The sequence below is a fragment of the Dermochelys coriacea genome, chromosome 21 (genome assembly GCF_009764565.3).
Source record: "Dermochelys coriacea isolate rDerCor1 chromosome 21, rDerCor1.pri.v4, whole genome shotgun sequence".
NCBI lineage: Eukaryota > Metazoa > Chordata > Testudines > Dermochelyidae > Dermochelys > Dermochelys coriacea.
In genome coordinates, this window is record NC_050088.1 from 13,478,554 (window position 1) to 13,600,737 (window position 122,184).

Consider the following 122,184-nt stretch of genomic DNA (forward strand, 5'->3'; position numbering starts at 1 on the left):
GCCCCAGTGCAGGCAGCATTCAGTGGAGGTGGCCAAAGCAGTCCTGAACTCTGGGTGTTCCTCCAGCTGCTGTGAGGCCCAGAGAGGCCTTGTACAGCCAGATACAGATACAGCCAGCAATTGAATCTGCCCCTCGCTGCCCGAGAAGGAGGGCACAAGCTGCCTCCTCTCTGTGCCTGCGCATGGACAAAGATCAGGCCCAGAGAGATTAAGTGACTTGCCCAAGATCACATAGTGAGTCTATGACAGAGCCAGGGGCACAATGAGGAGGGGTCAGCTCCCTTCCCCCACTTGGCCAAAGACATCAGTCAAGGTTTAGACTGCAACAGGTCCCCCTAACCCTGCCCAGGGCTCAAACCCTCTAGAGCCACATCCCCTAAGGGCCTGCAGAGAGCCCTACCCAGCAGTCCCCAGTTCCTCCCCTCCCTCTGGGCAGCTCCATGGAACAGGTGTTGTGTGCAGGATCAGGAGCTCCAGACCCCACATGGAGCCGCTGAGCAAGGCCAGGCTCCTGAGCTTCCCCCACCGCTGAGAGGACAGCCGATTCCACAGCATAGCCCGGCTGGAGCCATGAGCCGGCACCGGGACACCTGGCTGGGAGGGGTGGGAGGAGCCCACGGCTGATGGGGAATCAAGGAGATTATGATCCTAGAAGGCAAAACCCCCTGCTATACCTTTGTGCAATTGGGCTACGCTGTCACATACTTGGCCCCAGGGACACCCCCCAAATCAGCATCCCCCGGACCCCCTCCTTAGGAAAATTCTGGTTGTGCCTCTGGACAGAGGCAGAATTTGAACCCAGATCCCCTGAATCACAGTCCAGTTCCTTATCCACAGATGTCTTGGGGCAACAGCTGACAAGGCCCGGGATATTTGCCCGCTGCAATTGGTGTCTGCCGGTCCCTAGCAGGGGTTGGCTATTTCAGGAGCCATCTGGAAGCCGCATGGGCAACACCAGAGTCCAAAGTCCCAGGTATCACATTCCTGTATGACAAGGGCCCTGCTTTGGCTGCAGAGAGGTCAACTCTGGGGCAAAAAACCCAAAGTTTTCTTGAATCAAACAGGTTAAAAAACCCCCGTGATATCAGAGTCTCCAGCAATAACAAACCCGGAATCTCCTGCAATTGCCAAACACGGAATGAATCAGGATTTCGCAGCATGCCCTGGTCCTGACAGGAACCTTCTCAGCATGGCTGTCGGCATTTAACCCCTGCTCTGCTGCTTTGTCCCTTTGGTGGCTCCCCAGCTATTCTGCTGCTACAAAGCTTCATTTCCCTCCTCTTCGCTCAGAAGTGCTGTCGTTTTAGATTTCCGCAGGAGCCTGGCTGGGAGAAGGAACCTCAGGGTGGAGTTACTTTTACAGCTCAGTCTGCAAGGGGTGATGGTCACCAGCTCCCAGTGACCTCCCAGGAAGCACTGGGCATCTGACTGCCATGCTTGAGGACAGCTGCAAAACTGAGCTGCACATGGAAGCAGCCCATCCAAAGATAGATTGGCATCCCTGGCTCTGGACCCATCTACCAGGCCTAGCATTCAGCTGAATCCAAACACCCATAAAGGGGTGCTTTCTGCTTCCAGGAACGTCTCCGTTCTGTGCCTCAGTTTCCCTAATCTATAAAAACAGGGGAAATGCTATTGACCTTGCCTTTAGGCACTTTTGGCTCTATGGATATTCACTGAGTCTAAGGCCAGAAGGGACCACTGATCATCTAGTCTGACCTCCTGCATAAAAGGCCTCAAATAATTCCTAGTCTAATAGAAAACACTTGATAAGAGCAACATATTATTTATACTCTATATGTGACTGTCTCTCTCTTCCCTCTTTGTATACCGTTTGCCTGCTTGATCTATAAGATTTTTGGCACAGGGACCATGTGCAATTGCAATATAAATGTTAAATCATTTTTAATCACAGCTTACACAAACTAAAGCCAGTTCTTGTTTGGACAGAGGCGAGAGATGCTGATACTAATGAATTACCTACTGATAATTTATAGCTAGTGGGTGAAATCCTGGCTCCACTGGAGTCAATGATTGCAGCAGGACCAGGATTTCTGACCATTGAGATCATCCACTGATCTCAAAGCCCTTTACAAACATTAAATAACCCCTCTTAGGTAAATATCATTAAACCAGAAAAGGAAGACTTGTGGCACCTTAGAGACTAACAAATTTATTAGAGCATAAGCTTTCGTGAGCTACAGCTCACTTCATCAGATGCATTCAGTGGAAAATACAGTGGGGAGATTTATATACACATACAGAGAACATGAAACAATGTATATAAATCTCCCCACTGTATTTTCCACTGAATGCATCTGATGAAGTGAGCTGTAGCTCATGAAAGCTTATGCTCAAATAAATTTGTTAGTCTCTAAGGTGCCACAAGTACTCCTTTTCTTTTTGCGGATACAGACTAACACAGCTGCTACTCTGACCTATCGTTAAACTAGGTTGAATTGGTTTGCCAAAACACTTTGGAAAAAGTTCCATAAGTGCTTTTTGTGTGTGTGTGTGTGTGTGTGTGTGTGTGTGTGTGTGAGAGTTTGGTTGAAATTTTCCATTATTTCAACAAAAAATGATTTTTTTCCCCAAAAAGAGGTTTGATTTTCACTGAAAATGTTTGATTTTTTAAAGCTATTTTGGCTTTAAAAGCTGGAAAATTTTTCTTGCAAAAAAGATTTAGGAGTTTGTATCCACCCTAAAATAATCGCTTTTTCTAGCCAGCTCTAATAACTGTCCCCAGTTTACAGATAAGTAACCTGAGGTACAAGGAGTGGAAGTGACTTGCTCTAGGCAATGCAGTTGGTCAATGCAGATTGACAACAAGAATCCAGAAGTCCTTGCTATCCACCCCCCTGCTCTAACCATTATCCCTACTTCCTCTTAGGCCCTCGGTTTTGCATAAAGTGGGGCTTTCTGGAGACTGGAGTGCATTTACTATAAAGCATCTTTTGTTAGTTTGGCCCTTGCCTTCAGTCATTGGTGTCCAATGAGGCAGAAGTCCAGTTCAGAAGAGACCACACTGATTCAGAACCAGAACCCCAGATGGTTTGAAACCAGGAAGTCTAGTTCTCTGCACTAGGCAATGGACTTGCAGACAGAGCCCACTGCCATATCAACAGGTCTCCCCCGAAGATTGGAGCTGCCCCAGGGTAGTCACGGCTGCTGTGTGCTGGGTGGCTCAGTGACATGGAGAACAAGGGACAATGGTCTCAAGTTGCAGTGGGGGAGGTCTAGGGCCTTGTCTACACTGGCAGAGTTACAGCACCGGCAGTTACAGCCCCGCTCCGAGAGTGCTGAAGGGAAACCGCTGTTGTGTGTTCACACTTGCGGTATTCGGAACGGTGCACTCTGGGCAGCTCTCTCACAGAGCACCTCTTCCTCTTCTGCCGCTAAGAATTGTGGGAAGACAGAGGGTCTTGGTGCATCACGGTGCATCACGGCTCCTGTCCCAATGCCCCATGATGCATTACTTCGCATCCCGGCAATCCTTGTGCATCTGTCCGCATTTGGAGCCATCTTTCCATGGTTTGTGTACTGCGCGCTCTGCCTCTTCGGGCTGCCGGAATGGATCCTGAGCCATTGACCAGAATGCTGCTCGCTCTGACTACACGTCACAAGTGGCAGGGGAATTATTTCTTAAACTACAAAGGTAAGAGGAGTGTGACATGGATCTCGCCACGCGTACTAGCTGCGACACAAGATGTCATGTGGCATTCATGGAGGTGCTGAGCACAGCGGACCGCCGCTTTTGGGCTCGGGAAATAAGCACTGAGTGGTGGGATCACATCGTGATGCGCGTCTGGGATGACGAGCAGTGGCTGCAGAACATTTGGATGAGGAAGTTTCGTGGGACTGTGTGATGAGCTCACCCCAGCCCTGCGGCGCAAGGACACGAGAATGAGAGCTGCCCTGCCATCGGAGAAGCGTGTGGCAATTGCACTACGGAAGCTGGCTACTTCAGACTGCTACCGATCGGTCACAAATCAGTTCAGAGTGGGAAAGTCGACCGCTGGACTCATATTGGTGGAATTTTGCAGGGCCATTAATCGCAACCTGCTCGGAAAGACCGTGACTCTGGGCAAGGTGCGTGACACTGTGGATGGCTTTGCACAAATGGGCTTCCCTAACTGTGGAGGGGCAATCGTTGGCACACATATTCCAATTCTGGCACCAGAGCACCTAGCCACCCTGTACATTAATCGCAAGGGGTATCACTCAGTGGTTCTCCAGGTGCTTGTGGCTCACCGTGGGCGTTTCACAGACATTAACACAGGCTGGTCTGGAAAGGTGCATGATGCACGCATCTTTGGGAACACTGGCCTGTCCAGGAAGCTGCAAGCAGGGACTTTCTCCCCAGACCAGAAGATCACCTTAGGGGAAGCTGAAGTGCTCATTGTGATCCTGGGAGATCCCACCTACCCCTTAATGCCGTGGCTTATGAAGCCATACACGGGGCAACGTGACAGCAGCAAAGAGTGGCTCAATAACAGGCTGAGCAAGTGCAGAATGGCTGTGGAGTGGGCTTTTGACCATTTAAAGGCCCACTGGCACTGCCTATATGGGAAGCTGGACCGGGGCGATGACAATATTCCAGTGCTTATAGCCGTGTGCTGTACGCTCCATAGCATTTGTGAAGGGACGGGTGAAAGCTTCATTTGGGGCTGGACCACAGAGGTTCAGCGCCCGGAGGCTGAGTTTGAACAGCCAGAGACCAGGGCTATTAGAGGGGCCCAGCGCAGAGCCATAAGGATCAGGGATGCCTTGAGGAAGCAATTTGAAGCTGAAAGCCACTAATATTTGTTGCTACTCTTGGGAGTACATGACCTTTAATGCTAGGAGGTGATTGTATTGTCTGCACCAAGCACCATCTGAAGGTTTAACATAATTGTCTATTGCTTTACAGGGATCTGTTTGCTTTCAATTAACAGAATAAAGATTGCTTTCAAACCAATACAATTCTTTTATTGAAAAAAAAAAACCAACCACCACCGGAGGGGAGAGAGAAACAAAAAAAAAACAAACACATCAGCACTGAGGGGGATGGGGGAAGGAAGCGTCCCAGGAGGAGGTGGGGTCCCAGGACAGCTAAAGATTTGTGTATGTCCTTCTCCTTTGGAGTACACTGCAGCGGGTACTGTACTTCAATAGGGCTAAACTGCAGAGGGACGGGCGTTGAGTGCAGTGGGTACTGGGAGTCCACAGGCCTGGACTGTGACGGGGCAGGAGTGGAATGCAGCCGGTACAACCTGGAGCCAGGAGGTCGATAAGAGTGTGTTGGCGGTGTCTGGGGGGTGCAGGGAAACAGTTTTGCGACAGCGGCTGCAGGGGAGGGCGGGTGCGGAGCTGCTCGGTTTGAAGAGCTCGTATCGCCTGGAGTGGGTCCGCTTGGCGCTCCATAACGTGTAAGAGCCGCTCCGTGGCTTCATTCTGGCGCACCGCGTTCTCCTGTCGATCAGTGTTCTCGCTGTCCCGCCACTCCTTCAATTCCTGTTTTTCTGCCATGGAGTGCATCATAATGTCATGCAGAAAGTCCTCCTTAGTTCTTTCTGGCCACTTTCTAATTACGTGCAGCCGGCGACAACAAAAAGGGAGGCTGGGCTCCCAAGGTCATCTCTGAAGTTTAAACGCAACATTTTACAGATGCAGTGTTGTTTGCAACACACAGACCACTGATTCAGTGATTTAAAAAACAGCCAGTATTCACACACCTGCCACTAACCAGCTGACCCCAGGCAAGCACACATGAGCCCCAAGACTCCTAAAACGGCAAGTAGCCACAGGGGTAGGGTAAATCAGTGTTCCTGGACCCTACTGTACACTGGGCACGTGGCTCTTGGGGAGCGCCAGCACTGTAGTGGGGTGGGGGGGCTGATAATCATTCCTGTCCTCACATTTTCCACAGGATGTGATTATTATGGAAAATCTCTCACTGCTGGTGAGCAGGGAATCAGGGGGAAGGTCTTCTCCAAGACTGTGGCTTCCACCGTGGCCCTTATGCAGCTCACCTGTGGGCAGCAATGGTTCCCTTGGTGGTGCCACAGTCGTATGGGAAAGTTACCGTTAATGGGGAAAAAAACAAAGCAGCTCTGCCAAAGAACCTGCGGCCACGGATTGCCCGGTATCTCCACGAGCGTTTCCTGGAGATCTCAGAGGCAGATTCCCGTGAAGTGAGGGAGTCAATCACCAGCCTGTTCTGCCACTCAGACTAAGCACTTGGTAGTACGTGCATCACACAGACACAAGCCTGCTTTCTGCAACCCTCCTGCCCCCAACAACTCGCCTCAGCAATTCCCAAAATCAGAGCCACTTACCAGAGGCCTCCTCTCCTGTTTGCACTTCGCCAACATCCAACAGCTGTGACTGGCTCGATTCCTCCGGGGTAGAGAAGAGCTCCTGGCTGCCTGCATCTCTGACCTCAGAGTTGTCCTCTGCCTCTGGGTCCCCCTCCACATCCTCGTCCAAGATTTCTTCCTCCTGGCTCGGTCCACTCTCGACTGGCACGTGAGCCACCGAAGCATCCACCGTGGCGTTAGCAATGGAGGTGGGGTCGCCGCCCAGTATCGCGTCCAGCTCTTTGTAGAGCCGACAGCTCCTCGCGGGCGCAGCACTGGAGCGGCAGTTTGCCTCCCACGGCCTGTGACCCTGCACTGTAGTGTGTCCCGGTCATGGCCCCTTTCTATCATGCATTGTGAAATATGTCCGTAATTCCTACAGCTGGAGCACAGCTGGGACTGCACAGCCTCCTCTCCCCAAATCCTGATGAGGTCCATCAGTTCAGCATAGCTCCACATGGGGGTTGCCTGGTGCCTGGAGCAGGCTTGGCCACTTGGAAAGATAAGCCTAGACCACTGCATGCGTCACTGAGCAAACAGGAAAGGGACTTTCCTAATTCCAAAGGAATGTCCAGGGTGGGGCTGAAGGTTGGTCACCTGAGGGCAAGGCAGTAGAGTAATGTCTCTGCTTAGAAAACTGATGACCAGAGAGGCGAGAACAAGCATTGTGGGACACCTCCTGGAGGCCAGTGGCAGTCCTGTAATCGCCCTCCGTGTCTACACTGGCACCGCGGCGCTGTAGCCCCGACACAGACAGCTGCACGCCTCTTGGCGGGGTGGGTATTTTTACAATGCTGCAACTGTGCAGTTCCTGCACACTCAGTGGCTTGGCGGCGTGTGCACCTCGGGATTTACAGTGCAGAGCTGCTTTACTGCGCAGAAACCTGCCAGTGTAGACAGGGCTTAGGTTGGATATTAGGAAACACTGTTTCACTAAGAGGGTGGTGAAGCACTGGAATGGGTTCCCTAGGGAGGTGGTACAATCTCCATCCTTTGAGGTTTTTAAGGTCAGGCTTGACAAAGCCCTGGCTGGGATGATTTAGTTGGGGTTGGTCCTGCTTTGAGCAGGGGGTTGGACTAGATGACCTCCTGAGGTCCCTTCCAACCCTCATCCTCTATGATTCTATGACATTGCAGACTGGAAGGCTGGGAATGAAAAACCCAGACCAGCCACAGGCTGCAGAGCTTAACTTGCATGTACAGGGCCTGTAGGACACCACACAATCCTCCATCCACTCATCACCACCATCCCCTGGGGTCTCAGGCAGGGTGGAGACAGCCTGGCTCTTCTCCTCCCAGGCTTCAGCAGTGTCTCCGCTTAGAAAATGCCTAGACCTGGATTACGTCTCAGGAGCACTGGCAGAGCTGCGTGAGGGGAGCCCAGGGCTGGGATGGCAGGGGGCTGCAGCGGGGCGGGATGCGGGGCCCTGGCACAGCTGCGTGAGGGGAGTCCGGGGCTGGAATGGCAGGGGGCTGCAGCAGGGTGGGATGCGGGGCCCTGGCATAGCTGCATGAGGGGAACTCAGGGCTGGAATAGCAGAGTCAGGCCATGCTCATGTGTCTATCTTGAAAGACCCACTGGCTTCCAGTACACTATATTGTTTGCCTTTGGTCTAACGGCTCTGGGGCTGAGTCACTTCCAGGCTGCAGTCAAAGGCTTTAATTACAGCGTGAGACACTTCTGTGAGCTCCCACCAAATCATGTCTAAGTGTTTACTAAACATCTCTCAGTGAGCCCTGGGCGGGCGCGGTGCCAGACCTCAGGCACTGGCTGAGCTGCAACAGGGAACCGTGGCAGCTGGACAGAGACTTTGGACAGCCAAACCTCCCATCTCGCTCCGGCACAAGTTCACCACCTTCAGGCAGGCCCTGCCCTTTGACTCTTCCCCTGCTGGGCTTCTCAAGAAGAGTGGTGGCTTTCATTGCTGCCCAGGAGAGTTTGCATCTGGGCCATGGAGGCCGTGTAGACTCCCTGAAAGTTCAGGCCCGTGCAGAGCTGGACCAGGATTGTGGAGGGAGGGGGGCATGGAGGAGAAAGGTCAGTGCTGATGGTGGGGGAGCCCTTTGGCTTATAGCCCGAAGGCAACAAATCGGAACCTTCAGCTGCAGGACTCCAGCCATATTCAGCTGCCCTATGTTCCCAGAAAGTGGCACCTTGAAGAGGAGTTAAGGCTCTTGGGCTCTGTGCCTCAATTCACAGGGGGAGAGGAAACCTTCCCTTCCTTTGTCCTAACATTAAAGGCAGAGAAACAAGTCTCCCACTGCTTGCAACAGCTGCCTCTGAAAGAAACGACATTACAAAGCTAACCAGGACTTCCTAAGCATGTCTTCCAAGACGGTGTGCCACTCACACACCAAGAAAAGGAATTTCTAAGTCTATATGGAACAGCACCACCTGCCATAACAGTAAGCATGGCCTGGCTCTGCTGCAGCATGACACACAAGGCCAAACTGCCCGTCCAGCCTCCTATGGTTTGGGTTGATTTGGGCCAGCTGGGTCACGGCTGGTTAGATTTCTGACTCAAACTTTGCCTGGTTCCATCTCCAGGCCTTTTCTCTTCGGGAGGGAGGGGGTAGCCAGGCATTCAGGGCAGGGGTGCCCGCTGGGCACAAGACGGTGAAGGGCCAGGACGGGAGTCAGGTTCTTTGTAGGCTGAAGCTGCAGCTCAAGGTGCGAGTGGCAGCAATTTCCCTAGACCACAGCAACTTGCTTAATAACGCCAGGGTGAACAGCCACAAGGAGATGAGGAAGCAAACCCACATGAAACGGCTGTGACAGCTCCCCCTTCCCAACCTTCCAGCCACAGGCCAGGATTGCAGAGCTCTGGCTCACTCCCCAAACCAACTTGGCCACAAGAATTCAGGGCTGCTTCCTAGCTCCCACCCCAAACCCTCCCCGACTCCCCCTTGCCTCTATACAGTCCCTATCCCTTCCTCCTCCTGGTGTCCTGCACCTCCTGCTCCAGGCAGATCCCCTTCATGCCACTGGGATGGAGAGGATCCTCTAAATCAGTGCTTCTCAAGCTATCTGTTGTGGGGGACCAGCAGACCGACAACCAGTCCCCAGACCACCACTTTGAGTAGCACTGCTCTAAATCATACACTGCCCACCCATCTCCCCTCCACTCCCAGCTCACACTGAGTCTGGGAGTCTATGACCAAGTTGATAGTTGAGTAGAGGACCCACCCCCAGCTCTTGGTGCGCCACAGAACCCAGTGGGTGAGCCACTGCGGGACTCAACTACCCTGTGCCTGCCAGGGTCACTCATCCCATGTGGATCTCTCTCTGCAGCCACCTACCTGGAAGGGAAGTAGCCTCCAGCAGCTCTTTTGTTGTCAGTGGCTTCCCAGAGGCCTGGCCAAGTCCTGGCTGCCCCTGTCCAGTGCTGAATCAGTGAAGCTTCCCCATCCATGGAGGCGGGTGCAGGGACAGATGACATTTGAGGGGCAGGGGGAAAAAATAATAATCAGCCAATCATGTGGGAACCTGTCTTCAGCCTAACCCAAGGGCCAGCCCCATCCCTGGCTTTGGCTGGCGAGAAGGGGCGGCTAGGGCGCCCTTGTGAATGAAGCCCCCCCACCAGCCTGCATTGATGTGCCTGCACTCTGTGCCACTGAGACCCCCTACTGAGGTCCCAGGGCAGTTCAGTCTCCACAGTGCATCGGTCTCTCTGGTGCCAACAGGAGTGTGGGGCCAATTAGCACCAGTGGGAGCGTGTGTGTGAGGAAGCTACTCTCCAGCCACCCATGCCCTGGGATCCAGGCTGAGACCCCTGCATCCAGCTGTGCAAAGCCAGGGGGACACCCCATGAAATCACCCCCCCCCCCCAAACCTCCACCATTTCATTTCAGGCCTCTTGTAATGATGCTTTCCCCAACAAGCAGGAAGAAGTCCCCTCCCCCCCAACAGTCTAGTCCTTATCGCTGGAGCCCTGGTCTAGTCAAGCCCCTCTGCTGGCTCTTAGACCGAACCCTTTACGCAGAGACATGGGCAGCAGGCAGGCTCATGGGTACTTAGGGCAGGGGGTGCCAGACTATGGGACCTCAGCTTGTCTTTGTGGGTCAAAGCATCAGCACAAGACATCCAAGACAAGGGAGGCTGTTAAGCGGGCATTGAATGTGTGCCTCCGATATTGCCCAATCTCTCCGAAAGAGACTGTTACACAAAGTGTTGGTTAAATATCCCTGGACCCAAGGAAAACATTTCCTAAGAACCCCGGGCACAAGTCCAAAGGAAACAGATCATCACAGGCAGTTAGCTGCCCAGAAGGATGCCTCAGCATATCCTGGATCCATCCTCACATGAATTCCAGTGCCATTTGCTTCCCTGCCTGCCTAGTGAATTGGCCAGCATGCTCAGATATTGCAGAGGATCCCCACGCTGGCGAGAGCTGGCATTCTCTTCCCAGTACTGGCCTTCCCTCCATGCACCGTGCTCCCCCCTCTCACACCATGCTGATCCCAGGGCCCAGAGAGAAGGGGGGGCGGGGATAGCTCAGTGGTTTGAGCATTGGCCTGCTAAACCCAGGGTTGTGAGTTCAATCCTTGAGAGGGCCATTTGGGATCTGGGGCAAAAACGGAGGATTGGTCCTGCTTTGAGCAGGGGGTGGGACTAGATACCTCCCGAGGTCCCTTCCAACCCTGAGAGTCTATGATTCTATGAAAGGGGGAGACAGATACAGCCAGGCTGAACAAGCATCACCTCAACCAGCTACCTCAGCCCAGCTCTGCTAATTCCACAAAAGCATGACCCGCCACCCACAGCTATCCCAACCGAGCTCTGCCTGTGCTCCTCAATCCCTACCCACACCACAGCCCCAGAGTCTCCCCACACACAACTCTAGCAATGCACACACATCCTGACTCCATTGCCCTAGGGCCAGCTCTGTGTAACCATTCCCCAGCCCATTATCATCCCGGTCTCCCCCAGACCACCACACGGTCTCTCCCTGGCTTCCATTGCTGCATGTTTCACCACAGTCCACCTTGCCTTATGAGTCAGTAATGCCCTGAGGTGGCCAGGATGTCGTCGTGCTGCTAGATAGGCAATGGAAATGCCCGTGGATCCCTGATGGGATGAGCCAAGACCCCATCGCTTACCAAGGAGGGCAGGTCACCCAAACTCTAGCATGCAGCAAGGAAACAGGAAACAAGTGTCCCTAGAGATAGACTCTCTCATGTCAGCCCTAGAGCTTCCAGCCATGTGACTTGCAAGTGCAATGGGGACAGATGGAGGGATCACCCATCACAAGGAGGTTTGCTTTGGTAGAATATCCCACCCAGTCCATGTCCTTCCATGGGTGTTAAGAAGTTGGGACTAGACCCCCAGTGGGTGTAATTTAACATAGCGCGGCTATCTTCCATAGAGCTGCCCCAGCTGAGGGTCTGGCCCTTGGATGCGGTCCCTCATCCCTCTCCTGGAGGAGGCCATCATTTCCAAACCCCTGAATGCCACAGAAGCACATGGCTTGAGGAGCCACCAACAGTCTGTGGAATCTTTTTCCCCCAAAGGGTGAAATGTGGCCCAGGTTAGGTGGTACCAGAAGTTGCTACTTTGTGGTGACCCATACCTGAAATGAATTTGGTAGGACTCAGTGCAGTGGCCGGGCACCCCTACCATGGAACCACCTTCCAGAGAGGCCATGGACCAAATGAGCCTTGGAGACTTGAACTTCCCTCTTACCTGAGGAGAAGAGATGAGGCAGCCCAGTATCCCCGCCAGGCCAAGCTGTGGAAGACCAGGGAGCTTTGGTCTCCAGGACTCTCACCCAGTTGCTTTTTACCAGTCCTAGAGCCACTTCATTAAAAGCTGCCCCCCACTCCCTCCCCACACATACCCCAGCCCTCAGAGCCCAAGTACGGAGGAGTCTGTGGCCTGGAGACAGTGGGAGGGAGGATCCGGAGGCTGCAGTGCTGACGCGGTCAGGGAGGGAGAGGAGGGCGCCGAGGCTCTGGCATGTGGTGATGGAAAAAAGAGTTTGCGAGACCAGGCCAGGAAATAGTCTGTCGCTCACGTTGGGTAAGACAAGGCGGAATCCAGAGACCTGCCTGCCAACAGCGGGGTCATCAGCAGTCCTTTGGGCTCTTAGCCACAGCGGAGCCATTCTGGCCGGAGAGGAGTCAGCTCCGGCACCTCCTTCACTCCGGAGGACAGTCTTATTGGTGGAGCCATTTCCCTGGGATGTGGAGGCGGCCGGAGGATGCACAGGCCCAAGTAGGGAACATCAATTCTGTCTTTGCGTCATGAAGCCCCGCTGCCTCCCAGGGTGGTCAAGGAGCCACAGCAGTCCCTACCACTGCCCTGGGCTCTGCCACTTCCATAGGGAGCCTGCCAGTCCCTTCTGCCTGGCCAGCTGGGGTAGATGAGGTGTGTTTGGAACTGGGGCAGCGGGGAGGAAGTTAGGGGACAGTGGATGGGTTCCAGGTACACAGATGGGGAGGGGGCGTCTGCCATCTTTCCCAGCCAGACCATGATAAAACAGGAGTTTCATGGTCAGGGATGCAACCCCATGCCCCAGGTGTCCCTAAACCTCCAGCTGCCAGAAGCCGGGACTGGTTGACTGGGGATGGATCACTCAAAACTGGCCTGTTCTGTTCCCTCTCTCGGACCACTTGGCATTGGCCACTGTCAGAGACAGGCAACTGGGCTAGGTGGACCATTGGTCTGACCCAGTGTGGCCATTCTTCTGTCCAGGGATCTGTCCAGATGGATCAGTGACTCCCCAGCTACCTGGGGTTAAAGCCACCCAAGTCCCTGCCTGCACCTCTGCCACTGCCATGCTCCCAGTCAGGTGGAGCAGCCCTGGTGGGGGCATACCAGCTCCATTTGCTAGTGCAGAGAGAGCACCAGCCACCCACTGCCCTGCCCCCATGGCCCACAACCTGCCCTCAGGCATTTCCCCCAGATCCTCTCCTCCAGCTGCACCCCCAAACCCTTGCACAGCACACACAAATGCATGACACAAGCCCCTGATCAGTGAGCACCATCACACCCAGCCCCTGGCTGGGACATCGTGCAGGGTCAGATGCGTTGTCTAGACCAGCCTTTCTGCCCCAGGATCCTTTCCCAACCACTAGCTGGGTTCAGCAGGACATGGCAGGTGCTGTGTGGGGGGAATCTATGACTGCCCCAGGCTGACAAGAGTAATGGAGTCACCTGTCCTACTCACCCACGGACTGCAAAGGCCTGGTGATGTAGAACACTGTCTGGTGCATCCTTCTCTCTGACTCCCACCACTGCAGCCTCTGAGCACTTCCCAGCCAGCTAAAGATAGCCCAGGGACAGCCTTCTTTTCTCCATTCCCAGCCCAGAGAGGAGGGAGCCAGAGTCCTTAACAGAGCTTTTCTTGCTGGTTTGGGGGAGCGGTCGTGTGTGTCTCCATCTTTGCAAAGGAGTCAGCTACCTCCTTTGCACACCCCTCCCCATATCTCCTTCCTTAGAGGTTTGTAAGGTCAGGCTTGACAAAGCCCTGGCTGGGATGATTTAGTTGGGGATTGGTCCTGCTTTGAGCAGAGGGTTGGACTAGATGACCCCCTGAGGTCCCTTCCAACCTTGATATTCTATGCACAGAGTGCTCTGCTAACCATTTCTCCCGCAAAGGGCTTCTGAAACAAACCTCACCCATGGGTTTTGTGCCACTTCATCACTCCTCCTTGGGGTTTGCGTGTATGCACATAAATAGAGCTCCAAAAATCAACCTCAAAGATCCCAAAACACAGCCCATTGGTTCTACCCTCAGAGCAGGTCACACAGGAGTGTTTCCTGCCTGTGGTCTCAGTAGAGAAACCCCCTATCTCAGGTGTTTCTGCTAGAGCCTGTTCATGCTTAGCCATCTCCAATTCACCCTGCTCCCAGACCTTACCTGGCTGAAGCCTCCGATCTCTTATTTCCTAAGCTTTTCCCTACACTACAGCCACCTGCTGTCCTTTATAGGGAATTATCTGGATCTCTCCCAAGTGGCGCATTCTGTAATAAGGGCTGGCTCATCCCAAGCCTTGCAGCTCTTAAGGGGCCAGCCACCCCATTATAGTCCTGTGTGTTTGCAAGCACTTGTGTTTGTGTGCATGCTGTGTGCTATGATTGTGTATGTGTGCTGTATGCCTGTATTTGTATGTGTGTGCACAAGCATCTGTCTGTGAACACATACCACCGTGATTGGGAGGATGAGCAAAGAGGAGATGGGGTATTGTTTTGCTGGAAGGCATACACGGATCCCATCAACCAGTTCTTTGATCTCTAGACAATTGCAGTGATAGTGGATGCTGGGGTTGTGCCAAAGAGCCGGTAGAGGCTCCATGACCACCATTTCCCCCCTTTCCATTTCCCATCCAGATCAATCAGGTTCTGGCTGTGACTACCTGGAACATTCCCCAGAATGTGGGAAACGATTGGATGTGGTGTTCCAAATGCACTCTGTCCGCTGAACAACCAGAGACCATTTTGGGTGAGGCGAGGGCTCTATTTTACTTTATTGCGGTGCAATGCCTTGCCCGTTAAATACCAGAAAGGCCAGGAGTGCAGGGAGATTCAGGAAAGGCTCCTTCTGCTTGATTCAGGGCATGAGCCGCCTTAGAATCATAGAATATCAGGGTTGGAAGAGACCTCAGGAGGTCATCTAGTCCCACCCCCTGCTCAAAGCAGGACCAACCCCCAACTAAATCATCCCAGCCAGGGCTTTGGCAAGCCTGACCTTAAAAACATCTAAGGAAGGAGATTCCACCACCTTCCTAGGTAACGCATTCCAATGTTTCACCACCCTCCTAATGAAAAAGTTTTTCCTAATATCCAACCTGACCTCCCCCACTTCAAATTGAGACCATTACTCCTCGTTCTGTCATCTGCCACCACTGAGAACAGTCTAGATCCATCCTCTTTGGAACCCCCTTTCAAGTAGTTGAAAGCAGCTATCAAATCCCCCCTCATTCTTCTCTTCCGCAGACTAAACAATCCCAGTTCCCTCAGCTTCTCCTCATAAGTCATGTGTTCCAGTCCCCTAATCATTTTTGTTGCCCTCCACTGGATGCTTTCCAATTTTTCCACATCCTTCTTGTAGTATGGGGCCCAAAACCTGATGCAGTACTCCAGATAAGGCCTCACCAGTGTCAAATAGAGGGGAACGATCACGTCCCTCGATCTGCTGGCAATGCCCCTACTTATACAGCCCAAAATACCATTGGCCTTCTTGGCAACAAGGGCACACTGTTGACTCATATTCAGCTTCTCGTCCACTCTAACCCCTAGGTCCTTTTCTGCAGAACTGCTGCCGAGCCATTCGGTCACTTGTCTGTAACGGTGCATGGGATTCTTCTATCCTAAGTGCAGGACTCTGCACTTGTCCTTGTTGAACCTCATCAGATTTCTTTTGGCCCAAACCTCTAATTTGTCTAGGTCCCTCTGTATCCTATCCCTACCCTCCAGCATATCTACCTCTCCTCCCATCTGCAAACTTGCTGAGGGTGCAATCCATCCCATCATCCAGATCATTAATGAAAATATTGAACAAAACTGGCCCGAGGACCGACCCTTGGGGCACTGCACTTGATACCAGCTGCCAACTAGACATGGAGCCATTGATCACTTACCTGTTGAGCCCAACAATCTAGCCAGCTTTCTATCCACCTTATTGTCCATTCATCCAGCCCATACTTCTTTAACTTACTGGCAAGAATACTGTGGGAGACTGTGTCAAAAGCTTGAGACCATTACTCCTTGTTCTGCCTTATATCGGACAGGAACAGTGCTGGTAGCTGAGGATTGTTAGAGCTACTAGTCAGGGTCTTTCCTTGAGCCCATCGCTCACATGGTGCAGTGATTCAGAGATCAAGCACGCAGAGGTTGGGGTGAAGGCGAATGCCAGCCTGGTTTTCTGCTCGCATAGACCATTAGCTCCTTGCTTTATGCCTCCTAATGGCTACCCTGAGTAGTGGAGCTGCCATCACAACTAAACTCACAGACACTGCTCCTAGGGACAGGTTATCCCAGCAGGGCACCAAGCCATGGACCCTCCACGAGCCAGGCCGGGCTCGAGCAACCAGCATTACACCATTCCTAGGTGCAGCCCTACAACCCACCTGGCCTTTGCAATGCTACCCTGGGTGCGAGACTCTGGCAGGGCAGCGCATCGAGCTTAGCCAGGCCCCCAGAGCAGCCTCAGTGCGCCAGGTACCTACGTGAGGGTGCGGACGCACTTGGCAGAGTCCTGGATGTCCCACACCTTGATGTAGGAGGTGGAGACGGTGAACACCAGCCCCGAGTGACTGCAGTACTTGATGGACACCCCATCGTTGGGGTGGTCCTTTAGTGAGGCGATGTCCTGGCCCGTCACCAGGTTCCACATTTTGCAGCTCTGATCTGCGGGAGGTGGCGGGAGCACATGACACTGCGGCCCCTTCCTGTCCTCAGCAGAGGAACCCCATGGCTCCCTACCCTCCCATGCTGGCTCCCAGGGGTGCCCCAGGGGCGAGAAATGAGCTCAGTCCTCGTGGCCCATCCAGCCCCTGGCATCTCTGGTGGAACTACCGACGGGGGAAGGGTCTATCAGTGCCAGGTGAACATCTGCCCACTAGGGGCTGGGCAGAGTCCCCAACAACTCACTTCATGGATGTCACCACACAGCTGTTCAACCCTAATGACTTGTGCAGCATTGCTGCCCTCTACTGGGGGGACCCAGAACTGCACAGGCCTGTTGTGGCTTAGGGGGCTCTCAGGCAGGTCGGTGCCGTCTGAACAAGAGGCTCCTGTCCTGTCCTCGCAGTTTGGGGGGGGCTCAGCCCCTCCTCTGGGTAACAGGCTCACTCCCCAGCGATCACACCCAGAGCTCAGCAGCCAGCCCACCCCTGAGGTGTGCACCTTTGGATCCAAAGAGCAGCTCGTCTGTGGTGTCCACGCGGAGAACAGGCTTGGAATGTCCCTCCACCAGGGAGCTGCACTGCAGCAGACCATCTGGGTGCTCCTGGCACTGCCCATGGGGTTAATGAGGCCCCTTCAGTGGGGGAGAGAGAGCAAGGGTGTCAGCAAGGGGGACGGTCAAGGCTGAATCCCAACTCTGTCACTCCGAGTACAGAAAGTGGGGGCCCGCAAGGATTTTAAAAATTCATACTGGCCACTCCACGCTTGTATTAAACTCCCACGGTTACAGCTTTTCTCTGACCTTGGCTTGGTAAACGCTGCCACCACCCAAGTGCAAAAAAAACCCTCTTGGAACCCAGGAAGGAGCACTTGGGAATTCCTCCCTGTGGGGTGCCCTCAAGCCCTTTCACACACACCCCTCCAGGGAAGAGCTGAGAACGAAAACAAAGGAGATTAGCTGTGGCTACCAGCTAATCAAACAACAAGCACAAACCTCTTAGGACACCAAAAATCCAATCCTGTTCTTAAAAAAGGTAAATTTTATTAAAAAACACATTTAGAACTTAGGCTTTTGCTAGATTTTAAAAGAGCAATTCCAAAAAATCAAGCACACAAAATAGCTTCTTGGGAGTTCAGCTTAAAAGTTTACAAGCTAACAAAAGCATCTGGGGTTATCACAGAGGAGTCCACAAGCCAATAAGAAATAAAAAAAAAATAACCCCAATCGCGTCTAGCTAAACATTCTGATCTACTTACACATTTGAGGTTCAGATAAGTAGTTCTAGACATGATCTCATGATTTATGATCATACCAGGCTTAAGTTGCTTATAGCATGGCTGCTCTGTCCCTCCAGCCCAGAGAACAACAGACAAAGGGAAAGTTTCTTTCCCCATTTTAAAAAGTTCTAGCGTCCCCATGGGCTCTTTTGGTCAGGTGCCCACTTATTTTTTTCTTTATTTGGGGGACTTTTTAACCCTTTACAGGTAAAGCAAGTAAAGAACAGCTACCAAGAGGGATTTTATAGCTGGCTGGGTATCCATCAAAGAGAGCTATCTCCCTACTTTCTTTATCACATGCCCCCAAAATCACAGATGGTGCTGGCCAGCCTGGTTCAGGTGGGGTCCACAGTGGCTGAGATTTCTTCCTGGAGGCTTAGGAAACACAGTTAATAAGAAACATGCACCACTAATTTTATTAATAATTACATGAAGAATTAAACAGTACTTTTTACATTTCAGGGACTACAATGACTTAGAATACAGGGACATTTTTACCTGGCTGATTCTGGGAAATGTTCCTGGGAGAGTGCATTAGCTACTTTGTTAGAGGCTCCTGAAATGTGTTGTATTTCAAATTAAAGTCTTGCAGAGCTAAACTCCACCAAAGAAGTTTTTTTTGTTAGTTTCTCTGCCTGTGTGAAGCCACTTCAGTGCAGCATGGTCAGTTTGCAAGTGGAAAGCCCATCCCCAAATGTATGGGCATAGCTTCTCCAGAACATACGCATGGCGTAACATTCTCTTTCTGAGACTGACCCGTGGCTTTCCCGCTCAGAAAGTTTTTTGCTGAGAAACACGACAAGATGGAATTATTGATCTGGTCCTTCCTGCATTGAAACTGCTCCTACACCACGCTTGGACACATCTGTGGTTACGATGAACGGTTGGTTGAAGTCCAGAGCCCTCAGTACAGGGTCAGATATAAGGGCTGCCTTAAGCTGGTTAAAGGCTTTCTGACACTTCTCAGTCCACTGAACTGCATTTGGCTGTTTTTTTCCTGGTCAGGTCTGTCAGTGGGGTGTCAATTTGGCTGTAGTGTGGTACAAATAGTCAGTAATAGCCAGCCAAACCCAAGAAGGATTGGACCTGCTTCTTTGATTTAGGGACAGGCCAATTTTGGATAGCATTTACTTTAGCCTGTAGGTTGACAGTATCTTGGCCCACTTGGTGTGCAAGGTACGTTACCCTGTTAAGGCCAAAAAGTGTCAAGTAGGCCTAAACGGTTAATCCTGCCTCCCTTATGTGTTGGAAGACAGCTTGGAGGTGTTCCAGGTGTTCTGCCCATGAATCTGAGACTATAGCCACATCGTCGAGGTAGGCGACTACAAAATTCCCCAAATCCAGTGAGCAGGTTATCTACCAGTCTCTGGAAGGTAGTGAGCGCATTTCACAGTCCAAAAGGGAGCACATTAAATTCATACAGCCCTACATGGGTGATTAAGGCTGACCTTTCCTTGGTGGGGTCATCTAGTGACACTTGCCAGTACCCCTTGGTTAAGTCTAAGGTGGAGATGAACTGGGCACGTCCGAGTCTCTCCAATAGCTCATCTGTGCATTGCATTGGATAGTTCTCTGGGCGAGTTACAGCATTTAGCTTATGGTAGCCCAAACAAAAACAGATTTCCCCGTCTGGTTTTGGAACCAGAACCACTGGAGAAGCCCATGTACTCTCAGAGGGGTGGATTACACCCATCTGTAACATGTCCTTGATCTCCCTTTCTATTGGGGTTTTGGCTTGAGGAGCCATCTGGTAGCGTAGGACACTAATTGGGCGAGCATCTCCCATGGCAATGGAGTGGAACACCCATTCTGTCCATCCTGGGGTGGCTGAAAACATTGGCGCGAAGCTGGTGCACAGCTGCTGGATTTACTGTCACTGCTTACCCCCAAGGGTCATGGAAAGGCTCACCTCTTCTATGCTTTTTCCTTCATAGTATACTCCTTCAGGCCACTCAGCGTCATCTCTCTCCTGGGCTGTAAACTGGAGAACCTTGATTTCTCAGGAATAAAAGGGCTTTAAAGAATTAACATGGTATACTTTAGGTTTTAGGGTAGTGTCTGGGAATGCTATGAGGTAATTAACAGCTCCCAGGCATTCTCAGACCATAAATGGCCCCTCCCACGACGCTTCCATCTTCTTGGCCTGGAGCGCTTTCAGGACCATGACTTGGTCACCTACTCTGAAGGAACGCTCTCTGGCATGTTTATCATACCCGGCCTTTTGCTCTTGCTGAGCATCCTGTAGGTTTTCCCCAAGCAAAGGCCGAGAGTATTTGTGGGTGTTTTGCAGGTTGGTTACAAAGTCCAGAATGACAGGTTTCAGAGTAGCAGCCGTGTTAGTCTGTATTCGCAAAAAGAAAAGGAGTACTTGTGGCATCTTAGAGACTAACAAATTTATTAGAGCATAAGCTTTCGTGAGCTATAGCTCACTTCATCGGATGCATTTGATGGAAAAAACAGAGGATTTATATACACACACAGAGAACATGAAACAATGGGTTTATCATAAACACTGTAAGGAGAGTGATCACTTAAGATAAGCCATCACCAGCAGCAGGGGGGGAAAGGAGGAAAACCTTTCATGGTGACAAGCAAGGTAGGCTATTTCCAGCAGTTAACAAGAATATCTAAGGAACAGTGGGGGGTGGGGTGGGAGGGAGAAATAACATGGGGAAATAGTTTTACTTTGTGTAATGACTCATCCATTCCCAGTCTCTATTCAAGCCTAAGTTAATTGTGTCCAGTTTGCAAATTAATTCCAATTCAGCAGTCTCTCGTTGGAGTCTGTTTTTGAAGCTTTTTTGTTGAAGAAGGATAGCCACTCTCAGGTCTGTAATCGAGTGACCAGAGAGATTGAAGTGTTCTCCAACTGGTTTTTGAATGTTATAATTCTTGACGTCTGATTTGTGTCCATTCATTCTTTTACGTAGAGACTGTCCAGTTTGGCCAATGTACATGGCAGAGGGGCATTGCTGGCACATGATGGCATATATCACATTGGTAGATGCGCAGGTGAACGAGCCTCTGATAGTGTGGCTGATGTGATTAGGCCCAGTGATGTATCCCTTGAATAGATATGTGGACAGAGTTGGCAACGGGCTTTGTTGCAAGGATAGGTTCCTGGGTTAGTGGTTCTGTTGTGTGGTGTGTGGTTGCTGGTGAGTATTTGCTTCAGATTGCGGGGCTGTCTGTAAACAAGGACTGGCCTGTCTCCCAAGATCTGTGAGAGTGATGGGTCGTCCTTCAGGATAGGTTGTAGATCCTTGATGATGCATTGGAGAGGTTTTAGTTGGGGGCTGAAGGTATGGCTATTGGTGTTCTGTTATTTTCTTTGTTGGGCCTGTCCTGGAGTAGGTGACTTCTGGGTACTCTTCTGGCTCTGTCAATCTGTTTCTTCACTTCAGCAGGTGGGTATTGTAGTTGTAGGAATGCATGATAGAGATCTTGTAGGTGTTTGTCTCTGTCTGAGAGGTTGGAGCAAATGCAGTTATATCGTAGAGCTTGGCTGTAGACAATGGATCATGTGGTATGATCTGGATGAAAGCTGGGAGGCGTGTAGGTAGGAATAGCGGTCAGTAGGTTTCCGATATAGGGTGGTGTTTATGTGACCATCGCTTATTAGCACCGTAGTGTCCAGGAAGTGGATCTCTTGTGTGGACTGGTCCAGGCTGAGGTTGATGGTGGGATGGAAATTGTTGAAATCCTGGTGGAATTCCTCCAGGGCTTCTTTTCCATGGGTCCAGATGATGAAGATGTTATCAATGTAGCGCAAGTAGAGTAGGGGCATTGGGGGACGAGAGCTGAGGAAGCGTTGTTCTAAGTCAGCCATAAAAATGTTTGCATACTGTGGGGCCATGCGGGTATCCATTGCAGTGCTGCCCTTGAGCATACCCACCTGCTGAAGTGAAGAAACAGATTGACAGAGCCAGAAGAGTACCCAGAAGTCACCTACTACAGGACAGGCCTAACAAAGAAAATAACAGAACGCCACTAGCCATCACATTCAGCCCCCAACTAAAACCTCTCCAACGCATCATCAAGGATCTACAACCCATCCTGAAGGACGAGCCATCACTCTCACAGATCTTGGGAGACAGGCCAGTCCTTGCTTACAGACAGCCCCCCAATCTGAAGCAAATACTCACCAGCAACCACACACCACACAACAGAACCACTAATCCAGGAACCTATCCTTGCAACAAAGCCCGTTGCCAACTCTGTCCACATATCTATTCAGGGGACACCATCATAGGGCCTAATCACATCAGCCACACTATCAGAGGCTCGTTCACCTGCGCATCTACCAATGTGATATATGCCATCATGTGCCAGCAATGCCCTTCTGCCATGTACATTGGTCATACTGGACAGTCTCTACGTAAAAGAATGAATGGACACAAATCAGACGTCAAGAATTATAACATTCAAAAACCAGTTGGAGAACACTTCAATCTCTCTGGTCACTCGATCACAGACCTAAGAGTGGCTATCCTTCAACAAAAAAGCTTCAAAAACAGACTCCAACGAGAGACTGCTGAATTGGAATTAATTTGCAAACTGGATACAATTAACTTAGGCTTGAATAGAGACTGGGAATGGATGAGTCATTACACAAAGTAAAACTATTTCCCCATGTTATTTCTCCCCCCCCACCGCACCCCACCCCCCACTGTTCCTCAGATATTCTTGTTAACTGCTGGAAATAGCCTACCTTGCTTGTCACCATGAAAGGTTTTCCTCCCCCCCCCCCCCCCCCCGCTGGTGATAGCTTATCTTAAGTGATCACTCTCCTTACAGTGTGATAAACCCATTGTTTCATGTTCTCTGTGTGTGTATATCAATCTCCCCTCTGTTTTTTCTACCAAATGCATCCGATGAAGTGAGCTATAGCTCACGAAAGCTTATGCTCTAATAAATTTGTTAGTCTCTAAGGTGCCACAAGTCCTCCTTTTCTTTTTGAAAGTCCAGAATGTTAGTTCCTGGAGACGGTGTAACCCCCTCCCATTGCTGCTTCACCAGCTGTAATGGCCCTTTAACTTCATTGCTATAAACGAGTTCAAAGGGTGAAAATCACAAATTGGAATGTGGTACAGCCCTGAAGGCAAAGATCAACTGCTGCAACACTAGGTCCCAATCATTGGCATACTCATTCACAAATTTACATATCATGGCCCCCAAAGGCCCATTAAACTTCTCCACTAGGCCATTCGTTTGATGGTGGTAAGGGGTGGCAACCAAGTGGTTCACCCCATCAGCCTCCCAAAGACATTTCATGGCCCCTGCCAGGAAGTTAGTTCCCAAATCTGTAAGGATGTTGGAGGACCAACCTACCCTAGCAAAAATGTCCGTCAATGCCTGGCTCACGCTATTAGCCTTGATGTTGCTTAGAACTACTCTTTCCGGCCATCAGGTGGCAAAATCCATGAAAGTCAGTATGTACTGCTTTCCTCTGGGTGTCTTCTTAGGGAAAGGACCCAGAATATCCACAGTTACATGCTGAAATGGAACCTCAATGATGGGGAGTGGCTGGAAAGGGGCCTTGACCCGGTCTTGGGGCTTTCCCACCCCCTGGCACACCTCACAAGACCGGACATAGGTAGAAATGTCCTTGCCCATTCCCTCCCAGTGAAATGACTTCCCCAAATGGGCTTTGGTCCTGTTCACCACAGCATGGCCAGTAGGGCAGTGGTTCCCAAACTTGGTTCACAGCTTGTCCAGGGTAAGCCCCTGGCAGGCCACGAGATGCTTTATTTACCTGAGCGTCTGCAGGTACGGCAGCTTACAGCTCCCAGTGGCCGTGGTTCGCCTTGTCTGACCTCGCCCCTTCAATTAGGAACCATTTTTTCCAGCAAACTCCCTTTTAAAGCCTTGTAGGTTTTAACTGTTGACGTCACGGCTCTGTCCTGCAGCACTCGCTCCTCTGAAGAGCTCGAGAAAGGCCTTTTGATAAGACCTCATAACCAGTTTGATTCACACAGTATAGTGAAGGCAGAGAAAACCCTTGGGACTTAAATACACAGATCTGGCAGCCTGGTCAAAGACAAGACAATCTGAAGGCAACTCTCGCTAATGATAATTTACTTACCCTCGGAATAGGGGTCAGTCCGGTTTATTAAACCCGAACTATGAATAGATCAAACATGGAGAGGGCGTGACTGAATTTTCTTTGTTATACACCATTGCCGTCGTTCCATGTGCCTCAAGCAAGTGAAAACCAGGCTGTGTTTCATTTTGCCTTCTGGAACCGGTTAGCCTGTATTGGACACATTTTTCCCCCGATACCGGTTGAGATTTTGTGGGGCTGTCTTTGAAAGGTTCAAAAACCAAATACAGAAATTTGAATCTGGCTTTTAGTAACAGACCAACCCTAGAACTCGTGTGCAAAATCGGCTCCCTCCCCCTAGGCTGGGCTGTAACGTTGTTTTGGAAATGGCTTGTTGGGTCACTGGAGGAGTTTCGTAAAGCAGCTCCTTGTTTCATGCAGGTGGGGAAACTCCAGCATCTGCTGCCAGACGTCCAGAAGTGGCTACACGAGGCAGACAGGGACGTCATCGCCAAGGCCATCACCATCCTGAACCTCATCTTCACTGGCATGGACAGGGAGAGCGCCAGCCCCGCAGCTGTGCAAGTGGCTGAGAAACTCCTGCCATTCTTTGATTATGCAAGTTCTGGCGGCCCGCAGGAGACCCTTCAAGCCGCAGACGTGTGAGTGGGGGTTGGTGGGTGGGCTAGCAGGGCTTGTGCTATGGTCCTAGCCAGAAAAAGGATAGTCATAAATGACGTGAGCCCATTCATGCCTTCCTCTGCTATCCCACTCTCCATCAGAGTGTATGGCAGTAAGGGTGCGTCAGGGTTCTTTCCCCTCTCTGAACTCAAGGGTACAGATGTGAGGACCCACATGAAAGACCCCCTAAGCTTATTTATAGCAGCTTAGGTTAAAAACTTCCCCAAGGCACAAGTTCTTCCTTGTCCTTGGCAGTATTGCTGCCACCACCAAGTGAGTTAGACAAAGATTCAGGAAAAGGACCACTTGGAGTTCCTGTTTCCCCAAAATATCCCCCCAAGTCCCTTCACCCCCTTTCCTGGGGAGGCTTGAGAATAATATACCAACCAAATAGGTAAACAAGGTGAGCACAGACTAGACCCTTGGGTTTTTAGAACACTAAAAACCAATCAGATTCTTAAAAACAGAACTTTATTATAAAGAAAAATGTAAAAGAAGCACCTCTGTAAAATCAGGATGGAAGGTAATTTTACAGGGTAATAAGATTTAAAAACACAGAGGATTCCCCTCAAGGCAAAACTTCAAAGTTACAAAAAAGAGGAATAAACCTCCCTCTTAGCAAAGGGAAAATTCACAAGCTAAAACCAAAGATAATCTAATGCATTCCTTGCTATTACTTACAATTTGTAATCTTAGATGCTTATTTCAGGTAGGGTTTTAGGAGATGTGTTTTTCCTGCCCTGGTCTCTCTGTGTCCTGGAGAGAACAACAAAGACACAACCAAAACCTTCCCCCACAGATCTGAAAGTATCTTCTTCCCTTATTGGTCCTTTTAGTCAGGTGCCAACCAGGTTATTTGAGCTTCTTAACTCCTTACAGGTAAAGGAGGGGTTTTATGCTACCCTTAGTTGTTCGTTTATGACAGGGTGGGAACCCTGGTGTCCTGCAGGCCTGGTGAGCAGGATCAGGGCAGTGTGGGGAGTAGGCTCCCCCTTGGGGAAGGACATGCATTACTGAGCCTGCATGCAGCGAGGGGGCCCCTGCAGTACAAGGTGCTGCAATGCTCTTGCTGGCTTCCAGGGCGATAGGTGATGGTACCCTGGTGAAAATCCTGCCCCCCCTCTCCCCAGCCAGGAATCTCACAGCTGGCCTGTCAGCTCCATAAGGAAACAGCTCCGTTTGTAGGTTCTGCAGCTACACCCTTTCCGCTCCCCTTCGTTCTCAGGGCAGGGCAGTGTCAAAGGAGGGGCTAGTTCTCCCCAGGTCTTTTGTAACCACAAACTAGCCCCCACCGGTGCGCTCACCAGACTGATGTCCCCCACTGGACAGCGAGATCCAGCAAAGCGGGCAGGAGGTAGGGACCCATCCATTATTGCCTTCCAGGGGTAACGCCCGAGTGGGGGCTCCTGGAGGGACCACCCAGCTCCCCAGCCTTCACAACACTAAATCTTACCCTCAGCCCTCCTGAACTCTGCTGGGACCCGTCCGCTCTTTATTTAGTAGTGGCACAGGCCCGGCTAAAGCTGTTCCCAGGGTCTCCTGGATCCCCAGCTGATCGAAGGGACAGAGCAGCCCAGAAGGAGGCTGCAGGATCTCGCCCTGGGGTGAGCCCTTTAAACCAAACCCCTCTCGAGCCCGGGGGGAATAGAACAGGTTCATTATGTGGGTGGGGGGGGTGTTAAATCCAAATAGCGTTAATGAACACAATGACCCTCACCAGGGAAAGGCAAACAGGCCTGGCAACAACTGGAGGGAAAAGCAGAGAGGTGCCAATTCAACAACTGCCTGTGCTGGCAGCAGTGCAGCCCTGATGCCCCCAGAGCCCTCCCATGTGTTTGTGTGCAGCCTGCCCCGCTGCTCTGCGCTGGCACCGGGGGGGGGGGGGAGTGGCTGGCTAGTAAGACTGACATGGGATGGAGTCTAACAAACAAGCCAGGCTGCCTCTGTTATGGCATGTTACCCTGTATTATACTAAAAAGAAAAGGAGTACTTGTGGCACCTTAGAGACTAACAATTTATTTTTGTATTAATATTATTATTTGTATTATACTGTTCAGCTACGAGGTGAGGCTCTGTAAAATACCTCATTTAAATGAACCTCAGCTGTACCCGGCAGAGCATTAACAGGTCTTGTGATGAACCCATCTGCAGTGCTCAGCGTGTGCCAGGGCTTGCCAGGGCTGAGCCCCAGCACCTCTGGGCCTGGTAGGTCAGAGCCCCGGCACCTCTGGGCTTGCTGCATCAGTTATGAATGCAAAAAATTGCTTGAGCCCCCACTCTGCCCATCTGGTGTGTATAAGCAAGCTCCGTAGCCAGTCCATACCTGGTACAGGAACGTGATATGGTGTCCCACCTGCGCCCACCTGGAGAGTGTCATTGAATATTCCAAGCAAGACTATTGAGTTTAAAATTGACAAGAGCTGATGTCTCAGTCATCTCAGAAGGGACTTAATATCACCGTCAACTGCTCCCAGAGCTTCCTTTGACACAGCTCTGACTCTCCCTGAAGGGATCCCGAACTGCATGGGCCAGTTCATCACCGAACCAATTTACAAAGACAAAAGCTTTGTGTTCAGTGTGTATGGGATCAAAGACCAACCACCTTCTCAGCTGCAGTGAGGTAGCCATGATGGGCCTAGTGAGAAAGATGGAAGAACTTGAGGATCTGATGCTATTGGGCTTTTGAAAGGTGATCTAGCCCAAATCAACTTAAGAGGCAATGCTGAATCAGTGAACAACCGGCTCTACAAGAGAGAGACCTGGGAAGGGACTAGCTGCAGATTTTTGTGAATTCAGAGGACATCAGCGCCAGGTCCTTGTGGGACTATTCTTCCAGCTATATAGAAATAATGTACTTGAAAGACAAACATGTTGCAGTGTTACTGAGAAACTGAAGTGCATGTTTGCTCACTTTGGTATCCAGAACTAGTGATGGACAATGGCCCACAATTCACTGCAGCAGAATTTAAGTCAGCCAGAATGAAATTTGATTTTGATCAGAGGGGTAGCCATGTTAGTCTGTATTCACAAAAACCACGAGGAGTCCGGTGGCACCTTTAGGTCTAACAGATTTATTTAAAAAACCCACTTCTTCCGATGCATGGAGTGAAAATTACAGTCTCCTCACTCCCGGAGTAGGTTCACAGCTGGCCATCCCAACTGGAGCTAGATAAGGGCTGAGCTCCCTGGGCAGGCTGGGCGTAGCGCATGCCCTCTCCTTGGCATTTCCGGAGGGCGGGGGGCACGCAGCATGCTGGCCTCCAGGGATCCTTGGGGAGCTTGGTTGACAGCAGGAGGGCACCTACAATTAGGCACAGCCTGACAACACCCAAGCCCCCTTTGTGGATTTCCCTCTCCGTGGGCCTAAGAGCCCATCTGTCCACTGGGCAAGGGGAGGGTATGTAACCCACACACCTTCTGGATGTGGTGTTCTGTCCCATCTAGTGGCACTGAGCCCACTGGTGGTGGTGGGGGGGGGGAAAATGAGTCTGCTCTACAGCCTTAGCGCACAGCCAGTTGGCTTTTAGCTCATGCAGTAGAGGCTCATGCACAAAGCTCTAGAGGTCCCCGGTTCAATCCTGGACAAGCCCCCACTTGTAACGCAGACAGACCCCAGTCATCAGCAGGTGGGATCAAACCTGGGACCTGCGGAGCTCAGAGCATGGCTCTTAGCTAAGGCTGTAGGGCAGACTCATTTTATCTCTTTAAGTGGTCTCAGTGCCACTAGATGGGACAGGTTTCAGAGTAGCAGCCATGTTAGTCTGTATTCGCAAAAAGAAAAGAAGCCCTACGCTACCAGCACCCCCAGCTATCTTTGAGACACCACTGACTTCCTGAGGAAACTACAATCCATCGGTGATCTTCCTAAAAACACCATCCTAGCCACTATGGATGTAGAAGCCTCTACACCAACACTCCACACAAAGATGGACTACAAACTGCCAGGACCAGTAACCCCGATAATGTCACGGCTAACCTGGTGGCTGAACTTTGTGACTTTGTCCTCATCCATAACTATTTCTCATTTGGGGACAATGTATACCTTCAAATCAGCGGCACTGCTATGGGTACCCGCATGGCCCCACAGCATGCCAACATTTTTATGGCTGACTTAGAACAACGCTTCCTCAGCTCTTGTCCCTTAATGCCCCTACTCTACTTGCGCTACACTGATGACATCTTCATCATCTGGACCCATGGAAAAGAATTCCTGGTGGAATTCCTCCAGGGCTTCTTTTCCATGGGTCCAGATGATGAAGATGTCATCAATGTAGCGCAAGTAGAGTAGGGGCATTGGGGGACGAGCGCTGAGGAAGCGTTGTTCTAAGTCAGCCATAAAAATGTTGGCATACTGTGGGGCCATGCGGGTACCCATCGCAGTGCTGCCCTTGAGGAATTCCACCATGATTTCAACAATTTCCATCCCACCATCAACCTCAGCCTGGACCAGTCCACACAAGAGATCCACTTCCTGGACACTACGGTGCTAATAAGCGATGGTCACATAAACACCACCCTATATCAGAAACCTACTGACCGCTATTCCTACCTACATGCCTCCAGCTTTCATCCAGATCATACCACACGATCCATTGTCTACAGCCAAGCTCTACGATATAACCGCATTTGCTCCAACCCCTCAGACAGAGACAAACACCTACAAGATCTCTATCATGCATTCCTACAACTACAATACCCACCTGCTGAAGTGAAGAAACAGATTGACAGAGCCAGAAGAGTACCCAGAAGTCACCTACTCCAGGACAGGCCCAACAAAGAAAATAACAGAACACCAATAGCCATACCTTCAGCCCCCAACTAAAACCTCTCCAATGCATCATCAAGGATCTACAACCTATCCTGAAGGACAACCCATCACTCTCACAGATCTTGGGAGACAGGCCAGTCCTTGCTTACAGACAGCCCCCCAACCTGAAGCAAATACTCACCAGCAACCACACACCAGAACCCCTAATCTGGGAACCTATCCTTGCAACAATGCCTGTTGCCAACTCTGTCCACATATCTATTCAAGGGATACATCACAGGGCCTAATCACATCAGCCACACTATCAGAGGCTCGTTCACCTGCGCATCTACCAATGTGATATATGCCATCATGTGCCAGCAATGCCCCTCTGCCATGTACATTGGTCAAACTGGACAGTCTATGTAAAAAAATAAATGGACACAAATCAGACGTCAAGAATTATAACATTCAAAAACCAGTCTGAGAATACTTCAATCTCTCTGGTCACTCGATTACAGACCTGAGAGTGGCAATTCTTCAACAAAAAAAGCTTCAAAAACAGACTCCAACGAGAGACTGCTGAATTGGAATTAATTTGCAAACTGGATACAATTAACTTAGGCTTGAATAGAGACTGGGAGTGGAAGGGTCATTACACAAAGTAAAACTATCTTCTCCCCCCCCTCCCCCCCGTTCCTCAGACATTCTTGTCAACTGCTGGAAATGGCCCACCTTGATTATCACAAAGGGTTTTCTTCCTTCCCCCCACCCTCCCCACCCTGCTGGTAATAGCTCATCTTAAGTGATCACTCTCCTTACAGTGTGTATGATAAACCCATTGTTTCATGTTCTCTGTGTGTGTATATATAAATCTCCCCACTGTATTTTCCACCAAATGCATCCGATGAGGTGAGCTGTAGCTCACAAAAGCTGATGCTCAAATAAATTTGTTAGTCTCTAAGATGCCACAAGTCCTCCTTTTCTAGATGGGACAGAACACCACACCCAGGAGGTGTGGGGGTTACACGTAAATACAGGCAGGGATGAGGTACTCAGATACTGCAGTGTGGGGGGTCATATAAATAGTAGGTGAATGGGGTTTATTGTGACTTCTTGATTGTGTCTGGAGGCCCACCCTCCAGCTGGTGAAGGGACATTTAGTGACGGTTGCTGGTTGTTCCCCCTAGTCTGCTCTGCCAGGGCTCTTCCGAGTGCTGTGGGTCTGACCCCTGCTTTCTTCCTTTCAATCATAGTCCTCAAAGGCTTGCTGCAGGACAGCAAGTCCTCAGTCCGCTGCCTGGCTACTCAGACCATCCTGATACTGGATACCTTCAGGGACCAACCCCCTTCCAGCTGCAACCTACAGACCTTCACCCACAGGATCAGAAGGATATGTGCTAGGTAGAGCCCAGTCACTGGAGCCGCCGGCTGCCCCTGCTCTGCTAAAAGCCAGCCTCCCTCCTTTGGGGCTTTGTGCACCGGCGCCTGCCTGAGCGGGGTGAAACTCAGGGTGTCCACGGGGGAGGCTCTTCCCACCCTCCCAGAATCTGGCTTCTTGCCCATCGGCCACCTGCCCTTCTGTATGCAATCCCTCCTCATACAGAGCAGCCCCACTCCTCCATTTCATTTTGGTGCATTTATTTACGAAGACAGCGCAAGGAACAGACACATCCATTGGAAAAAACCATGTACAACTTGAGGCTTCAATAACCCCATTTACAGTAATACATCGAGGTATAAAATATATACACACCTTGTCCTATACACAAAACACAGACCGCCCCGCTGGATCTCACAACCCATAGAGAGAGAAAAGCCTTAGCAAGCGTTGACATCTCTAAAAACATCTCAGGGCAAGAAAAGGCACCTGCTGTTTGCAACACTTGTACAGTATAGACACAGGGTGAGGGCTAAACTAAGTGACCAGGGTTAGGTCTGCTCAGTCTCTACTTTCTGAGGTTCCATACACAGCTGCTCAACACTCAAAATGCAGGGCAGGAGTAAGGTTACTATCCCATCACCAAAAGAACCGCAATGTAAAGCAGTGCTCCTTCCTGTGCCTGGGGGTGGGGGAGAAGTCACACAGACGACTACACCAAAGGCCAGGCATCATCCCAGGGTAAAGCAGGGCTGTAGTGTAAGGTGGAGGAGCCCCTGGACTAATGCAGCTAAGAGTTGCAAGGCTGGGCACCGGAAGCATCTCCTGGTGGAACGGTGGGGTATGGCGGGCGGGGGGGGGGAAGGATCCCTGCTCTGGGTCAGTCCCAGTGCCAATGGCCCACTGCCTTTGCAGAGGCACAAGGCCACTGATGAAGGCCATTCGTCCTACCCCACTGGGTCTCGCAACCCAGCTCCCCCAGGAGAGAAGCTTTGTCCAGTGACTTTGTTGTTAGGCGAGAAGGGAAGGGGAGACGCTGACCATGTGATGGGCACCAGTCAGCTCAGAAAGAAATCTGACCCTTGTGCTCTTTGGGGGAATCGTACCTGAAACGGGGTTCAGTGGGAGGTAGGATGGGAATATGGCCAGCAGCGTGAGGGGATGGAAGGGCTGAGAGTAAAGGACCAGGAAGGAAGCAGGGTCCTGGGAGAGGATCAGTGCCAGGACACATCCTGGTGCTCATGAGAATCCACTTTCCAGTAGTGCGGCCCCAGGTTTGTAACCATTACGCTGGGGAGCTCTTCCAAGTGAAGGCCCCTGCCTCAGGCGCCCATCCCTGCCCAACATAAGGGCTGAGAATGGAGCCCCCAGCAGGGGGTTACTCTTAGGTCCTGAGGAGCATGAGGGATGGAAGAGACCCCTCAGGATGACAAGCTTCCCCCAGGGCTTTGGGGGCTAAAGGAGTCTCTGCTCCTGAACTGGACACTGCCAGGTCACCAGTGATTAGAGGGAATGGGGCTAGCAGTGGCTCTGCGGTGCTAACAGCTAACTGGGGGCCTGAAAGGGGTGAGCTGTGGGGTGTAGATCTTAAATCAGCCCTGCCCCTACAGCACAAACGGTAGCAGATGGGACAGAGAGTCCCAGCTCCAGGAGGGTACCACAGCCAGTGCTGTGAACAGAGCTGTATGGCCCATATGGTCGGGAGAGGACAAGGGTGGAGCAGTTGGGGTGGGAAGCCTGGCAGAAATCTAGAGAGAAAGCAGAGCAAACAGTGCAGAAACAGAGCTGCAGCAACCACGAGTTCAACTGTCTCCATTGTCAGTTAGGGCATCCTCCCTGGGTCTGGCCCCCCAGAGAGGTTTGCATGAGCAGGGTCTGCACAGACAGCAGGTAAAGGAACAGGGCCCGTGGTTGCCACGCTAGGGGTACATGCAGTACCCTGCAGTATAAACAAAAAAAGTCATTCCAGGCAGCTCAGACTTGTAACTTCCATCATCTCCCCCGGGTCAATTTCACCATCGGTCTGCAGGAGGCGTCATTGCTGTAGCAGCCTTGAGGGCTACTTGCACTGACCTGTCCCTCCCCCCTGAAGTCCAGTGGAGCCGCTCCCTGAATTCAATCCCCCTTCATGTGCAGTGGGCAGGGGAAGGTAGCCAATGGCCTGTCGAGTCTTGGATGGTTTCAGGGCCAGAAAGGGGGATGGAGAGAGAAGAGGTGGGAGCAGGGTGGGGAGAGGTTGGTGGTCAGATGCAGATGCCATTTGTAAGGGTGGAGGTTACGCATCTGTAAATGAGAGAGTGTGTCGATGGGCCTGACTCTCCTGGCCCCACAGACACTGCAGTGACAGGGCAAGATCAGAATCAGGGCTTGGGAGACGCAGCTCACTGCTGTTCCCAGGCCCGCCTCCACCTTGGGCTCCTTTCAGCCCCCGAGTTACTGGGCTACAGCCTGCCCCGGGCGCTGCTGCGAACACCAAGGAGACTTGTAGGGGTGAATTTATCTCCTGATCCCTCTCTGTCCTGCCCCGTTACCTGCTTCCCATCATAGACACACCCAATTAAACTCTCCCTGATCACACACGGTTACTGTCACTTGCTGCCCCTGCATGGAGGCATTTGTTCCCCATCTCCCCTTACATGGTAACATCAGGGATGACTGCACCCAAAGGGACCTCTTGATTTGTGCTGTCCTTTCCCCTGTGCTGCTGCCTGAAAGTACAATCACGTGCAATCACTAGCAGGCAGATTCTGAAGACAAGGAACAAATATGTCTCCTTAGTTCTTCCCAGAGGCTAACGTGCCCAGCTACCAATGACAGCGGGGGTTACGTTGGGGGTGTGCTTTGAGTTACTGGCCCCCAGAAGGGGTGCAGCATATATATTTTAGGGGAATGGGCTTCCCCTTTGATTGTACATTACAAAGCTGCCCCTTATTCCCAAGATTAAGCGGCATTGTGCTTTCAGCTAGGGCTCTTCCAGGATTTGTTCCCTGGCTAAGAGGAAGGATAGTCTTGTGCCTAAAAGTCCAGGGAGCAGATCCTCAGATGGTGTAAACCATCCTAGCTCCATTGATGAAGCTGTGACCATTTTCACCAGCTGAGGATCTGGCCTGAGATAAGGGAGGGCATTTGGATTCAGAAAGAGATGGACATTGATCCGAACGCTGAGAAAGAGTCCTTGTTAGGGGACGTTTCAGCCAAACACAAGCTGTATACAACATGAGCTCAGGGGAAACTCCATAACCCTGCTCTCACATGGGTCCCGAATAGGATACCACAGGAGGCTCTTGTTAAATTAGGGTGAAGTGCAGTCAGATCATGGTAAAATCGGTCACTGCATGGTTCCAGATAAGGAGCCATTCCCAGGTGGCCACAGCCAGCGTCAGGACCAGGAGGGTCAGGGAGGCGCGTACCGATTTCACTAAAACGCAGAGAGCCCCACTTCGGCTGAAGCTGAGGACCTGGGTATCAGCGTCAGCCTGTCAGTGCTTTCAAGAACAGGCAGCTGGGGGGTTGGCATGGGCCCTTCGGGGCTCGCAGCAGGACTATAGTGGGCTCGAGAGGCATTCCGATGTCCGCCTGGCACATGCTGGCTCAGGGTGGCATTCGGAGCTCCTCTTGACAACCTGCAGACAGGGCCTCCATGTAAGAGTCAGGGTCATGATTTTCAAGAGCGGCTAGTTGTTTCAGGTGCCCAGTTCATGACCCCTTAAAAAGAAAGCCCTGAGCACCCCCCATCTGGAGATCAGACCTCTTTCAAGTGTCAAGCTGGGCCCTCCAACAATCAGAGGTCCATTTTTAAAGTCTAAGGGGGGCATTTTTCAAGCAGAGCAAGGTGCGGTATGTCACACTGCAATGCTAAGGCAGGACAAGCCCCCAGGACCCGAGCAGCTCAGCAACGCAAGTGGCGTTTCCAGGACAAATTCAAGTTTCAAAATCATAATTTTTTTTTTTTTTTTTTTTTTTTTAAAAGTGGCTCAGACTGTGAGGTAGCTTAACAAAAGAGCCCCCCTCAAATGACACCCCTCCAAACAAAAAAAGACCGTGCGCGCACACACAGAGCTACAGTACAACACCGCCCCCGCCTGCTCTCCCTTCCACACAGGGAGAGGAGCCGGCAGGGGCACCTCAAGGGAAGGGCTGTGCCCAGCACATGGGAGCTGACAGTGGACACAAGCCAGGTGCCCGCTACTGGATCATCTGATGCTGGCTGGCTGGCTGGCCTCAGGACAACTTGTGAGGAAATTTCCATCTTTCAACCTGCTTGTTCCTATTGACCTCCTGTGGGGTTTCGCTGGTCAGGAACGCCACGAGATGCAGTTGCTTGGTGCAAGGCAGAACGAGGCCCAGCCACCACGAGCGCTCGGTCTTGCAACATGCTGGGGTCACTGGAGCAGAGCTGCCTGGGATTAGCCCCGAGGGAAAGAACCAGGGAATCCCAACAGGTGGCTACTGGGCTACATGCAGGTGAAATCTTCCCCTCTCATGCAGCGACCCGCACTGAGTGCCTGATCCAAACTCCATGGAGGTCAATGGGAGACTTTCTGCTGGCTTCGGATCAGGCTCTTAAAGATCCAATGAAGCCCCATTGAAGCAGAGACACTGCTGCCCTGGCTCCCTCCTGCCCCAGAGCCATTCACACCTGCCAGGGTGGAGTGGGTCTCAGGTGTTACATTTGATAGCTGTTGTGACAAGCTGAGACTCAGACATCATCCTCCGGGTATAGGCCACCCACCCGCCCACCCACCAGCTACACGAGTGGCATCTCAGAGTCCCTCGCTCAGATCCTCTTCATTTCAGACAATTCACGTTTGCTTGTCCCTCTTGTTGCCAAATGGAAAAATCCAACTTTTTCTCCCAGTTTAATCCTGTCCCATCGGGGGGGGAGGGGGCGGGGGGTGGATCTTGGATATAATCCACTCTCTGGAAGGCATCACTTCAACCTGCGTTCCCTTCCCCCGGGCATCGGCAGAACCCTGGGGACACTTCTCCTTTCGTTGGTGGCAGAAGTAGGAGAATGATGGGTGGTTGTGGTGCGTAGCTGAGCAAACCAAGTCACTGTGTTTGGATCCCACCAGAGCCAGCACCCTGGCAGGACTTCAGAGCTCCCCATCCTGGTCAGTAGCCAGATGCTCAGAGGCATGATGGAAAATGAACAATTTTTCCCATCTCAGAACCACTCCAGAGCAGCAGCAATTGGAGGCAATTTTTACTTTGTGCAGCAGGGGCGATCACTGTTTTCGCAGGGTTCGCTACAAGACAGGGCAGCTGGATCATCATCAAAAGGCAAAACAAATAAATAAAGAGGCTGATGCCGTTTACGAAGTGGAAACATTTCCCGTCCAATTTATAAGTTTGAAAGGAGTAAGAACCCCTTGGTGGTGTTGCTTCAATCTGCCAGGTGGAAGGAAACCAGGGGCAATCACCTGTTAACCAAGGATACTGAAAGTCTTGCATCCCAGAGAACACACAATCCATTGCTGATGGGGTTAGCTGAAGATTAATCAATAAAACCAAAGTCCAACCGCCGCTTCTTATGTGACGGGTGGAGCAACGCAAGAAATGCACCCGGGGGAAAGGGTCAGCCTGCTGCTGTTCCCTCAGGTCCATTTTGCGGCAAGCTCTGCACCCCAAGGGCATTAAGTAGCAGCGAGAAGCTGGCGGACGAAGGTTCTGGCTGCACTGGGTGTTGGCTGCGTGGGACTCCTTAGCCAGCCAGGGAGGAGGGAGTGAAGGTAGCGAAAGACCCCAGTGAGAGCAAGTCCATGTGCTTTGGGGAGTGCAGTGCTGTGGGGTGCCCACGTGGCTCTGGCAGCTGCAGGCACTTGGCCGTGGATGCCCCAGAGGAAGCGGGGCACCCAAGCATGGCGGGGGAGATGGTGGCGAGAGTCCTTATGCAATTTTGACCTTTATAAAACTGAAATCTGGACTGACCGTGGTGATTTAGTGTCTTGAGCCACACTGGCCGTGCAGGTGGCTGGCAAGCAGAGCATGGGCATGGGCAACCCCTCATTGCCCCCCAGCTCTGCTAATGCACCTCAAGTCTCATGTGGGCCCCTCCCGCTACCCCACATCTTTCTTTCCCTTCATCCAGCTCCATTCTAGCCCTGCCCCACTCCCCGCTGCAGATCCCGTCCAGAGCGCCCCACGCCCTCCGCCTCTGCCAAAGCGCCTCTCTCCTGACCACATAACCACCGCCCGCCCTGCTCTTCCACCCACTACTCTAGTCCCGGACCTCTCCCGAGCCAGGCCCCACAGGCTGGCAGGCAGGGATCTGCCCCAAGCAAACCTAAACCCCTCCTGTGAGATGGTGCGGAGAGCTTACCCTTTTCCCAGCATTAAAGCCTTTCCTGGCTATTAAAAATCCCCAGGTCCCAATCTGTTCTCGAGGGTGCTTAAAAAAATTCTTTGAAATCCTACTATAAAAGCTTCAATCCCTTCCCACAGCACCTGGGAATGAGCTACTCCCATGCTCAGCAGAGATGGCACCAAGCTGGATGTCCAAATGGGCAGTGGGGACCACAGGGGACAGCGAACAGACCAGTGCGCGATTAAGGCTCAGTCGGATGTGTGTGTGGGGGGTGCCCAAAGTGAACAGATCAAGAAATTCCGCTTTTCCTTGGAGACGCCCACAGGGATTTTTCCCCGATGTGCCAGCTGCCTTCTCTCCACCTCCGGGGCAAAAGGAGGGACGCCCTGGCTCAGAACGAGGTGGGTCAGATGCAGAGGTCAACATTTGCCAGACAGCATGTGGATTTGGTCTGGAGACGCAGCAATGGAGCTGCTGCCAGGCTAGGGTCGGCCCTGAGCGCGGCGCTGGGGTGACCTTCAGGCAGCATACAAGCCCTCTCCATATTTCGGTACCGGCCGGCAGAACCCAGCTCTGCTGAACGATGGGGTGTAGAGAGGGGCGCCTGCAGCCGCTTCCAGAGGGAACGAGACCCCAGGCACCAGGGCGGTTCGGAGGCCCGCAGCAGGGTGCAGGTGGCAGGATCCCTCATGCACATCCAGGCTCTGGGGTGTTGGGGGCGCTGAACAGGCTGTGGGGCAGACTGGAACGATCCCGTTGAGTGTCTCAGCTCAGGGTCCTCCCCAGGGCTGGCAAGGCCATGTCCTGAAGCACGGCCTGGCCACACCCCGGTCAGCAGAATGCCCTATGCATCACGGAAACCCAGCGTGGGGCTGGACGGGAATGACGCCCCCTAGCCGTGGGAGCTAGCAGTGCACAAAGCCCCAGCTGAGACACCATCACCCCAGAGTCCTGGGAACTGGAACACGTGCAGGCCAGGCCGCTCCCAGCTCTTCATGGCCAGGGAGAGGGGCTGGGCCTGCCAGTCGCCTTGGCTCCGGCATTTCCAGCCCCTAGGTTGGGCCGTTCAGGACTCGTCTCCTGCTCCAGAGCTTCACTGTCATGTCACTGGGGAAGGAAGAGAGAGCGGAAGTGAGGCTGGGGGGCTGCCCCCGTGCCAGCCCCGCCCCAGGTGGAGAGAGGAAACACAGCAAATACAATCAGCTGTGGGCCACGCCCTGCCCCCAACTCCCCCGCCCCCAAATGCATCATGCTGCAGCCCAGGAGAGCCAGGCCGCTGTGCACCAGTGCAAAGAGGGAGCAGATGCGCCCCGCTGCCTGCCAGCGGGATAATCCCCCAGAGCGCCAGTAATGGGGCACTCGGCCAGAGCGCAGGCTCAGCCGGGGCTCCTCACTGGCAATGGCCAGTGACGGGGTGGGGATGGGGTGGGGATCCCCCCAGCAGCGGCCCAGGGGGAGCAGTAGTCAGATGGGCAAACCCCATGCAGCACCGAGGCAACTGCTGGAGCCAATCACCCCTTCACCAACCTTTGGAGGGGCCGGGGGAGCTGCCAGCCCTGGCCCCCCTTCCCTACCGCTACAAGGGGGCAGGCAGCCCGCTCCAGGGCAAAGGCATAGAGCAACCTGGGGGGCAGGGAGGGGCCAAGAGGACAGTCTCCTCTTGCAAAGAGCTCCACATGGGGGAAATTTCAAAAGAATCTCATACCGTTAAGAAGCAGCTGAGACCAGAGCGGAGAGGGGAAGAGAGAGAGAGAGACAGACAGACAGACAGACAGCAGGCCAGAGAGAGAGAGCAGGCCAGAGAGAGCAGGAGGAGGGTCAAGGCAGGCTAGTGGCACGCCCCTTTATGGCAAGGACGCGGCGAGGAAGGCAGGGGGTGAGCCCAGGCACGTAAGTCCATAGCTTTACCCGGCAGTCACTGCGGCACAGAGAGAAACAGAGGGAGGAAGAGAGGAAGAAAAAGGAAAGGAGAAAAGGGAAATGGTCGGAAAAGAGGAGATCAGAGACGGTGCCAGAGACATCGCACGGGGCGGGCGTGAGCCCGGGGACCCTCTCTGGGGGCCAGGGCTGTGCACAGAGGCTGGGGTGCGGAGGGAAGGGGCCGTGGTGCTCTCATTGGAGATGCACAAGGTGCCCTCGAGGAGGAGCTGGTGCCCGGCAGGCAGGAAGCCCATTCTCTGCACTGAGGGTGGCAGGGCCAGCGGCACCAGGTCTGGCACGTCGACGGACCTGGCAAGCAGCATCCCAAAAGCATGGCAGGGTAGGGCAGGACTAGCGCTCGGCATAACGGGAAGGGGCAGAGGAGCCTCGCTGTGGGGCGGGCTGACAATGGCTGAGAGATGGAGGAGAGAGAGGCTAGATGGCTGCAGGGCCCCCAGCGCGCTCCCCCCGCCCCCGACTGCTGCCCCACACCAAGCTGCTTGCAGCCGGCTCCCGTCCCTCGCTCCCTGTACCATTCCGGGCCCTGCCATATGGGGCGGGGGGGGGGGCGCAACAGTGGGTTTGGAGAGCTCCTGCGACTCTGCTGCACCGGGGTGAGCTGGGGATCAGACGTCCCTCCCCCATGCTGCAGGGGCCTAGCCCCGCCCACAGCTCTCACCTGGAAGCAGTGAATATGTGCTTGGAATTGGTGCAGACGGCATTGATGGGGCTGTCGTGGCCCTTGATCTCCCCAACGGGAGTGAAGTTCTCCACGTTCCAGACCTTCACCATGCCCCCGCGGCAGGCACTCAGCAGCATGGGACGGCCGGGGACGAAGGCCAGGGCGCAGACCCAGTCCTTGTGCGCGTTGGGGATTTGCTGGCAGGCACAGAGACAGGGCAGAGCCAGTGAGCGCCCTCGGGCCAACAGCGCCCGATCCATGCTGCCAGCTGGGATCAAGACCCAAACCGCCCTCCCTGAGCACCGGGGCAGGGTCAGACCAGCAGCCAGAGCCAGATCCTGGGTTTGCAGCTGGCGGCTGTTTCTAGAACGGGCTGAGGCAAACACCCCACATCTGCACAGTGGCCGAGAGCTGGAGCTGGAATTATAAAGCTCTGCTCAATTTCTCATCAAGCAGCAGCCGAGGATTTGAATTCAAGACAACAGGACTCTGGTGAGCTATAGAAGCAGCTCAGCAGGAGAGAAGAGGGCTACGCCCCATGAGACAATTGCTCATTGGGAGTGGCCAGAGGATCTCCAAGCTCCGATTAATTCACAGCAGCCATGCTGGCCCCAGGATATGAGAGACACAAGGTGGGGGAGGAAAGGAGTACTTGTGGCACCTTAGAGACTAACAAATTTATTAGAGCATAAGCTTTCGTGAGCTACAGCTCACTTCATCGGATGCATTTGGAAAACTTTTCCACCAAATGCATCCGATGAAGTGAGCTGTAGCTCACGAAAGCTTATGCTCTAATAAATTTGTTAGTCTCTAAGGTGCCACAAGTCCTCCTTTTCTTTTTGCGAATACAGACTAACACGGCTGCTACTCTGAAAGGTGGGGGAGGGAATCTCTGATTGGACCAATTTCTGTGGTGGGGGAAGGGACAAGTCTGCAAACTCACAGAACTCTTCTTCCGGGGTGGGGCTCGAAAGTTTGTCCCGTCCACCCACAGAAGCTGGCCCAGTAAGAGAGATTCCCCCCCACACACACACACCTGCTTTGGCTGCTGCTCTATCCCCGACCCACGGAGCCGCTGGAGGCCGTCCCGGCACTGCTGCATGCCCCGACTGAACTGGAGAACCAGGCACTGCGGCATGTGGGGCCAAAGACCAGACAGCCACACTCACAGGGATCAGAAATAGGGAAAACGCTGAGCGCTATCTACCCCCAGACCAACATGTCCCCCTTCCCCACAGGCCACTGAGCCCTTTAGTTGTAACAGGTGGGGCACAGCCCTATAGAACTGGCTACCATGCATTGCCCACAGGTGTAAACTGCCTTCAGGACCCACCATGCCAGCCACTGTGGTTTGCAACCCGCAGGGCTCTTCCATTGCCTGGAGGCCCCATGTGCAATGTAGGGATGGGGTCCATGCTTCTGCCCTCTGGTCCTCTGCCCCCAGCACGGCGGGAGCACGCTCCAGATTGTACAGTGACACTCCAGCAGGTTCTACATCCTCGCTCCAGCCCCTGGCACCAGCCCTTGCCCTCCGGCACACGAAACGGCACACTGCGGGTCTAGGCCCATCTAAATGCCCCCCCCCCGCCCAGCAGCAGGGCCTTCCTGCTCACCCCACTCCATACCTGAAGGAGCTCCTGCTGCTCCAGGTCCCACTTCTTGATCCCGTTGTCCCTGGAGCCGCTGAAGAGCACATCACCCTGGATGGCCAGACACTCGATGCCGTCGTAGTGCGGGGGCTCGAAGTTATGGGTGGGGCCAACGTTCCCCACCATGCTGTCCGCGATCTCAAATATCTGCAAGGCAACAGCCCGGAGGGCAGCTGCTGTGAACCCAAGTGGCGAAGGAGACCAGCTGCTCTCGGGTCATCTGGCCAGCAACAGCCCTTCCCGCAAGGCAGGGGTACGGCTAGTGCGTCTGACCACACAGCTCCCGCTGGATGCTGAGCCGGGGCCCAGTGCAATAAGACAGGGATGGATTGGGAGCAGCAGGGTTCTGCCCGCTTACGCCAGGCTGGGGTACTTGGGGGAGAGGCCACGTGGGGACATGATGATTCAGTGCTGGGACACAGGTCGCTGGTTTGAACCTCACCCGGCTCAGCCGGGACTGGAAATCTCCACCTCCTCCAATGGTTTGGTGGCCGACGTGCGGGCGCAGATCAGCGCCTGGCTGGCCGTGGGCCACATTGCAAAGGCAAAATAGCCCCCTGGGAGACAGATCCAGCAGAGGCCACAGAGGGCAGGCAGAGGCCGATTCCACCTTCGCAGGAGACACGTTGGCGGGGGGCGTGGAGGGGAGGCCTGGGCAGGGCACCTGGAATTCCAGTCTCCAGGGCTGGCGAACGGCCCAGCACTTTGAGACATGGCAGCTCCTCCAGCATTTCCCGGATCTGGGGTCCAAGACGCTCTTAGCTGCAGTGCACAGACCCTGCTCCCCGTGTCCCACAGAGACACCTGGCAGACGGGGAACAGGAAGGCTGACCAGTTGCAAAGCTGCCAGGTCGTTAAGGCCACAAGTCCTGGGGGGCTCATGGCATTTCTCAGACCCTGGTGGGATTTGCAGATGTGCTCAGCGCTGGCCTCCCTCTGCTCCCGCTGAGGTCAACAGAACGGCTCCCTCCTGCCCACCGTGGGAGCAGAGTTAGGCTGACGCTGGGTGCTCTGGACAACCCCACCCAGCGTGTCCCCTCCACACCAGGTCTTTGATGGGCAGCGAGCCCCTGTATCTTGTGCTGCCCGTGAGCAGGAGGGAGGGAGGGTCCTAGGGTACCTTGACATAGTGATCCTTGGAGCCGGTGACGACCAGGTCGTGGTTGCTCGCGGTCTGGTTCACAGTCAGACACATCACGGGCCCGATGTGGCCGGTCAGCTTCCCGATAGGCTGCAACCTACAAGCAAGAGCCGGGGCTGTCAGGGTCTGGGGCGCGCTCAGCAGGAGATGCTCGTTCCTGCAGGCCCTTCGCTGGCCCGGTCTCCAAGGCTCCCAGCAGGGATCCTTCCAGCCCCGGGCTCCTCTCCACCATCCCGAGCAGAAGCGGGGACCTCATGCTCCAGAGCGCAGAGCACGGAGCACCCTTGGTGATACCATGTCCCTCAACACCGTGGGCTGTGATCCAGGCCTCGGGCTAGGGGTGGGAAGTTGGGTTCAGGTGCAGTGCCAGGGGGGTGATCAGCTTGTCTGCTGAGCCGCTAAGGCGGGGCGGGGAAAACTATGGCCCGCAGGCTGGATCCAGCCGGTTGGTTAATTTCACCTGGCCCGTGGCGCCCTCCCCGACCCCTCCACCCCTGTGGGGCTGGAGCTGCTAGCACTGGCTTGCTCCACTGCGGGGGAAGCCCCAAGCCCCTGCACCCCCAGAGGTGGGTGAGTGGCCTGCGATTGATTTTTTCCTGTGGGTCAATGGCCCGTGACAGAAAAAAGGTTCCCCACCCCCGCCCTAAGGGCTGCAGCTGGGAGAGGAGCGCTGGGTCCTGCTTTCAGCCACCCCGGGCCTGATCATCTGCCCCAGCAGCTGCTGTAGAGCAAAGCCCCAGTGCAGACAGGCCAAGCTGCTCCACGCTGGGGTTTGTGCCAGTGCAGCTGCCCCCGGCGCCAAGTCCAAATCTGCCCCGCCTCAATAAGACAGCTTCCAGCTGGGAGGGAGCAGGCCCCAGCCCAGCACAGAACAGCAGCTCCCTCTGCCTACGCAGCACCCGGCTCCCTCCCCACAAGAGCTGCCCTCGCCTGGGGGCTCGAGCCCCGGTGCTGCCCTGACCTGTTGAGCTCCCAGATGCGGACGGAGTTCCCGGCGGCGGCATAGAGCACAGTGCCGGCGGGGTTGAGCGCGATCTGGTTGATCTGGTGCTCGCCCTGCACGCTGGCGATGGTGCGGGTCGTGGTCCCGGCGCAGACGTCCCCGGAGATCACCTGACCCGAAGAGCTAAGCCAAAGAGACAGCAAGAGATGAGCCTCAAGGCAGAGACCCTCGGGCAGCGGGGGGCAGGTGAAATGGGGGTGGGGGGGATTTACACAGTGTGCAATGGAAGATCCATTGTGGACTGATTAGAAGGCTGGAGGAAGTCTGTCCCCAGCCGTCTAGAAGGCAAAGCAATGCCATTCATGGCCACATGCAGTGCCAGTGGTGCCAGGATGAGACCCCACTTCAGCCCCACATCACCTCAAACCAGGAGCAACGGCCCAGCAAGGGTGAGCTAGGCAGCGGCTCTTGGCGGGGGGCTGCCCCAAGGGAGGTGCCTTGCCGAGCAGCCAGCCAGACCCACGCCAGCAGGTGTGCCAGCTCCACGCCTGGGGGCGGAGCAACACAAACCCCGCCTCTTGCCGGGAGTTGATGTTGACAGGCAGCCTAGGCACGTTCCCACCAGTCAGATTTTAGGTCTGGGGAGGGACTGCAGGCAACGAGACGTCTCAGTTGGTGGCTGGGCACCAGAGAGAGGGGCCGATTCGCTGGGGTCTGGGAACGGTGCTGGCAGCTGCAGATGGGTCATTACCCATCCCTGATCAAAGCAATCGTAGGCAGTAGGGTGCCCGGTGCCCCCTGAAACAGACTAAAAGGAGCAACTGCCTTGAGAGCAGAGCACCAAGCCACGGAGCCTCCGCAAGCCAGGCCAGGCTAGAGTGACCAGCATTGCACCATTCCTAGGCTCAGCCCTGCAGCCCGCCTGGCCTTTGCAATGCTGCCCTGGGTGCGGGACGCTGGCAGGGCACCGCGTCGAGCTTGGCCAAGCCCTCAGAGCAGCCTCAGTGCACCAGGTACCTACGTGAGGGTGCGGACGCACTTGGCCGAGTCCCGGATGTCCCACACCTTGATGTAGGAGGTGGAGACAGTGAACACCAGCCCCGAGTGGCTGCAGTACTTGATGGACACCACATTGTTGGGGTGGCCCTTCAGCGAGGCGATTTCCTGGCCCGTCACCAGGTTCCACATTTTGCAGCTCCGATCTGCGGGAGGAGGCAGGAGCATATGACACTGCAGGCCCCTTCCTGTCCTCAGCAGAGGAACCCCATGGCTCCCTACCCTCCCACTCTGGCTCCCAGGGGTGCCCCAGGGGCGAGAAATGAGCTCAGTCCCTGTGGCCCATCCAGCCCCTGGCATCTCCACCAGAACTGCAGATGGGGGGAGGGTCTATAACTGCCAGGTGGGAGGTGACACTCAGTCACGAGGGGCTGGGCAGAGGCCCCAACAACTCGCTTCATGGATGTCACGGGGAGGGATAGCTCAGTGGTTTGAGCATTGGCCTGCTAAACTCAGGGTTGAGAGTTCAATCCTTGAGGGGGCCATTTAGGGATCTCGTATTCCATGGTTCCATGTCACCACACAGCTGTTCAGCCGTAATGACTTGTGCAGCATTGCTGCCCTCTACTGGGGGGACCCAGAACTGCACTGGCTTGTTGTGGCTTAGTTTTCAGAGTAGTAGCCCTGTTAGTCTGTATCCGCAAAAAGAACAGGAGGACTTGTGGCACTTTAGAGACTAACACATTTATTAGAGCATAAGCTTTCGTGGGCTACAGCTCACTTCATCGGATGCATTCTGTGGAAAATACGGTGGGGAGATTTTATATACACAGAGAACATGAAACAATGGGTGTTGCCATACACACTGTAACAAGAGCATCGATTCAGGGGACACCATCATAGGGCCTAATCACATCAGCCAAACTATCAGAGGCTCGTTCACCTGCACATCTACCAATGTGATATATGCCATCATGTGCCAGCAATGCCCCTCTGCCATGTACATTGGCCAAACTGGACAGTCTCTACGTAAAAGAATGAATGGACACAAATCAGACGTCAAGAATTATAACATTCAAAAACCAGTTGGAGAACACTTCAATCTCTCTGGTCACTTGATTACAGACCTAAAAGTGGCAATTCCTCAACAAAAAAAATTCAAAAACAACAGACTCCAAGGAGAGACTGCTGAATTGGAATTAATTTGTAAACTGGATACAATTGATTTAGGCTTGAATAAAGACTGGGAGTGGATGGGTCATAACACAAAGTAAAACTATTTCCCCTTGTTTATTTCCCCCCGTACTGTTCCTCACACGTTTTTGTCAACTGCTGGATATGGCCCACCTTGATTATCACTACAAAAGGTTTCCCTCCACCGCCCGCTGCTATCCTGCTGGTAATAGCTCACCTTACCTGATCACTCTCCTTACAATGTGTATGGTAACCCCCATTGTTTCATGTTCTCTGTGTATATAAAATCTCCCCACTGTATTTTCCACTGCATGCATCTGATGAAGTGAGCTGTAGCTTATGCTTACATAAATTTGTTAGTCTCTAAGGTGCCACAAGAACTCCTTTTCTTGTTGTGGCTTAGGGAGCTCTCAGGCAGGCTGGTGCTGTCCTCGCAGTTCGGGCGGATCACACCCAGCACTCAGCAGCCAGCCCACCCCTGAGGTGTGCACCTTTGGATCCAGAGAAGAGCAGCTCGTCTGTGGCGTCCACGCAGAGAACAGGCTTGGAGTGTCCCTCCGCCACGGATAGGCACTGCAGCGGGGCCGTTCGGGCGCTCCTGGCACTGCCCACAGGGTTAATGAGGCCCCTTCCATATGAGAGAGAGAGAGAGAGAGCGCGCGCAAGGGCGTCAGCAAGGGGGTTCTAGCTGGGTGACCTAGGACGGCAGGGGCAGGCTGGCTCTGGACCCAACCCCCAGAACCTCCAGGCTTGAACAAACTGGGGCCTGGCTCCAGCTGTGCTGTGTGCGGTATAAGAGCACCATGGCCAGCGTGGGGAAGCACCCTCTCTCCATCTGACCCGCTCCAGTTTCCCAATGAGCTCCCGGTTTGGCAGATGAGGAAGGGATTTTTAAAAGGTCACGTGGCAAATCAATGGCAGAGCTGGGAACGGAACCCAGGAGTTTTCAATCCCCCCAGAACAGGGAGAGAACCCAGGAGTCCTGGCTCCTGAGCTAGGAGACAATCCTGTCTCAAATCAGTTCTAGACTTTGCCCCAGCAACAGCCAATGGGGCTGTGAGGGGAGTTCAGAGGGAAGTTCCAGAGCGCTGAGCAATGAGACTCGACATCCCTGAGGAAAGAGCCCAGGTGGAAGAGCCTATCATGGAAAGAATCAGTATCTCCAGAGCAGCTTCCCAGCCAGGATTTCAAAACACCTCCCCTCCTCCCAGCAGGGTTGAATTAAGGTGGGGATACTGAGGCACAGGGAGGGGAAGGGGCTAGCCCAGGGTCACACAGCACATTTGTGGCATGGTTGGAATCGATTTTTTGAGGGGCGCCGAGTACCCTCTACTCCAGCTGATGGTGCTCAGGGTGTCACAGTCAGGCCCACAGCATCTCAGATAGGCACCCAAACGCCAGTGGGGAGATGCTCCTCTGCCAGCCTAGCCCTTTTGATGTGCAGGGCATGGGAGAGGGAGAGTTGTCCTGGCACAGACACCGCCTTGGGCTAGTGTAATTGGTTCTACGTTGCTCGTGTTGCCAACCCAAGCATGCTGGGGGCAGAGCCAGGGCCTTAGCACACCCCATTAAGGGAACTCTGGGCTGTGGCACAGTCAGCAAGCAGCCCCTTGAGAGGTTGCAGTGAGTTCGAGTAACCCCAAGGCTGCTCTAATATATGGGGGAGGCTGCATAGGCCCCAGCAGCAGCCATAGGATCCTCAGTGCCTAGAGGCTGCACCCCAGGTGTTCACTTGTCGTGCCTCGGTTTCCCCATCTGCGAGACAGGGATAACAATCTTGACCAGCCTCGCCATGGGTGTTGGGAGGCTGAAACCCCATTTGTCAAGTGCTTTGAGATGTTTGAATTGAAGGTGCAAGAGAAGAGGACAAAACATCATAGACTGGACCCCCCCCAAGCATCCATCGGCTCCAACAGCTGGACTGCCCTGCCTCTTGGAGCTAGGCTAGACACAGCGCAAGTTATCATCACTACCCGCCCTGCCCTCGAGGCAGAATAGAGCATGCAGCTGCCCCCATCCAGTCAAAGCACCGTACGCTATTCGCTTAAACACCCAGCACTGCGTTTCAAGACAATGGCTCAGACTGTAAGGCTCTGGAGACCAGAGGCAGAAAGGGACTTCCACAGCCGGACACGGCATGCCAGGGCCATGCAGGGAAGTAGAGAGAGGCAAAGAGGGACACACAACGAGCAAGAGCCGCACCATGACAGAGTCCCAATAGATTTAGCAAAGAAGCAAGGCCCAGAGTTTGGCCAGCACAGCTTCAGCATGCAGGGCAGGGGGAGGGAAATGCGAGAAGCAGGAGAGTTATCAACAGAAAGTTGTATGTACCTCAGCACCTCCGAGACAGAGGAATCGCTGTCGTCAGACCTAGGGACAGAAAATTAGCAGGATTACGGGAGAAAAAATCCCGGATGAGAGAGGCAGCAGCAGAGAGTCAGAGAGTAGAGCGTTGTTATTACATCCAAGCTAGCGGGGTAGAGAGGGAGGAGCGGACACAGAAAACCAGAGAGAGGAAAGGGGCAGAGGAGCAGGAAGGGACACGTGGCTCGGACACAAGATCTTTCCGGCTGAGCTGGAGTCGTTCAGCCAGAAGGGACGGTTACAATCACCCAGTCTGACTTGTACAAGGCCTCACCTGGGGATTCCTGCATCGAATCTTCATTTAATCTTCCCAAGGTCCCCCCGTCCCATTACTGCCACCAGCGATCCAGCCTAGCCCCCCAAGTTCCGCACTCCTGGTTTCGGGGTCCAGCCGGGGCGTTCTGACATGGACTGGCTCTGCGCTATCGTGCAGTTTGCTAGCAGGCGGGATGGAGACGGGGGGCTGTTCCTGAGCTGCAGGCAGCACCATGGGCTCCCCCCGCCCCAGGTTAGAACGTCACCACCAAACTGGGATTCTGCAAGCAGGCAGGTGGGAGGTGGCTGCTGCCTGCTCCCCTAGGGCCAGGCCCTCAGGGGCTGTAAATCAAAGCAGCTCTGCTACCCCCATGGCAGCTAGGCCAATTTGCACCCACCGAGGGGCTGGCCTGTGACTGTCAAAGGCTGTCCTAAGGTGGATTCGATCCTCCATGGAAACCCAGACTCCCACTGGAGAGCGCACGCCCCCAACCACCAAAAGGGTCACAGCCTCTGGCACCAGGAGCAATCAGGGAGCACCTACAGGACCCTGGTGGAAAGTTCGCCCCACATAGAGCAGCCATATCACCTCCTGAGGGGGCCCGGGGCCTGCGAGCAGCCGGTGTCTCCCCCCTGAACACAGCGGGAGAGGGAGCAGGGCCCCGAGCAGGGCACAGCCAGTGCCTCCAGAACCAGGGGTGGGGCTAGCTGGGAAATGGCTTCCCCACTGCCTGGGGACCCCTGCCAAGCCCAGTGCCAACGAGCCCCATGCTTCGGTGGGGATGGGATGGCGGCTCAGCATCCTCAGCTAACAGCCCCCTGGGCCCACCTCACCCGCTTTAGAACTGCAGCCAAACCCACCCAGCGGCGTCACTGCGGGTGAAATTCCCCCTCCGATGGCCGCCAGCGTGATGGCCGGCATCTTGGCCAACACACCGGGGCCCTCCAGAGCTACCAGCAGGACCTGAGGAGCCCAGGGCCGCCAATGGGGCCTGTGACCGCCCCAGCCCCCCAGGGGATGCCCACGGGCCCAGTGGGGGCCCTGGCACTGCCACGTGTGTGCACACAGCGCTACGGCCAGGGCACCGCTTCGGGCCTGGGCTGAGGGCTCTGGCAGTGCAACGTAATGATGAGCCTCTGGCTGGAGCGTCTGCAGGGAGGGCACCTGCCGCCCCAGGCTCGCAACAGCAGCTGCTTCTGCCTGAGTGAAAGGCCCAGGCTTGGCAGCTCAGGGGCAGCCCCGAGACAAGGTCCAGCCAGTAGAGGGGGGCGAAAGAGCCCTGCCCCCATATCAATGGGGTTATACACAGGCCTGGCATAGGGCCCCTGCCCAGGGAGATGCTGCCCCGTGTGAGGTTCTAGTGTACCGGGATTGCAGCTCTCTGCCTTCGCCCTGGTCAATTCATGAGCCCGGGACTGACTCCGGCTGGGACTGGCAGGCCCTGGGGCAGAGCGGGGATGGTACCGGGGTGGCGAGAGCCCAGCTGGGACTGCCGGGCCCCGGGCCAGAGCAGGGACGGTACCAGGGGGCAGCCATGGGAGTCACCATCTGCCATTCACTGCTCTTGGGGCTGGGCTCCCCCGGAGATTCACTCCTCCCCCACCCACTCCTTGCCCCGTGAGACTCTTACTTGTCCAGCGCGGAGCCCTGGCTCTGGTTGCTGGTGAGGCGGGAGAAGACATTGCGGTCGTTGCGCGGCCTGGTGGGAGGGGACGAGGGAGGCGTGAAGCCAACGTCTGAAGTCCTGAGTCCAGGTGTTCAGAAAGAGACCCACGATTACAAGCCTGGGCCAGGGACCTACCCCCTTGCCCTATTCCCCCCCACTCAGTACAGGGAGGCCTGCAGTGCCAGCCCATGGTGAAGTGATTCTTCCCCTCTATTCGGCACTGGTGAGCTCACATCTGGAGTATTGCGTCCAGTTTTGGGCCCCCCACTACAGAAGGGATGTGGACAAATTGGAAAGAGTCCAGCGGAGGGCAACGGAAATGATCAGGGAGCTGGGACACATGACTTATGAGGAGAGGCTGAGGGAATTGGGCTTGTTTAGTCCGCAGAAGAGAAGAGTAAGGGGGGATTTGATAGCAGCCTTCAACTACCTGAAGGGGGGCTCCAAAGAGGATGGAGCTCGGCTGTTCTCAGTGGTGGCAGATGACAGAACAAGGAGCAATGGTCTCTAGTTACAGTGGGGAGGTTGAGGTTGGATATTAGGAAACGCTATTTCATGAGGAGTGTGGTGAAGCACTGGAATGGGTTAGCTACAGAGGTGGTGGAATCTCCATCCTTTGAGGTTTTTAAGGTCAGGCTTGACAAAGCCCTGGCTGGGCTGATTTAGTTGGGGTTGGTCCTGCTTTGAGCAGGGCGTTGGACTAGATACCTCCTGAGGTCTCTTCCAACTCTGATCTTCTAGGATTCTATGGTACAGCCGGATCCAGCACTGAGATCTGTGCCAGGGCACTGCCGATTGCACAGGCCGGTCCCCAACGGGGAGATAGGCCCATGTGCTCTCCAGCTGCTCCCCAGCTCACCTGGTTGGCTGCCCCCGGTCGTAGGATTTCCTCCGGGTCAGAGGCGAGGTGTCCGAGCCACGGGACTGCCTAGGGCTAGAACAGAGCAAGACCAGATCAGCAATCGCCCCTCCTTGGGCCCTGGGCCCTTCAGCACTGAACAAGCCTACCGCAGAGCAAGTGAGCCGAGAGCCATGGTGCAGCATGCAGATCCACTTCCTGAGCCAGGGGCCCAGCGGGCTGGATCAGGCCCCGGCAGGGCCCAAGGTCAGGCCAGTGGCCCCCAGTTAAGAGTTTATGCTTTGAGTGCAGGTCCTGTTGGCTTCATCATCGAGACTCTGCCGCTGGAGAAGGCAGCTCCATGCCTTTGATAAGAGGGCCATAGAGACTGGACGCCCAACTCTGTCCGACAATGGAACCCAATTTGTCCCACCTTCCCTAGTCCCCGTCCCCCGACTGCCAGTACCACAACTTGTCCATCGAAGATGGCAGAGCAGGCCAGGAGAGCTGGCCCCACCACTGCATGCTGGGGACAGGCTGGATTGACCAAAAGGAGTCCACACTCAAGGCTCCAAGGGCAGAGTATGATGGCCAAGCCCACCTTGCCCCCCAAGAGCCTGTAAGCATGTGGGGCCCACACTCGCCAGGGCTTACAAGGTGCTGCCGCGGGTGGGCAGGCTGATGGTGCGGGAGACCTTATCCTTGTAGTAGGAATCCCGGATGGAAAAGCCGATTCCATCTTCTTTGATCTCCATGAGGGATACCAAGGACTTGGTGATGTTCTTGGTGGAGATGTCCAGCGTGGGTCCCAGGCACTCGGCCGACACAGCCTTCATCTGGCCTGACAGCTTGGGTTCCCCCTACGGCAGGGCAAAGGGAGAGGAAGGTTGAGAGGGAAGGAGTTCACTGCCCCAAGGATAGCACATGGAGTGAGTCTGAGATACTGGCACCCCTTGGCCACTCAGTTCCAAGAAGCCCCTGGGCCGAGCACCCAGCAGTGGCAGATGTAGGGAGACCTTTCAGTTGGGCCCTGGTTGCTAGCATTAACGCTTCATGCACTCATTTGTGAGGGCAACAGGAAGTACCCCCCGTGGAACAGGCTGGAACATGCCCTGTATGGCCAGGGCACTGGAGCAGCTCTCCCAGGAGGATTCGGCACATGGAGGGACTGGTCCAATCAACTAATTGCTGGGAAGGGCGCACAGCACCAGGGTATCATGTGGGTTTTATTTGCTCCCAGAGGAGAGCCAGGCAGCACCAAGACATCTTCCCTGGATTCAGGGAAGCCCAGTACAGCCCAATGATGTGACATTGGGGGGTTTCAAGTGGGGTCTACCACTCAAGGAGCCATTTATAGGGCCAAAGTAACACGCCAGGCACGGACACCATCAGGAGACCAGACCTCAGGCTATTTGAGTTCCAGACCCAGCTCCTCAAGGCATTCCAGCCATGGAGAAGACACCAGCCAGGGGCCACCACCCAGCCATGAGCACAAAGGGAGAGGGGGTACAATGGACTGAGGACCCCACACCCACATCCAGCTGTGGCCACCTGGACTATGTTAAATGGCCCCGTCTGCGACCATGAACTGACCTTGAACTTGAAGTCGTCCTGGCTGGCCGAGCCCTTCATGGTGAAAGACTGGGAGAAGCTGTAGGGAACAAAGGGTTTAATAGCCAACTCCCTTAAGGTTTTACCTAGAGCTAAAGGAAGAAATCATTGCCCATCACTCCCACCCCATAACACCCTATCAGCCCGGCTACGGTTCCTCCTCCGATTCCCTGAGGTACAGCCCATCCCCTGGTCCCTTTCAGGGCCCTCTCCACTCTCAGCTCCATCTTGCCCCTGGTCCTCAAGAGGAATGATTGCTGGGATGGTTCTGTACAGCCCCTGCATGCCTGGGGTTTAGCAAGGCCAGTCATTGTGTGTGGGTAGCGTGTGCACTGTCCAGTCACATGTAGGAGCTCTGAGGGGCTGGAGCATGCTCGGTGCAGACAGAACCTAGAGAATTTAGCTGCCAAGCTCTAACGGGTCTCTCTTGCCAACGAGCGCCACAGAGATGCGCCCCCCTCCCCTGGCCACGCTCACGCCATAGATCCTGCCGCTCAGGGGCACACGAGGCTGCGACACTGCACGCTCCCTGGTGCGCTCACCTCCCCTCCGAGGCCAGGCTGAACTCCGAGATCTCCTCGTCCGTGCTGGCGTAGCCATTCTCTGCACAAGGAACAGCCAACAAGGGGGCGTCAATGCAACAGAGGGTGGGAGGGCACCGCACTGGGCCAGTCCGATCAGAGCCAGGCAGCAGGCGGTCGCCAATCAGCGTGTGGCCCTTTAGGTCCTTGGGACACCCTCCAGACCACTGCTATCGTATCATTAACTCTATGCCACCAAAGCGCCATCACTGCATCCTCACAGATGGACAGGCTGTGACCACATGGGCTGATACGTCTGGAAGAAGCGGGCCCATCACTCCTGCCCATGGAGTCAGAGCAATGCCAAGAGCCCTGGGGTGGGCTCCATCTGTCCCAATGGGCAGATGTGCCATCTGTAGGGGCAGGGGAAACATCCCGAGCCTTCCCAGCTGCTGCCAGCCCCAGGTTCTACCTCAGCGCTGCCGGCTCCCTTGCCAGCCAGTGCCCCATACCCACGGGGGTCCCCAGGAGGAAGAGCCCAGCACCCACCTTGCTGCACGTTGTGGATGAGTGCCTGCAGCTCAGGGTGGGACTCCGCTTTCTCTCGCAGGGCATCCAGGATGACATGGTTCTGGGAGGAGCCGGTCACGTCCGTTTGTCTCAGGCGCCCTTCCAGCAGGCGGATTTGGGCTTCTTTCTGAGCCACCTGCAGCCCCTGTTTGGCGGGAGCAGGAGGTAAGCCTCCGTCCGGCACACAGGGCGGGCCAGTGGGTGGGTCGGGGAAATTGGCTCCTGGCTTCAATCCCCGTCCCTGGGCACAGACGCAGGTTCCACACCAGCCTCACTCAGCTGCGGCTTGTAACCTGTTCCCCTCCCTGGGACCAGCAGCACACAGGCTGGGCCAGCCTCTCAGTCTCCCTCACCCGCGCAAAGAGGATGCCCCAGGCCCAGCCAAATAGCCCCGGCTCCAAACCTGCCCTGCAGCGACTGCGATCCCACCCCAACAGGGGGCTTCCTGGGATCCCATGCTCTGCGACCCGCCCCCCAGAGGTGCGCCTCCCTGCCCCAGACAGCCCCTTGCCTGACCTTATCGATGGAGGCCTTGAGGAAGTTGTCCAGCAGGAGGCGAGCCTCAGCCAAGGAGCAGGAGCTGATCACCACGGAGGTGTCGGTGGAGTCCAGCTCCTCCTACGGTGCAGGAGAGACCCCGAGGGAGGGGAATTAGAATGGCGCTGGGGGCGGTGAAGGGCAGAAAGCAGAGGGCCAGCAGAGACACCGGCACCAGGTAACTGGGAGGGTCCCTTGACTGGCTGATGACGGTGGGGACGACGACTTGCACGCCAATGCTGCGCGTGAGCACTTGCAGTCGAGGGCCCATTGTACCCCGTGCACTGGATGCACGCCTCGAATCTGGCCCCCAGTTGGGCCGACTGTGGGAACTGAACCACACACCTGCGGATCTCAAGAAGATGAGCTTCTACTGCCTGGACGACAGGAGCTGTTCGTTAGTCAGGTGACCAGAGCAGACCAAGGGCGCGTTTACACTGGGAGCTTAAACCAGCATAGCTATGTCTCTCCAGGGTGTGAAAATCCTGCCCCGCCCCCGTCCCAGAGAGGTGTAGCTATGCGGACCGAACTAAACAGCCACCTCCTTAGGAGGTAGATTGGTTACTCCGACGGGGAGCATCTACACCAAAGCACTAAAGCCTTGCAGCTGTAGCAGTTTAAGCGTAGACATATACTAATAAACCGGTTTACGTACGCTAGCCGCCGGGAGGAGAGCAGAGAGATACACTGTGCTAACCTGGGTCAGACCCCGCATGTCATTAACAGTACGTCCACACAGCAAAGAAGAACCCACGGCAGCAAGCCTCAGAGCCCAGGCCAATGGATTCGGGCTTGCGCTACGGGGCTAAAAGTAGCAGTGTAGACGTTCCTGCTCAGGCTGGAGCCTGGGCTCTGAGACCCTCCCCGGCCAGGTTACAGAGCCCAGGCTCCAGCCCTAGTGTGAGTGTCTACCCTCTTATTTTTAGCCCTGTAGCCCGAGCCCTGCGAGCCCAAGGCAATGGATCCAGGCTCTGAGACTTGTGCTCTGGGGTTTTCCTTGCAGCACAAACACACACTACAGATGCGAGGGAGAAAGGCCTCATTATTAGGGCTATTATTCCACATTTCTCTGTGGAAATATTGGATTAAAAATGGCTTTTTGCTTAAACAAAAATTTCCTTTTTGATCAAAATCCCTCCACCCCGTTTACAAAAATTTGACATCAGAAAAAGACTCAATGTTTGAAAACAGCTTTCAGCACAAGTTTGCAGTTTCTCAGAAGGGAAACTGTTTCCCAAGACCCCCAATTATTTATCTTAAACCATCAAAACTGATTTTCAAAAACCACAAAAATTCCAGTTTCTCTTGGGAGGGGATGGGGGGGAAGAGACTGATTTTTTTTCCCCATGGGAAATTTCAGAAGAAAAACAAAAAGGGTTGGAGATTTCCTACAAAAGCAATCAGCATCTTCAACCCTCTCTCCTGGCTACACCTGGGGTTGGCCCTGAATATCGGGCTGACCCCCCCAGTGCACCGCTACAGGAACGCCGCTGTGGAACTGGGCTGGGTCCAGGCAGTTTCTCACAGGAGGTTGTGTTGCCGTATATGCAGGGAATGGAGAAAGCCCGTGTTTTAAGCATGTTTGGAGCCTGGCAGTGACCCAGGCTGGAGCCTGGCACTGACATGGGTTTTTCCTTTGCACACAGACAGGAGTGAGCGCGGCTAGGCCACGCCTTGCCCGCAGCCCTGGGTACATTTGTCCCATGGTATGGACGGGGCTTCCACTGATTCCAACGTGTGCAGAACCCCCATCAGGGCTGTTGGGCCTAGTGGCTGGTGGTGGACATCACGGTCTCAGCAGCCGTCCATCCAGCGCTGATGGAGACCCTGTCGGACCAACATATAAGGGCCTTCATGGCCCCGGCCGTGCAGCTGAAGAGGGTGGATTCGTGGCCTCCGCTGGTCCAAGCCAAGCCGCAGCCACGTCCATTAGCCTGGCGCCCGCAGGCCTATGGCAGCCCATTGCACCAGCCCCGCCAGTGCTCAGGCACCTGCTGAATTGGGCCTTGTACAGCCGTCCTCAGCGACCACGAGCAGAGAAAGCAGCCAGACTGCAAACCTGCCTCCTGCAACCCTTATGCTTAAGCTGCCTAGGGGAAGAGTCCAGCCAGCCAGCCTCCTGCCCACGCCCAGCCCCATCCACCCCAACTATCGACCAGCCCCCAGAGCACCCCCTTTCCCTTACAGCACACAATGCCCTGCTGTGATCTCCCTCCCATCCCTGCCCCCGTGAGACCAACTCCCCATATACAGACCCCTGCGCCTCGCCCCCGCCCGCAGGCCCCATCCCCTGGCACCTTGGTCTCCTCCAGCTGCATGATGGTGGCCTGGCAGTCGGCAATGCTGTCGTTGATGTAGTCGATGTTGGCGGTCAGCACCTCGATCTCCTCGTTCAGCTCCTGCAGGCCCTTCTGCTCCTCCGGGCTCTCCGCCTGCAGCTTTCCCCTCTTCCCCTGCAGCGCCTCTTGCAGCAGCGCCAGCTCCTCGCGTTTCTGAGGGGGTGGGTGGGAGGGGAACACCTCAGCCGACGCCATCCAGTCGCGCTCCCAGCCCTTGGTCATGCTCAGGCCACCAACCCCCACGCCCACCAGGGTGCTGCCCCCCAACCCCACCTCACCTTGATCAGCCGCTCCATGTCCGCCTCCAGGTTGACGATGGTCATCCTCTGCATGACGACGTCGAAGATGCGCCGCTCCAGCGACTGCCACTTGAGCCGGGCCGCCTTGCTGAAGGACTGGCTTACCCCCTTCTTTGGGAACTTCTTCCTGCAGTGGGATGGGACGTGGTCAGGGACCTCCCGCCGGGCGGGCGCTCGGGACAGGGGGGCGTTTACACATCGGGGCTGCCTCCAGCCAGAGTGTCAGGCAGGCAGAGTGCCAGGGAGAGTCCCACGTGTCAAACCACATGGCAGAGTCACCCACGACGATAGAGCGATCGTCTCCCGTGTGCCTCTTGGCCACAGAACTCCGCTCCCGGCTAACACCCAGGAGCCCGGGGCCTGAGGACCAAGCAGGGAACGAGGTGGCGGAGGACATGGATTTGGAAGCGCTGGTCTGACCTGATGGGCCGAGCCCCATTCACGGAGGGCGAAGGGTCTCCCAGGAAGTGGTCGATTTTCCGGTTCCACTGGCGCACAATGCTGGAGACCGAGCGAGCGCCGGACTCCGGTTCCGAGGACGTGGTGCTGGCGGACACCTCTGCGCCCGAGTCCAGCATGGCCGGCTTCTGACTCAGCCTCCCAGAGACCCGGTCCGACATGGGCTTGGCCAGGCGGCGCAGAGCAGAGACCTGGGCGAGAGCAGTGCCTGACGGTTGGACCTTCTGGGGAACACCCGCAGGGGGCATCGCCCCCCCAGCCACCCCAGTGGCAGAGCGACTTCTCAGGTGGCAACCAACCCTTCTCAGGTGGCACAGTGAGCCTGGGAGCGGCTGAGCACCTTTCAAGAGAGCTGAGCCTATTTGGGCTGGGTGGAGGGCCGGTACCCTTGGATAGCAGTTTCCCAGAATGCATCAGGAGGGGCTGGGGACCCATCTGGCTTACGGACCCCGAGACGGGATCAAAGCACCGTCCCGTGAGCTGTACGGGTGCTGGGGCAGGAGGCAGCCTGGACGAGTCACCCAATCGACTCAGCTGCCAGGACCCAGGGGGGCTGATGTTGACTGGATCAGAGAAGGGCTAGCCCCAGGAAGGGAGAAGGGGGGCACAGCCTGTTGTGTACACTCCCACATGGCATGCAGAGAATTCCTCCTTCCTGACTCCAGATCAGCTGCCCCTGGAGGCAGGTGTACCCCTCTTCCCCCCGATCGCAGTCCTCTCCTGCCTGGTTATTCCTGGCCATAAAATGACCAGGCTCTGTGGGAAATCCAACCCACCCAGGGCCAGCGCCTTGGGAACAACCCAGCATTGGCTGAGTACGACCCACTGGGATGGCAGAGGAGACTGGAGAGGCCCCAGGCCCTGCCCTGCCAATGGCCCCATCCAGCAGCCAGGCCTCAGCGCCCATCTGGTCACAGCCGCGAGCAGCTCTCCAGACCCCCGCAGGCGCAGGGGCTGGCACTCACCTCCTGGGTTTTCCTTCGCAGGATGATCTCCTGCTGCCGCTTCTGAGACTCCAGCGCCCGGATTTGAAACTGCGCGGGAGAGAAGCCGAGCCTCAGACGAGTCCTGAGCGGGCGTGAACCGCTAAAGAGGAAGCCGGGCTCTGGGGTAGAACCCATGGCAGGAATGGGGGAAGGGGAGAGGACCCCAGGCTCCCATACCCCCTTGCTTGAGGCCAGCATGTGGGATGTTCTCAATGCAGGCCATGGGCCAGATTCTGTTCTCCCCAGCAGCGGTGTAAAACCTGGAACAACTGTGGCATTTGTACCTGCCCTGAGCAACAACCAGAGATGCAGGAGGAAACAATCACCTCCTCTGATCTTGGGGAGGAACCTGCCACCCCACCAAGTGCTGATCTCAGAGGATGGACGGACAGACCGACACATGGTGGGGGGAGCGGACGTGTTGTGCCTTCAGTAGGGGGAGGATGGGTGCCGGATGCTGTTTGAATCCCCAGACAGATGGTGGGGCGGCTGGCTTCACAGACCCTCCCTTGACGCAGATTCAACCTGCAAGCCTTGGCACGCCAGTGGCCCATCACAGGCTCCGAGCGAAGCGGGCCAAGCCGGGCACTAATCCCAGGGGCCGGGCACACAGGAGAGCTCTAGCGCCCCGTCGAGCAGAGGCAGGGCAGGGCTGAACACGGAACGTCCTTGATGCAGGAGATGGCCGGATTCGCATCTCCGCGGCAGCGGTGTAAATCTGGAGCGGCTCCGCTAACATCAATGCAGTTACTCCAGATTTACAACCAGCGTAATGGAGGGTGGAATCTAGTCCTCTGCCGGTACAGTGCTTGCTCCAGATTTCCTAGCGCCTTGCTCAGCCATCCCCGCGGCTCAGCCCAGCTTTCCAAGGCTCCCCTGCTGCCCCCACATCCCAAATGGCCCCACCCCCTGGCTCAGCCCTGCCTGATCACAGGGGCACCCCTGTCCCCTCCCCACCCTGCGTCAGGGGTTCTGGGTGCAGGCTGGCTCACACAGGTATAACTGCTCCCCTGTGCACAGGGAAGGGGACCTGACGCATCAAGCAATAACAAGGGCTCTCCAGCACCCTCCCCATCCGGCCCCAAGGAGCCTGGCTTGGGGCATCTCCCCAGGAAGGGCCCGGACCCCTTGGAGAACCCGCATTCCCCGCCACGCCCCGGCCAGCTGCTGTGGGAGCTCAGAGCCGAGCGAGGGGCGCAGGCCCCAGCCAGAGCTGCCCTGCCTGCAGAGCCCTGGCGAGGAGCTGGGCTCTCACCTCCTGCCTGCGCTGCTCCTTCTTCAGCTGGGCAACCTCCCGGTTCCGCTTGGTCTCCACCAGCTGCCTTCGTTGCTGCTCCTCCCGCATCTGCTTCATCAGTGCCACCTGTGGGCCCCCCCAACATCCCACATCCAGCCTAAGGAGCGTGCCCAAGGGGCCGTGCCCATCCACCGCCCCGCCCAAGCGCGGAGAGCTGGCACAAGCGGGCCATGCCCCTCCACCCCCCTCCTCCTCTGGCCAGCCAGGTACCTTCGCCTTCTTCATCTCCGCCACCTCGGCCTGCAGCTTCTTGAGCTCCCGCTCATAGCGCGACTGGTTCTTGAGCAGGCGAGCGTGTTCCTTCTGGGCCGCCTGCAGCTTCTGCAGGTCCCGGTTCATCTCCTTCAACCGCTTCTCGTAGTCTGCCTTGATCTTGTTGGCCTTCTCCTCTGTGTAGCATTCCATGGTGCCTGGAGAGGATGGCGCAGGGAAGCTGAGAGCTGAACCCCTCATGCGCCATCCCACCCAGCTGCCCCCTGGATCCACCAGGCCCTGAGGGAAAGCACCCCCATTGCAGGGTGCTTTAGATTAACCCTTGGCCTCCAGGGACAAGCCTGCCTGGTGCAGCAGCTCAGGAGATGTTCAATGGCTGAGTAGCCCAGACCAGTCATGGCCCGCAAGCCAGAACCATGGGACTATTTAAGACCAATAATCCTGGCAGCAGAGCAATGCCAGGCATGTGCCAGGGATGGCACCACTCCAGGGACTGGGCATACACTGTTCTCCTCCAGGCAGCCATTGCTGTTCCACCCCAGAGAGGGACGCTGCTGAGATGAGTTTGGTGGGACTCAGCTGAGAGCAGGTGTCTCAATCACTACAGTCTCAGTTATAGCATCAGCTACCCCCCTCGGGGAAGATGCCCAGGACTGAAAAGCCCCTGGAGACCGAGCTCTTTGCATGGGCAGGGTACACTGCTGCTCCTGCATTGGGGAGCCAGTTTCCTCACTGGGAGGAAGTCAGGAGCAGCTGGGAGATCTGGGCTCTACAGCCAGCTTGCCCACAGATGCCAGATGGCTTTGGGCACAGCTCTCTGCCTGGGCCTGTCTCGCAACGGGGCAGAGCTCATTAACAAATGTCAGAGCTTGGAGCTCCTCCGAGGGAAGGTGCTGGGGAAGAGACTTTCCACGGGCCCTACTCCCACTGTCTCTCCACGGCCAGCGGGCTGCCCAGCCCTGATCAAGAGGCTGGACAAGTGGCACGCTGCCAGGGGACCATGGAGAGGGATCAGTCCCACGAGGTGGGAAGCCAGCGGTAATCGCTGGGGAATGCAAGCGGGGCATGGAATGGAGTGGGGAGCGGCCCCAGTTTGGGTCTCATTGGGCGCCGGGAGAACCCCAGGGGTCTCCTGCCAGCGCGGGCTCAGAGCGCCCGTGTGGTGGGGTGAGCCGGCGAGGTGGAAGGGGCGCTGCCCGTACTGAGGTTCTGCAGCACCCGGTCCCTCTCCAGCTGGGTGTCACGGATCTTGTTCTGCAGCAGGATCAACTTCTCCTCGTACTGGTGCTTGAGGGTCTGCAGGCGTCGCTGGCTGTTCTCCAGCTCGTCAATCAGCTTCTGCTTGATCTCGATCTCGCAGGTCAGGTCAGCCAAGTCAGCCTGGAAATTCACCACTAGAGGTGGGAAGAGAGTCAGTCAGCCAGGCAACCCCAGGGAGGTCAGGGGGAGAGCGCCAGGGAGCCCTGGGCTGGCCTGGAAACAGGAGGGGCAGTGCCTGGCTCATGGGTCCCCTGTGGACTCTGGCATTGCAGGGGGAAAGGAGGCAGACGAGACAGGACTCAGAGGGGACGGCATCTCGCTCCTGCGGTCTTAGCCCAGCCAGGGTACCTGGAGGCGAATGCGGGGGCTGAGCTGGGAAGGGGCACCGCTTGGCAGCCAGGCCTGTGCCACTGAGCACCAGCTGAGCAGGCCCACCTCAGCACCCCGACTGGCACCTCGTGCACCTCCAGCCAAGACCTGCCCAGCTCACCCTGCAGGCCCACTGCAGCCCCCTACCACCTCCCCAAAGGGGGCATTGGCCCTGAGTCACTGCAGACGCCCCCAGCCCGAGCCTAAAGCCGGGCGCCGTGCTCTCCAAGTTACCCTTCTCCTCAACATCGGAGTCCGAGTCCACCAGGCTCTCCTCACTGCCCGAATCCTCGTCCTCATCCTCACAGCCACTCTCCTCCCGCTCCTCCTCCTCCTGGGAAACAAGCGCAGGGTTAGGGCAGAGATCAGGAGCCTTCGGCCCCTCTCCATCCGTCAACCCCCAAACGTGGGTGAATTAAAGCTATTGCCTCAGAAACCAGTGCCAGGCAGAGCAGGAAAGAGGGTCAGGGGCAGGGCTGATCTCGCACCATTCAGGATGTGGGGTGTGCAAAGGGAGGGGGCCATGTCTGAGGAGCTCCCCCCACCCTCCCCGCTGAGACGGCAGCTGAATACGAAGGGCCTGATGGGGCAGAGGGGACAAAACCCAGCTGCGCGGAAAGCCCTGTGGCTAGTTGCCCTGCCCCAATGTTGCCAGTGTGTCAGATGGCACAGGGCACTGCCAGGGGGCAGAGGGGATGGTCTTACCCGCCATCCTCGGACCGTGCCCAGCCCCCACTCCCCACACATAGGTAGGGCCAAACAGCAGCCAACTGAGTGCCCTATGGGGGTGTGGTCATGGACTCTGCCCCTGCCTCCCGGACACAGCTGCCCCAAGTGCCAGCGAGGCACAGAGAAGGCTGTTGCCGTTCTGGCTAGCAATGGGGCTCCCACCCCCCACTCCACAGAGGAAGCCTCCCTCACCTCCTCATTCTCGTCCGTCTCCTCCCCGTTCTCCTGCTGCAGCTTTGGCCTCTTCTTAAAGGCCTCCTTCTCCGGGCTGCCAGGAAGAGAAGGGATGAGCCCTGGTGACGGGGGAGCCCTAGCACATGGTCCCCTTAGAATATACACCCCCAACATCCTCCATCTCAGAGTCCTTCATGAACCCAGCCCTCCGGAGAAACAGGCCAGGCAGTGTTAACAGATGGGGAGACTGAGGCACAAGGAGGGGAAGGGACTCACCCAAGGTCATGTAGCACATCAGAGGCAGAACTGAGAAAAGAACCCAGGAGTCCTGATTCTCTGCTGTATGGTTTTGGCTTCCCCTAGGGATGGGGGAGCAGGATGTCTGGACCAGCAGGGCTGATGGGGGCTAGAGGGTGCCAGGGCTGGAAGCCCAGGGAGAAGTAGGCACCCCAATAACTATGGTCCGGCCATAACAACAACGAGCCAGGTGTGGGAGCACCCAGACCAGCCCCCCATCTGCGCCCCCAGCCAGGGTGTTGGCCCTCACCTCTTCCTCCGTTGCCTGGTCTCCTTCTTCAGCCGCTCCAGGTCCTGCTTGGCCCGCCGAAGAACTTCGGTGGCCTCTGCCTCCATGGAGACCACAGGGCTGCTGAGCGCCCCCAGGCCTGGCCCTGGAGACGAGCCCAGGGAGCATGGGGGCCTGGAGGAGACCCGTGACAGATTGCGGCGGAGCGACTCGTTCATGGCTTCACTCTCCAAGAGCTTTGTCCTGGGGACCGGAGGGGCTTTTGATTATGGAGATCTGACACCCTAGGCAGATGTCCAAGCACCCGGGGGAAAAGACACCCCCCCCAACCTCTAAGGAGGGGTGACCGGGAGAGTGCGTGTCTGGAACCTAACTTCCCTTGCTCAGCTCGGTCCAAGGGGCTCAGGGCTCCGCTCCTAGGGAGGGGTGCTACAGAAGGGCCACCACTAACCATCCTCATGCCTCTCATGAGAGCAAAGAGTCACATCAGATTCCACTTCCCGGATTTAGTGCCTTCACTTGGATGGCAATACAGCCCAGACCACGTCACAAAGGCGTCTCAGCCCAGGGTCCGGGGCTTCCCATCAGGCCTGAACTCTAACGGGAGAGAAGCAACCCAGGCCGACAGCCAGGTCTCAACAGCAACGGTGATATGCCGCCATAGCAGCCTAAGGGTTAACCTTCAGCCGCTGGGCTAGACACGGTGGGGCACCTCTGCTTTCTAGCATTACGGACAGGGGTCTGCATCCTCAGTGGGAGGGGGGTAAATCGGCATTGCTCCATAGACCCCAGTGGGGCAATGCTGATTTTACACCAGCTGAGAATCTGGCACAGAATGAGCGAGGGGATTCCTATCTCTGGGGCCGTCAGTTTCTCTGGCACGAAATCCACATTTATGAACAACACTAGCTATCAGACTGCATTTCAATGTACCCCTTGGAGGCATTTAAGTCTGGATCAGCCAAGGCTCCAGAGAAGGCTTGGGAGCAAGGCGGCTGGACAGAACACCCTACAGGATGGATTGTGGGGTTTTTATTTATATTTCAGCAGCACCGAGAGACTAGATCAGGACCCTGTTGTGCCAGGTGCTGCAAGCACCCGTGAGACAGTCACTGCCCCAAAGCGCTGACAATCTAAATGGTCACGTCAGACCAATGGCAAGAGAGGGGGGAAGTGACTTGCCCATGATCACCCAAGGTCATTGGCAGAGCTGCGATATCAGCCTACTATTTGAACTCAGTGCCCACGACATCAGTCACCCAGCCGAGAGCGGCAGAGCCAAGGAGGGAATCTGGGCCTCCCAGGTCAGCGTCCCCCTGCTAGCCCGTGCTGCCCCTTTGCAGGTCCTCTCGAGCTGCACACAATACGCAGCCCCCTGGATGGGCGGAAGGAGAGAACGTGGCTCGCACCCACCTGAGCACCTCGATCTCCCGGATGTAGTTCTGGATCAGGGCGCCAATGGCCTCATTGCCGTCACCTGGAGTGACAGAATTAGGATCACAGACTAAATCAGAAACACCTAGGAACTGGGGTGCCACTTAGCCACCCTGAGCTCTGGGGTGGCTGTAATTTTCATGGTACCGGTCCGTATTCCCCATCCCACATACATGTCCTCCAGGGGTGTCGATTCTCACCTGCCTTGGCCAGTATCAAATTGGCCTCCTGGCTCATCAGGTGGGTGACCCGGCTGTTGATGGCATCTATGGCCTCCTGCATGGCCTTCACCCTCATGCGCAAGGTGGCGTTCTCCTTCTGGAGCATGGTGTTTTCATGGAACAAGTCGCTGTAGCCTTCGGAGCCGTCCTCCCCGATCACACGCTTGCCCTTGGGGGAGAGGAGAAGGCAAGATGCAGAGAGGGCAAAGCCACAGCATCCATCAGCACTGGCCGAACCCAGCCGGTCATGCACTCAATGTCTCCGCACAGAGGAAGATGGGTAGGGTGATCCTACATTCCCGTTTTGGTTGGGACAAATCCCTTTTTTAAGGCATGTCCCGGGTGACCCGACTTTTTTGGCAAAAGTGGGCATTTGTCTCCTAGAGCAAACGGGACACTCACTTTTTTCAAGAAAGTGGGGTGAAGAGGAACGTGGGGAAGGAAGGGGGGGCTCGAGCCAGGCCTGCAGGGTGTTCCGTTTTCCCTTTGGGAAATGTGGTCCCCTTAAAGATGGGTCATAGCAAGAGGAGAAGGGAAAACGCAGAAAATCAAAAAATGGCAGGCGTGCCCGTGGGGAGGCCGTGTTTAGGGGATGGCAGAAACGGGGAGCAGCTGACATGCTGTCAATGCCTTTTACAGCTAAGGTACTGATCTGAGCCCCATGACGGCAGGATCTGAGCACCTCCCAGTTTCATGCATTTACCCTCATGCACCCCCAGGGGGCAGGGCAGTGCTCTTACCCCCGTTGGGCAGATGGGGATTGAGGCCCTGAGGCTAAGTGAGTTGCCCAAGGTCACACAGGGAGTCTGTGCTAGAGCAAGGACTTGAACACAGGGCTCCCAAGTCCCAAGCCAGCATCATGACCACTGGGCCATCCTTCCTCTCAGACTGGTGAAATACATGACTCAGCTCAATAGCAACCCTTGGCTGCCTAAGGGCTGGTGCTCATGGGAAACCAGCCCGGACAAGCTCAGCACGAAGCAGGATATCCGATATGCCACATGGGACAGGGATATAAAGCAGGAGGTGCCTTCCCAGCTCCAAAAGATACCCTGAAGCCTTCTCTCTGTTCATAGCATGACGTACAGCCCTTTAACAGCCTACCTCACCATAGCCCCTTGCAGTCTACCCACAAACTACAGCGTCACTGAAACTCGGCCATCTCTGGGGTGGAGCCCAGTGCCACAGCATATACCACACCCAGCAGACGTGTAGCTGTACACACACCATGGGGCCAGGTCTGTGCAGGGAAGGCAGGAATACTTTCCCCACACCATTCAAGGCTGTGTTGGTGCAGCTGGGATTTGAACCTGTGATGGCGAAGAGTCCAGGTGTTTCTATCATATCCAGGCTTTGTACATGCAAGTAGATCTCCCTCTAGCAGCCAGCCCCAGCAACTGGAAAAGCCTGCCACAAACCCAGTTAGGGGAGTTAGTCCATTAACCCAAGCAGCAGGAGCTGGCGCGGAAGGTCCTGGGTTCGATCCACGCCGGTGACCTGAGTGGGCCATACATGCGCGAGGCTTCGCCCGCTCAGCTGCCCCTTACCGCCTTGTACTCCATGAGCTCCATCTGGAGGCGGGCGATCTCGGCCCGCAGGGCGCTGATCTGTTGGCTGGTTTTGTCCTGGTTCACCACCACCTTGTTCTTGATGTTGCGAGCCCGGTTGGCATACTTGAGCGTGTTCAAGGTCTCCATGAAGTCCCGGTCAGAGGGGCTGATGCAGGCGATCATGATGGTTTGGCTGGGGAGGACGGAGAGCCAGCGGGGTCAACCAGAGCCGCCATCAAACAATGCAACGGCTGGGCCACGTCAGATCAGCCAAACCCCTGGCACGTGGGGGCCCATTGGCAGCTCCAGCCACAACCCCTGTTGGCCTTTATTTACTTTATAACCGGGGTGCGATCGGCGTCCAGGCCCTGCCTTGGGTCCCTTCCACCCTGGGCCAGCACAGGCTGTGAGTGTGGCTAACGCAGCAGTCTGCTTCGTGCTGGCAAAAGTGTTGGCCTCCCCAGCTCATTACAAAGTGATGTTCAGGGAGTCGCCACCCAGGGCAGCCCATGGCAGGGCATCCAGGGCATCGCTGAGGCAGGAAGAATTAGAGCAATCCCGTGCTGGGAAACTCAGCTGCCAAGTCCCGGATCACGAAGGGCTCAGATACATTTTGCAAGAGCTAATTCCGCGAAAGCTGCCTAATTGCGTCTGGGGCTCGGGACTGAGAGAGCAGAGATAAATATACTGGAAAAGTCGCCACGGAGACACCACCGGACCCTTGGCAATGCGCCACCTCAGGAAACGCACACAGCATTTCAGATCCATCCCCAAGCCCGAGCGGCCCTCCAGTTACTCGGAGATCTCCCAACCCCTCAGATGACACACCCAGGGTGCAGACCCCAGACCCAGCAAGGGTACAGCTCTTCCATTCTGGGTCACGCACACCCAGCCGAAGTGGACACCCGCTGGGTGACCCCACGCCCTGGCTCAGGGTGCCTGGTACCTGTTCCCCCCAAGGGAGTCCTGGAGGAGCCGGGTCAGTTTGGAGTCTCGGTAGGGTACGTGCACGGCTTTCTTGCTCTGGTCTCCAAGGGCGCTTATGACGTTTCCCAGCGCCAGCTGACAACGAAACAGAAGGGCCTGAGTTCTCGCACCATGCTGGGGAGGGCCCTTCCCAGGGGAAAACAAAGCTCAGGGTGATCGGAGCCACCTCTTTCCGGGGAGCCGGGGGCTCTGGACCAGATGCACTTGTAGCTATATCAGCCAGACAGTGTGCTGCCCCTCTCCTGCCTCCATGTTATTCCCGAGGCCCCAGATCCAGGAATCTACCCCTATTAGGGACGGCGCTGGGTAGCGCAGCTAGTGACTGAACCAGGACTCAGCACGACCCCCCGGCAGCCCCTTTATATCCACTGCAGCCCGTCCCGGCCTCCTCCGCCCGCTAAGCGTCTACCAGGCCGCAGTTGATGGAGATGCCCTCCTTGGCTCTCTCGCCTGTGGCTCCCGTCCGCTTCAGCCTCTCCGAGCCGGCCAGGTCCACAAAGTGGAACTTGGCGGTGAGGGTCTCGTACTCGCCGGTGGCCTGGGATCCCTCGGGAAGGCCGGTCACCTGGCAAGCAGACACGCCGCAGCGTCAGCGCGTTTCACGTGGGAACGGGGCATTATCCCTCTGCGCCGATAGCTCCCAACCCGCCCCCGCTCCGAGCATCCCGCTGTGGCTCCTCTTCCAGCCAGCACAGCAGGGAGACACAGGAGCTAGCCTGACAGCGGCACACGCCTGCCATGCTGTGGGGCGAAGGGAGCGCCCCTGCCCCTCTGGCGCAGCCTCACCAGGTCCGGCCGGGCACAGACTCTCATCTGGCACAAGTGGATGGTGAAGATGGCGTGGGAGCGGGAGCTCTGGACATTCATCTGGGTGCTGGCGGTTGTGCGGGACAGAGCTCCCTGCTTCAGGCACTGGATCAGCTGCAACGGCAAGGAAAGGGTTAAAAGGAAATGTCCACCCCATCCTGCTGGGAGGGGGCACGATGCCAGAGTAGGGAGGGCGCCCTAGGTCAAGGGGCCATAGTCACCCTGGGATGCGGGCAATCGAGCCCCTGCTTGGCATGCAGGCCCAGGTGCCCGGGCCCTGCACTGGGAGATCCCTGCCCATGGCCACAGGGAACAAGGGAGCAGGCGCTGCAGGGAGACCCCAGAACAGCCCCGCTCACGAGTTATCAGGAAAGCCAAACCCCAGGCTAGAGCGGAGGCTCACTCAGGGTCTGTGTGCTCAGAGAAGGGATTGGGAATCCGCCCATGCACAGCCACGGCGAGTAACGTAACACTCTACAGATCGAGGCCCCGGTGTGCTAGGTGCTGTACACACACAGTGAGAGCCAGCCCCAGCCCCAGCCCCATGGAGCTGACAGAGAAGGGACTTGCAAAGGTTACACAGCAGCAAGTGGCATGATGGGTAACAACCCAGCTCTCCCAGGGCCCAGCCCAGAGTCCTAATGGTCCACGCTGTCCCCCCATGATCTCTGCTGCACACATAGTGTCCGGGGGCAGCAGGGGAGGGTCTGACCTCCAGGTCCTGAGGGTCGTTTCTGCTATTCCCAGACGGCTGGGAGACGTTCCCGCTCACAGACAACGCACAGGGCAAGGGCTTCCCCAGGACCAACCCCCTCCATGCACTTGTGCCAGGAGATACCCGCTTGAGGAAGCAGGAGAGACGCATCCCGGTGTCACGCGCTCAGTCCTGCCTTTGGCACCTGACTCATGTCCCCTGGGACCAGAGCCTCCTGCAGCGATGCCTGGTTAACTAATGGCTCTTACTGCCTGCTGGACGAGTGATTCCCTCGCCCCGGCGCTACAGGATGGGGGCTGTGGTCCCACCCCCCCTTCGCCCTAGGAAGCTGCTCCCATGGGAGACAGGTACCACATGCCAACAACACGGGGGGGGGGGCATGGGAGAGCTGGGCATGGAGCCCAGACTCCTGCCTTCGGGTAACAAAGGATGAGCATGTGAGCACTGAGGATGCCAGGGGACCGCTCTCCCTAGGCCCTGCACCACATGGCACAGAGGGGAGGAGCAGGGGGCTTGGAGAGAAGGAAGGATCCAAGCACACAGAGTGAAAGGGTGGGCAGTGGATTTAAAAAGCCTCCTTTCTGGGGGCTGGCAAGGAGAGGGTTAACCCTGACCAAGCTGGGTCCCCTCTTGCTGCAAGGGGGGCTGCTGAGTGTGGGGAAGAGGAGAGGGCTGGGATCGGCAGGGGGACAATTCACCTTCAAGGGGGGGCTAGTAGAGCAGGTGGGGGTGGAGGGAAAAATCCATTCACAGCCCATCCTCTGCCCCCCTCCCCCCAAACCAGGTTTGGGACAAGGGGGCACGGTCATAGGAAAATGCAAAGGGCTCACATCCTGGTGCGGTGCCCTCATGCCACCCAGGGGCACATCAGCTGGCCATGTGCACCCCACACCCCGAGCGTGGCTGCCCCAGGGCAGCAGTGGCCAGAGCCTCCCAAGGGCTGGCTAGGACAGCCTGCAGGAGAGCTTCCGCCCTGGGACTCTGGCAGGCTAGCGCCCGACTCCCCTTGTGGTCCCGGGGGCTCTGTCCCTCACAGCACCCGGCCCCCTCCATTCCGCCCATGCCTGCTCCCCGGCGATCCACAGCGACCGACCCCCTGCAGCAGCCAGGCCCCCGGCGTCGCCCACCTCGTCCTGGGAGTTGATGAGGCGGGAGGTGACGCCCGTGGTGTAGATGCTGCCATTGGCGTCCTCGTGGATTTTGATGTTGGACTTGCGGTGGCGGGAGTCGGGGTCCCGGGCGCTGTCGAACAGGTCCAGGATCTCCTCGTTGTAGAGCTGCAGGGGAGGGAGACACGGGAACAGGTTACTGGGGGGCATGGGGCCCGCTGCAGAGGCCAGCGCGTGGCTTCACAACTAATCTCCCGCCACTGCGGGGTGAACAGGGGCTGTGCTCAGACCCCTGGGGCTGTGCTGCACTGGAGGAGGGAGTATCCCAGAGAGTCCACGCAGACCGCCGCGAAACTCCCGTTGTCATTTGCCAGCGGGTCCCCGCTGGCTACTGGATCTGCTGGCCCCACACAGGCCGCTGCATGGACTAAGATACTCTAATGGCACCTGCTGGAACAGCTGGTAGAGCCCCCTGCTCTCTGGGGCTGCCCTGGCCGGTCGCATGCCAACCTTCCAGCCGGGAGCTTGCTTCAAGAAAGAACTGAAATCGATTTGGGAAGATTTGGCTGGCATTAGGCTCGGCGACGATCCCAGCTCAGGGGCTAGCGGGAAAGCACCGCCGAGCGGCTCTGAAGGTAAAGGCTAATTTGTTCCACTCTGGAGGAAGTTAGCTCCAGCCCAATAAAGCCTCCCCTCTAACGAGCCTGCCTGGAGAGGGCAGAGGTCCCAGGACAAGCTAGGAACACAGCAGTAACAGCAGCCGCCTGTCACCTTGCATGCTGGAGCTTTAATGGACCCACAATGTCACCCTCCAACGAGGGCACCTTTTATTCCAGCTGTGCATACCACGGCGCTGAGATGCAGCCACCTCTGGGGTGGAGGGTAGCCGTCAGCACACCCCACCGGGGGGAGAGGGACACTGAGGCAAACCAATTCCCACAGGGCCACGCTGCCCTGCTGGGTTTGCGGGGAGCGTGGGTGTTCAGCGCTGAGACAGCAAGCGCTATAGGCCAGCTGAGCCAGGCCCTGCAGGCGTCAGGCTGTTCTGGCAAAGCAGCCAAGCAGGCAGCTAACGAAGCCATCTGCTGCTGACTGGCTGCAGCTACACAGGAGCTGGTGGCGTGGCCTAGTGGCTAGAGAACTGGGCTAGGCCTCCAGAGACCTGGGTCTGGTCTGTTCCCAGCTCTGCCACTGACTTGCTGGGTGAGTGTCTTCCCCGCTCGGTGCCTCAGTTTGCCCATCTGTAAAATGGGGATCAAGATACCGATCTTCCTTCGTAAAGCGCCTTGAGCTCTCCCGAGGCAAAGCGCTAGAGACCAGCCGCCTCTAGATGATGCGACGGTAAAGCCTGAGCTCTGCCTACACTAGCGCCTTCGCGGTCACCGTGATTCTGCGGATCGCCTGGACCGAGCCAGGCTGGGCACAGCCCGCCAGGGGACTACGAACGAGCGACTCTGAAATAGACCAGAGGGGTTTGTCTGGAGGAAACTCCTGCCTCACGCTGGGACTGGATGCTTCAGAAGCCCAGACATCTGAGTCTCTGAAACTATTTAACAGGCAAACATATCCTGACCGGAAACTACACAGGACACAATAAACTCAGAACTCGGCAGGCAGCCCCCAGCTCTAGCACTGCCAGGATCATTAACCCTGGCAGTGCTGGAGTCTCAGCAGCCTCTGGGCTTGGTCAAAGCTTCTCTATAGCCAAGAAGCTAGCATCTGCCAGCCCTGCCGTCGGACGGGACGGCTTCTGGTGCTGTACCTACAGAGCCGCAGCAAGGCCAAGGAGAAGAGTTTTCAGATGTAGCTCCTCTTAGCCAAGGGGGGATGGTTCAGGCCATGTAAAGGGTCCACCGGCCACGGCGTTGGCCAAGTTCGCACATACTCTCCGCATGCCAGTGCAGTGGGGCCAGATCCTCAGCCAGCGTCAATCAGACATAGCTTCATTGAAGTCAGTGGAGTTACCCCGGCCCGTAAACTCTAACAGGGCGTTCCCAAAAGGGATGTTGCTGGGAGGAAGGGGATAGGGCAAAGGGAAATGTAGGCTGAATAGCAGGAGGTTCCCTGACAGTAAGATCTACTGTGGCAACGTAACCGGTGGGAGTCCCAGCACCCTGTGGCGTTCACAAGCTGGCCCAGCCTGGCTCTGGGGAAGATGCTACAGGAGGCAACCCTGCAGCAGCAGGAAGCAAGGGCTAGATGGGATCTCACAGGGTTCACTGAAGCACTTGTGTCTGATCCTATAGCTCATGCCCGGGGCTGGGCAGTCACACAACACTGCGGGCAGAGGGGCACTCCCAGCCATGCTGTCCTGCTGGCGTACTGAACGAGAAGCAGGGTTAATCACCACTCGGAATAGCCTCGCCCCGACAAAGGGATTTCAAAGGAGAGGACAATGAGCAGGAAGGCCTCCCGCATCCTGCTTCCATGCCAGGTCACGGGTGCTCACAGAAGAGCCAAAGCCCTGCCAAGGCTAAAGATCTTTGGGAACACGGTCATGCTTCCCACTTCTTCAGAGCTGGGGCAGAAGAGATGAGGAGAGCGTCATGGAAGGGAAGGTTTCCTAAGCTGCAATATGGGGTAACTTACCCAACCAGGTACAGGGGTATGAAGACATATGGGTCTCAAGTCTTTGCCCAGATGGAGAAAATGGAGCTCAGACTTTCTAGGGGAACTCTGTGCTCTAGTGGTTTGGGCCTGATCATCTGGAGATGTGCAATCCACTTCTGGTTCTGACCCAGGCTCGCCTGATCTTTGGCAAGTCACTATCTGTACCTCCATTGTAAAATGGACCATTGGTATTTATCTAATTCATCAAGGTGTTGTGAAGCCCACGAAAATACGCCTCTGAAGGGATAGATATACAAGGATCATTGAGGGCACGGAATGTCAGCAGTGGGATTAGAACTCAGGACCTCCCTGCTCCCAGTCTTTCAGTCCTTTCTAGGCTAGGTACACAGCAGATGCTTTCTCCTCTACACTTTTCCAACAGAAGAGGCATTTCTATGTTGGAGTGTGACTAGTTTTCAGATCACTTGAGGTTTTGCACATTCTAAAAAAAAAAAAAAAAGCGAAAGTTTCAGGATTCCATGAAATTATGCAAAACTGATTTGGCAAAATAATGTCACAGTGGTAATTTCAGTAATTTCACAAAAATCTCTTCCAGCCAGCTCTAGTCACTATACACAAGGATGGCATAGTCTGGATTGATTATATCACAGAATACATTTCTCTGTCAACATAATCTAAAAGTAAAATGCAAAGCCAACCCTTTAAAGATCTCCTGGCTTTTTCATGTGCCTTTGAGGCATTACCAAAATAGAAATTTTGTCAGAACAGGGGGTCTAGCTATATACAGCCTTCCTGCATTCGCCCAGAGAAGGCATTATAAACCCATTCCAGTCCTGAATTGCTGATTGATGCTGCATTTGGTTTTTTCACATTCCACCCCAGAACTAGCTGCATGTGCGTAAAAGCTGAAGTGGTCACAAAGTACACACAGTCTGCAAGACATGATGGGATCGTTCTAGATGTAAGGCGCAATAGGAAAGATTTGGATAATGATAGGAACATGATAAATAAGGCTCTGGGGACTAAGAAACAGGGCAAAGAGGTGGCAAGGACCAGTATGTTACTTTCAAGGTGATCAATTCAGTTGATGAGAAAGCCTGAAACAATAGATGGGGTGGAAGGAGCCATAGAATTCCTGCTTAGCCCCTGAATTGGGGAAGGCTGGGAAAACCGGCATCCTTTGTACAGTAACTGGACTTTGGTCCAAATCCAGATGTCGGCAAGTGGGTTCAGAATACACTGACTGCAGTGGAGCCACCCTCCAGCTCCCAGACACAGAGGGATCGCAGATAACCAGCACCACAGCCTCCCCGACAAGCCAGAACGTAAGTGGCCAGCTCTGTTTTATGTAGGGCCCACAGCACGTGCCCCCCTGCTGCAATGCGTGAGCAGCTGTGGTTTGCAGTCGCTGGGACGGACACCCCTGCCCATGCCCTGTTCTGGGGCATGGGAATGGCAGCTCCTAGCGCTCCCCAGCCCCAGCTTGCCCCCTGCTCGCTTACACCCACCTCCAGGAACTGGGCGCTGACTTTGAACTCTGGCACGGCTGCACCACGCTCCTGCGCCACTCGCTTGCGTTGCTCGATGCCGCTGAAGAGGTGGGAGATGGCCCGCGGGATAATCCCGTGCTCCTCCTCTGAGATGTGTGTGTCAAAGCCGGTGCCCATGGTGTACGTCTTCCCAGCTCCAGTCTGAAAGGGCACAGGACGGATCTTTAGACAGCCCCATGGCGCATCAGTCTAAGAGCATCCCCCTGCAGCTCCAGCCCTGGGCCGCCAAACCCAACCTGCAGCCACCCCTCCCTGACTGTTCCCCAACAGCTCTGCTAATGCCCCAAAATCTCAACCCGCAGCCCCCTCCCCCCAGTATTCCAGCCCTGGGCCTCTGCCCCCGGCACCCCACCAATGAGCCTCAACTCCGACCTGCAGATCCAGCCCACCACCCTCTGGCATGGCTTCGCTGGCGCAGCACTCAGTGCCCAGTCAGATAGCCCACAACGGCTAACAACCGAGCCTGACGTCAGTGCAATGGCCCAGGTTTACCGCCAAGGCCCAGGACGAGGACAGCCGGTACCTGGCCATATGCCAGCACAGTGGCATTGTAGCCTTCTAAGCAGCCCTCGATGAGTTTGCTGATGCAGGTGGTGTAGATCCGCTCCTGCCACGTGTCCAGGTCGAAGACGAAGTCGTAGGTGAACGCCTTGTCCTTTCCCAGTAACACCTGGGGCTCCCCGGGCGTCACCGAAGTGCAGATGTGGCATCCCTCAATCTTCTCCTTTGACAGCTGGGGACGGATCCTGCCAGTGGGAGAAGACAGACAACTGAGGACACAGCAATCTTACCTCTCCCAAAGCACCCTGCATCCCTGCAGCAAGGGGGATCACCCTGCCCAACAGTGAAATGCAGCCACCTGTGGGCTGCAACATGACAGCAGCTGCTTAACCACACAAAGTAACAGTCTGGAACAGGAATACCACACCCAGGTGAAACTGCAGGATGCAGGCTTTAGAAAGGCAGATGGAATTTGGCCAGGGTGACCCCTCCCGACTCTTGTGACTAATGCAGTGAGATATTAGAGACCACACAAAGGGTAAGGACCATGGTATTGACTGTCACCTCAATATTGCTGGTTCAAATCCCCCCCGTCAGTACTTACTGACAGCAATTCCCATGTGATGGCTGCTTGGCCCATAGCAAGCGAGATTGGTGGGGCCCAGTGATCAGTGCCACCAACCTGACAGTCTATCCCTTAATCATTCTTGTGGCTCTTCTCTGAACCCTCTTCAATTTATCAACATCCTTCTGCAATTGTGGGCAACCAAACTAGACATAGTATTTCAGTAGTGGTCACATCCATGCCAAATACAGAGGTAAAAACTTCTCTATTCCTATTCAAGATTCCCTGTTTATGGATTAGCTCTTCTGGCCACAGCATTATACTGGGAGCTTGTGTTCAGCTGATTATCCACCACAACACCCAAATCTTTTTTAGAGTCACTGCTTCCCAGGATAGAGTCCTCCTTTCTGTAAGTATGGCCTAAATTTTTTGTTGCTAGATGTACACATTTAGCTGAATTAAAACACATATCGTTTGTTTGGCCCCAGTTTATCAAGAGATCCGGATCACTCGGTATCAGTGACCTGTCCTCTTCATTATTTACCAATCCCCCAATCTTGGGGTCATCTGAAAACTTTATCAGGGATGATTTTACATTTTCTTCTTGGTCACTGATAAAAATGTTAGCTAGTGAAGGGCCAAGAACCAATCCCTGCAGGATCCCACTGGAAACAGACCTGCTTGAGGACTATTCCATGTTTACAGTTACATTTTGAGACCAATCAGTTAGCCAGTTTTTAATCCATTTAATGTGTGGCACACTAAAAAACTAAATATAAAATTAATCAAAGTGTAGTGTGGTATCAAGTCAAACACCTTACAGAAGTGTAAGTATATTACATCAACACTATTACCTTTATCAACCAAATCTGTAATTGTATAAAATATATCTATCTATCTATCAGGCTAGTTGGACAGGATCTATTTTCCATAAACCCATGTTGATTTGCATTACTTATATTTTCCTCCTTTAATTCTTTATTAATCAAATCCCATATCAGTTGCTCCATTATCTTGCTCAGAATCGATATCAGACTGACAGACCTATAATTACCAGATCATCCCATTTTCCCTTATTAAAAATTGGCACATTAGCTGTCTTCCAGTCTTCTGGAACTTCCCCAGTGCTTCAAGACTTATTGAAAAATCAACATTAACAGTCCAGTGAGTGCCTCAGTCAGCTCTTTTAGAACTCTTGGGTGCAAGTTATCTAGTCTGGATAATTTAAAAATGTTTAACTTTAGTAGCTTCTCTAACATCTTCCAGAGATACAAGGGTAATGGAAAGAGTGTTATCACCATCTGATGAGGCTGAATCATTCATTTTTGCCCCCAAATACCACTTCTACATCTGACCGTTTCTGCATTATTATTAATAATTCTACCATTGCCAGCTACTAACTAAAGGACCAATACTATTGTCCAGATTCTTTTGGTTCCAAATATATTTTTTAAAACTTCTTATTGTCCTTACTCTGCTGGCCATCAATTTCTCCCTGTGTTTCTGAGCTTTCCTGATCAATTTTCTACAATTCTTAGCTTCTGATTTATATTCATTACAATCTAGTTACCCTTTCTTCCATTTTTAAAATTTTGTATAGCTTCCTTCACTTCCCCTCTAAACATGGTTGGTTTTTTAAACAGTGTGGCCCTCTTCCTGAATTGTGACTTTTTGGGAATCTAGTAAGGAGTTCTTAAATAATTCCCAATTATCATTCACATTTTTCTGTTTAAATTCTTTCTCCCAGCAGCTTTGGCTCATACTTGTTTTCAGCTTTGTGAAATTGGACCTATTAAAGCACCAAGTATCTACATCACTGGTCTGCACTTTATTCTGATTGCACATTATATATGTGATCAAGTCATGATACTTGTTTCTAAGCTACCATTACATTTTAGTTCCGTGAGCAGTTGCTCTTTACCTGCAAGGACAAAGTCCAATACAGAATCCCCCTGGACTGGCTGCACCACCTTTTGAGTTAGGAAATCGTCATCTATAATAATATTTAGAAATTCAGAGGATGTTTGAGTACTAGCAGCAGCAGACCTCCAGCAGATGTCACTCATATTGAAGTCTCCCATCATCACACAGGGTTCTTTTCCCCTACACATGATAGATCGGTGCATAAGGAGCCGGTCATCCAATTCCCTAGTGTGATTTGGGGCTCTGTAGCAGACACCAACTAAGTTCATCTTAAAAAGAAAAGGAGTACTTGTGGCGCCTTAGAGACTAACAAATTTGAGCATAAGCTTTCGTGAGCTACAGCTCACTTCATCGGATTCATAAATCCACCTTGTGCTTTATCTGTTAGCACACTGATCCGTGAGCATTCAAGATCATTTTCTTCCAAGTTATCAGTGACTCGGAAACAGGTGATGCCATTTTGGACCTAGAGTGCCCCTCCCCAATCCCTTTTGCCCATTCAGTCCTTCTGAAATAGATTAGAACCATTGCTTTTTACGTTCCAATTGTGCAAATCATCCCACCGGGTTTCAGGAATACCAAGTAGACCGAATTAATGCTCATAAATAAGCAATTTACCCACCTGTAAGTGACCGCACGAGCCAGAAGGCACTGGGGAATTGGGCCTTTTCTGAAGGGACTATATTTAGTGCTGGAGATGAACTTACTCTACGAATGAGAACTTCGGCTCTTTTTGAAAGACACTTTGCTTATAGAATTAGAGAGACATGACTCATCGGGATGCCTGACACTGGCAAACTGGAGTTACACTTATGAAAACCATTTAAGAGCAGATTATTCTCAAGCATCTGGAGAATCCCAGAGGATCATTCCCACAAAAGCATCACGCAAGCTGATTGAGAAAGGTTCCCAGCCCCACTCCCCCAAGTAAATCAACCAGTCTGAAAAGGAAATTGTTCATTTTTGTCAACTATTTTCTTTGAAATTAGGTTGCTTTTTTGACCAAAACCCAGACATTTGGGGGGGGGGAAAAAGTCACTTTTAGTAAAAAACAAAAAAACAACCAAAAAAAAAGGGGGATTTTCTGTCAGAAAAATAATGTGACGGAAATATCCCCCAAGCAGCTCTCCCTGCTAGAGCAGGAAGCTGCAAAGGGGGACACATTAGTGAGCTACTGGGGAGAACAGCAGCAGAGAGGACTTGGGCCTTGTGTTTTCAACCTCCGGAGCAGTTCACACCAGTAGCCCCAGTGCGTAATCTGTCGCATCAGAGGTGCCGGGGCTCAGCTCTGGCAAGTCCTGGCACAAATTAAACACTGAGTAGCCCTTCCCTCCCATGGCACTGCCTGGCCTGGCCTAGCCTAGGTTTGGTACATTTTCCAGTGTTTTGAAGAGGATGCGTGTGAGTGAGTGAGAGAGAGAAATATATGAGGGACAGTAAATTGTAGGGGAAGGTTTATGGAAAATATCCTTCTGCTATTACAAAAATAGTTCCTTATTATTATTGGTCTTGCAGTAGCTCATCGGAGCCCAAGTTATGGATCATGACCCCGTGGTGCCAGGCGCTGTACAAACACAGAACAAGAAGAGGGTCCCTGCCCCAAAGAGCTGATGATCAATTGTGAGAGATCACAGGTGGCTGCTGACGGACGACGAGCACAAGGAAACACGGCCCTGCCAAAGGCTAACTGAAGTCTTAGATTTCAGAGTAGCAGTCATGTTAGTCTGTATTCGCAAAAAGAAAAGGAGTACTTGTGGCACCTTAGAGACTAACAAATTTATTAGAGCATAAGCTTTCGTGAGCTACAGCTCACTTCATCGGATGCATTCGATGAAGTGAGTTGTAGCTCACAAAAGCTTATGCTCTAATAAATTTGTTAGTCTAAGGTGCCACAAGTCCTCCTTTTCTTTTTGCGAATACAGACTAACACGGCTGCTACTCTGAAAGGTGGGGGAGGGAATCTTAGAAACACCTTTCCTATTAATGAATGGCTCCCTGGCCTAGTCAGATGCCAGTCTCCCTCCTCCTCCTCCCATTCTCCTAGAAAAAGAGAAAGGCCCATGTTTTCAGCAGTGGCCTCTGATTCTGGAGGCTTCTCTTTCTGGGGAGCCCATTTTGAGACAAATGGGGCCCAATTCCCAGAGGTACTGACTGTCCCACAGCTCCCACTGACTTCAGCTGGATTTCCTTGTATTCAAGCCTTCTGGGGGGGGGGAAAAAACCCCAAGGCCCATTGCGTGTCATGCTGCCCCCCTGCCCAGAAGCAGAGGCGCCCCAAATCCGTGGCTGCTATTGAAAGTTTGTATTGATCAGCTCCCATTTTTATTTGCACAATAAGTGGGTCAGGTCAGAAGATGCTGGATGGTCCCAAAAGACTGCTCCCAGGGGCAAGTTGGGCCCTTGGGTGGATTATTTCTCCTTCCAGACTTCTCTCCCACTCCTTTACTGCTTGCCACCCCTCACCCCATTAAATACATAGGGGTCCCAGCTGCTAATTTATGGCAGTCGGTGCATCAGAGTCCTAACTGGAATACAGGTTTGGATGGCCTGGGCATATACAAACTATTAGGACACGTAACATCTGGTTTAGACATGCAGATCCTCAATCTGCAAGGCATATGTAGATATGCCCCCCACATCTGCTCACAGCCCCAAACTGCACACCCAATTCAGGGATATAGAAGAATGCACGCTCGCTCATTTAAAATGTTGTTTATCAATTCCCAGATTTTAAAGCCAGGAGGGGCCATTCGGATCATGCTGTCTCGTCTCCGGCATAACACCGGTTTTCCCCAGTAACTTCGGAATCAATCCCATGACACGTGGTTGAGCTAAAGCAAATGTATTAGAGATGCACTTTCTTGATTTCAAAGCTTCAAGGGATGGAGCATCCTCCACAGCCCTGTGTAAATGGTTCTGGGGTCTACTTGCCCTCACTGTTCAAATAAAACACAAACCTGTACTTTATCTCCAGTCTTAATTCACGTCGTCAGCTCCCAGCCGCTAGACTCATTGTTCCTTTGTCAGATAGATTACTGCAGTGCACCTGCTCGATCCATGCCATTAAAAGCTCCCTTGACGCAGTTTCCCATCCTACAAATTCAAGGCTTAAACATTTTTGCTCCAAACCAGTCATTAAAAATAAACCCCGTGTTAATCCGAATATTGCTAATCAGAACAGACAAAGCAAAGGGACAGTACAAACCCACATGAGTGAGACTGGGGAAGCCAGAGATGAAAACCAACGCAATCTGAGCCACTAAGGTAAGAGGTCTTCTAGGGGTCTTTTCAGTACTCGCTCTCAAGTTCTTGCTTACTGCCTAAATCCCAGCACTGAAGGCCAGAAGAGACCGTGAGCCAGTCTGACCTCTGTAGCTCACAGGTCATGAGCACCACCCTAGCATCTGCACAACCCAAAAACCCAAATCAAATCAATTAGTCGGAATTTCACACACACACACCCATCTAAAATCCTGCTGTTACACAGGAATCAACTAATAGAAATGTACTGCTAACAAAATGACCTGCAGCTTTGCTTGGTAAGACAGCTGCATTTGTTGAGATTTTAAAGTCTCCTGTTTTCAGGGGATTGGCCTGGCAGCTCTGAAGCTGAATTGCCTGGGAAGAATCAGGGAGAAGAGACAACATGACACCAAATACCCTGATAAAAACTCTTTTTGGAGACTTAATGACAAAACAACTCCCCTCACTGGCTGTTTTATAAATACTTATATTAATTCTTTTAAAGCCATGGAAGGCAGAAGAATGGACCACATGCTTAATACCACCACCAGCCCCCTCTCACTAAAGTGGGGCTTATCAAATAGTGTCCAATAATATCCTCAGCTACTGTTTAATGTACTTTAGCCATGGGCGAAGCAAATCCTGTATGGCCACTGTGCCTCAGTTTCCCTATCTGTAAAGCAGGGATGATATCAAATACCTTTGTAAAGCTCTTTGAAATCTCTGGATGAAACACACTGTGTAAGAGCTAGGTGTTAAAGATTCAGACTTTAAGGCCAGAAGGGGCCCTCATGATCATCTCATCTGGCCTCTCGCACATCGCAGGCTATAAAACCTCACCCCCCACCCACTCCTGTAACAGACCCCCTAACCTCTGGCTGAGTTACTGAAGTCCTCAGATCATGGTTTAAATACTTCAAGTTAGAGAATCCACTATTCACACTAGTTTAAACCTGCAAGTGCCCCATGCCCCACTTTCCAGAGGAAGGCAAAAGCCCCCCAGGGTCTCTGCCAATCTGACCTGAGGAAAATTCCCCCTAGACCCCAAATCTGGCGAGCAGGTAGACCCTGAGCATGTGGGCAAGAGCCACCAGCCAGACACCTGGGAAAGAATCCTCAATGAATAGTTTGTGTATCACTGAAGGATGGAAAGGGAGGTCAGATTGTACCAGCACAAAAGTCTCAATAAGTGGTGGCTTTTCTCCAGGGTTCCCAGGCTGGCACTTGGTTTAAAGCATAAAAACAGAATCAAACAGCCCAAGGCTCAACGGGGCCCTTTGGGCCAGAACTTCCAGACACAGCTCAGTGACAACAGCAAGGTTCAGATTTTTAGAAGGGCTCAGCACTGGGGCCGCTCAGGTTTCTTCTCCCCAAAGACATTTCCTTCCGTCCCCTTGGACAAAAAAATGGCTTTTTGACAAAAATGATGTGCGTTTGCATGGAAAACGCAGCACTTTGTTTTGGACCAGAAAAACCTTTTTTGGTCAAAATTTTCATTGTTTCTTGGGGGGGGGAAGAGGGGAGTAAAATGTTTTAAAATATTTCTTGCAAAAAGAATGGGTATTTTTCAACATAAGAATGGCCAGACTGGGTCAGACCAAAGGTCCATCCAGCCCAGTATCCTGTCTGACAACAGTGGCCAATGCCAGGTGCCCCAGAGGGAGTCAACCTAACAGGTAATGACCAAGTGATCTCTCTCCTGCCATCCATCTCCACCCTCTGACAAACAGAGGCTAGGGACACCATTCCTTACCCATCCTGGCTAATAGCCATTAATAAATCCGACTTCAAAGGTCAGAAGGGACCATTACGATTGTCTAGTCTGACCTCCTGCTCAACGCAGGCCATGGAATCTCACCCACCCACTCCTGTAACAAACCCCTGACCTATGTCTGAGCTATTGAAGTCCTCAAATCGTGGTTTAAAGACTTCAAGGTGCAGAGAATCCTCCAGCAAGTGACCCGTGCCCCATGCTGCAGAGGAAGGTGAAAAAACCCCAGGGTCTCTGCCAATCTGCCCTGGAGGAAAATTCCTTCCCAACCCCAAATATGGCGATCAGCTGAACCCTGAGCATGTGGGCAAGACTCTCCAGCCAGATACCCAGGAAAGAATTCTCTGTAGTAACTCAGATCCTGGACTTAATCTCCATCCATTTCTCAAGTTCTCTTTTAAACCCTGTTATCATCCTAGCCTTCACAACCTCCTCAGGCAAGGAGCCAGCACCCGACATGCACAGCTCACGTGAAAGCCTGGCTGCAAATGTCACACTGGGAGCAGCACGAATAGCTAGCCCCAGCTTGGGCTGCTGAGCCCTTCTGCATGCTCTGGCCAACTGCAACTGTGCATCGACAGCTGCACCCTCCCTGAGATCTCTCCCCTCTGAGTCACAAGAAGCTACTGTTAAATGCTTTGGCTTTCAGTCTAATGCCCAATAGCACCCTGCTCTCCCACTCCCCTGCCCTGCTTCCCTACGCCACCCCGTACAGCTGAGAGAGACGGCACCCTGCCTGCCATTCGCTGCTCTGCTTCTGTGCTAAGGGAGGCAGACCGAACCCACAGCATTGCAGGGCCCATGCTTAGACCAATAAGGAGAGCCAGAGGGTCTGAGCTAGGCAAGGTATTCCTGGCTGAGCCTTCAGACCTGATCCCACCAGACACCCAGAGTCCTGCCTCAGGCCAATGCCTGGTGTCCTCTAACACTGAAGTTCTGGGAGTGCCTAGAGGTACAAGTCAGGATAGAGGCCCATAGTGACAGTAGAGTTGCCACCTTTCTCATGGCTGGCAACTGGATCCTTGAGGCCCCGCCCCTGCTCCGCCTCTTTCCTGAGGCCCCGCCCCTTCCCTAGGTTTAAAAAAAGAAAGAAAGAAAAAAAAAAAGACATCAGGGCTTGTCAAATGGCACCCAGACACAGAAGCCAAGTGGCAGGTGCTATACACCTTCACCAGGCAAATGCCCGGAGCACAGCACCCCATGCCTGAGATCTTTTAAACCAAGGGGACCTGAAGGTAGTGTAAAATGAAGAGGCAGGGGATGTGTTCAGTGAGATATGGAAGGATGGGGCAGGAGCAGGAGAGCTAGGAGCACTGGGATAGAACTGAGCAAAGGAAATCAAGACTGAACATCAGGAAATGCTGAACAAAAGTCATGAAGAATATAACAAAGAGAATAATCCTTTATTACCTAGCACAGAGTTAGCAATGAGTTCCACAGGCTATCACACAGCCCAGATGCCAAGAGCTTAGTTGGACTCAAAAGAGGGCTGCTTATTTACAAAGATAATGAGAACTTGAGAAGGTTATTTTTAAAGAGTTGTACATCCTCATGCTTCAGGGCATGAGCCAACTTCTAAGCAATGAGAGTCAGGAAGAAACTTTCTGTGGGCAGGTTATTCCTTAATTTTCCACTGGGGGGGGGGGGGGTTCTTGTACCTTCCCCTGAAGCAGCTGCCCCCTACTGGAAATTGGAAACTGGACTATGCCAGTTCCTATACCTGGTTGCTGGCCAGGGAGCAGGCAGATGGACAGGACCGGACCTACCGGCATTAGAAACAGAAGAAATCTCCAGGAGGGTTAGTAGAGCACAGATTTGTCCACCTTGCAGAGCGCCCCCATGATGCTCGCTCCATGCCTTGTCTCGGCTGCATTCCTGAAAGCTCCCAATAACAAATTAGAGACTGAAATAGCCACATGATTACCCTGTATAACTAACAAACTTGCTTGATCACGTGTCTAACGGTTACAGTATTACAGCATTAATGAGGCCAGACAGATGGTGCTGTTCTAGTCAGTTACTGTCATGCCTGAGGTGGGTAGGATAAGGCATGGCAGGTCTATGTTCACAGAAGATTAAAATAAAGCCCAGGACAAGACTAGACCCTTACAAATCGAAACTCAGGGTTGTAATCCCAGATCTGCCACTGACCCATCATGTGACTTTGCCTCAACCTCGTTATGCCTCAGTTTCCCCACCTGCTCAATGGGGCTAATCACACTGACCAGCCTCTCACAGCACCAGGAAACTGGATCCAGCAGTGTTTGCAAAGCACACCAAGACCCCAGGCCGGGAAAGTGTTTGTAACAAAAGCAGCGAAGTTGCACTGGGGTGAATTTGGCCCATGGAGGTCAGCGTGGCGGGAGGCCTCCCTGCGGCTCCCTCTCGGTTATTAAGCTGTGCTAAGGAGTGGCGGGACACTGCAGATGTTGGAAGCGTCCCGTCAGAATCCATGCAGCCCAAAAAGCAAAGCGGGGTGTGGACTTCGCTCCCAACCTGATCCCAAACCCACAGGAGCCAGTGCCAAGACTCCCGGTAACTTCAGGGGCTGCGCCACCGGAGACACAACACCAACAGCATCCCAGGGGCACTGGCAGTGCATTCTGGAGTACAGCCACCCTCAGGGCTGGATGCAGTCAGACTGGCCGACAAGCCCAGAGACAGGATCATTGCGAGATCATCGGCGCCGGGGGCTCCCCAGATGGGGGTGCAGGGAGGGGGAGAGGGAAAGGACACAAAGGACCGCACAGCGTTCGCTGTTAGCAAACAGCCCTGCCAGACGCTCCAGCTGGAGCCTTCCTGACCCTCTGGAGGGAGGAGGTGGGGGTGTGACGGATGCCACAGCTGGGTGCAAGAGGGGTTCGGGGGGAGGGACAAGAGTCCCCCGCCCCACTAAGGCACATCCAGCCGTCTGAGCTGTTTGGAGACGCGGGTGGGAAGGCAGCAAATAGATCTGGTCCGAGCAAGGGCCATTGGAGCCCCTGGGCTGATTGACACGGCCGGCCAGAGCTGCCGATCCTTCCTGCAGGGTCGGTCTATTCGCAGACCTGGGCCTGGCCAGCCGACAGAGCCAGCAACACACAAGGCACAAAAGCCGCAGGCCGACAGACACACTGGTAGAGACAGAGACACGGGCAGGGGGAGAGATCTTGTCCTTTCCAACTGGGAGCTCTCGCTGGGCCGATGACTGACAGTGCTGGGCCCCCGGAGCCAGGAGGCCACTGTGTGCCGGGGAGCCCCTATCCTGCATCCGGGCTGCCCGGGAGCCAGACTAGACTAGGAAAGGGAAACACACAGAGCAGTTTGTAAAGCAACAGAGGCGGCACGGGGGGCTCCCCAACTGGGAGCCTCTCTGTCTTTTCTTTCTTTGCTGGCAGGATGTGAAAGCAGCCGTCACCATGGCAAGATTGTCATGGCAACCAAGCATCTGCAGGGAGGGGAAGAGGGAGCGGGACACTGAACCCGAAGGGTGAAAAGCTTTGACACACACACACACACACACACACACACTCTCTCTCTCTCACTCTCTTGCTTATAAAAATCCCCAGTCAATTTCTTCAGTGGCCCGGAGACGCACAATGGCCGGCTTGTTCAGCTCCGTCACCGTAAGCCAACATTTACAGAGGGGGAACCAATTGGGCTGGCGTCCAAAGCTTTGAATGGGCACCGGCCTAACAGCGAATCCGCAGTCCCCACGCCGGCAGCAAGCGATTCAAGGAGCCTTCCCCAGCCTTGCTTCCTTCTAGTAAGAGGCCTCAGAGGCCCACGGCACAGAAATAGCTGGTCCAGAAAGATGCTACAATTCTGCAGAACCGTGCCAGACAGGTCCCAGGCTCCATATGATAGTATGGAAGATCAGGGGGTTCATTCCCCCAATGTTCTGTATGGCACCCACCACTCCAGGTGTCAATCAATAACCCGATTGCACCATGGACCAGACAGAGGGAAACCAGCGTTTTAAAAAAGGGGATGTCCCCTTGTCCCACCGTACACAGCTCAGCAAGGGCCCCTAAGAAGTATTTGATTACATAGGAGTCTTTTGAAGCCGTGTTCACGCACAGCCTCATTGCAGATGAAGTCTGTGCAACTCAGACCCAAGGACTTGGGTCCCCTGAAGCTCAGGGCACAAACCCAGATGACCTGCTGAAGTTCTAGAGAGGGTGCTGTCCTGTCACCTCTGCTCAGGTTCCCCTTCCATTGCTAAATTATCTCTGTGGGAATATTTTACATCTATCAAACTCCATTCTGTCCACAGGACTTTGCCAAGTAATACCTGAACAACCCAGCACAGACCCTAACCTGGCCTCGGCTTTCAAGAGATCTCAGCTCCCACCAGCCTCCACCACCCACTGAGCCGCTGGGAGCTGAGCAGTTTTGAAAATCCAGCACTAAATTAAATCTCCAGTGCCTCCTCCTCCCTCTCCCCCACCCCCAGCACGGTAAGTGTACAGTAACACTGAAATGCAGCCACTTCTGGGGCAGAGGCACCACTAGACTCCATGCAGCACAAACGGGGGAAGAGGAAGAGAAAAACAACCTTGGACACTTGGGAAAACCCTCTGCTCTTATGAGAAGTGGGGGCCCGCAGGGATTCTAAAAATTAATACTGACCACTCCAGGCTTGTATTAAACTCCCAAGGTTACAGCTTCTCTCTGACCTTGGATGGATAGATGCTGCCATCATCCAAGTGCAAAAACCACCTTTTGGAACCCAGAAAGGTGCACTTGGAAATTCCTTCCTGTGGGGTACCCTCAAGCCCTGTCATCCCCTCTCCGGGGAAGAGCTGAGAAAGAAAAAGGAAATCAGCTGTTGCCACCAGCTAATTAAACAACGTATGCATGAACCTCTTAGGACACAAAAATTCAATCCTGTTCGGGGAAAAAAAAGAAAAGTAAATTTTATTAAAAAACAAACAAGAAAATATATTTGGAACCTAGGCTTTTTGCTAGATTTTTAAAAAAAAACAATTACAAGAATTAAGCATCAAGAATAGCTCTCTTGAGGTTCAGCTTAAAGGTTACAAGCAAAACAAAAGCACTTGGGGTTAGCACAGAGAAGTCCACAAGCCATAAAGAAATAAAAGGAGATAAACCTATTCACGTCGTCCTAGACATTCCCTTATCTACTGACATAGCTGGGGTTTCAAATGAGTAGTTTCTAGGTATGACCTGGTGATTTTCATACCTGGTCCACAGCTTTTTACAGCATAGCTCCAGCCCTGTCTCTGCTCTGTCCCCTCTCCCCAGAGAGCAGACAGCTAGAAAAAGGGGGAAAAATTTCCCCAATTTTAAGAAGTTCTAGCCCTCCCATTGGCTCTTTTGGTCAGGTGCCACTCCCTTCCTTTTACCTATGGGATTTTTTTTAACCCTTTACAGGTAAAGCAAGTAGAGAACAGCTACTAACAGGGATTTTATAGCTAACTGGCTGGCTGGCTGTTCATAAAAGGGAGCTACTCCCCCTCCCCCATTCATTTATCACAGGGGGAAAGAATTTTTTTTTTTTTATCACCCACGCTAAGCAGACAGTTTTTAACATCTCATCCCCAAACCCTCCGAGACACCCACTGAGTTGGGCCCACTAGTAGCATTAGAGTTTGCTATGCTGTCTGGTCAGTTAGGGGCTTGGTAACTCGTAGCTCATGCTAGGGCCTGCTACTGCTGTTTGCACAGTTGCCCAGAGCAGCTGCAATATGAATGTGGCTGTAGAGGTCAAAGGGTCGCCCCACACTGGACAGCAGGGCCTTGCAGGCTGCAGGGACAGACAGCTGCAGGCAGGCAGAGGGATATAATCATTAAATAAAAACAATGCAAACTCTTGGAGCTGCGATGCACCAGACCAGGGAACTCTCCCCTCAGTGGCTCAGGACACTCACACACTCTAGGGAGTTTTCACACAAAACACCCGATTGATGAACAATCAGTGGTCTGGAGGCAAGAAAACCTCTCTATACAATGCAAGGCAGTATCCAGGCCAAAGATTACCTTGACAGAAGATTCTGACACAAGATGGGCGTGGGGGGGGGGAGATCCCCCACATGGTGGGGCAGGAAGCCCTACATTCAGGGAGGATAGAAATGTCTCTTTGGTACACTCATCTCTGGGATCCTAGAGGGCAGCCAGCAGCTGGCTCAGACAGAGGGTTTTCTTGTTTAGCCCAGCTAGCTCCACTTTTAAAAGGGATTAGACTAGCTGAGCCGACAGGCTGCTCAGAGTCCTTGGGGGCTTCTACCCTTGTGCCACTCAAAAGTGGCTTTTCGTTGGCCCTCCTGGAATTTGGATGAGGTGTTACTGCTATGTTAGCACCATCTTCCCCTGGCAGAGACCTCAGAGATCAGGTCTGCAAACACAGCTGTAGCTCGCTATGGGCGGGGTAAGGATCGCAAGCATGAGAGCTACCACCTTGGCCAATGCACCAGGGATGCCCACAGCTAGAAGCAAGAGCTACAGAGAGCGAACAGTCTCAGACTCGTGTCCTCTATGGATCAGCCCAGAGGGGACCTGCAACATACACTGGCCATGGGGTTGCACAGAGAAGCTGAAGGAGGTCAAAGCAACTTGGAGGAATCCTACCTTGGAAGGGCAGAGCAGATCCTGCCTAACGTGTAACCTACATCTGCTCCCCTGCAGCTCCGGCTCCTGTCACCTCGTCGACAGCAGAAGCTGTGCTTGTCTATTTCTGCAGCAGCCGTGCGTGGATGACTCACTCAATCCATCACCCGCTCCAATCCCCCTGAGCTTTCGATATGGCGCAACTGCCTGCCTAGCCAGTCCCCTCCATTCTCATTGGGCATCAATCAGCTCTCCCCACACAAACCACGCTAGTGGGGGACTCTGTTCCAGTCTGCAACTCCAGTGCTGTTTGCTCAGCTCCATGCATCCTCCCCAGCTTAGGGGTCACTCCTGATTTTCGAAGGCACCCGGATACTATTTGAGGGCAGCATAAGTGCCTAGGTCAAGCTTGTTGGCCACCAGTGTGACTAATATTCTCCAGGTCGCTAATTAAAAATATTGATGAGGACTGGACCCAATATCACTCCCCAAACGCTTTGGTCCATATGCTGTTACTATTTTAAGTGCACCATACCTGCAGCACACTATAGCCAAGACCCATTTTAACCACTGCTTTGCCATTCTTCCAGGACCCAGAGAGACTGGGATGGAGGACCCTGTTTCACAGGTTGGTCCCTCATCCATTGCAGAAAGGATGCAAGAGATTCCAAGGAGATGGGGCGCTCGCCTCTCAAACAGCAAGAGAACGAGGCCTCTTGTTCTGGCACTAGTAAGATCGATCCAGAGCGACTCTCCCACAGCACAAGGTCCAGATCCACAGTGCTGAGCAGGTGCAAGTGCCCAGACAGACCAGCTCCCTTGGGACATACCCAGGAGAGCTGTGGCTGCTACCCAGAGACCAAAGTGAAAGGCCCTGATCCCTGCCTCCCTCATGTCACCACGTGCCCTGGATCACTGGTAGCATTTTCACCTTGGCGTACATGGTGGCACAAGGCGTGAGGTGGGGAGAATCAGGCTAATGTGCATGCTGTAGCTCTGACCACGGTAACATCTGGCCAGCAAAGGACTAAGCCTCTGGCTACAGCAAGAGAGGGCTGCCAGCCTCCCTTGGGGAGAAAGAGGAGCAGTGGAAATGTTCAGATGGGTTCTCTCCAAGGTACTTACACAGCCCCCATTACTGGGGTACACTCAGCGACCAATGCACTGACTCTCAACCCCCCCACAGCGCTTTGCTATTACCCCATTGTCCTTAGGGGAACTGAGGCCCAGAGGAGCTATGTGAGGCTGAGGGACTTGCCCAAGGCCATGCAGAGTGTCTGTGGCAGAGGGGGTACTTGGTCTCCAGGTCCCCAGGTCTCCAGAGTCCCAGGTTAGTGCCCTATCTACTGGCCATTCTTCCTCTGCTGCAGCAAGCAGCTCAGCCGAGCCTCCACTCCAGATCTGGGGCGTTCCCTGTGGGGCAGGGGAGAGATGCTGGGACTGCTTCATCCTCTGGAGGGAAGGGACCAAGTTCCCACATGGCAGGAGGAGGAATCACTGGCTTGGACCTGGGTTCGGTCGGGCCCTGTACGTGGGGAGAGAGTTTGCTGTCTGCACATGGGGCTCTCTGGTTGGTTTGGACCGAATTCAAGCCAAAGTGAAGCATTTAATTACGGAAGCCGGAAGGCAGCTCAGGCGACTGGAGAAAATCAAATGAGGCTCCCGCAGGACTGTCGGGCCTGATCAGCCAGTACTCTCCCCTATGGCGCAGATTAAAAAAAAAAAAAAAAGACACCATTAGTCACCTCCCAGCAGGGCGTTAGCTTGGTCCTTAGAGCGCCTGCCTGCAGCGGGTACTGGACGCTCCAGGCACCTGCAGCCTCTGGCCATTGAGCTTTGTGCAGAGGTTCTAGGGAGACCCCCACCAGCAAGCAAAGCCTACGACCGGACAGAATGGCCTAGCTTCTGGGGCACTAAATTGGGACTCAACAGATCTCGGTTCAATTCCTGGCTCTGCCACAGAGTTCTCTCGTGTGACCGTGGGCATGTCCCATAATCCATATTGTGCCTCAGTTTCCCATTCTGTGCTCCGGGGTAACAGTACTGCCCTGCCCCAGGGGAGCAGAGTACATACATGAATGGCTGCGAGGGGTGCAGATACCCCAGAGGTGGGGGCCAGATAAGGGAGAGGCTCAATGTGTTTAATTTAACCGACGGGTTAAGGGGTGACTTGATCCCAGTCTACAAAGACCTACCCAGGGAACCTGAGGCTGATAATAACAGGCTCTTCCGCCTTGCAGAGGAAGGTCTAATGAGATCCAGCTGCTGGAACTTGACACTAGACAAACTCAAACAGGGAGGGTCATTAACCCTTGGAACAATCTGCCAATGGCTAGGGTGGATTCTCCAGGACTGGCAAATGTTAAAGTCAGGATGGGCGGGTTTGCTCCAAGTGCTGCTCTAGTTCCACCAGGAATTAAAGCAGGGGAGCCCTGGGGCCTGGGTTACATAGGACAGACTAGGGGATCCCTCAGCCCAGAGCAGGTCCTCTCTTGTTCCTGTGCACGGGGTTGCATAAGTGCCACGCCCCCGTTACCAGGATTGTCTCCAGCATGACACTCCATACAAGTTCAGTCTGGCCACGGGACCCTGTATGAGTGGAGCCTTTGCCCATCAGGAACAATCCTTCCAGTGAACACTCCCTGCCCTGCCCTCCACAAGGCCCAGGTTCAATTCCTTCCCTCATCCCTGGGGAGCAGCCCAGGAAACACCCGAGCTCCCCGTAGAGGCTGGGGACTGCTCATCTCTCTCCCCCCAAACCTTCCAACCATTCAGGAGCCACACTGATGGGCTCTGCTGGGAGCCCAGGGCCCGCCCCCTCTTCCGCTCTTGAGCCCCGTTGTCCAGAATGCATAGCTCATAAAGAGCCGGCTCCCTGGCCCCTATAGTCCCAGTCTCTGGGCTTCCCCGGGTTTAGGGAAGCCTTTTAAATCAGGCATCAGGCAGCCAACACATGCAGCTCGTTAGCTCTGGCATAGCACACCTGTGCCGAGCCATGCCATCTGCCCTGCATGTTTCATTGCAGCAGGCTCTGGGTGGGTTTTCAGAGAGGAATGAAGATACAGGGTTTAAACCAGAGAGAAGGCATCGGAGAAGGGAAGCCCCAACCTCAGGGGCCCAACCAAAACCCCAGCAGAGAAACACAAGGGGCAAACATTAGCATCCAGTGCTCCATCTTATTTTAAGCTAGTCTCATGCTGGGCTGGGGGGCTGGCAGGCCAGCTATAGGATTCTGCTGTCGGGTTTCTCAGCAGAGTCTCGAATAGCATCACACAAGGCCGTCTGTATTGGTGCTGGATTCTAGAGCCACACACTAACGAAGCTTAAAAAAAAAAAAGTTTAAAAAGGCCAAACACATCAACCTGTCCCTGCAAAAAGAATTACGCTGACGTGCCCTTTGCAGCTCCTCTCTGATCGCTCGGCTTGTCTGTTGTAGCCAGGGCTGGCTCCAGCTTTTTTGTGCCCCAAGTGGATGGGGGGGGGGAACCACACACCACACCTATTGAGCTGCCACCGAATTGCCGCCAAAGAGGAAGAGAGGGAATGAAGGACTCACCACTGAAGACCCGGACGTGGCACCCCAATAACGCACGGAGTGCCGCCCCTTTCTATTGGCCGCTCCAGGCACTTGCTTCCTTCACGGGCTAGGCTGGTGTCTAAGCACTGCTGAACGCAAACGCTGGCCTCTCCTGGATATTTCCACCCTCCCAGAGACGGGTGGCATTCTGATCAGGAGCCGCCCTCCACGCTCTTTGGGGAGATTCTGGGCCCCCATCCCTACCAGCCACTGAAGTATTAGTGCGGAAGCAGTGGCTGGCCAATGCTCTGTTATGCCAGCGACACTGCAGAGGAACTCCACTTTCATTCCAGCCCCATACCTGTGCCACAGGCCCTGGGCTTTCTCCTCCCTGACCCCTGCACCTTTCAATGGGCCGCATGCCATTGGCTGGCTGACTTATCCCGTGCCCGGGCCAGAGGGGCTTGGAGTATCTCAAGTCCTTGCCGAAATTGGAGCGGCTTATTACATGGAGTGTAAGTGCCTTGGGGGGCCTTTTGCTCAGTGTTATTCCAGGGCCTACACAACGGGGACCCGGTCCATGACTGGGGTGGTGGGTAGGCACTACTACTACTACTACTGACTGAGGGGGGACGGGTGCCAGGCGGATCCAGAGGGGAAAGCACCTCCTACTGGGTCGCCAGCTCCCTCCCCTGCAGCGTCTTGGCATTCCTCTCGGCGTCCCATCCACGACTGAACCTGTCTCCGCCTGCTTAGCTTGACAGCCACGAGAACTGGAGGGCACAGGGCTGCAGAGGCAGGGCTCCCTCTCGCCTCGCTCTTTTCTGCTCACGGCCCTGAATGCTGCTACCGCTTTCTGATTCGCTTTGATGGATGCAGAGAAAAGAACGGTTTCCTGGACAAAACAGATGCCACAGCAAAGTAACACCAGGGCCCCGGCTCGAACTTCTCTCACTGGAAGTCCACCAAACAGAGCAGCGCGATGTGAGCTAGGGGCACAGGACTACCCGGGGGCGGGGCAAAAGGTATGCAGGGTCCAGGGGGCGAGGCAATGCAGCACCCGGGGGGGCAGGAAAGTGGGAGAAGGGGCTGCTGGATTTTTTGCTTTTCCACAGCGGGAAGCTTTAAAGGTTTGTCTTCCCTGAGCCCAGGTTCTCAGAGTTCCTGGCTCTCCGAGAGCTCGTTCCCCTCTCCAGGCTGCCCCCTGGATCAGCCATGTGGGGCAGGGACGCTGGAGCAGTGCAGGAGGCAGGGCTGGGCGGAGACGAATACAGGTGGGTTGCTTTATTGAGGCTCCTGGACCGACCCTGTGGTTCTCTCGGGCTCCCTGGCCGACAGATGCCATCGGCACTGCCTAGAGTTGACACGAGGTCTCCCAGAATCCTGGCCTGGAACCCAAACCCATAGACGGGGGTCGACCCCACTGCACCCCTGGGTGAAAACAAGACCCTGCCCCAGCACTGTGAATAGGGAGGGGAACGAGTCCTTTGTTCAGTGGGTCAGAATCTCTAGGCACGGTGTAACCCACACACCTTCTGGGCGTGGTGCTCTGTCCTGTGCAGTAGCACTGAGACCACTTTGAGATTAACGAGGCTGCTACAGCGTTAGCAAAGGGCTGTGTGGCTTTTAGCTCATGCAGTAGAGGCTCATGCATTAAGCTCCAGAGGTCCCAGGTTTGAGCCCACTCGCTGACAACAGGGGTCTGTCGGCGTTACAACGACTACTGGCTGTCCCAGAATAAATCAATGCAGGACGGAGCAAGGAAGCCATCAGGGGATATTACCATGAAATATAGATAAGCAGAGACTCCAGCAACGACGGTCCAGAGGGGCCCATTTGTCATAACAAACCAGTTCTGCTCAGCCACAGGCACAGCGAGAAGCTGGGGCCATTGGAGCCCAAGCGTAGAAGGTGGGGGTTCCCTCTGCTCCCCCATTTTCTGGGCTGAGCTCCCCTGTCCATTTCCCCACAACGGAATGGGAAGAGCTCTCACTCTGTTGTGCATGGGGTGAGAGAGAAAAGAAACTCCGCTCACGCCCTTGCCCCCAACGTCGGCATTTCCAGTGATGCAATACAAGCGCAAATGGCATTCTCCTCTCGTGCTGGTGCAAGCCAAGTCACACTACTATAATGTGTTACTATTTAGATCACAAGAGCCCCTCTGCGCCCCAGTCAAAGACCAGGACCCCACAGTGCTAGGCGCTGGACAAACAACACAGACACGGTCCCTGCCCCAAAGCGCTTCCCATCTAAGCAGCATTTCACTCTGTATGTGGCGGTGATACAGGAGACAATGCAAGGAGCAACCCTAAGGAGCTTGTAAGTTACACAATCCCATTCCAGCCAAGCAAGGCAGGAAACGGGCAATCGCCCTGCAGGGAACATCTGCCCTGCTGCCGGGAGCGACTCTCCCAGGCCAGGTGGGTGGACAAGACTCGCTCTAACACACTAAAAATAGCAGCGTAGACATTTTGGCACAAACTCTCCAGCCTACGGGGGTCAGGGAGGCTTCGGAGCCTGAGCCGCAACGGCCACATTGCTGTTAGTGTGCTGGCACACGTCTGTCTGCCCAGGTCGGACCTTCAGTCCAAGTGCCTGCTGCTCCCAGCAGAAAGGGAGGAGTGGAGAGAGAGTGCTATTTGCATTGAGAGCATTAACGACATTCCCCCCCCCAGTGCAGACCGATGGGCAGACATCAACCCACACACACTTTGAGCAAGCTGCCCCCCCCACACCACCCTAGGAGCTGCAGGTCAGTAGTTCTGCGAACTGAAAACCAGCCAGCCGCCAGCACATACACACAGCTCACCACCAAGGTATTTCATTAGCAAGAAGCAGAGTGCACTGCTAGAGGCTGGTATTTGGCTGGTCGCAGCCTGGTCCAGTTTGCAATCCTGAACCCCTGATGTCACCCCAAATTAGGCCCTCCTGGATTCTGACCCTGTTCCTCTCATCTGATTGCAGGAACCCCCAGCCATAGGGCAAGTATCCGCCTGGTTTTTAACACGCCCCATCTGATTCATGCAGAAATCTGCCAGGACAATGAAGCACATTATCCCCATTGCTTTTACTACACGACTTGCTGTTCTCAGCTGCCTCACCGGGCCATCCTAACCTGCCCATCCCATTCAGAGCACAGTGGTGAGGGCCGACGGCTGGCCGTCATCCCAATCCCTCTCCCCTTCTTTGAGCCCATGCTAAGAACTCCAGCTGCTGCAGTTCTAGCCCCGGTGCCCTGGCTGAATTGGTCCTTTTTGGACTGTGCTTCCTCTCTGGTTGGAGAAGGCGCTGGGCCTGGCAGAGGAGAAACAAGGTCGGACCAAGAGTCCTGGAGCCAGCTGCCTTCTCAGCCACACACAAGGCCAAGGCTACGTTCTCTAGGGTCTCATTCCCTCAGTGACTACAGCACCCTGCACACATGCTTTGCTTGATGGGGCAGCAGGCTCGCAAGAGCCCTCTGGCTGCCCTCAGAGGGAGGAAGGAAGCATGTCCTATTAAACTGCAGCCACAGGCGGCACTGCAGGGCACGAGGCTCTGAGGCCAGCCGGCCCAGCTGGCAGGGAAGGAAGCCTCGATGGAGTAGGGCATTGGGGTAGGGAAACAGCGGCTCACTGGACTGTAAATCCTTTTCTGCAATATATTTAAACGCTCCACAGGAGCGGGGGCAGGAATACAGCCAGTTAAGAGCTTCAGTGGGACACCTTGGTCCCTCTTCCCTCCCTGTGTCACCCGGCATGTTTCTGCGTACTGTCGAACAGCTGCTACCTCCCACCCCAGAGGCGGCTGCACTTCACCGTTTGGGCGAGGTGATGGCCACGCGTACGATTCGCTGTCTTAGCTTTCACAAATGCCTGCTTCACTTCTGGGTGAATCCCAGCGAGCGCCACCGCAGTCCTGTTTCACCAAAAGCACCCTCCCCCCCACCCGGTCGCAGGCTTTGGGATGGAAAGGCTTATATCAGTCAGATGACTTTGAGAGCAAGCTCGTTGGGGCAGGGCCCCCCTTTTTGTTATGCAAGCATGCAGTGCCCAGCATAAAAGGGGCCACAGCTGTCCATCTAAGGCCACCATCAGCATAGCCTCGGAGCACCTCCCAGTCTTCATTGTATTTATCCTCACCCCCCCCCCCCATGAGATAGGGCAGGGTTGTCATCTCCCCTGGACAAAGAGAGAGATTTACTTGCTCAAGGTCAGGCAGGACGACAGGGTACTGAACCCAGGTCTCTGGTGAGCGCCCTGACCACTGAGCCATCCTTCCATCCACTGAGCTGTGGTGGCTTTTCCAGCCCTGGCAATTTTTAAATCCAGGTGGGAAGCTTTTTCTGAGAGATCTGCTCTCAAGTTCATTGTGGGGCAGGTCTCCACCCTGCGCTACGTAGTGGATCAGACTGAACGGTCAATGCTCCCTTCTGACCATGGACTCTGAAAAACCCTAATACACACAAGCACCACCTGGCAAAAGGATCCGCTAGATTCAGACTAAGGAACTGCTATGGAGATGGATTGTTCATAGAATATCAGGGTTGGAAGGGACCTCAGGAGGTCATCTAGTCCAACCCCCTGCTCAAAGCAGGACTAATCCCCAATTTCTGCCCCAGATCCCTAAATGGCCCCCTCAAGGATTGAACTCACAACCCTGGGTTTAGCAGGCCAATGCTCAAACCACTGAGCTATTCCCCTCCCACCACCTTCCCATTTGAACTGCGGGTTTATGGAGGTAGCTCCTAATTGCCTGGGCCTCATTGTGGTAGGTGCTGTACAGACACAGAATATTTCACTGTCCCTGCGCTGAAGAGCTCCCTATGTACAGACTTACACGGCAGTGATCACCACCAGGGTGATGCCTACACAAGCCAAGAAGTAATGGGGGAGTTAGAGCTTTGGCAGGGGCCCTTTAAAAACGGTCACCCACAGTTCTGTTGGATAGGTCACACATACCTAAGAGATATGAACCTTCATGTTTCAGGGCATGCACCAGTCATTGACTGACAGGGGTCAGGAAGAAGCTTCCCCCATCGGCAGCTTATTCCATAGTTGTCCACTAGGGGGCATTCCTTGTTCCTCGCTCTGAATCGCCTAAATATCTTTGAGGCCCAGAGCCCTAGGGTGGCTATGACAGACAAGCCCCGACCGCGGGGGTGTTGGATCACGGCCCCCGGGTGTGAGAGTTAAGAGTTCTCTCTCATCACCCAGGCTCCCCTCCAGCCAGCTCTTCCCGCTGCCACCACCCGCATCGCACAGCTGGCTCGGGGAGGGGGCTGGCCCAGGCGCTCTGAGCTCGGACGCACACAGGGGCGGATTCATTCGGTGCCCGCCAGACCCAGACGCGGGCCTCAGACCCGAGGCTGCTCCAGGCGAGAAAGGAGAAGAGGCCCAGTGGGAGCCATAACGGGAGGCTTTGTCCCTCGGTGGTAAAGGTCAGGACATTGAGGGATAACGCTCCCTCGGGAACCTCTCTCCAAGGTAGGAGGAAGGGGAGAGAGGGGCCCACGACAAGTTAACTGCTCCCCTGCTCCCTTCCTGCAGCAAAGCCTGGCTGTAAGAGAGGCCGGGGGTCCTTCACTCATCGATCAGCTGGGGGATCAGGGTTGGAGTTTGCAGTCGCTGTCCCATGTCTACACATTATCCATGCTGTTTGGAGCAGCTTTGAAAGCAACACCACCCCGGGCTTGCGGCTGGGGCCTTTCCCCAGAGGAAGATTAGTCAGTTTCATGGGCTTTCCCCCCCACATTCATGGGGAGAGCAGTCAGCACCCCAGCAAGCCCTGGCGAGGGATGCAGAGACTCATGCTGCCCCACCATAGCCTTGGGAGAGAAGCGCTGCACGCCAGTGAAAAACCCCTGTGGCCCATACGGACCTACCCGATGGCCCCTGGGTTTCCTTCAGGGAGACTCTCCTGGACTAGGTCAGCCCCATGGCAGGGACCCGATGGATGGCCAGGCAGGCAGCAGTGCCACACTGAAGAGAGCCAGGCCACCAGCAGGCAAGCGGTAGACGCCAGTGCAGGGTTAGCCAGAGCGCGCGGGTCAGAGCGAGCCGAGCAGGGTGAGAACCACAGGGCCTGATCCCAGCCAAGGTGCCTGTGACGTCCGTGGGTGCTTTGCCCCTTGGGGACTACAGCAGAGCTGGGGGAAGAATTGAACGTTTGGTTTGGCAGCAGCTTCCCCCCGCCCCCCCAAAAAATAAATAAATATTCTGTTCGTGTTGAACAGACTCTGAAGCTTTTGGGACATTTCAGTGAATTGAAAATGTCCATTTGGGGTCTGTTCCAGAGCAGGGATTTGAACCTGGGTCTTCCACACCCCAGCTGAGTGCCCCAATCACCTGGCTAAAGGTTAGTAGGGGCGGGGGCGGAAAAGGGGGGCAGGGACGGCACCTTCTCCTTTGGCCATTTTGTGAAGGGCCAGAATTATTCATGTCAACTACGCACATCGTCTTGGGTTGGCCAAAACCGCATTGGTCATCAAACCCCGTGTGACACATTTCACCGCACTCTAGCCCACAAGGCGAGGCTTGGAAACGGACAATGGAGGCGGAAAACTCTCACCCAGAAGAGGCTCCGGCCAACACGTTCTTGTGTCATAGGGCGAGGGGCAGACGGGAAGCGCGGCGTGACAGACTCGGTGCTGTATCAGAGGTGGGCAAAGCCTGGGGTGGGGTCAGAAGCTGGGTACTGCCATTGCACAAAGACCAGCCGGCCCGGCCCGAATGACCTTCTGCTTGGGTCGAGAGGGAACAAAATGAGAAAAAGGAGGATGGCCGGCTCAGGGTCAGGGATTGGGGGGCGGCATAGCTCAATGGTTTGAGCATTGGCCTGCTAAACCCAGGGTTGTGAGTTCAATCCTTAAGGGGGCCAGTTAGGGTTCTGGGGCAAAAATTGGGGATTGCTCCTGCTTTGAGCAGGGGGTGGGACTAGATGACCTCCTGCGGCCCCTTCCAACCCTGATATTCTCCGATTCTAAACAGGGTCAGGGCGCTAGCCTGGAACTCCTGCGACGCAGGTTCAGAGTAATGCTCCAACTCCGACTCCCTGAGTGACTTCAGCAAGTCACACAGGGCTTGTCTACACAGGGAAATGTATCCAGATGAAGGCAGGGTGTGAATTTAAGCCAGAAAAAGGCACTCTTATTCCAGAACCAGAGTGTCCACATGGGGAGCTGTTCTGGCCAATTTCCTATGTGAGCAAAACCCTTTAGTCTATCTGCCTCAGTTTCCCCTGCTGTAAAATGGGAACAATGAAACTTGACCTCCTTTGTCAAGTGCTTTGAGATCTATGGATGACAAGTGCTAGAGAAGAGCTAGGTGTTATCTGCACAATAGGGATAACAGTACCACCCTACTTTGCAGGGCTGTCTGAGGATAAAGACAATAAAAGCCCTGCTGGGTTCAGATACTACACAACTGAGGGCCAGAGAAGTGCAAGAGACAGATCACAGGCTGCACTCGCAATTACTGTCCCTAGAGATAAGCTCCCGAGTCCTTGCAGGTTTAAAGGGACAGCCCGCAGCAAACAAAAACATCATGGTTACAAAGGGAACTGCACCCCTAGGGTCAGCACCCCAATTCACAGACAGCCTGGCAGACAAGCAGCTGGGTCTGAGCCCCACCTTCTCAAGCAGCAGAGAGAAACAGCAGGGTTTGATTTTTGCTCCCAACACATTAATTCCAGCGAAAGCGGGAGGCCGAGAATAAACCCGCCATGCCTGCTGTGTGCAGAAGGGAAGCCTGACAGACAGCAGCTGATCTGCTCAATGGCCCGAGCGCCCACATATCCAACCCATTCAAGTCATGGAAAAAGGAGCCATCCCGGGAAAGCAACCCCCAGCACCTGCCTAGTGCAAGTCACGTGCCTGCTAAGAGAATCACCAGGGTACGGCAGGGTCACATGCTTAACCTCCAACCAAAACTGTGGAGAGAGGGAAACCTGCTACCACTTAACACAGGCGGAAACCGCCCAGCTGCCCACAGTCCTCCCCCCACTGCGCACCTTCCAACAGGGAGGCCTCTGTGGCAGAGTCCTGCATGACCTCCCGGTGCAATCAGGCAGGTCCCAAGCCTCTCGGCTGTTTAATCTAACACCACGTCGTATTTTGACGGCCTCTGGTAGGGGATATCCCCACCGGGACCAAAAAGGCCTGCCTGACAAATGGGGAAAACAAGAAGCTTGCCTGCTTTTCAATTAGCACCAGGGACCACTGGGAAAAGTGCCCTCCCTATGACCGATGTGTCAGATTCTTATTTTGAGCAGGTTGGGGTTTTTTGGGTTTTTTTCCTAGAGCTTCGCCTTCCGTCATTTTCTCCCACAACCTCCACCCTAATTATGCTGCTTGACCATAATTAACATTGCTAAACTACCAGGTCAGAGCTGCCACAGCCCAACTGTCCTGTAGCCTTAAAATCTCCCCTGATCCCAGTTTCCCACCTTGCAGGGTGCATCCCCTGGAACAACACTGATCTCCATGGGGGGGTTCCTTTTCCAGGCGAGATCCAAGCCCAGGAAAAGGACGAGAAAAAACACACACACACACCATATGCAGAGCTCTCTTTCATTCTTAGTATAAAATCAAGGTTATTCAGATGGGAATTACCTGGTTCTTCTTATGTAAGGCTGGAAGGCACCAAATAGGAATAGCTAAGTGCATTTTGTCCCCTCTACTAGTTGGTCCAAATAGAGGATAAGAATCTACTACTGCTGTCAGTTACTGAAGTTACTTTGGAAGTATCGGGGTAATGGTCTATGCTCTAGATCTGGACGGGGGATATTCATTGTTCGGAGACGGAGCATTGCAAACAGAACCTGCCCCACTTAATGCTGTAAGTGCACCGTGAAAGAGTGAGTCTAGAGAACGTGGAGGCATTTCCACATGGGCTACATGCAGTGGGCAACATTTTCAAAAGCACCAAAGGGACTTAGGTGTCTAAATCCCACTGACTTTCAATGGGCCCCTAAATCACTTTTGAACATACGAATCGCACAACCAGTGAATGATGCCAGTCACACCTGGGAAGAGGCTCCTAGACCATGAAATATTCTTCTTGTTTAAATCAAAGAGGCACTGTCAGGTATTTTAGCCCCAAAAATGTAGATTTAGCAAAACCCAATACCAACGAGATATTTGATCTACGTTCTTCACGTCAGTTCGAAAAATGCGTCTGATAGAAGCCAGCTTTGTAAAACTCCAGCTCAGCCACACATCTAAGGCAAGTGACTTTTTACTGAGGAAGTCAGTTGCACTTTATTTCTCCGCTATCTTTGCACTGCACCGGAATGAGTCACCCAACGCCCTCCTAGCCGACAGCAGAAAGGGTGAGTGACTCGATGTCGCGCCTGCCCTGGTGATTTCCTGTGACCATTTTAGGCGGCTGATTTAAACCACTTCTCTGCGGCAATGGACGCCAAACACACAACAGCGCTCTGCTAAGGCATGGGAACCCGGAAGTGAAACTGACTAGCTATGAAAGAGAAACTGACTGGTCTAGTTGTCTCTGCCTAGTCTGGGTCAGAGGACACCAGGCAACAATTCCCATCAGAATCCCCTGCAGTTTAGCTACCAGGGTAGGTCTCCCCTTGCTATATGCATGCACCTGAAAGGGGAGGCTGCAGCTGCCTTTCACATGGCTAGATCCCTGAACACTCACTGTACAGGACCCCACGGGATCTGGGGTTTCACGATGCTTCTGCTCCATGAGGTCACACCACTCCAGACTTCAGCTCTCAGCCACGCAAAGATTTGCTACTTCCTAAGGTGGAGATGGCAGTGGTTCCAGCCCTAGCCACGGCCCCCAGGGGACTGGAGCTCCGTTCTCTTTACGGTGGTTCGGAGTTAAGGGAATAGACACTGGGTGAACCTGAGTGCTCATGAAAATGCAAAGCCGAACAGCAGTGGCTGGAGCGGAGCAAAGCCTTGGCTAAAGCTCCCGCTCCACTCAGTGCTGACCCACAGCCACACGCTTGTTCTAGCTCTGGGCTGCCCCACACAGCTCCACTTATGCATCATTTCAGAACTGCTGTCTCCTGTCCGGCAACTCTCCTGAACAGAAGTCAACTGGCAGGGAGCCCAGTGGCCAGAGACCCCCTGGGGACGAGGCAAAGATCACCCAGCTCGTTTCCCCTGTGCCAGTCACAGGCCCAAATCCTCTCTAGAGAGAAGCTGGACCAGCTGATCCTTCACCCTACTGAGCTCCCTGCAGCTGCCACACCCAACCCCCGGGCCAGCGGGCCCGAGCATGAGACCGGACACTGCTTTCTCCCGCAGAGCCCCCACCCACTCCCCTGAAGACTGGATCTCCTGCAGCCATTCACCCCAAACACACTTGTTTATCTCCCTCTACCTCCATCACATGTGCACCCCTGGGTCCCATCCTCATAACCCACAGCCCCCCACCAAGACACTGGCTGCTTTTGCCTTCCTGGGAGCTGGGGCAGCCCAGGGCAGGTGGTGGCCGGGGTGGGGGGGGGATGCACCGACTAACCCAGATTCAAAGAGGTCGGAGCCAGCAGTGGGGGAGCGGGGGCAGGGCCGAGTGGGATTGCAGCTGCTTGCAAGATGAAATAGCCAGAAGCCCGTTGAGAGCATCGGGGTTCACTTCTCCCGCTGGAGCCAACACTAGGCCAGGTCGGGCAGTGACCTCCCGCCCATCCCCCATCTCTGCAGGTGGGAGCCCAGGCCCTGGGGTCCCTGCCATTGGCTGGAACAGTTACATTTTCTAAGGAGCTTTTACTGAGTCTCCTGCATTTTCCTTCCAGCCTGTCCAGCTCCGTCTCCTCGTCCCCCAGCCCATGTCACCTCCTCCCCCACCGCCTGCATCCCCATCCCCAGGGGTTCTGTAGCATGAAGAGCAACACGGCACGTCCCCTCCTCAGCAGGAAGATGGGGGTGGGGGCGGGGGGTGCTCCTGGTCTGCCATGCACAGTGCTCACACCACGCCGGGTTGAGAACCCAGGACCACAGCTCGAGCCAGTCGCTGAGGGGCTTCATTTCAGCCCTGCCAAGGGGGAATCTCCCCGATTGGTTGCCTCCCCCACTTCTCGCCCCCTGGAGAAGAGCAGCCAGTCAGGGGTGCCGCAGACGCAGCTCGGGGTGGCTCCATTCTCTTCTCCCCCCTCCCCTCCTGGGAGTAATGGGGTGTGCCCCCCCAACTCAGGGAGCCTGGCTGCAGCTCCCCCAGGCCTGGGAGGACAAAACCCAAAAGGGCCCACAGTCGGTCTGGAGGGGGCAGACCAGATGTGGGCTGGGGAGGACAGGCAGATGGGACGTCACATTCATTTCCGTAGCCAACACCACACACACACACACACACACACACTTTTTCAGCCTACTTTAGCGCTGGCCCTGCCAGGCTGCAGGTGCCCTGTTCTCAGCCACACTCGCACCGTCCCAAAAGGGCACTGCCCCGAGCCGCAGCAGGGCAGCCTGCTCTCCCCTGCGGCCACTGCTTGACTTCCTAAGGCCGCGGTGACAACGGGTGTAAGCCCATTTGGGCTTTGGATCTAATCGGCCAGGGCAGGAGGCCACATAAACCCCACCGACAGGGAACCAGACCAGAGAGGCCCATCAGATCAAGGACGACCTCTTCCCACCTGTTGAGAGAGCCGACCAGCTTGGATCCCAAACCACAAGAGACTGATTCTTCCAGAGCTGGCTCAGATGCAGCAAATGGGCTGCTCACATGAGATCTGGGCACAAGACCGATGGAGTCTTGGGTCCAGCTTGGATCAGGATGCTGGAGACTATTTTAGGTAGCACTAGAAAAATCTATTGGATTATCTAAAGTATTTATATGCCCCCTCCCCCCATCACTGTATGCCTCACAAAACGTGTTTATCCTCCCTCCCACCACACACACATACTGCTCTTATCCCCATGGTACAGACGGGGAACAAAGCCACAGAGAAGCCATGCGACTTGCCCAAGGTCACACACAAAGTCTGTGGCAGAGCAGAGAATTGAACCCGGGTCTAAGTGCCAGGCACGCACCTTAACCTCTGGGCCACCCATCCCTATTTAGGTGCAGGCCCCATTGAACAGAAGCTTTTACTCCTGCCTTTGGAAGACTCTCCGTTCCAGCTATGTGGCCTTCAAGACATGCTCCCACCCCAGGAAGGACCATGAGATCCCAACCCCAAGGAGCATTCTGTCAAGGGTTAATACTAGGAACGTGCTGAATCCAGGGGCTGTAATATGAACCCCTGGCTCCAGGCACAGAAGGACTTGAAACCCTAGGTTAGGGAAACTCCGGGGGTTAGTTTGAAGTCAGTTAAACCCACGAGTGCATAAAAAGCCATTCATTGCTCTCTTTCCTTAAGGGCCTGGGAGCTTCCCCATTTATTTCCATCCATGCAGACGGACAGGAGAAGGCACCGAGTTTCTAACCATTTCTCCTCCCCAAGCCCTGCAGAGCATTCCCCAGGGTTTGGGATATGGATGGGCAATGGAGGGTGTGCGACCAGGGCCAGCCCGACAATTCCCCGAGCACCGCCTGCTCCAACCCCTGCATCTGGGGGATAAGCCGAGCTGCAATGAACTTCTCCAAGCACAGACGGGACGTCCCACTTGCCCAGCTCCCAGAGACCTGACAATCCCTCCCCCCACCCCCGGATTCAGATTCTCATTTAAAGCAGCTGCCACCTCCCCAGCAGCTCCCTGAGCAGCTAATTCTACTTGTAATTTGAGTAAACGATCAGCTAATTACTGCGGGAAAGCTTCCTCCCCACAGGATTCTGCACCTTCCCCACGCTGCAGAGCCAAATGGGGATCTAAGTAGCATGACACTAAGCCCACTATGGACCCCAAATGGAGGAGGCAGGGGGGCAACAGATTAGCTACAGCTGCACTGAATTCCCTTCCGAGTAGAGAGCAGGGCGAAGTGCCCTGCAGAGATAGCCCTCAGCCAGTCTAGCAGTGAGGGTCACAATGCAGCTCTGAGGTCTAGAGCCCTGTGCCCAGGTCTGGTCAGCCCATCTCCAAGGGGGCAGAGCAGAGGGAGATGGGGTTCAGAGATGGTCCACAAGAGCTGCTCATCTGAGGGCCTGGGGCTGGTGAGCATAGACAGGGGACGTGAGGCCAGTGTCCACAACAACGAATGGGGCACAGAAGGCTGGTCAAATCCTGCTATTCAACCCATCTCCTAGTGGAAGGACGAGGGGACAGTCAATGAAATGAAAAAGCAGCATGTTTCAAAGAGATGGAAATACATATTTCACACATACCCCCTCTGTGGAACTCACTGCCACAAGATTTCACTGAGCCCCAAAGCTTAGTGGGATTCACAATACTCAGGCATTCCTACAGATGGCGAGACCCACCAGCATTCTAGTGACAAAGAGGTGGCAGATGTTGCCCCATGTCATGGCCCAGGGGCCAGCTAGGGGCTTCAGGATGCTCCCCAACTGGAGGATTTGCAACATGGGCAGCCTGCCTGCAGGTTTCAGCCGCCACCTGTGGCCACTTCAGAGCTGCCCTCCATGGTCACTAGGGCCTCCCAACATGGTCATCTTCCTGGGCTTCCATCAGAGCCCGCACTGCACTCCCACAGCCCTCCCCAGATACAGGCTAAGAGCAGGCGCTTTCCATTGGTAACGCACCAGGGCTGGCTCTGAAACAGGGATCTCAGCCTGCCGCCCCTTGGCCAGGGTTACAAGAATCGGCCCAGAAAGAGGCTTTGCCCATCCATGTCAGTGCTAGGATCCTCCAAGGGCTATCACCCACTCAGGAGCCAGTTTCCACCACTGCTCCCAGTTTAAAAATCCTGGGATCATCACTGGTGTCAATGTTCATACTGGTCTGGTATCTTTGTTTAAAAAAGATTATTATTTATTGAGCCGTTTCAATCTTTTTTTCTTATAACAAACCAAACAAATTCTAGATGCCAACATCTACAATGAGTGCAAAGACCAAGATCCTAGCCTGGCATCTCCCACACAATCCCAAGTCATCTTCCCTGCCCTGGGGGCACCCGGTGGCAGGGTCCTTCTAACACAGCAGTTGGCCAATTCTCGTTCCACCACCTACACCAAAATTGACAGTAAGTGGAGCTGGAATTGGGTTCAACTCCTCCCCTGCTCCCTTGAAAAGCCAAGAACTTCTTTGGTTTGCCAGCCAGCCTCCTAGGAGATCTCAGACAGCACAGACAGCCAAGCCTGGGCCCTAATTCTGCCCCTCCCCCCCCACGCACACACACACACCCAGCCGATCTCTGCAGGCCTGGCAGTTCGTCTCCTCCTTTCCCCCAGCAACCCTGCTCCAAGGAGACATATGTTCTCAGTACAGCCTTGGCTCTTGCTCAGCATCACCCAGGACCAGTGGGAGCGGCTGCAATCAGCATGCACTCTGTTGAAGGAAAAGGCCCAGGTAGGGACCATCGAATTGTGGAGGTAAACGCGTGGTTACACAGGTGGTGTCAGAGAGAGGGCTTTGGATTCTTCGACCATGGGATGTTGTTCCAGGAAGGATTGCTAGGAAGAGATGGGCTCCACCTAACGAAGAGAGGGAAGAGCATCTTTGGAAGCAGGCTTGATAACCTAGTGAGGAGGGCTTTAAACTAGATTCGCTAGAGGATGGAAACCTCAGTCTTGAGGTAAGTGGGATACCAGGAGGAGGGTGCAACAGGGGAGGACTCCTGATTCATACTGAGAAAGCAGGGCAATCGGCTAGTTATCTTAGGTGCCTGTACACAAACACAAGAAGCCTGGGAAAGAAGCAGGAAGAATTGGAAGTCCTGGCACAGTCAAGGAACTATGATGTGATTGGAACAACAGAGACTCGGTGGGATAACTCAGATGACTGGAGCATTCTCATGGATGCGTGTAAACTGTCAGGAAGGATAGGCGGGGGAAGAAAGGGGGAGGGGTTGCGCTGTATGTAAGGGAGAGTAGGATTGCTCAAAGCTCCAGTATGAAACTGGAGAAAAGCCTGTTGAGAGTCTTTGGGTTAAGTTTAGAGGTGAGAGCAACAAGGGTGATGTCATGGTGGGCGTCTGCTATAGACCACCAGACCAGGGGGATGAGGTAGACGAGGTTTTCTTCGGACAACTAACAGAAGTTTCCAGAGCACAGTCCCTGGTTCTCATGGGGGACTTCAATCACCCCGACATCTGCTGGGAGAGCAATACAACAGTGCATTGACAATCCAGGAAGTTTTTGGAGAGAGTTGGGGACAACTTCCTGGTGCAAATGCTGGAGGAACCAACTAGGGGCTGTCATCCTCTTGACCTGCTGCTCACAAATAGAGAAGAATTGGTAGGGGAAGTAGAAGTGGGTGGCAACCTGGGCAGCAGTGACCATGAGATGGTCGAGTTCAGGACCCTGACAAAATGAAGAAAGGAGAGCAGCAGGATACGGATCCTGGACTTCAGAAAAGCAGACTTTGATTCCCTCAGGGAACTGATGGGCAGGATCCCCTGGGAGGCGAATATGAGGGGGAAAGGAGTCCAGGAGAGCTGGCTGTATTTAAAAGAAGCCTTATTGAGGGCACAGGAACAAGCCACCCCGACGTGCAGAAAGAATAGCAAATATAGCAGGCAACCAGGTTGGCTTAACAGAGAAATCTTCGGTGAACTTAAAAACAAAAAGGAAACTTACAAGTAGAAGAAGCTTGGACAGATGACTGGGGAGGACTATAAAGATATTGCTTGAGCATGGAGGGGTGTAATCAGGAAGGCCAAAGCAAAATTGGAGTTGCAGCTAGCAAGGGATGTGAAGGGTAATAAGAAGGGTTTCTTCAGGTATGTTAGCAACAAGAAGATGGTCAGGGAAAGTGTGGGACCCTTACTGAATGGGGGAGGCAACCTAGTGACAGAGGATGTGGAAAAAGCTGAAGCACTCAATGCTTTTTTTGCCTCTGTCTTCACAGACAAAGTCAGCTCCCAGACTACTGTCCGGGGCAGCACAGTATGGGGAGGAGGCAAGCAGCCCTCAGTGGTGAAAGAACAGGTTAAGGACTATTTAGAAAAGCTGGACATGCACAACTCCATGTGGTCCAGATCTAATGCATCCAAGGGTGCTGAGGGAGTTGGCTGATGTGACTGCAGAGCCATTGGCCATTATCTTTGAAAACTCATGATGATCAGAGGAGATCCCAGATGATTGGAAAAAGGCAAATATAGTGCCCTTCTTTAAAAAAGGGAAGAAGGAGACTCCGGGAAACTAGAGGCCAGTCAGCCTCACCTCAGTCCCCAGAAAAATCATGGAGCAGGTCCTCAAGGAATCCATTTTGAAGCAGCTTGGAGGAGAGGAAGGTGATCAGAAACAGTCAACATGGATTCACCAAGGGCAAGTAAAGCCTGACCAACCTGATTGCCTTCTATGAGGAGATAACTGGCTCTGTAGATATGGGAAAAGCAGTGGACATGATATATCTTGACTTTAGCAAAGCTTTTGATACAGTCTCCCACAGTATTCTTGCCAGCAAGTTAAAAAAGTGTGGATTGGATTAATGGACTATAAAGTGGATAGAAAGCTGGCTAGATCGTCAGGCTCAACGGGTAGTGATCAATGGCTCCATGTCTAGTTGGCAGCCGGAATCAAGCGGAGTGCCCCAAGGGTCGATCCTGGGGCCGGTTTTGTTCAATATCTTCATTAATTATCTGGATGATGGTGTGGATTGCACCCTCAGCAAGTTCACAGATGACACTAAACTGGGAGGAGAGGTAGATATGTGGGAAGGTAGGGATAGGGTCCAGACTGACCTAGACAAATTGGAGGATTGGGCCAAAAGAAATCTGATGAGGTTCAACAAAGACAAGCGCAGAGTCCTGCACTTAGGACAGAAGAATCCCATACACCGCTACAGACTAGGGACTGACTGGCTAAGCAGCAGTTCTGCAGAAAAGGACCTGGGGGTTACAGTGGACAAGAAGCTGGATATGAGTCAGCAGTGTGTCCTCGTTGCCAAGAAGGCTAATGGCATATTGGGCTGCATTAGTAGGCGCATTGCCAGCAGATCGAGAAGCGATCATTCCCCTCTATTCGGCACTGGTGAGGTCACATCTGAAGTATTGCGTCCAGTTTTCATCCCCCCCACTACAGAAGGGATGTGGACAAATTGGAGAGTCCAGCGGAGGACAACACAAATGATCAGGGGGCTGGGGCACATGACTTACGAGGAGAGGCTGAGGGAACTGGGCTTTTTTAGTCCGCAGAAGAGAAGAGTGAGGGGGGATTTGATAGCAGCCTTCAACTAGCTGAAGGGGGGGTTCCAAAGAGGATGGAGCTCGGCTGTTCTCAGTGGTGGCAGATGACAGAACAAGGAGCAATGGTCTCCAGTTGCAGTGCGGGAGATCTAGGTTGGTTATTAGGAAACATTATTTCACAAGGAGGGTGGTGAAGCACTGGAATGGATTAGCTACGGAGGTGGTGGAATCTCCTTCCTTTGAGGTTTTTACGATCAGGCTTGACAAAGCCCTGGCTGGGCTGATTTAGTTGGGGTTGGTCCTGCTTTGAGCAGGGGGTTGGACTAAATGACCTCCTGAGGTCTCTTCTAATCCTAATCTTCTATGATTCTATGCACTCTCACAAGACCCAAGCTGTTCCCTCCGGCTACACAGGTCTCTCCACCCCACCTGCAAAGCTAGTGCCAAATTCGAACCAGAGCCAGCCCCCATGGCTGGAGGGGGTGTGCACTCTCCCCACTTGACAGGGCAGAGGGGAGCAGCCCCAGCAGCTTTGGGGATAACAGGCGCTCGGCCTGGCCAAGAGCGATTCAGCAGCCTGGTTAGGGGAAGGCTGTGCGTTTCAGCAGTGTGTTTAGAAGAGAGCCTGAGGTCTGGAGGTTGCAGGGTTTAAATAAACTTGAAATCTGACTCGACTTCCTTCCCCAATTTCACAAGCTCCATTTCCTGGCCCTTCTCGGGCACGCTCAGCTGCTGCAGGAAACGTGGGCTAGGGACTTTGAGGGTAGTTTTGTATTTTTTTTTTTTTATATTTGAAAAGTTCTTTGAAACCCAGCACAGACGCTTTTGTGAAGAACTCCTCCACCCCCAAGCAGCTCTAGGAGGGCCCAATCCCATCCCCCTGGCCTCCAATCAAACCCAGGGCACACAAAGAAACAACAGCGCTCAGTGGGCTCCATCACATTGGCCCCCAAGTGGATCTGCTTCCTGGACCTGGGAGCGTCCTCTATTGACACATCAGAACCAGCTGAAGTTCAGACCCGTGGCGGAGTCTGTGAAGCCGGCAGTTGGGACGGGACAAATGGGAGGCTAAATTAAGAAAGTCTTCTGGAATTGAGAACAGGAAATGCAGAGTGCTCGCTGTCTAGTTATATGCAAAGACATTTAATTTGTGATGGCCACAGCCTGGAGGTCACCTATGAGAAGGAAAAAACAACAAGGGGTGTGTCCTCCTCCCCCATCTTCAGTAAAGAAAGACTACTATATTTCTTAAACCTTAGGACTATCAGGAATAAAGTCTTCAGCCCTGTCTATGATTAACGTTGCACTGTTTAACTAACAGTGTTATTTTAAACTGGTTCAGTTAAACCAGTGTAAACGCAGGGTGAACAATCCATTTAGTTCCAGCACAGTTTAATCTCCATTTTTCTTAACTCATTTCCCCATCAATCCAAACAAGACTGAAAGCAAATTAAGAGCATCCACACAGGGATTTGCACCAGTTTAACAAAAGCTGTTTTGAAACTGACTAAACAAGAGCAGTTTATGTTTAAACAAGGCCTTACCTTTCCTCTTTCTGCCAGAGGTCTCCCTGGAGGACCAGAGAACTGGAGTGGAAGCTTTCACTGCCCTTAACTGAAAGGGCAAACATGTTACATATTGAACAAAGAGCTTTTCTCCCATTTGATTGTCAGGTGTTTGAGTTGAAGTGGTATTAAAGACAAGGAGTTCAAAACAGTTTAATTTTGGTGTAAATCCACAGATGCAATTTTGCTGGTGCAGCTTACTCTGGTTTGAAAACCTGGTGTAAACTGTATATTAGGACTTTGGTCTGGCACATGTACATCCGTGGCTAAAAATCCAGTGTAAAGTTTTTATTTAGACCTTGCTATTCTCTTGCCTGTGTTACGTTTCATGGCCCACACACAGAGGAGTTAGATCAGAACAGATGCACTTGCCAGAAGGTTGCAATGTAACTATTCCTTAGAATCCAGAACCCGAACACACAAGGACCCAAACACACACACACACACACACACACACACACACACACACACACACACCACACACACAGAAAGAAAGAAAGAAAACAGGCTGCTCCCTAAACTAGAGAGGCACAATTCACCCCACCGTACTCTAAGCATCTGCTGACTGCTGCTGGGCCCAGATTGCACATTTCCCTCCAGAGTCCCCTAGTCTGCAGGCCAGATCAAAAACAAACCAAAACAAAAAACACACCCTTGAAATTTAAAGTGACAGCCTACTATTTTAACAGCATTTTCAATACACCATAATCAGTTGATCAGTTTGAAGTTCTATGGGACTTGCGATGTCATAAACCTAGTCGTTCTGCAGCCATACACAGAGTCATCCAGGGAAGAGAGACAACCTGACTCTCGGCAGTAAAAGAAGTAGGAAAACAAAATTAATAAAACAAAAATAGTATGTTCTAGGCTTTCCTCCTACTGCACATCATTAGGTGAACCAAAAAAGGGGCCTAAACCCCATGGGTTGCTCACCCTTCTGCCCTCAAGTTTCCAGGACGGGCCTGGCTCCATCTCTGTAGCAGAAGATCAAGCAGTCCCGCCCTTGGGCATTTTAAACTGAAAGGGGTTTGTTTTTTTGCTTGCATTATCATGAGAGAAGATTAAAAAGGCATCTGGATAAGCAGCAAGCTGGGGAGTCAACAGGGCCACCTCAGCCACATGAACAGAAGCTGGCCACATCATTGCCTGTCATACGTAGGTAATAAAAGCACACCCCAACACACCTTGCTGGCAGGTCCGTGCCTTGAACCAGCAGCCATTCAAGGAAGAGCCACTGTCTTCGCTGGATTTTGCTTTGATGCGTAAAGTGCATCTATTTCTAACAGACTCGTCTCTCTCCCTGTTGCTTTTGCAGGCTCGGCTCTTTGATCCAGGAGCAGGTGTTTGGTTCTGTGTTGTTTTTTTTTTTTTGAAGGGTTTTACTGCATTTCTGCAGATGGTGCTGGGATTCCCCTCCCCAATGCATTGAAAACTGAATTCTACAGGTCTCGACTTTCCAAGCAGGTGCTGGAGCAGGTTCTGTGCTGTCCCATCCAGACATTGCACAGCCTGACAGATCCTCCCTACAGGACCAGTCTGCAAAGTCCCTTCCTCCCCTCAGGGAGCCCTGGCTCCAGCACGGACTGTCACAAGGAACTGCTCACCAGGGGCATAAGGGGTTAAAAGCCTGGTCCTAACCAGAACCATGGGCTCCTTCTCCCTTGGTGCTGCAGCTCCCACCCTCATGTGGCAGCCACACTCAGGCAGCTCCTGGGAGCAGCGTTCTCGGGAGGCCACCATGAGAAGGGACATATAAGCACCTCCATAGCTGTGTGGTCCCAGGATCCTCGGGAATTGGTGGGGCATGCAACGCAGTAGAAGCCAGGGGTACCCCAAAGATCCCTGTTAATTCCGGGTCAGGGTGGATCCATGGAATGAGGTGCAGGGTCTGAGCGCTCGACTGCAAGTCCTGAAGGTCATGGGTTCGAGTCTCATTCAATCTCACCCTGAAAGGCCATTTCCAGTTCACCCAGCTGCATACCGGGTACCTGATCCATTGGGGCAGGGCAGCCAAAGGCAGTTGGACGGATGCTGGCCACATGGTTCTCTTGCCATAGCTATGAAACTGACCTGCCTTGATCGCACCAGTCCGATGAGCCGTTGGCTGGGCGAATTTTGACATTGTGCATCTAAGGGGGAGAGTAGAACCTCTGGCCATTGCCCCACCTTCCTTCCCATGCCAAAGGTGGCTTTTCAAACCCCTCTGCTTCTCTGCCTTCCATGGAGCCAGAACCTCCCAGATAGGGCGATGCTGCAGAGCTGCGACTCCCCACTTCTGCATACGCAGGCACCTGTTCATGCACAGAGGGGTGTGCACACCCCAGGCATGCCAGAGTCCAGCTGCTCCTGCTGGCTGGGCAAGGGAGGTTTAGTATCATTCCAAGGGTGGTGATCCCACAGTCTGATTGAAAATGGGGATAAAGCTCTCAACCCCCCCAGGGCAGAGTCATTAGTGTCTGTCTGGGTCTTAGCAGATAATGCGCTACAGATTTTCAAGTGCCCAGCACGCTCAGGCCTGAGTTTGCAGGGGAGCTGGACAGACAACCCCCACCCCCTTCCAACACACTGAAAGTCCTAGCGCTGTATTGGAATCAGCCACAAAGCGCGAGGACCTTCCATGGCCCGGGCCGGTGTTTGGGACCCTTTCTGTACTGTTCCAGCCCAGTGCTGCAATCCTGCCTTGCTGTCCCATTGGCCACCACTGGCCTCATTATTACCATTTATTTCTAAATCCCCTCCTTTGTCCTGCCAATTCACCCTCAGCTTCCAATGCATGCAACCCGTTCGCAAACCCCCTCCCCGCCCCAAATCAGCTTTCATTGGCCAGATTAGCTGCAAATAGCATCGCCCCTGAACCAATATCTGGAGCTAGGAGAGGCTCATCTCTAAAGACAATGGAGCACAGGGCAAATTGGGTAAGGATCAGCCTGAGAACCCACAGAGCTCACATACTCCCACATACACACCCTTCCCTCTGCTGATCTCATCCTCCACCATCCTAGCTAAGCCGCAGCCAAACACCAACGTCGCTGACACTCTCCTGAATGCACGATTCGGAGACTGATACCCTCTCTCCCTCCTCCGGACCTTCTGCTCACCCTTAGGTCACCGAGGGGTTTCAAAAGCTGCTCACCAGCAGTGAACCACGTGAGCCTGAGAACCCCTCTAGTAGACACAGGCTAATGGGGATTAGCTGGGAGCAGGGCACCGCTGATTATAAAGGCCCACAATACTCCTTCGCCAGGACTACAGCCATCCTTTCATCTCAGAAAGGGGGAGTGCCCAGCAGCCCAGATTGGGGGCTTTTGTTAGAGGATCTGTCCTGAAAGAAATGCAAGATGAATGACGGGTGGGTCTCCAAGCAATTGGAAACCTCTGTGCTCGGGCACACACACAGTGTTGGGGCACCAGTGCAAACCCCCATGGGAGACACCAGTGCAACCCAGTAACAGTGCAGGTTACCTGAGCTAAGATCCCAGAGCAGACAGGTCTCCAAGCAGTACCCGCTCCTCCCCCTGACGTCAGGGGCTTGGCTGCTCCATTTAAGGGGTTCTTAGTGAGTCAGTGCAGACTCCATTGACTTCACTCCAGATTTACACCAGCTCAAGTCAGATCAGAATCTGGGCCACCCTCTTCTGAGCCGGCGGTGTGGGGGAGAAGGAAGAGTTGCCTCCCGGGTAAAGACATTGGAGATCTGGGTGAGCTGGGGTGCAGGGCAGATCCCGTTGATGGCCATTTCTCAGACACATACAGGCCTGCTTCAAATGCTGCATTTAAAATAGTCTCTTGCATCGTCCGTCTAGCACTAGCCGCCAGCCGCCTCCCAGAGGGACCTGCAGCCCTCCCCGCGGGCAGAGATCCCACGGCTCACCCCCATCACAGAAGACAATGGAAAACAAGAGAGGTTACCACTATAACCAAGGCAGGGACAAGAATTTGGAGAGACTATTGGGTCCTGTCTACACAGCCTGGCCCAATCAGATTCAAAACCGATTCAGCTGGACCATATTTCAGAGAATTTCCATGGAGACCAACTCCCCAGAAACACCAGGTTTAAATAACAGGGCGTCTAATCCTGCCTCAGTTAGACCCTCCAGGACCCTCGGTGCTTTTAGTGCAAGCACTGTGGCTTTAAGAGGGCCCAGGCCAGGGTCACTTGAACTGGGTGATCCAGCAGACAGGCTCCCGGGTTTGGTGACCACTCAGCACGGGGGGTGGTCACCTCTGTGCAGATGGAGCCAAAGGGGAAGTGCTGCCTAGGGCCAGAAGTCAGAGCCCGTCCTCCACGCTGGGACACTGGCTCAGTCTACAACGGACTTGCTTACCTCCCCTCCCACCTGCCCCAGCGCTGGTCTCCCCATGGAGCATCAGCACCAGTGTGCTTGCCACACAGTAGCTCAATAAGGTGCGCTTACACAGCAGGGTCTCCCCTCCCTCACCCCACCGCTCCTTTCTTGGCAACGAGCAGCAATGAAAATGACAGTCGGCTCCAGGATCCTAGTGGCTGCACTCAGAATACACCCAGCCCTGTGGCTTCAACAAAGAACCCCTGAATTTGCCAAGGGCTCTGCAATCCTCCTTGAGACCCAGTGCCGATACCTTACTAGAAATCTTGCCACAGTTTCTCCTTAACGCCCCGTGCACCCTACCACCACCTAGAGCCACCCAGTACAGCTCACAATAGTCCCACTAACTACAAACAGATTAGATGCCATTTACAGATCCCTTGTTAAAAAAAAATTCAAATGCAAAATCTTTCCCCTATTGTTCCCAGGCCAGGAGGAAGCACAAAGGATGCCGAGATGATGCAGCATCTCAGACCTTCCCACTGAAGCAGGAGACTCACACCTTTGGGGAGGATAAAGGGACTGCGGCAGCCACATTTGTCACTGATTGTATTTAAAACACACACAAAATGGCCATGAAACAAGCACATTTGAGGAGGGAAAGCTGCAAAGCGGAAACCCGCAAGGGAGAACAGAGGTAAAGCAGCATTGACGTTCAACAATGACATTTGGGATGTTCTCCCCCATGCCTGGAAGGCCACTCAGACCAAGGGAAGAGGAGAGTCCTGGTTACAACAGATTAGCACCAAATTATAACAAAAAGGAGCAGCTCTTGCCAAACCAAACCAAATCCCCCAAACTGTCAGGCCAGGAAACGGATTTTTGGTGGATGGAGATAAAGGGGGACCATCCAGGCCTCAGGGAAACAGACAGCCCTTTCGTTGTACAACCCGGGGCTTTGTTGGGCTACAAAAATATAACGAGAATAAATCGAGCGCACACAAGTCGGAGAGGAAACCCAGCAAACTGCTAGGCTGGTGTGCGAAATACAGGATTTCCTCACTGGTTATCTTTCAGAATGGTCAGCGCCAGCCGGATTCAGAGAGAGAGGCAGAGAGCAGCCCACTGTTGTCTCAGAAGACAGAACAATATTGATCTGTGCATCAGAAACACACACACACACACACACAACCCACTAGGCAAAACCCAGAACAATATCGAGCTGTGGAGGCGCACAGCCCCCATCCTGATCCGTGCCTATCCAGCCGCCAGATAAAGCGCACACAACCCACCCCCCTGCAAGGCACGCAACCGACCAGCATTGATCTGCACACCCAGCTCCACGCCCCCATGCAGCCCCCCCCCCAGAATTTTGCACCTCTGTTTAACCCCATGAAACCTCAGCAGCAGGAGGAAGGGGGCAAGCCGCAGAAGGGGCTAGACCAACACAAGGTACCTTTGTCCGCCCCCAAGCCCATCGCCCCATTTCCCGGCGCCAGCCCCTCACCGCGGCCGCTTACCTCACCGCCACCTGGACGCAGCAGTCCCCGGGGGTCGCCATGCCCGCGGCCTCTCGCCACCCCGGCCGCGGCGTGTCTTGCGGGGGGGGGGGGGGCTACAGCTCATGGGAGGCGAGGCGGGGCCGGGGGTCCCGGGGCCGGAGCCGCCCCGGTTCAGCTGGGGACGGAGGCAGCCAGGGGCGGGGGGCGGCGGCTGCAGGGGGCGCGGGCATCGGCTGAGCGGGGCGCTGCTCCATCCGCCCCCCGCGGAGAGATGCGGAGCCGGGGCGCGCAAGCTCCGCAGCGAAACTGACAAGCCTGCAACGGGGCCGTGCGCCCGAGCCAGCCCCGCTGCGGAGCGTGGGGCCGGACCAATCCGGGCCGGGGAGGGCGGGGCCGGGCCGGCTTTAAAGGGCTGGGCACGGGGGGGGGGTGACCCCGTGTGAGTGACACACCCGCTGCACCTACTTGTGAAACACACGCACGGAGGCACCCTGCCCTTGCAGTGGTGCCGCTCTTCAGTATAGGGTGACCAGACAGCAAGTGGGGGGGTAATAGGTGCCTATATATAAAAACCCCCCAAATGTCAGGACTGTCCCTATGAAATCGTGACATCTGGTCACCCTAGTTCAGTCCCAGAGCAGAAGCTGGTCCAATAGAAGCTATTCCCTCACCCCCAGGGCTCCCTGGTGAGTGTGAGAGAGACCCCCCCATTCCCCACCCGTGGGGGGTGAGGGAGCCAGGCGGGCTGGACACGAAGGGGCGTGCACGGGAGACACACGCGCCGCGGGGCTCTAAATCCGTGTTTCTCAGGGGCCAGGCTCTGGACCCTGAGATCTCCCTGGCACCGCCGAGGAAGGCAGCAAGCCGGGCCCTGCTCTCACAAGAGTTGAAACGTGAGACCCAGAGACACCCCAGACGTGTAAGTCGGCACCCGTGATTGTGAACTAGCTCCCGGGACTGAGCATCCGCCAGCGAGCGGTGGCCTCAATCAGGCTGGGAGCTGTGGACAAGGGGTGTCAGCTCCCAACACAAACACAACCCAGCGCCCACCTTTGTTATAGAGCTGCCCCGGGGAGGCGGTGTATTGAGGATCCGGGTGTGTCAGAGGTGCACCACTGCCCCCTCCTGGCTGCAGGGTTTTCGCCCTGCTCATGGGACCAACATCTCCTGTTGGGTGAGGCGGGGGCCCTTGATCCTGTTATGAGCTCTCCAGCTGCACCGGGAAACTGGGTTCTCACCCAGCCCGTTTTCTTTTAACTCCAGAGGCTCGTAGGTCCTGGGCTATGGGTGCCGGGAACCAGCTTGTTACACCCGTATCAGCCCTGAAGTTAGTGCAAGGCTATGTGGAGATCTGCCTTCCCGCACAGTGACCCCAGACTCCCACCCCATCACACACGTTTGCTGCATGCATGTCCCGCCCGCTGCATGGTACGTCATGGCTGCAGAGCGACTGATGCTTCCAGAGCAAAGACCCTGAGTCCCACCACTGTAAGGCATTGGGTGGGTGGATTGCCATGACTGGTGGTAGGAAGAGAATAAGCTAGTTTGCTGCCACGGCTGCACACGGTACGTGTGCTAGCTGCTGCACTTGGAGGGGCACATGGGGCAGAGAGGAGCAGGGCCTAAAGAGGAATCAGACTCACAGACAAACCCACCTCTGCGAGGTCAGGCTACTCCCCGCCCTGTTTGCCAATGAGCAGACCTACAGCGGCACCTGGGCCTGTGGACTCTGCTCTCCACCGGCACCTGTGTTAACTGTATTCAGCACACCCATGGGACATACAGTGCTGGTCACACCTGCCCAGCTGTGCTGAGTGGGGACACTGCTGCCTGTGAGCTGAGGCCCCAGCCCTGCTGAGCTTCTTGGTCTTGTATCAGGTGGGCACCCTCTATAATAGGGCATGATCCTCCTCTCCCCGTCACTGATGTTAGCCCGAATGGAACCCCTGCTGGTTCACACCAGGTGAGGGGGGTCAGGCACTGCGACTCCCAGTGGGAGAGACCCCAACCAGGTTTCATTGTAGTTGCTTACAGGGCCAGTCTCCATTCAACCTCAGGGAAGCCATACTGGCTCTCTGGGGTAAATACCTTGTCTTGTGGCCGTAGATTGTGGGCTGAGTTCGTCCCTGCTGTATGTTCTATTTGGTTTTGGTTTTGGTTTTTTAAGGAGGGAGTGCTATGATCTAATAGTTAAGGGAGGGGACTGGGCATCTGGACTCCTGCGTTCTGCTTCCTGCTCTGTTGCTCTCTTGTGGCATTTCCCTTCCCAGTGCCTCAGTTTCCCACATCAAGAAAATGGGGGCAAACTGTGTTGCTCCTTCATGGTGGGCCTGGGCTGAAAAGGGCTAGATACGAGTGTGAATGTTGTTTCTTGAGGATTAATTATTAGCAATAATTATTTCACTCTCATTTCTATGGCAACCAGAGGTATAGCAGAAAGCCAATCAATAATTTGGAAAGGCAAGTGTGTGCCTGGTTTCTAACCCTGCAAAAAGTGCCCCACTGGTGAGTGTGTGTTACAGTGCGTCCCCCTCTGTGCCAAACCTGGAGAAGAGCTCTGGGCAGCTCAAAAGCTTGTCTCTTTCACTAGCAGAAGTTGGTCCATCACCACACCCACTCACTCATATCCTGGGACCAAAACAGCTACAACAACGCAGCAAACAAACCTAGGCTTGGTCTATTGTAGCTACAGCTGCAGAAGGCTGGCTCTTTAGCTCAAGTTATAGCCACTTGTTGCTTTTTGCTCGGGAGGGCCCCCCCTTTTAATCTCCGGTGTGTCAGGCCCTAGAAGACAGTCCCCCGTTCAATCCCTGGTGTGTCAGCCCCTAGAAGACAGTCCCCCCGTTCAATCTCTGGTGTGTCAGCCCCTAGAAGACAGTCCCCCCGTTCAATCCCTGCTGTGTCAGCCCCTAGAAGACAGTCCCCCCGTTCAATCCCTGGAGTGTCAGGCCCTAGAAGACAGTCCCCCCGTTCAATCTCTGGTGTGTCAGCCTCTAAAAGACAGTCCCCCCGTTCAATCTCTGGAGTGTCAGCCCCTAGAAGACAGTCCCCCCGTTCAATCCCTGCTGTGTCAGCCCCTAGAAGACAGTCCCCCCGTTCAATCCCTGCTGTGTCAGCCCCTAGAAGACAGTCCCCCCGTTCAATCCCTGGAGTGTCAGGCCCTAGAAGACAGTCCCCCCGTTCAATCTCTGGTGTGTCAGCCCCTAGAAGGCAGTCCCCCCGTTCAATCTCTGGAGTGTCAGCCCCTAGAAGACACTCCCCCCGTTCAATCCCTGCTGTGTCAGCCCCTAGAAGACAGTCCCCCCGTTCAATCCCTGGTGTGTCAGCCCCTAGAAGACAGCCCCCCCGTTCAATCCCTGGAGTGTCAGCCCCTAGAAGACAGTCCCCCCGTTCAATCTCTGGTGTGTCAGCCCCTAGAAGACAGTTCCCCCGTTCAATCTCTGGTGTGTCAGCCTCTAAAAGACAGTCCCCCCGTTCAATCTCTGGAGTGTCAGCCCCTAGAAGACAGTCCCCCCGTTCAATCCCTGCTGTGTCAGCCCCTAGAAGACAGTCCCCCCGTTCAATCCCTGGTGTGTCAGCCCCTAGAAGACAGCCCCCCCGTTCAATCTCTGGTGTGTCAGCCCCTAGAAGACAGTCCCCCCGTTCAATCCCTGCTGTGTCAGCCCCTAGAAGACAGTCCCCCCCGTTCAATCCCTGGAGTGTCAGGCCCTAGAAGACAGTCCCCCCGTTCAATCTCTGGTGTGTCAGCCCCTAGAAGACAGTTCTCCCGTTCAATCTCTGGTGTGTCAGCCTCTAAAAGACAGTCCCCCCGTTCAATCCCTGGAGTGTCAGCCCCTAGAAGACAGTCCCCCCGTTCAATCTCTGGAGTGTCAGCCCCTAGAAGACAGTCCCCCCGTTCAATCTCTGCAGTGTCAGCCCCTAGAAGACAGTCCCCCCGTTCAATCCCTGGAGTGTCAGCCCCTAGAAGACAGTCCCCCCGTTCAATCCCTGGAGTGTCAGCCCCTAAAAGACAGTCCCCCCGTTCAATCCCTGGTGTGTCAGCCCCTAGAAGACAGTCCCCCCGTTCAATCCCTGGAGTGTCAGCCCCTAAAAGACAGTCCCCCCGTTCAATCCCTGGAGTGTCAGCCCCTAAAAGACAGTCTCCCCCTTCAATCCCTGGAGTGTCAGCCCCTAAAAGACAGTCCCCCCGTTCAATCCCTGGAGTGTCAGCCCCTAGAAGACAGTCCCCCCGTTCAATCCCTGGAGTGTCAGCCCCTAGAAGACAGTTCCCCCGTTCAATCCCTGGAGTGTCAGCCCCTAGAAGACAGTTCCCCCGTTCAATCCCTGGTGTGTCAGCCCCTAGAAAACAGTCCCCCCGTTCAATCCCTGGTGTGTCAGCCCCTAGAAAACAGTCCCCCCGTTCAATCCCTGGAGTGTCAGCCCCTAGAAGACAGTTCCCCCGTTCAATCCCTGCTGTGTCAGCCCCTAGAAGACAGTTCCACTCCTTCATGAAGCTGACCATTGGAAACCAAATTCATTAGCTCTTCTCCACACGGGCAGCTGTTGATCTCCGCAGGCATCGCTCATCAACAGCAAACACTGCTCCCTCCTCATAAGCCAGCTGTGGGGCTGTGACGGGTGCCACCAGGCCAGCTCAGAAAGGGCCCAATGTAGCGTGCACCGGATCAGCGATACGTGAACTCCCTCACTCTGCCTGCTCGGCTCCCCTCGCAGAACCCTCTGACTGAGACGTGGTGGGGTGTTTCCCCTCCCCACCCCGTTATCACCCACTCATTTGCTTGGGCAGGCTGATCAGCTGCACGTCGCTCCAAACCTTCACAGGAAGCAATCATGGCTGGTCGGGGTTCCCCAGCTGCTGATGTGGCCAGTACATGTAATAACTACAGCCTGCGTGCCCAGGAACTGGGACATCTCCCAGGAGACTGACTGCGTCTAGTGACTGTGAACGGGAACAACGGCTGATCGGGTGAAATAGATTGCATGCGGGGTTGGATAAAACCCATTAATCAGAATGCCTTTGGCTAGCTCCAGGGGGTTAACCAGGTGTGAAATCCAAACTCTGCCCTTTTAATACTGAAGCTGCCACAGAAAAATTACAAGAAGAAATGACGGTGGAAGGCAGTGCAGACCCTGTTATTATCATTTACTGTCTGTATTGCAGTGGCACCCAGGAACTCCAGAGATGGGCCAGGCCCCGTTGCGCAGACCCCAAGAGTTTCCAATCTAAGTACAGGAGGTTAAATCGCTTCAGACCCTTCTAGCCAATAGTCTAATACAGGGGTAGGCAACCTACGGCACATGTGCCGAAGGCGGCACGCGAGCTGACTTTCAGTGGCACTCACACTGCCCGGGTCCTGGCCACCGGTCCGGGGGCTTCTGCATTTTAATGTAATTTTAAATGAAGCTTCTTAAACATTTTAAAAAACCTTATTTACTTCACATACAACAATAGTTTAGTTATATATTATAGACTTATAGAAAGAGACCTTCTAAAAACGTTAAAATGTATTACTGGCACACAAAACCTTAAAATAGAGTGAATTAATGAAGACTCAGCACACCACTTCTGAAAGGTTGCCGACCCCTGGTCTAATAGATGAACAGTAGCTCTTACTTACTTGGTATCCAGTGAAGAATAGTCTCCTGTAAAAATAGCCTTTAACGGTTGCCACACCACAGATAGTAGTTCACCTTTATATGCTGCTTTTTGTCCTGAATGTTACACACTTACACGTGCAAGGCTAATTCCCTGCACTCCTGAAATGCAGCCCCCTCTGGGTGGAACCCAGCAGCTGTTTAGCAATGGACTGTAACACCAATACAGAAGCTAAGAGGCAGTGAAGAACGCCGTGGCTAGTTGAACTAGCAGGGGACTCTAGGTAGGCAAAATGCAATTATCCACAGTGGACTGTAGTTGGGATAGCCAGGCTATCACCCCAAGTCTTGTGCAAATCGCCTTGGGATCTTTACTGACTAAACGAGGTCAAGGCTTCTCTTTTATAGCTCATCTAAAATGTGGTTCTTTCT

General features: G+C 54.2%; 1 protein-coding gene across 6 annotated transcripts; it reads right to left on the minus strand.

The window, feature by feature from the left end:
* Window positions 1-31,059: 31,059 nt before the first annotated feature.
* KIF21B (kinesin family member 21B) lies at window positions 31,060-116,497 on the minus strand. 6 transcript variants are annotated; one of them, XR_006276456.1, is made up of 36 exons: window positions 116,176-116,497; window positions 74,130-74,352; window positions 73,565-73,747; window positions 69,504-69,653; window positions 67,641-67,775; window positions 67,264-67,419; window positions 66,814-66,929; window positions 65,865-66,060; window positions 64,297-64,486; window positions 64,076-64,139; window positions 62,684-62,905; window positions 62,155-62,230; window positions 61,468-61,567; window positions 60,807-60,998; window positions 59,602-59,801; window positions 59,350-59,457; window positions 58,074-58,142; window positions 57,070-57,299; window positions 56,629-56,776; window positions 56,309-56,503; window positions 53,991-54,092; window positions 53,454-53,619; window positions 52,926-52,986; window positions 52,366-52,423; window positions 51,427-51,632; window positions 50,794-50,868; window positions 49,899-49,967; window positions 47,980-48,018; window positions 46,140-46,276; window positions 44,480-44,660; window positions 43,477-43,641; window positions 42,495-42,612; window positions 41,351-41,521; window positions 39,723-39,922; window positions 38,829-39,041; window positions 31,060-38,230 (listed from the first exon to the last, which is right to left on the minus strand). XR_006276456.1 is itself a non-coding variant. In XM_038379873.2 (35 exons), the coding sequence occupies exons 1-35, from the start codon at window positions 116,214-116,216 to the stop codon at window positions 38,176-38,178; spliced, it is 4,842 nt and encodes a 1,613-aa protein (XP_038235801.1). In that variant the 5' UTR covers window positions 116,217-116,496; the 3' UTR covers window positions 31,060-38,175. The 6 variants fall into 6 exon arrangements, 2 of the variants coding, with proteins under 2 accessions (XP_038235801.1, XP_038235802.1); XR_005289846.2 differs by having other exon boundaries at window positions 49,899-50,012; XR_006276457.1 differs by lacking the exon at window positions 47,980-48,018.
* Between the last annotated feature and the right edge of the window lie 5,687 nt (window positions 116,498-122,184).

What these genes read in the sequence shown, in the direction of transcription:
- KIF21B (XM_038379873.2), bottom strand. Translation starts at nt 116,216, where the DNA reads ATGGCGACCCCCGGGGACTGCTGCGTCCAGGTGGCGGTGAG. An exon ending in CTCCGATGTTGAGGAGAAGG is followed by an intron (nt 60,999 to 61,467) that starts GTAACTTGGAGA and finishes TCCCACCTCTAG; the next exon opens with TGGTGAATTTCCAGGCTGAC. An exon ending in CCCACCCGCGGCAGCACCTT is followed by an intron (nt 50,869 to 51,426) that starts GTAAGCCCTGGC and finishes GCTCTGTTCTAG; the next exon opens with CCCTAGGCAGTCCCGTGGCT.